At 38.0% G+C, this 108,847-nt stretch overlaps 4 protein-coding genes across 12 annotated transcripts; 3 read left to right on the forward strand and 1 right to left on the reverse strand.

Annotated features, from left to right (window-relative positions):
• Nucleotides 1-4,417: 4,417 nt before the first annotated feature.
• MAP3K2 (mitogen-activated protein kinase kinase kinase 2) lies at nt 4,418-57,899 on the forward strand. 3 transcript variants are annotated; one of them, XM_032694048.1, is made up of 17 exons: nt 4,418-4,600; nt 23,765-23,834; nt 26,146-26,264; nt 27,875-27,915; nt 30,400-30,499; nt 32,314-32,427; nt 33,062-33,161; nt 34,102-34,232; nt 36,316-36,395; nt 38,295-38,362; nt 41,325-41,420; nt 43,784-43,990; nt 44,727-44,875; nt 46,707-46,838; nt 48,145-48,274; nt 49,368-49,545; nt 51,283-57,899. In XM_032694048.1, the coding sequence occupies exons 2-17, from the start codon at nt 23,831-23,833 to the stop codon at nt 51,506-51,508; spliced, it is 1,875 nt and encodes a 624-aa protein (XP_032549939.1). In that variant the 5' UTR covers nt 4,418-4,600; nt 23,765-23,830; the 3' UTR covers nt 51,509-57,899. The 3 variants fall into 3 exon arrangements, with proteins under 3 accessions (XP_032549939.1, XP_032549941.1, XP_032549940.1); XM_032694050.1 differs by having other exon boundaries at nt 41,328-41,420; XM_032694049.1 differs by lacking the exon at nt 4,418-4,600 and adding an exon at nt 4,823-4,945.
• Nucleotides 57,900-58,145: 246 nt separating this feature from the next.
• Nucleotides 58,146-78,281, forward strand: ERCC3 (ERCC excision repair 3, TFIIH core complex helicase subunit). The gene is made up of 15 exons (XM_032694047.1): nt 58,146-58,238; nt 58,328-58,533; nt 59,597-59,833; nt 60,476-60,525; nt 61,815-61,950; nt 62,148-62,312; nt 63,343-63,547; nt 64,461-64,775; nt 65,946-66,130; nt 69,282-69,484; nt 72,907-73,003; nt 73,191-73,308; nt 74,055-74,173; nt 76,695-76,847; nt 77,471-78,281. The coding sequence occupies exons 1-15, from the start codon at nt 58,220-58,222 to the stop codon at nt 77,603-77,605; spliced, it is 2,343 nt and encodes a 780-aa protein (XP_032549938.1). The 5' UTR covers nt 58,146-58,219; the 3' UTR covers nt 77,606-78,281.
• LOC116789824 (cyclic AMP-dependent transcription factor ATF-5-like) lies at nt 67,451-85,007 on the reverse strand. 5 transcript variants are annotated; one of them, XR_004358166.1, is made up of 4 exons: nt 83,948-85,007; nt 83,564-83,811; nt 73,442-73,518; nt 73,032-73,353 (listed from the first exon to the last, which is right to left on the reverse strand). XR_004358166.1 is itself a non-coding variant. In XM_032694056.1 (3 exons), exons 1-3 carry the CDS (start codon nt 84,410-84,412, stop codon nt 67,768-67,770), a joined length of 459 nt encoding a protein of 152 aa, XP_032549947.1. In that variant the 5' UTR covers nt 84,413-85,007; the 3' UTR covers nt 67,451-67,767. The 5 variants fall into 5 exon arrangements, 3 of the variants coding, with proteins under 3 accessions (XP_032549947.1, XP_032549948.1, XP_032549946.1); XM_032694056.1 differs by lacking the exons at nt 73,032-73,353; nt 73,442-73,518 and adding an exon at nt 67,451-67,908 and having other exon boundaries at nt 84,343-85,007; XM_032694057.1 differs by lacking the exons at nt 73,032-73,353; nt 73,442-73,518 and adding an exon at nt 67,451-67,908 and having other exon boundaries at nt 83,960-85,007.
• Nucleotides 82,995-100,728, forward strand: LOC116789823 (cytochrome P450 27C1). Of its 3 annotated transcripts, none has more exons than XM_032694052.1 (9): nt 82,995-83,499; nt 87,966-88,156; nt 89,599-89,798; nt 92,084-92,293; nt 93,591-93,754; nt 96,389-96,555; nt 97,339-97,417; nt 98,400-98,603; nt 100,345-100,728. In XM_032694052.1, the coding sequence occupies exons 1-9, from the start codon at nt 83,176-83,178 to the stop codon at nt 100,459-100,461; spliced, it is 1,656 nt and encodes a 551-aa protein (XP_032549943.1). In that variant the 5' UTR covers nt 82,995-83,175; the 3' UTR covers nt 100,462-100,728. The 3 variants fall into 3 exon arrangements, with proteins under 3 accessions (XP_032549943.1, XP_032549944.1, XP_032549945.1); XM_032694053.1 differs by having other exon boundaries at nt 83,001-83,499; nt 88,020-88,156; XM_032694054.1 differs by having other exon boundaries at nt 83,402-83,499; nt 88,039-88,156.
• Nucleotides 100,729-108,847: the final 8,119 nt, after the last annotated feature.

Here is a 108,847-nt window from a genome sequence, read left to right on the forward strand (position 1 = left end):
ACTCCTTGCTGTAATGGTTTAGCAGTAATCACAGGTGTTCTTGTTTGTTTGTTGGTTTTGTTTTGTTTATTTGTATTTGTTTGGGTTTTGTGTTTTCTTCTTGCACCGAAGGACATGAAATGTTTAATTCTCAGAACAGAGGTTTTATTTGGGTCTTGTCTCTTTGATCCATTTTTATGCAGATTAAAATTATTTTAAAAGTTTTGCAGCACCTTGCAGGAACCCAGTGTTGTGTCAGCTGGCAGCATGAATGTTTCAGGTTTCTGCTGTTCGTGCTGCAGATAGTATCAGCTGCAGCAAAGCTCTTCCTATGCCAACAGGCCTCGATCAAAGGGCATTGAGAGGTTAAAAAGATGGGTGTGGTAGCAAAATATTCCCGACCTGTGTAAGATTTGGGTATCTGAAGTTGAGAGAACAGGGCTTGATTTGATTTTTGTTTATTTTACAAGGAAGGTGAAAGCAACTGTAAGAAAAAGGCTGAGGAATCAAGGAAATACCTTGACCAAACACTGAAACTTAAACATTTGCTGCAATGTGCAGTTGTAATAAGCAAAGAGAATACTGTTGGAATGACAGTTACACTTACCATTCTGTTAGAAATCTCTTTTTGGTTGCTTTAATATTTACCTCTGGCTAAACCTGCACCTATTCTGCCTATCCCTTACCAGGTATTCATTTGACTGATGAATAGGTGCTTATCAACTGCTACTTTGCTCCACTGTCTGGTGTTATATCTGAATATGAGTCATAAAACTTTACATTTGTGACAGCAGTGTAGTTCAACTATCACCTGTACTTGCCTTATGTTTTACAGATCCTCTGTGTGTTAAGCAGAATATTGCTCATTCAGGGTACTTATTTAGCGTAAAATGAAGTTTGATTATTCTGTGGGTTTACTTAGTGTAAAATGAAGTCTGTGGTGTAAAAATCTTCATTCTTTAAAGGTTGACAGTTGTCATGTTTGCTAAAGGGAATATATAGTCTATGCAGTGGCATTCTGCAGTAATGTCCATTGTCTGCCTTAAGATGTAAATGAAAAAATACAAGGCAACCACTGCTTGTAACAAGCATTTATGGCTATTTTTAGTCTTCTGAACAGTTGTATAGAATATCCCATATAATCTTTAAGAAAGTTTGCTCTTTGCCAGATAGTGTAATTTCACATACTTCTCATCAGCATCTCCCAGTTTCCTCTTGCCACCTCAAGTAGCAGACCTGTGTTAGATGGCTGAGTGCTGCAGGCATTGGGGGAATTGTCTTATTAGTAAGGTCAAGAGTGTCTGTGTTCAGGGTTACTGAATGTGGCTGAGTCCTAAAGGTAAATTAATTGCTTCATAAACTTCAGTGATGGAGTTGGAGCAGACAAACCTATCAGTACTGCTGCCCAGGCTCACTTAGAGTGTGCAGTATATTTTTATGAATTTTCCAGCAGTGGTTTAGGGCTGTCCTCCCCAAGCTATTTGCTCTTCCTCTCTTGGCATCCGCGTTCCAGTGATGGTGCTTTGTATTGGGAGGAACTGGAACTCCTGAGATGCAGGCACATGTTTCTTTCTGTCACAGAAAGGCAGAGGAGCGTAGCAGACATGACTAGCAGAGGTTTGAAATAATGCGGCCGTTTGCTCAATGCGTGTGAGCTGGATTTAAATTCATAAATACTGTTGGCTCTCCTGCTGGTGAGGAAAGACTGGATCATGTTATAACATTCTGGCATCACAAACTTTACACTACTTTTGTTCCCAGAATAAGCCATTTTGTCTTCCCTTATCTGCTCTGTCTCCAGATTTGTTCGTTTGCCAGTTAACCCCTCATTTGCTTAAATATACGTGAAATTAATCTCTAGTGTAACTAGGTCCTTTTCTGGACGTAGTTCAAAATGTGGTAATATGATGCCAGCTATAGGAATGAGTGGTGGGGAGGAAGAGAAACTTGGGGAGAAAAAGGAGGAGGATGGCATGGCTATGAAAAGGGGCTGGTTTGTTCCCATTTGAAGTTTAGAAGCTATGGCTGTAGCGTTACTAATACAGGGGCTGGTTAGCCTCAAGCAATACATGTAGGAGGTGAGAACCTCTTATTGCAATGAGGTATTGATTCTGGAATTCAGGGAGAGCCATTCTGCCAGATTTCAGTCAATTGCCTGAGTACACTATCCTAAGATGTGCTTACCCTATAATTTCCACCCCCACACCTCCCAGCTTCTGTAGCCTGTACAGGGTTTGTACTGAATGCATAAATAACTGATATACTTTATTGTATCTCCTGTCAGCTATTTTTATACTGTTATTTTCCATATCAGCAATTACACTGTTTCTATAAGCTTTATTTTACTCCTGTAGCATGACACCTGATCCCATAAACATGCCCCTGGGTGTGGGCTGAGCTCAGTGTGAGCCAGTGTCATAAGTGCTGGTCCCTGGTGTCAATAGATATTTTTTTATCTCAAAGTCAATATTTAGCTGTTTATCCTGTTCCTTATATTGAAGATGCTGTGATTTAGGGATTATGGTACGTTAGTACTGATGCCTCTGCAAAGAACTGTTGGGATGTGAGAGTGCTCTGTGCTGCGCAGGCTTTGTGCAGATATACAAAGGACCACAGGGGCAGAGGAATGTGGGATGATTTTCCACAACCTTTTCTGGCTTCTTCTGAAGTGAGGGAACTTTGTCTTGAAAATGTACTGTTCACTAACCCCTCCTCCATTGGTGAAATCCATTTGCAGGATGCTAAAGCTGACAAATGGCCATGAACTGTAACATTAAGGCAAGGGAAACACTGGATGTGTTTTCAGAGCTGTGTAAGCAGCTGTGGCTCATTGATCTTGCTTGATGGTGCAGGAGCATCACACATCAGCAGTTTTCTTGGCTCTATTTATTTCTTGGCCCTATCATTTGGCAGAAAAGGTCACCTTTTTAACTGTCTGGTTAAAGACTCATGGTCATGACAAGTGTCTCATGAACACCGCTGACAATTTTGCCAACTGTGGAACAAAATGTCTTAGCTTTGGGAGATGACTATATCTCCTTCATGTTGGCTCTGGAATCAGTGTGATTCAGTGCCTTGTGCCTTTCTTGAATGTGCTTCATCAGTTGGTCTTTCTTTAGCACTGTCCTCTTCAGTGGATTTTTAAAACAATGCTAGTATTTGTTTTTATCATTCTCTGCAGCCTGTTTCAGTGGAAGATCGGGAAACAATCGAGCTGCGGACCTTGATGTGCAATTTTTCAGTTTCATATGTCAATTTCAATGGAAATTGACATGTAAAGCTTAAACTTCCCTTCGAGTATTTTTTCCCCGTGTTTGTTTAGGGTGATCAAAATAACTTTGTTTTGGGTAGGTTTTGAGGGCTTGTCCAGACTTTACAAACCTCTAATTGTCTTACATGTTAAATAACTCTGAGCACATGACCAGAAAGCAGCATGTGAGCAGCACCTCAGCGGGGATTACTGTGCTCTGGAGTCAGGTGCCGCAGCACAGATCACAGATCGCTGTGCCTCGGTACAGCGCTCTCCGAACACGCATCGCCTGCCAGGGTGTCTCAGAAGGGCGTTTGCTAAACATGCACAGGTCATTCGTGCATCTCGTACACATGGTTCATGCCTGTAAGGTTATTGTTAAGCTTGCATAAAAGTAATTACGGTGCCATGGTATTATTTACAGTCATCGGCTACTTAGACTTCAAGTGTTGCAGTAATAGCTGTCCTGCTATGTATCAGGGAGTGCTTCCTCGCTGATTAATTTGGGATAGCATCCTTCTTCCTTGCGTGTGTTGACTTCCTGAGGGAAGCAGGTGGCTCCTGCAGAGAGGGCTCAGCCAGTCCTGGGAGAAATGGGCAACCTGAAGACGGCAGCGCCGTTCTGAATTGTCCTAAAGAGCGTCACCGGGGGGGCTGAGGCAGCTGCCACTCCGGGCCTGGCAGGGGCGAGGGATTTCTTGCAGTTAGCGCTGGCCATGGTGGTACGGGAAGGCGCCTTCATATCCTGCCCTTGAACGGCGCAGATCCCGCAGCCGCGGGACTGCACTAGGCTGGGCCTTCCTTAGACTGGACTCGCCGGGCTGGAACCGGCGGCAGGAGCCGCAGGCCCCCGCTGCCCTCGGCCCGTGAGTGCCGCCGAGGGTCCGGCCTGGGGCGGGACTCGAACCCGGGGCTCTGTGGGGGCCCGGCGCGCACGCGCCTCCGCAGCCCCTGGGCGCGCCCCGCCCCCTCGCCGTGACGGCGCCGCGCGGTGACGCCTCGCGCTCCCTGCCTGTCACGGGGCCCGAAGCGCGCGGGGCGGAGCTCGCGGGCGGCAGCGGCGGCGGCGCCTCGCGCCCGACGGGACCCTCGGACCGGCCCGGCCGCGGCCGCAGCGCCACCGCCACCGCTCCCGCCGCCTCCTCCGGCCCCCGCTCCCGCCGCGCCGGTCTCGGCGCCGCCTGTCACCGTCCCCGCCGTGCCCCGGCGCGGGCAGGCCCCGGCCCCTTCCCCCCCGCCCCCGGGGGGGGGGGCTCCGCTCCGGAATCCTGGCCGCTCCCTCCGCGCCGCCCGCCCAGCCGGGGCTGCGCCCGCCGCCGCCGGGCAGCGCGGGGGGTCCCCGGCGGCCGCCCGGCCTCCGCCGTCACACAGGTCGGTGGGTGCGCGGGGCGGCCCCGGGGGTGCGGGAGCGCCGGGGGCGGGTCTGTCCGGGCGCCCCGGGGTGCCGTGGGGCGGCCCCGGCTCCCGGAGGTGCCCGGGCTGGGGGGCACGGCCCCGGCCCGATGCAGGTGGAGCTGCGCGGCGGTGCAGTTGTTTGAGGAGCTGGGCACACGCTCGCTGATCTTCGTTGCTTAAATTGCAGCTGCAAAACCTTAAGTATTTTACGAGCTTTGCGAATATTTCTGTGTCCCCCGTAAACCTCGCCGCGATGGCACGGTGATGCTCTGGGCTCTCGTCTTCAAATTGCTCTGCAGTGGTAGCGGTGCTGTGAATTGGGTATGTAGGTCAGATACTGCGAGATGTTTTTGTCAGGGGAAAAAGTGAATGTTGGATTATTTATTCCCCTGTTGCATTTGAAGTGCATTGCAGCACCCACGAGGTTGGGGTTTTTTCCCCCCGGTTTCCTCTCTTGCTTCATAAATCTGGTTTTAGTTTTGTCATGGAGTGTCCTCTAAGAGGGTGGTGAAAGATAATAGAAGCCTGCCTTGAAATAAGGGGGATTTCTAGTCCATGCAGAAAATGTCTCTCAACTACAGCATTTCTCTTCTTTAAACAATGCAGCACGTTGCAGAGTTAGAGGCCTTCAGAATTGTGTTGCTCTGTGTATGGCAAAGATGTGTTTGCAGAATGAATGTGTACAAGCTTGTCTTGTGTTCTCTCGTGGCATAGCACTTACTAGCAGAACACCCTACAAAGCATTCTTTTCCTATGGGATTCCCTATGGATATTTTTAAGGGAAGGGGCATTGATGACTTAGTATTTATGCCACACTAAAAAACCTTAAAAGAATTTTCTTGGTTGTTATTTTTTCCTGCTTTCATATATGCCCTTGCTTACAGTGGCCTGGTAATTAACTGCTTTCCTCAGAAATCTATTTAAAAATGAGAACTTGCTGTAATTCCCGTTTTTTTTACGCTTTATGCTCCATCATGATTGCTGCTGAAACGTATTGAACCCAAATTTGATTCAGGTATTGATTCAGATAATGAGGCTGTATATAATTAACTTGATTTTCTTAAGGTTTTATTGTATTTTGATAAAACAGAATAAGAAGATAACATTTATCAGATTGAATCATTGCTGGAGAAAAAAAAAATCTGTGTAGAGTTTGCCGTGATGAACTCTGTGTCAGTGTTTAAACAGGTGGTTTACCTGTCACTAATAGAAGACTATGGCAAAGAAAACAGATGTTTCTGAGTTACTTGCCTTGGCTTGCTGAGATTTCTAAACTGTCAGAGGAAACTTTTTAAGATAGCTGTGGTGTTTGGTAATCTTGTGAGTTTTTATAGTATATGTGAATAGGCAGAGAGCTGTGACAGGTAGAATTTATTAATATGGTGAAACAAGCATTATCTTGTTGTTTAATATTGTGGTAGGGAACCTTTTTTTTTTTTTTTTTGCTTTACATTGATAAAACTAGCTAATTTATGGTAAAAATAACCTTTCAATTTTGGTCATTGACTTGTCAGTAGTTCTTTGCTGTGGTTGTTTGGAAAGCTAGTCAGTGCACAGGCTTGTGGAATTTGAAGCCTGTGGAGGATAAATGCAGAAGAGATTGTTTTATTATAAAGTTTTCTTCTGAAGAAAGCAAACAAGGTGATCATGCTGTAAATTTAGGCTGCATCTGTCGTTTTTATTTCACATTTTATCCTTAATGTTTCCTGAAATAAAGTGTTCATAGTTAAGTACAAATCAGAATTATTGTTTTTTAAAACCCTATCATTAATAATAAGTATTTATGGAGAATGACTTGAAAAAAGCTTTGCATATTTTAGCAATCTTAAGTTTTATTTTTTGTCTTTCATCTTTACTGCAGGCTGACTTTTTACATCAGCAAACTAAGTCAAAAGTGATGAGTAACATGTAATTTATTTTTGTGACAGGTTGTTCAGTGGCTCTCTACCTGGGCATTCTGTGAACTAAAAATAATGTTTTCTTATAAAATCCAACCTGAGAATGATAATGGATTGATTTTCTTCATTTATTCCCCCTCTTCCACCAAACACACAACCACAGGTGTTCTGATCTATGGAGAGGTACACATTTAGTTTGGAGTGATGAATGTATTTTCTAGTAATATCTGATTTATGCAGTGAAATACATCTTAAATACGTTTGCAGCAAATGTCTCACATTTTCATATGTATGACAAGCTAATGTAAATATGTCTATGGACTAGTGACTCCACCTAGGTTTATCTAATTAGCAATTAAGTTTGTCGACCTGTGAGTTTAATTTCTAAATGTAAGCTTTTAAAACTTAAGTGGAGCTGACACAGTATTACATTAAGAAAAAAAAATTAAAAATCTGTGACTTTTATTAAGCATCAGTTTTTCTGTGGGAGGGAAGAAAAATCTTTTTTTAAAAGAATAAATACTGCATTTGCTATTTTAGTATTCTGGCATTTTGTATTGCTAAGGAATAGGTCAAAATAGATCATGCATGCTATAATTGCACATAGCTTGCAGAATAACATTGGAAACATGTAATTGGGCAGTGGGAACATGTTCAGAATGCAGCGTGTTAGCTGTGATTCACTTCTCACTTCTGGATCTTCGCATGAGATCTTGATATGACAAATGCAATTTATGGCTCTATGTTAACCCAATTTCTTAGGCTAAACATGCTAGGTTTTTCTAGGATGTTTTTAATGTATTCACCTTCAGAGTAATTTTTTAGAAGCTGTGGAAGGTTTGGTAACAATAAAAAAAGGAAAGATGAAATTCTGTATTTGGATATTGCAGAGATTTCCCTGGGAACCACCGCTCTAGAGACAGTTTACCCACAAATAACACATATGGCACAGTTTAGGGCCCAGCTTAATGAGGTTACTTGAAGTTGGCCAAAGCAGAAGGATGTGCATTGTCCTTTAAAAACTGAGAGTCAGGAATTGGTAATGCAGGGAGGCCTGTAGAGATGTGTCTTTTTCCTGTCCATTTGTGAACTCTTACTAATGTTTAGTTCTATATCTCAAATTATTGCGTATTTTTGAAAATATACCAGCAAAGTGTAACTTACTTTTTCACGTGAGAGGAAAATAACTTTCTTCAGGCTGAAGTGTTTTTTCTTTGCTGTAACTTTGTTTTCAGCCATTTTTTAAATTCAGAACCTTCACTGTGCAATTCTCACTTGCTTCTCCTTCTCTGTTTCCATTCATCATTTGTCCATTTCTGTGGATTATCTGCAGCAGTAAAAGATGCTGCTTTTGTTTTCCTGAGATGTTTTGTGCTAAGTGCACTTATAATCCGACAAGAGCAGTGTAATAAAATTCATATGCTTCAGATATTTATGCTGTACTTTTGAAGTTCAAGTATGATAACACTGATGAACAGTTCTCATTTGGATGAAGGAATAAGTGATGGATATGTAAGAAGGGAAGGGATTTCATGAGGTCAGCCCCTACTCAAGGCAGAAACAAATATGCTGCAATCATGTCTGGCAGACATTTGTCTGATGTTTTCTTAAAAAAGTCAGAAGAGGGGAATACCACACCTCTTCACTGATCTATTTATAGCTAGTACATGACTATTACTATCGTTTACAGGCTTTTCTTAACATTTAACTTGAGTCTCTGCCTTGGTGCTAGTTAAGCCAGTTAATTCTCATCCAACTCTTCTTACTCATGAGGGATAATGAGTTCTGTGCTCTTTTCACCAACTCTTTGCATACGTGAAGACTGTTCCTCTGTCTCCTTTTATTTCAGACTTCTCTTTACTAAACTGTGCAAACAGGATTTTTGTTGCTCACTCTCACTGGGCTCTATGTGTTTTGTCTGTATCTTTTTCAAGTTCTCCAAACAAAGTCTTTGAACAACCAAGTAATTAACTTACTCTGTAAATTGCAGCAGAAGTAACGTGACAGACTTGTTAAAATGTCATTCTAGGGTGTGTGCATACAGGTATGGTTGGGTTTTGGGTTTGTTTTGTTGTTGGGGATCTTTTCCTTGCCAACAACATCAGGTCCTTGGCTCCTGCATTTGCTAACACAGGAGCTCCTATTAGCATTTGTTAAATCAGGCATCTCCTTCTTCATATATACAAATTGAAGTTATCGTTCAAATTCAGTCTTCATTTCAGGTTAATTTTCTTCTATTAAGCATTTCTAGACTTAGTAGAATCACTTTTCAGTAAGTTATTCTACAGGAGAATATGCAATCATTGCTCTTCTGTATCTGTTTTCCAGCACATACAATCTCTGTGGCTTTTGAACATAAGCCTGCTCTACAACAGGGAACTTGATTGAGAGCAAGTTCTCTTAGGGTTAGATGCAGCTTCTGTTGGCAAAAATGTGTCTTTATTGGTTGGTGTTATACATGTGCTGTCTTTGAGGTAAATTGCATTGCTGCGATACCTTCTGTCGGTGTCACTGTACCTGAACAAACCTTTTGCCGTTTTGAGATGTCATATGGTCCAATGACATAGTAGAAGAAATTTTTATCCTCTAGGCATGCTTTACTGGAAGAATTGCAGAGTCAGCTACAAAACAGATGTGTTCAACATGTTCCCTGGTTTTACTCCATTTTGTCTGACTTACGTAAATGATTTTATCCATAATTTTTGAGGCTAGATCACAGATGGGGCAAATTTTGTGATTCTTTCATCAGCACTTTCTTCACAAAAAAAATGAAACACACAAATAATGATTATTAAAAGAGACTTCTTTTGGTTTCTTGCTGGAAGAAGGATTCAAGCAGTCAGTGTTGCTTACCTTTTACCTGTCCTTAAAATTATTTTAAAATAATTTAAGCAGGAGTTCTGTAAATGTCAACAGTTTGAATGCTGTGTTACCAAAATGGTAACAATGGGAACTACAGTCTCACCTTTGAACAAAGATTTGAAAATTGGAAAACATCTTGATCAAGTTGTTGTTTGACTTTATTAAAAAAAAAGACAATAGAGAACTAGAACACTGTCACAAGCAGTAATTAAACTTCTAAAGAAGATATGACATTCTGTAGAAGAGTGTGAGAATTGTCACTAAATATTTTTATTAATGGAACCACTAAAAACTGATTGGTAAAGCTCAACCTGTATTTAATTGTTGTTTTGTCACACTACGTGTGTTGTTAGCAGTACCACAATTACTTTTTTTTTTTAAGTAAAAATCAATTTGAATAGCAACTCCGTGTTTCTGTTTGGTTTGGTTTGGTTTTTTCCCCCATATTGTCCTGATGATAATTGATTTGGTGTAAGTTAGAAAAGCATTTCTTGCACTGCTCGTACCAGTAATCTCAGTAACTTCAGGCAGGGATGAGGTTGGATCATGTAATCAATGATTTCTTAAACTGCCGCAGCTACTTCCTTTACGGAATATCTGTTATGCCTTTGTGTCTGTGATATTGACAGTATTGTGAATACTGAATGAGACTTTAAAATGAAAATATCAGTGTTATTGGTGAAGTGCTTGACGAGTTTTAGTTAAAATCTTAATCCATAATGAAATCAAACAAAAGATAATCCAGTATTCTTCCCTCAATGGTGAGCAAGAATGAGTGCTTATGGCAGATTGAGAACAGCGTGAGCGTATGTAATACTTAGCTTGAATATTCTTTCAATCTTGAACTGTTTCCAGCAAAGGTTGATTCTAAATCTGGTGTGGGTTTTGTGTAGTTAGTAACCTTTGGATTTTTGTCATTAGACTTGACCAGTCTTTTTTTTGCATGCAGCTAAATGTCTGGCATCCAAATATCCTTTCGTAAGAAATTCTGTAGGTATGCTACTTGTTCTGTTAAAATCTACTTTTTTTTTTTTAACTTAACTTGTACTGGTTTCCTTTGGTACTACGTTTCAATTGGAGGAGAGTGAACAGTCCATCTCTGTCCAACATAACAATATATCTCTCTGTTCCTCATACAATTTTGTAGCACTTCACCACTTTCTCCCCCCACCCAAATCTTACTGAAACCAGAGTCCTAGCTTGCCTATTTGTTTCCCCCTGGATGCCTTCAATACATTCCTTCAATAGATGCCCTCAGTTGTACTTTTTCCTGCTTTGCTACATCCTCTTCTAGAGCTGAAGTGTTCAAGACGTGAAAACAGTGATCTGTTTCAGACTGGGATTTTGTGTTGTTTGTTGTGTTTGTTTTTTTTCATAATTCCTAACACTGACTTAATTTCTGAGCGCTGACAGTATTCAGTACAAAGTCCATTGGTTTCTTTTGTGCAGGGTTAGAACCTGCTGCTCTCCTTCCTTCCCTCCACCCAACTTGCATCACTTCCATTCATATGTGCTGTCTGATAAAGATCACTGCCTCTGCTGTAGTCAGCCCTTTCCCTGCTCTCACAAATAGGCTCTGGAGTATCAGAAAACTTTTTACCTTGCTCCTCTCTCCTGGATAATTTAGAATATATCAAACAGCACACACTCTTGTGGAGCCCCACTGGTATCCTCCTTCCTTGTGAAAACAGTAACTATGTCTGTCCTATGTTTTATATATTTTAACCAATTTATTCATGCAAGGGTGGGTCTTTTTATGCAGTGACTGCAAGAAATCCTTTGGTGAGACTTCTCCAGCACCAGAAATCCAACTAGACCATGATAGTGACTGAGATCAGTTCTTTATACACATGTTCAGAGTGCACCAAAATTTGAAAGTGAGGATCTCTTCTTGCAACAGGCTTATCTGCTTTTCCCTGTTCTATCATAAATATCCATATGTCCATTATTTGTGGTTTATTTGTTACAGTTTGCACTTAACTGTGTGCAGTTTTCTGGAATCCTCACTTTATGCGTGACTGTCTTTTATGCATGACTGTCTTTTAAAGGATCTTTTTACGAGATCCAGATCTGTGCAGTGGCCAAGAGGGATGGTTCCAGCATGAGTTCTTGCTCATTTCTTTATGTTGGTGTTGGTACTGTGGAAGTGTGAGATCAGTTAGATAAGCTGATGGTTAATTAAAACATAAAATAAATGTTTTTCAGTTGGATTATCTGCTTGCTCCGGGTCTCCTGCTTGTCATTGGGGTTCAGCTGGAAAGCAGCAGTTACTGTGGACAAGCAGGAATACTCCCTTGACAGAAATGCAACTTTAGCAGTGGGACTGTTGTCTTAAAGGTGGTGATTAGGTGTGGGCACAGACATAGTAATCCTTCTTCTGGAACTTTTGAGTCTGTAGTTAGTTTACCTTAATAGCTGTATTTATGAGGGTTCTTACATTTTAATCACTTAAGGGAAAAGTATAATTATAAAGCATCGTACATGTCATTGTAATGGTTTGGTACCCACTGTGCTAAGGGAGGTGCAAGAAAGAAACCTTAGGACAGTACCTTGTCTTTGTGTCTTTGCATTTTGTTTTGGAGTGTGTTGACAAAACTAGATTTCTATTGTTATATTTTTGTTTAAGTGTTGTTATGAGGAATTGGGTTGAATAAATTTTTTTTTTTTCAGATTCTCGAAAGTGCAAAGGGACAAAGAGTTTGTGTATTTGATAGCTTGGCAATATGTTCATATGTTTGCCTATGTCAGTCATCCAGTTTAAAAAACAGTGCCTACTGCATATGGATAAAAACTTAAAAGTTTGTCCATTTAGACCTGTTCGGTGAGACCTGCTGGCTACAAAAATGCTGCACAGTCACGTTATGTGTGCGGTAAAAGAATATTTGGATTTTGCATAGTATGTGTTACCTACAGATGCACGCAACAGTTTTTTCAATTTCCATTTATGTATATCGGGTACACACTTGTGTGTCTTCTGGGTGATATTATTGAGCTCTCTGTAGCATTCCAAGCATGAGTGGTCCGAGTCTACCCATAACTGGGGCTCCCTGGTTAAATTAATTGCTATTTGTTGTTGTCATTGGTGAGTGTTATAATCTTGAATTGGAGATTGATTCAGTAGTGGTTTTTCTGTGCTGTTTTGGAAATCTGTATGGCTCATGAATGTCTTATCCTACTTAAATATTCCATATCAGCATGTTATGAGATTGTCCTGCATCTTATGCTCTTATTTTTGAGGATAGAAATAATGGAAGAACTGTCTGACTGAATGTACAAAGTTAATTTGAGTTACGATGGGGAGAGCAAGTGGGGTACTGAACTAGGAAGATGGGAGTGAGAACCAGGAAAGGCATTTTAGGCAGAAGTTACAGGTTATGGTGAGTCAATGGAGTAGGAAAACATGACAGCAGGGTAGAGGAAGAAAATCATAGTTATATTACTGTACTCTGGGTTTCCTTATTGTATTGCTGCCTTGCACAATGTGCAGGAAGAACTGTGCTTTGAGGAACAACTGTGCTTTGAGGAATGAGTAAGATACTTTGTAACAATGCCTGTTCACTGAGGAGGATTCCTCTTTGATTTGTTGAAAAATTTGGAAGATGTGTAGTAAATGGGACTGAGATGTCTTCATGGTAAAGACACAAATATGTCCTTGGAGATTTAGATTGCGTTTTTGCTGGTGTCAAGCAAAGTGTCGGGTGGATCATGTTAATCAGAAAGACTCATATGGGTCCTTATGTTAAATTTTGTTGGTACTTGCTTTGAAATGATGGTAGTGTGATTTGCAACCATAGTTAAAACAACTGCTATAGGTATGGAGATTGGGTTTATTTCTGTAGCTTATTTCTGAAAATGGTCATATTTCAGTCCATCACAATCACAAAATTGGAAGGTTAATTGAAAAGGATAGAACTAGTTACTGGAGTTTAAGGAGGTGCTTTCTTATGTATGTCCTCAAAAGCAATATCTGACTGATGATTTGTATGTAATCACTCTTGTACATTAATTGAAATGCTCCAGTTGTTTGCAATGTTCAGTTTCTACTGGAAGCCTACATTTTTTCTGATATACTTTGTTTTTGCCTGTAGAATAATGTTCATAGATTAGAAGTGGTTTGTGATAGGTTTACTTTTTTAGTAAAAGTTTGGTAACCATTTTTAGTGAATGGTTACTCTTAAAATTCATTTATTTGTCACTGGTTGTAGCCTGGTCTTCTTAGAGTAGTGAAGGTTGCAGGAATTGCCAATACCCATAGTAAGAATAAGTTTGCATACAGTGTACAGTTAGTTCTTTGGCTGAACTTGAATGCTCTCACAAGGAAGAGAGCTATACTGTATTATTTTAAGGTATGTGCTGCATGTCTGTTGAACAAAAAAAAAAACACCAAAAACCAACCAACCAAAAAAGAACCGAAACAGTTATCTTCCTGGAGGATCTTGGATGGGGGCATTTGTAGTGAGGAATGGTTTTCATTGTAACACCTTTAGCCCTTCATCAAAAATATTTAGACTTGCTAGTAGTAAGTTTGGAGTGAAACTAGCGTTGATGCCACTCACAACAGCCTCAGCAGAAGAGCTCCAAATGGCAGCAACAGGTGCTGAGCTGAGAGCACAACTGAGATTTTTTAGAAGGAGAAACAGAAGCACCTAAATCTGATTATGACACACCCTCTAGTTCGTGTTTCCTGGTATTCTGCAATTCTGAAAATTTCCTGCTCCTGTTTTATTTGAGACACCTTTTATGCAGCTACTCAGTTCACATAAGATACTAATTAGGAAAAAGTTACAAACATCGTGGGAGTGTTTTACTGTGCGAGTTTATGGGCACTATAATGTTATTTTAATATCTTGAGTTAGCCTTAAACATTTTTGTGGTATGAATAGCACTAAGCAGTTTGTTTAGCATATAGCTTAGTTAATGGTAAGGAATATATTCTTAGTGTTGTGATGCTCTGAGACTTTCCACCACAGTGGGGGTGATAAATTTCCAAGAGCCAGAGTGCTCTGGAGGCAGTGATGCAGTTATTTGTAGTCCAGTGAACTGTGTCTATTACTTTTTAACATACCTTTGTGAGAAAATCTAGTCTTGGGTAAGAGTAGAGAAGTATGAGCAGTCAATTTGTAGCCAGTATGTTCTGTTGCAAAATTGGCACACTGAAGTATTTTGCAAGGTGTTGTTGTGGCACCTGTTTCCAAGTTTCAGCTGTTGTGACCCTTCCTCAATTTAAAATACACGTTTGTTTCATAATAATGGTGGTTTATTCCCTTGGAATCATGAACAGGTCTTAAGAAAGCATCATGACTTTCAAGACAGATTTGCTTGATGTATCAGCAGTCATTCTTCAGTTAGATTGAGAAATGAGCTGTCGAGTGCTTTGGCTGCTGCTGAGGCAATGACAGATACAGGAAATGGAGAAGTTCTGTAAAACTTGAATTAGATGAAGAAAGAGATCTTGTTGAGGAAAGTAGATGCTTTTCTGTTTGAGGCCAATTACAGTCTTATCTTTTTTTGTGTGCTTGAAATGGAGTGGACTTATGAAGGGTTAGGTAATAGAGTCTCTTGATACTTCTTGGAAAGAAGAGGTTCATTCAAAGCAGGAAACTTGCATTTAAGTGCCTTGAAACTCTCTAAATATGCTTATCTCTCCCTATCAACTGTAAAGGAAGTGTAGAGAGATTAGCTTTCCTCAACTATGGTTACTCTTTGTGAATATTGCTGTAAGTGTTAAGATATTTATCTCAAAAGCCTAATTTTGCTATAAACTCATCTTGAACTGCTACTTTGCATTTTTATGAGAACAATCCTTAAAAACTGTGTCCTCACATACTCAAACCTTCCAGCACATTTTAAGTTTTTCAAGTCAAGATCATTGTTCATCAAGCTGATAAATGTTACATGAATGTGTCAAATTACAGTTTCTAGAACAACAGGAACTAAAGATTTAATCTGAATAGGATGAAGTTTTGCTATTGTCACTGGGCATGTTGGATCCTTCAGTTTATTCTGAAATCTGTTTCTCAAGGTAATTTCAGAGAGAGAACTGCATTTATGGTGCTAGAACTGACCACACTGTTTTTTGAGGTTTTATCCTTCCTGGAACTGGAAGGGCACTATCCATAGAAGTTGTATTTTATGCAAGTCTGGTCTGTTTTATTGTTTTGGGGTTGGTTTTTTGTTTGGTTGGTTGGTTTTTTTTGTTTGGGATTTTGTTGTTGTTTGTTTTGTTTTGTGGTTTGGGTTTTTTGTTTGTTTATTAAATTGATCTCTGGAAGGATTGCAGTTAGTAACCATTCTTTTCAGAAAACAAACAAATGCCCAGTCATGTCTCTAACTGTACAGATGAGGTAAGTCTGCGTGGTCATGTGGGCTCAGTGAGACGTAAATTCACTTTTTTTGCTTGCCGGGAAGATTTTAAGTGTCTTCAGTTTAAGAAATCTCAAGTCTGCACATTGTAGAGACACCTGATCCATCTGATACTGGTCAACCATCCCACAGTTGCTGTGTGCAGCCTTCCCAATGCTCTGCAATGAGCAGTGTCCCTGTAGGTTGTGTACAGAAGGAAGATGGCTTCTGCATACTCTACATCTTTATATGCACAAGGATTCCATTATGCCTCTTTAATGTTGTATTGCACTTATGTTAGATAATTACACATTGTGATTTAATAATTCTTCTGAATTGTTTCTTACCAAACTGTCCAGTCTTTTAGCTGCAACTTTTTTTCCAATTTCCTAAATGATTGTCTTAACATCAAAATGCATTCAATGCAAAACCATTACTGAATAAATGTAATAAACCACAATATTTAGACTTGCATAAAATAAAGCTTCTAATTATGGGTGGTGCCCTCCTGGTTGCAGGGAGGATAAAAGTTCAAAAAGCAGTCCTGTCAGTTTTAGCACCATAAATGCAGTTAATCTCTCTTTTTTTTTTTAAATGTGTTTGATGTTATTTTTTTAATTAATAATAAATGGAGGGAAACCACAATACATTATTATATGTGTTTAAAATATGCAATGGTATTGAAATACATTTTGCTGGACTGCAACTGTTTTCACACGATTCAGGTCATTTGCTTAAGCCATAACTTATCTGTCTTGTTGTGCCTACCTGATCGTTGCTGGTCTCCAGGGGGCTGCACTGGGAGTTGTGTTCACTGGTATTTTTTGTTAAGCAGGAATATGTATCTCGAAGTATTTTATTTTAATCCATCAACTGATGATTTCCTGTTTGTTAATTGAGGTTTTAAAGCAAATAACTAAAATGTCATGTGATATTTAGCCAAATATGTTGGAAAAAACTAAGTAGGATAATTGCTGCAGTTAGTTCTGTTAACTAATCTGTAATCATTTCAAGAAGACATATTTTTTGCTTGGCAGTGATAATAAACCCTGAAATCAAGGCATTTACTGTGTTTTTTCCATTTAATACTGTGGTAGAAACCAAGCTAAGTGTTGCAGTATTTTACTCTCAATTGATGTGAAGATAAACAATTGGCAGCTCTTGGACTGCATTGTATCTCTTTGTTCTTGTGGGTGGTGAAATTTCTATTCCAGTTACACTGCTGTGGTTTGGACACAACCTCTCGATTTTTTTTTTTTTCCAAAATTAGAACAAAAAATGGATGCTGGCTATTTCTTCCTGGTTTTTTTAATCACCAATTGCTATTTCACTATCTAAATTCAGTAAAAACTAGGTATCTGAGAGTATTTTTGTCCCTTAATATATTTTTATTAGTAATTAAAAAATATGTTAACTTTGAATGAGTTGGTTGCTATAATTTTATGAAGCCTGTCATGCTGATAGAGGTTGTTGGCTCATGTTACTCTGTTTAAGGTTGTTTGGTCTCTGTACAATAGGTTAAAATAGCTTGGGTTGCTGAATGAACTGGTTTCATTACAAGAGAATGAGCAAATTCAGGGCCAAAACTGGAAGTATGTAAACTAAGCTACATGAAATCAGAACAAGACTTAAAATATTTTTTAAAATAAGTCCAAGTACTTCAGCAGAAATAAGCCAGAATTGTTCTTTCTGTAAAAAAGTATTTGATGTGTTGATGTTGCTTATTTTGTCGAACAGTCATTCTGGTGGTAGAAGGGTTTAGTTTAGCTGTTCAGGATGGAATTGTTGAATTGTGGTAACTGTGGAAAACCACGTAGTGAGGTGCTGCCTGTAGCAAGGGGGGGATTGGCCTCTTCTCCCAGGCAACCAGCAATGGGAAATGGCCTCAGACTGTGCTCCCAGGAGGTTCAGATTGGACATCAGGAAGAATTTATTCACTGAGAGGGTTGTCAAGCATTGGAACTAACTGCCCAGGGAAGTGGAGGAGTCACCATCCCTGGAAGTGTTCAGGAAGCAGCTGGATGTGGCACTTAGTGCTCTGGGTTCATTGATGTGGTGGTGTTCGGTCAAAGGTTGGACTCATCTTGGAGGTCTTTTCCAATTTAATGGTTCTATGAAGTAAAAATAAAGGGGAATAAAATTTCTGTCTGATGTTCCCTGGGTCCAGGACAGGTAATCATTCCTGAATTACTGCCCTGGTTATAAGAGACACTGCTCTAGGTTGTATGTCTTCCTTACTCTGAGCCATCAACTGACAGAGCTTGGTTGGTTCCGCTGTTTTGCCAGTCTCTCCTAGCACAGTACAAGTGAGTGGCCCATCTCAGTGTGTCCTGTCCAGTGCAATTCATCTCAAAATTGGGATAAATTGAAGGAGGAAGAAAGTGCTTCAGAATAGAAGGGGTTACATGACAGAGAAAGAACTAAGGAGGAGAATATTACTGCTCTGTGGCTCATGCCCTTGCTGACATGCTATTGATAGACAAAATTCCTCCCTGCTGGCTAAGAAACATTCATTCATTCATTCATTCATTCATTCATTCATTCATTCATTCATTCATTCATTCATTCATTCCCCTGCAGTATCTTTTAATTTTAAAAGATCACATTAATATCTTTTAATTCCTGTGATAGGAATAATATTTTTATTTTTTTTAATTCAGCCAGTAAAACTTCCCTTTCTAGTGTTCCAGATTTGACCCATTGAGTCTTATTTTTCATTTTGTTTTCCAAATGTTACCTTAATTTATCAATTGTCATTGTTGTTGGCTTTTGATTTGGGTTAGTTTAATCTTTTTCTTCTTTTCCTACTTTTCCTGTGAATAGCTTTTCTTATATATTATTACAATATGTTAAAGACCCAAGTTTTTCTGAAGCTGATCTCCTATCTGATGTGTTACTCCCAGACTTTTTCTTGTTACTCCTCTTTACTTCTATTTTCTCAGTCCTTCATGATTTTATGATACTGCTGCTGCTTTCATATGAAGTCTTTGAAAAGAGTGGCTTTTTGTCCAGTGTTCATTTGTGTGTACGTCCACATAAAATCCTCTTATTTTTGTTCATTTCTATGGAGTTACCTTCTTTTAGGTATCTCCTAATGTCTTGTAACAAGGCTGACTTCTATGCTTGTCACACTATGCAGTGTCATTATTATCATTTATTCCAGCAGTTGCTTTGAGCTATGAAAAAGGCTACAAAAGTTCAGATTTGGGTTTTACTGTTTGTCTTGTTAGCAGATACTGTTTTGTTTTTTTTTTTTAATAAAACCCATAACAAGTAGTGCTGCACATTATTTTGGTTAAAGGTTAAGTAGGTATATTTGAGTAGGTGATCACTTCAGCCTTGCTTACTGTGATTTTTAAGAGATTGGTTGTGTGAGACCAAGCACTTGATTGTTTAGGAATAACATTTTTAGACTAAAACCATTTTGTCTGGCTCATTCTTCTGGCTATGAAATAAATTTTTATGGTGTTACTTTGATTCTGATTGTCTATTCTACAGTCTGAAAAATTACCTGTGAATGCATACTCTTGATTTTTACTTGGCTCTTTGCATCATCTGTTTTTTTTATAGAGAAATGTGTGTCTGAATAGCAATGCTCACAGATTTTGATTTCTTGTTGTTTTGGTTTAACTTGCTTAGATTATGTCTAATATAGTAGAAGTCTGATTTAATCTTTAATTGTGATGGAAATAATTACAATGCATCTTTCTTATTGAGTTTGCATGATATCATTTTGCTTTGGTGTAAGAACTGGAAACCATGTATCCTTGCAGTCATTTATTTTAGAGAAAATTTATTTTAGGGAATTGATATCTTCGAGGTTCTTGCCCCCACTGTTGAAATAGGTTTGGACTCCAAAGGTGTAAGGTACCTTTATGTGTAGATAAAGTATTACCATGTGAGTCTAAAATCCATACAAAATCAGACTAAGCTAGATTGCTTGCTTCACTGCTTTTTTTTGTTCTTGATTTTTAACATGAGCAGCATTAAAGCTGGCTTATGCTCTTAAGTGGTTATATACTGCCTGTACTGTTCTCAGATGATTAGTTTAAGGCTCTTGTTGTAGCCATAGCTAATTTTACTTTTTAAAAATTGTACTTCTCTTGTGAAGTTGAATGCTGTAGGAGCCATTTCATTTCTGCACAGTATGTATCTTTGTATTTCACAGAACTACAACACCTTTTCTAGCTCACTTAATAAATATTCACTCCATATAGCACCTGCTTGCTTACTTCCTCTACTGTGTAAAGCTTTTTTCTCCTAGTCTACAAGCTTTTGAATGTGACCAAGTCAGTCATGAGAGACGATGTAATGTGTGTGCCAGCACTTGTATACTTTTATCTTTCAGTAACCAGGAGGGCACTGGGTTGTGTTTATTATAGCAGTGCCACGGGGCGTTTGAACAGCTCCAATATTGGCCACATGACTTACTTGCCCTCAGGGTTTGTTTCATTTGCATTGAGAAAGCTAAAAACAATTTCCAAGAATCACCTGGATGTTTTCTTCCTTTGGTGGCATTCTCAGATTCTGAAGGACTTCCAGGCTCTGGAAGGTGGCTGGTGGGAAATGAATCATGAATATGAATCAGCGTCTCTCCACCCTTATATCCAAAATGCTGTTGCTAGGATATTCTTCTTTGATGATGTGATAAGAGTAGCAAACACCTTTTTGAAATTCACTCTCTGTTATCCTTTCTTTAATTTCATTCAAATTCAGGCTGCTTGTGTCTCTCTGCAAGACCTTGACATAATCTTATTCTGTCTTTGCATCTGCTCTTTGTGTTTTGCAGCCTTTGCTTCTCCTGAGTCTTTCTCTGAGTTCCAGTTTTTTGTTTCGCTTCCTTTTTTGTCCTGGATTGTAATTTACTCTTGTATGTGTGCACTATACTAACTCTACTATGCAACCATGGATTTAGGGTATGCTTTTTTCCCTTTCTACGGAATGTATATACTTCTGTTTGAAAAAACGTTGATTTTTGTTAGCTTGTTCTTGCTCACTCTCCACACCCACCCTGTTGTTACAGCCCATTGTGAAAATGAGCAGTTAAAAACAGAAGTGTTTTCTCAATTCACAAGGTGAATTCATAAAGATCTTCTTAAATTTGGATCTGAGTAATGTTTTTAATTGAAATTTTGTTGTTATTTGTTTTTGAAGTAACACTAAATGCTAACAGAAAGGCTGTTAAGCTGTTTAGTTGGTGATTAATTATACCTTATATTTGAATAGAAAGAATTTTGGTTAAAAGGGACGATAAAGTAAGACACATATAAGTTACTCAGAGAAATTTAATTTTCCTAAGTTGTGGTTTGTTTTTTTTTTTTTAAGGAATAAGAAGGAAGTGGAAGAGAAAATAAATTTATGTTCACTTATTACCTTATGTTCTTTTATGAGAGATACCACAAATTAATAATAAAGAAAGAATTCTTGTGGCTGGAGCAACCTGGAGAATATATTTTTAAAATATTTCTTCTTCAACCTTATATGAGTCCTGTAGCTCAAGATATTTGATATTCCAAGTTGTTTTGGGGGTTTTTTTCAGTTACATTTAGACAGAACATCTGGGATGGTTTTGTTTGGAGATATAACTTGGTGTGGTTTTCTTCAGGTGTGGCAGAAGATTTAAAATGCCTCAGAGAACTGTTGTATTTCTTTGAAGTGTTTTCAAGGAAGTATTACAGAAGTACTTCATCCAAAGTCATGAAACACATTTTTATGTTTAATGTATTAAGACATATAATTAAAACAGACATAAGAAAATGACATTAGCTCTCATTTAAAGACAGTTGAATCAAATACAGAATTAAAAAGATGTTTTATGAGCATCTTCAATGAGTAATTCTTTGGAAGATCTCCCAAGACAACTGGTGATACAAAAAACATAGCGTAGGAAATAATTTCATGTATGTTCTGCTTTGCTTTTTTGACTCTTAGGGATGCAAAGGATGCAAAGAATCAGATATGGGGGAAAAATGTTAGTTGTGATATTTAATGCTGTAAAGATAATCCTGGTTCACTAAGTAAACCAGTTCTCCTGGCATCTTGTGTGAGAGCAAGGTTGAAAGATACTTTCCTTATTTTGAGTGATATTGGGCACTATCATTCAGCAAATAAGTGAAAATTCAGCCTGAAAATTAGTACAAATCCTCTGCTTTTCTGTCTTCGTGTGTTTCCTTTTCTGTTATGGAGCAACAGAAGCTTTTTTCTTTTTAGTTTTTGGGTTTGCTTTGGGGTTTGCATTTGTTTGTTGGTTTGGTTTATGGGGGTTTTTTTTTGAGAGGCTGGAGACCATGTTAGTGAAAGCAGAGGGTTGTGTCGTGAGGCTGTGGGCCACCCAGGCCAGGTTTAGTTCCCATGCTCTTACAGACTTTAATACTTTACAAGACATTAGATGGGAGTTTCTTTTCCACAGCACTTAGAAACTGTTTCAGGTACTGTTTTGAGGCTGTCTGTAGACTTGGGAGTATGTAACTCTGAGTGCACATCCATCATATTTTTAGATTTATTTTAGTTCGAATGTGCTCTTTTGTGTGCTCTCTCTACCGAACTGATTTCTGATTATGTAGTGGGACCTCTGGGTCTTCTTGAAAAGCCTGAGTTATTATAGAGTTTGAAACAGACAGTAGTAGATGACTCATCTGATAGGTAGGTAAAAGGCACTATTTAGGAGAGACCTTCATATGACTCTCAAGTCCAATGTAAGAGACAATGCCAGAAACTTAGATGCCGAACTGAAGGTGCTCAGAAGTCTTTTGAAAAACTAGAATTAATTTGCTGTTAGATAGACAATTGGCAGAATGTTCAAGCAAGGAAACCTGACTGACTGATGCTGAAAGAGCTCCTCCCCTTTCTTCTTAGCCACGTGCTCCCACAGGCTACCCCGTGCTGGTCTCAGGGGTCGTTTGACACTAAACCATAGGAAAACAAATTTTGATTAAAGAAGGGGAAAAAAATGAGTCATATTCTATTAGTGTAGCTCCTTGAATGAACTAGCAGGGAAATAATTTGTTTTTGTCAGTGTAAGGTAAATCTTTTTCTCTTGAGTCAGAAGGAAGGATGGTCCACTGCAGTCAACAAAAGGGAGGAGGGACAAGGGACATAGACCTTCCCTACTTGGTTACAGTGACTGCTTAAGAAATAAGAATTTTCTTCTCTTGCATTAAAAAAAGTCAGAATTTTTCCTGGGGTAATCTGTATTGCAACAAATCTCATTGTCTGTTTAGGAATATGACTTTCGGTTTTTGCTGTTAACCTCCATAATGGCATCTCATAGAAAGATTATTTTAATTGGTCCTTCGTTATTGAGTTTTTCCAGTTGGCCAGTTTTGAAGATGTTGTGGCAGGGTTTGTTCATAAAAGTGCTCCTTATGTTTCTGCTTTTCTGTATAACATATATTGTATATTAAAAGTTAATACTTGCTCTCTTCCAGAGCCATTTACTTTCAAAAATGTTAGGATATCTGTGTTATGTTCTTGAATTATGGTGAAAAATTTGAGTTTATATAATCAGTAGGTGTGGATGACTCTTGATTTGTGCTGTGAGTTTGATATGTATTTATATATATAGACTATATGTATCTGTATATAACTATCTACAACTATCTATAACTTTAACTGTCTATAACTTTAACTATAACTATATATAACTACATAACTTTAAACACCAGATACAGTGTGGACCTGTAGAAAAAGAATCAGTTTTTAATAATCTGGAGTAGTGGGTATCCCATATAGTAGAGTGTTACAGTTAATTAAGCTACTAATCATCATTGAGGGGTATAGGTAGAGACTAAAGTCAGCTTAAGTCTAGAAGAATATTTAGTTCAGGTTTTTATGTCCTGGTAAAGTACGTACATTGCTCAGAGGCTGGTGAGGCTCTGGGAGCAGTATCTGTTTTCTCCACACATTGTATTTGTGCCTTATGCAATCGAATTTGCTATGTAGAATGTTAGAAAAACTGCCCATAAACACTTAAGAGTTGGCTGTTTTACGTGGCTTTGACAACTTCAGTAATTGTGGGGTTTTTGGTTTTGCTTTTTAGGGAATAAAATAATGCTAATGAAGCAGCCCTTTCCTTGAAGTTCGAGTTTTCAGACTCACTGCCATAATGGGTAAGTCTTATGTGTAACATAAATAAAATTTAGTTCAGATACTCTTCATTTCTGTTGAGTGCTAAAACCATTAATGTACTACAATTCCTAGGAAATGTGTGCTTTGGCTGTTTAACACAGTGTAACACCAATATGAAAGGCAGTGTTCAGCAGCTTTGCAGTATTCAAAATATTTCTTTTTTTTTTTTCTTGGAATATAACACTTTTCCCTTATTATGTGGTAACTTAAAGATTGAAGTATAGGAAATTGAGATTCATGGTATTAGAATATTTACTGTCCTCTAAATGGTAATGACTGTTGGAAAAAAACAAGCCCAAACCACAAAGTCTATATTAAAGGATTTTATCTTGTATCATTGCAATGCAAAGCCAAGACTGTGTAGATGGTCTGTTTTTCTAAATATGTGGCACATTTGTATTACTTTAGATTTTATGCCAGTTTTTCAAGCTGTGTGTGCTTTTTAATGAGTTGACCATGTTGTTATTGTAATCATTTATCGGAGCTCCCTCTCAAAAAAATCCCAGCAAACCAACCAACCACAACACGCACATTTTCATGTTGCTTTTGTTCATCTCTTATTGTTATGCTAATGTTCCTAACCTTATGCTTAATAATCAAGTTGCCTAATCTGGGAATACAGCATTCTTCAGATTTCTGATCTTCTCCAGCATTTTGCGTGAGAGGAGTGACTGTTGAGTCATGATGGATATTCAGTAAACTTTAAACACTTTACCACAGTTCTTTGGTTTCATGAAATATGCAACATAGTGACCACTGGGGAAGAAACTTCCAATCAACTGCTAAAACATCAATTTATTTTTTACCATTGCTGAGCACTAGAATAGGCTATAACACAATAAAATAGTTTAACTTTATTTTAATTTTGGCAAATCTTGAAGTGTGTTTTAGTGTGAGAAAAGAATAACTGAGCTGCAAGAACGCCTTCAGTTCTGCCATTAAATATTGCTAGTAAAACTTGCTTTTATAGATTTGCATATCTTAGTAGAGTTATGAATAATGACAGCATGAGTGATGATCAAAGGTACTAATTTTCAGACCAGCTTTCTGATCTGTTAGGAATCTATTAAATTAGAGCACTTAAATCCCACAATTTCCTTTTATAATAAATATATTTGGTTGTATTTTAATAGAATGTGAAGGAATTCTCATGGTTTCTGAACACTTGGAATGCTTACTTGCTGATTTTAATGCTGAACTTTTCTCAGGTCCGCGTTCGAGGAATACGTTTTTTTGTAAATCACAACATTTAGCAATGAATTCTTCAACAAACATTGAATTGTTCACAATGTTCCTTCATTGTGAAGGAGCGTGAAGGCACACAATCAACACCTTTGTAGATAAATTTTGTCATCCAGTGTTCCAGATGCATGCTGAGTGCAGGTACTATTGCTGTGGCAAGGAACAAAACAGTAGAAATAAATTTCTCACAGGCTTTTGAGCTGCTCAGTGTTTTCCTGTCTAAAGGAGCATCCCATTTCTAGGGCAAATCTTGTCTATCATGGCCTCAGGCTGTCACAGTTGTGGCAGATCCTCAGGATTTAGGTTTTTTTGTGAACTTGAAACCTAAGTTATGTAACACTTCTGCCCCTAAATTTTCCCCTGGGTTCAGTGCTTCTGTTTCTCCTTACGAATTCTTCCTTTAAGCCCTAAAATCCTCTGTATTTTTAGTCCTGGAAAAGTTCTGTAGGGTTTTATTTTTGGTTTATGGATTGTTTTTTTGTTGGTGGTTTTTGTTTTGGTTTTTCTTTTAATTACTTCATGTGCTATCAGCAGATGCTCAAACAGTTGAGGTATTCCTCTGGGAGTTTGTGTATGCTTCCAGTGGGCATGATCATACCTGTTCAGGACAGAGGGGAAAATGGTTCAAAAGTACTTGTGGTTTTTTCTGTGTTTTCTGAGAGGGGCAGGAAATGTAATTTCTAGTAAATGTTTCATCCATACTATTTGAAACAAAGTAGATAAGGCTTTTCCCCCTACACCCCCTTTCTTTTATTAATACAGCCTGGACTTGTGTAGAGCTTAGTCTCTGTTATGACTTTGATTTTTTAAACTTGCTATTTAAGTGTGGTTACTGATTAAGCTGTTTATTTCCTTAAGCACTGTTAATGATAAATAAAATAAAAACATTTGCAATGTGGCAGCAATTTTTTTTAATTTGGCAATTATGTATTGGAGTGTAATGATGACTTTTGGATTTTAGAATAATGCTTGCCTAATTGTGAAATGAAACAGTTATGCCCTTCAAATGTAACAGTCTTTTACACTTGTCTGGTCTTTCTCTCTGAGCAGATGAGCAGCAAGCTTTGAATTCAATCATGCAGGATTTGGCTGTGCTTCATAAGGCCAGTCGTCCTGTATTGCCCCAGCAAGAAACAGGAAAACCAAAGTCATCTTCACCTAAAAAACAGGTAATTTTTAATGTCCTCACTAACCTACTGAACACGGAATGTCCTGCTGTGACTTCTGTAATTATTTTTCTTGCCAACCCAGTGAGCATACCAGAATGAGCTATTAGTCTCCCACATGTGCTGCCATTTTCTTTGTTCATGTTCTTGTATTATCAGCAAAATGAAATGGTGGCATTTGAGAGCAGATCATAGTATATGCTTAAATAACTCTTGTATTGGTAAATTGAAGATCATAGAGGTATTTTGACATTGTGTGTAGAGTGATTTTATAGTTGTTGTTATTATTATATTGATGCTATACTATTTTAAAATATCAAGAAAAAATTTATAGGTTTAGTAGATTGTCCAGTTGTCACCTATATCACACCAAAGAATGTCAGTACAGCAGCAGAAACATGCTTAAACTCTTTTACTGCGTCTTTGGCCTCGTTTTCTTGTTTGCTCATGTGCTGGAAATGTGAGTTCTTTTCAACTGTATTTTCTGTAGATACTAAACAGAAATGGAATAAGTAGTAAATACTTAGTTGATAGGTTTGAACTACTATACTGAGAGATTAGGAGAGGACAATGATTTTTACTCATAAATAACATAATAAACATACATTAACTGTATGTTTATTTGATTGGATCCTTAATTTACAGTTCAATATTTAATGAAATTTCCGTTTTTACCTATTTTAACCTTTTAATATATATATTCCTATATATTTGGCTTTTAAACTGTCGAAACCCAATGGCTACATCTTTTTCATTCTGTGCTTTAAAAGTTGTATGAGTTCAGTGTATATCACAGTGGTGCTTTGCTGATATCATGTACCTCGTGTGTGAGCTGTGACTTTAGACATTGTGGTAACATGCATTTTTGATCCAAAATGATTTGAGTATAATACATGTTTAGAAAGTTAGAAGAAATGTTTATCCTTCTGTTTCAGTTTAGGAATTTTGAAAGTAATAATTTGTTAATCAGTTGTTTTGGAAGATGCAACATCATTAGTTGGATAATGCATTATTGTTTTTCCTGCATTATTGTTTTGCCTGCAATAGGTGCTAATACAATTTGGTTCTTAAAACTATGTTTTTGCAAAAAACAAACTTTATTTCCTCTGCAAATATATACAGATATGGTTATTGGGAAATTTATTCCATGACTGCTGGCTTAATTACATATGTTGGTTTCTATGGTAATGCTTATGAAACAAGATATGTTTCTTAAGCCTGGAATGCTCAGCTGCAAAGTGTACGTAAAAACCTGTTGTTGGAGCTAAATCTACCTGCCTGTTCAGGATAGAGAACTTTTTGGTAACCATTCCATGCTGAATTTGAAGTCATAAATCTGTTATAATATTAAAATATATTGATAGAAAATAATGTCTTTACTTAGAGAAGCATTCATTGTACTTCAGAATAAGTTTTTGTATTTTTTACACACTTTAAGCCTCTATCAGGTACTTCAGCAGTGGTAGCTTGTTTAGATACTTGTTGTATTGGAAAGGACAGAAAATTAATAAGGAATTTAGCTCTGGTGTAAGATTATTGAATGGGAGTTCATGGCCTTCATTAAAGGAGGTATTAACAAACTAATAGTGGTTCCTTTATGTCTTTTCTTACAGAATGATGTTAGAGTCAAATTTGAACATCGAGGTGAAAAAAGGTAATGGAACAGTCTTGTCTCTTAATTATTTGTAGAGTTTTGTTGTGTTTCTATCGTAAAATTTCAAAGTATTTCAGATCTCTAAGTGTATTTTGCTTGAGCTTAAATTCAGTTTTGATATGAACACAATTTAAAGATAATTAACTGTTTGAAATGTGGGCTCTAAGTATGCATAAATGTGGAAGTATCATACTGTACCTATGTCCCATGGAGGATCCTGCATTTGGTTACCCTTCAGATAGGTATTTGTAGCCATGATCAATTACTTAGATCATTAGAATAGATCTCAAGTTTGAATAGACCAGAATATAAATTTTTTTCCTTCATCATGTTTGTAATAAATGCGTGATAATTTATTGTTACTGTAACACCCAGAGAAAGAGGTCTAGAATCTTAAATCTCAGTATTGGATTGTACTTTGGAAGTACCAGTATGAAACTGTAAGAAGAAAATTTATTAAATTCGGATTACTTTTATTTAATCAGTTAAAATTTATTTTCATTTTGTATATGAGGTGGCTGATGCACCTGCTTAAAGTATACAAGCATCTGTATATATGACTGCTCTGATGACTGCTTAAAAGCTTCTACAGAATTCAGTGTACAACTCCATGCAGAACTGGTTGTGGACAACTGATTTTGCCTGCCTGTCTCTTTCTGAAAGCATAAAATTTCATTCTGCCTGCAGAGAAATGGTTATAGAATAAGATCTTTGAAAATACTTAAGGAAAAAGGAAATAATATCCTGCTCATACTGTTTGTCAGTAGAAATTGTAAATTACTTAATTGCTTCAGAATGAAACCTGTACTACTTCTGGGCAGCCCTTGGTGTGATGTGCAGGAGCTGAGTGTGTGTCCATGCTGATTACAGTGTGTGCCCTCTCTGTACATGGAGCAGTAAAATAGCAGTAAGTTCCCTCGGTATTAGCATTCTTCAGCTTCTTTCTGTCACTTCCCTGAGCATCACACATAAAAGTGCATCGGTAATGGTTGAGTGCTGTAAGTAATTTGGAGGAAATAAGTCTTTTTGAAAGCTTTTAAAATTGAGGACTCTTCTACCTAACTATTTCTCGTGAAATAAGGAGAAGCATGAATTTAAAACAGAGAGATGTTTACTTGCTGCCACTCTGCATGGATGGTGCATTTTGCAGTTTATCATAATTCACTTTCACAGTGGACTAAGTTAATCAATTCAATATGAATTGCTTAACAAGCATAAAATAAGTGTGTGGAAAGATACCTTTCCCAAGCTTTTATGCTCATGGGCCTAGCTCTGTTCTGCACTGTCCCAAGTGCCTTGAGCCTACTTGCCCAGAGGTACTGGGCAGCCCAGGCTCATTGCTCAGCATGAGTTATAATACTTTTGTTGCCTGAGCATGTAGATCTAAAGATAAAGTAATGAAATTATGCAGGAAAAATAAGTTATGCAATGGCTTTCTCACTAGGTTTGAAAAAGAGAAGTGAAAAACAGAAATGATTTCAGACTTGCTTTCAGTGGTGAATGTGGCACTTTGTTCCAAGGAGCTGGTGGTGTGATGGGTAGAACTGTAGGCTTGTTGCACAAATTGTTAACTATAGTGAGAGTTAGTGTTGGTTGCTCTTGTTTGTTTTGGGTGGTTTTTTAAGATTTTATTTTTTCACAATAATTTTTAATTGGAAGTGGCCTGGCTTCTAGTCTCATTTCAGTGAGAAAGTTGTCCCCTAACCAGTGTAGTACTAACCGAACCACTGATGAAAGGAACAGTTACCCTTTGCTGACTTTTCTGCTTCACAGAATTTGAGTGCTCTTTCTTTTTTGAATGTGAATTGGATGTACCTCAATAGCTTAATCACTTTTAAATGCTTTTTTTGTTTAATGCTGTTGTATCTCAAAAAATACAATAGTTTTCTATAGTAAAAGGGCAGTATGGGCTAACTGGTTTGATGAGACATTGAGTTAAAAGAAAATCTGACTTGTTGACCTGCAACCACACCATTCTTACAGGAACACATTTGAAGCACAGTTAGTGATGGACTGGGCAGTTTGAGTGTGTAGTTCATTATGGTAAGGATGGTGACATTTAGTTACCTTCCTCAGGTAAGACAGTCTTTCAGATTTCCAAAAAAGGGATTAATTCCTTTCTGATGTTTATGCTTGTCAGCCCATGGTACTCCATTGTCTTAGTTTTCTGGAGTAGAAAATTTTAGAAGTTTCTAAGAATTTGCCTCTGAAATGGAGGCTTGCAAAGCATTAAGCAAGCCATATAGAAGCAAGTAAAGCAGTCATAATGAAATCTGATTCTGTGCTTGATTATCCGTTTTAACTTTTTCACTGCTTTTCTTTCTTTTTTTTAAAGTCTCAGAATATGGAGGACAGTGAATGAAGCATAGTCTCTTATGGTCTTTTTAGTAATAAATTTAGTTCCAAAATAGTTTTTAAGTAATGAGTTGCTAGATTTTCATAGGTAATGGACAAAAATTCTTTAAAACTTAAATTGTTTTTCAGGATCCTGCAATTACCAAGGCCTGTTAAACTTGAAGATCTTGCGGCTAAAGCTAAAGTTGCTTTTGGACAGACTATGGATTTACATTACAGCAATAATGAGGTAATATTCTGTGTCCTCTAAATTCTTGCCTTGGGCATTGATTGTTTTGAGGCTGAAATTTGCTCTCATAAGTAGTGGGAACCACTCCTGTGACAAAACTTACTCCTGTGACAAACTCCTGGGTTTCTAGTACGTGTGTGTGTGTTTTCTCAAATATGTAAGTCTTGTCCACGTTAGGATAGGCAGGAGATACGTGAAGTGTTTCATGAGTATCGTAATGAATTATGTCTCAGACTTGGTTAGGAATGAGTAAATTGTCTTCCTGATCTGCCACAGTTCTATTACAAGTCTTTACTTTTTTGAGCTTTGTTGTGTTTGTAAATTTGAAATAACATTTATCCTTTCTTATAAACTCTTTTCTTTAAGGATTAATCTTGTTAGGCAACTGCTAGAATGCTGCATTTAGTTACTGTTTAGATTGGACGAATACACTTAGCTGTTGCTCCTCCTAAAGTGGCTGGTTCCCAAAGATTTCTTGGAAACAGTGCCAGCACTGTCAAGCCACTTATGCTTGATCAATTTTACTTCCAACTTTCCTTTAGAAGCAGGGATGGAATTATAGCAGATATATTTACAGATGCAGGATCCATTCTTGTGAGTTACTTCTGGGTTTTGCCTTGAGTCAGCAAAGTTCATAAAGGATTATTCGTGTGGTTATGCACAACATAATTGCTGTATCTAATCTGTATCTTTGCAGAAGAAAATGCCAGTAATTGCTGTTTGTTGGTAACATTATCAGGCACTTCTGTGAAACTGATCCTCAAAATGAAGAATTCCAGCAGATGGCTTTTGGAGATTAGGAAGGTCAAAAGTGATGGCCCTTCATAATGCTTTAGCCTCAGCTCCTTCCACTGATAGATTCTTAGGCATTTGAGTAGGTTTTCTTCTTGTCAACTTCGGCACTAGCTGGCAAATCATCCCATCACCTTTCAGAAATGGGATGGTGATAACATGTCATTAGGATTAAAACTGCAACTTAACAAATGTACAAACTCTTCATTTTATCAAGACCCATTTCTTTTTGTATAAAACTACTGTATTTTGCCTGGTGATGTATTTGAACATTACTGACTGATGCTGCTTACAAGTAGAATAGATTTAAAAATCTGTATTGTGTTGTTCCTTTGTTACAAGTAGAAGTTGTAATGTACACTCCTGAAACACAAACTCGATCTTATGTGTTATAGAATTCAGATCTCAATAGCACTTTAGTGGCATAACATTTTCTGTTCTAAAGATACATGTATGCTAAGTTAATTCTAATTAGTTAGATAAAGTAAGATTCTAGCAAGGACTAGAGTTGTTGCACATGGATCACATCTTCCTTAAGGAAGTAAGGATACGCTTCCTTGACAGATTTTGGGTTTCAATGGAGAAATTCTGTTAGTGATGCAATTTCAAACAAGTGTAGTTGTAATATTTGAGATACAAAAGTCTGCTTTATGCTCTGTAAAATAAGACTTCTGTTCATATTACAGACTTGTGGTAATTTAGGCAATGGTAAATACATTGACCCTGTTGCACTTGTTTCTCTGAAACTTGTAGGATATTCAGTTGCATATATACAAAATGGTTGCTCTTTGGTTGTGAAGACTTGTTCCACATGCTGTAAATAGTGAAGGCATCTAAAGGAAGAGTTAAGGTTGAACTTTAGACATTTTGATGCTAACTTGAGGGATCATCTAATAAATTTTATTTTCAAGTTGTTTGGTATGAATGGAAAGATTCCCTTTATTTGTTTCTCTGCACTTGACTTTCTCATTTTTTTCTTGTATCCCATTTAAGACTTTTTTTTCCCCCTCCCTTTTTTGTAGCTTGTAATTCCATTAACCACCCAGGATGACCTGGACAAAGCTGTTGAACTGCTTGACCGTAGTGTACATATGAAGAGTCTCAAGATATTGCTTGTAATACATGGAAATACACAGGTATGAATTGACATGCTAAATGCCTTTTTCCTGAGTTTTCATATTGAAGTATTATTTATATCTTTTTTTAAAGATGGCATTTTTCCAATTGAAAATAATACTGATTGCTTCTTGATTTCAGTTTGAACATCCATTAGCATCTTGTATTTACTCAGTTTTAACTCTTTCTTAGATCCTTCTCTTTGTTTGTCTTCCCTACAGTGGTAGAAAAGTGTTCCTTAGTAGGATGCTAAAGTGATACAGATTTGAAAAGCACATAAAATTTAAGTAACAGTAGTTATTTGAAATTGTTCTTTAAGTCGCACGTTGGTGGTACTCCTTTGTGGGAAGTTCAGTGTTTGTTGTAGCAAGGAGTAGTGGACTATAGACTAAATGCTGAGGTATTTTGGTATTATCTAACAAACCATGGCATTGATATTCATAAGATTTGTGTACTGGTACATATTGAAAATTATTTTTAAAGAGTAAGAATGAGCTACTAAAATAGATCGATTGTGATATAAATTGGCAAACTGCTTTTTTGACTGCTCGAAAAAAGGAATGTACTGCACAAAGCCTGTAAAGTTTACGAAGTATTTTCATTGTGAGGAGTATAAAGTAATAACAGCAGGTTGTAATATTTATGCATTTTCAGTCACCCAGTGTAAATAATATGGAACCCTTGCCCTCACTGGAAGATTTAGATAATACAGTGTTCGGTGTGACAGACAGGAAAAGGCGACTGTCTGTAATAGGTAAGGTGAATATTTCAATAGCTTTAATTGTAAAAGCTTTTCTTTTGTAGTATTCTCTTCATGAGGATTTTGCTCTCAGCACACAGTGTTTGAATTTCTCATACTCATCAATGACTCTACTGTAGAGTTTGCACTTGGGGGAGTGGATTTTGAATTTTAAGTTAAAAGTGGTTTAAATATATATAATACAGAAAATTACCCAAAACCCTGAGAGGTAAATAAATGTATGTAGAATTCTTTGAGGTAACTGATGGGTAACCTAAGAATCTGGTGTTAGTACTCCCCTTTATTTTCAGATAAAGGAATGAGCTACTGAAAAATCTGTTTATATGGCAGTGTGTTTTCTTGCTCAGTTTAGGACCCTCATATTTTTTTAATGTCTGAACATTTGTGTAAAATACTTATTTAGGCATTGAGATAACATTTTTGCTTATTAATATTTTGAAATTGGTGTGATGTTAACTTCAAAATTTAATTATGAAACTAGAGAGTTTCATGAATAATTTTCCAGACAAGTTAATTATTATGTATTTATTATGAATATATATATTTGTGTTCTTACAGACTTAATATTCTACAAAAAAACCCTGAAATTCTCAGGAGTTGGAAAGGATTAGTTGACATGGGTGGAAGGGTTTGGATTTTGATTTTGTTCAAAAGAAGAAATTTATCCAGCTAGATGTGTGAGCAAATTGTGTTTCTGTTCCTGTATAATGAAAATTCTTTTTAATGCCGTTGAGGCAACTCTGCCCCAAATTTTTCATAATTCCTGGATTGCAGATTTCAAATGCTATACTTAAGTGTTGCATTGCACAGGCATTTGGAAAATGCCCAAAGGAAGAAGTGATTCAGGCAGGCTCAGTGCCTGTGAAACATTTGAGTAAAACCTCTGGATTCTGGGTTAATGTAGAGACTCTGAGTGGCCTTTTTCTTTCGAAAGGTTCTAATACTCGTGATAGGAGTTCACCTCCCCCAGGATACATTCCAGATGAGCTGCATCAGGTGGCTCGAAATGGGTCCTTCACCAGTATCAACAGTGAAGGTGAATTCATTCCAGAAAGTATGGATCAGGTAGGTGTGTGATTTATTAAAATTAAAGTTTTTGTTAGGTTGCTTTATGAAATACTGCTGAAGGTTATGGAACTGTTCGAAAGAACAGCAAAAAAATTGATGATAACTCTAGAAAACATGATTGGTGAAAGAAGGTTGAAATAATTGTGCTGTTTAGTTTCGTAGAACCTGGGTTTTTTCTCTGTAAGTCTCTTCAATTTTTAAAATTTTTAAATATGTTTTAAATATGCTACAAGGACAAAGATAGTATTCTTAATTCCCATGATAGCTGAGAGAGGTAGTGATAGATATAAATAACAGCAGAAATGCCTACATTAGAAAGCACAAACCCCTTTATTTTAATGAGAAGGATATGTAAGAAAGAAAGTTTTACCCGTTTTCCAGGTAATTAAAGGAGAATTTAAGAAAGACTTTGGATTTGTCAGAATTATTTGGACTTAACTGATGCTTAAGAGTTGGACTTGATGATCCTCGTGGGTCCCTTCCAGCTCAGAATATTCTGTGATTCTCTCTGATACTGTGTTGAGGTAGAGGTAAGGGGATGGCGGTGGGTCTGGCATAAATAAGCTCTGAAATACTTTCCAGAGTCACTTGGGTTTTGTGTGAAGATCACAAATGTATGTTATTTTGTTGTTCTTACTCGCCTGCATTAGTAGTGTAGGATATCAGCACATTCAGCAAAAATAAAAATTCTGCTCTCTGAATATTAAAACTGCCCCTAAAAACAGCAGGAAAAGAAGCAGAAATGTAATGGCTCACAGAATTGGCAATGGAGAAAGATGTTTTAAGGAGGAAAGAAAAATAATGCTGCATACCCAAATCACTTCAAGTTGTTGTTGACATTGGCACTGTATTTACAAATGACAAGAGGCAGTGGGTTTTATGAGCTGACTAAATGAGAGACAGATGATAGAATAAAAACAGAGGCAAAGGGATTGTGCAATTTGTTGCACAATTTTAATGACTGAGCTGAGAATAGAGACTGAATTTCCTACTTTCTAAACCTGGGTGCTATTCTTTATCATAGCCACATGGTCAGATCCATCCCAGGTCTAGATTCATTCAGTGAAATGATTACTTTTGACCGGGACCAAGTCATTTTTGGTCTGATCATGACTGGTCAGACAGATGATACCTGGGATGTCCATTCACTCCTGAGTATTCAAGAGGTATGTAACCTGTCATATATGCATTGCTGTGTAAGCTGTGAGCAGGTTTAAATTAATGAATTTTACTTTCATGGAAAGCCAGATTAGTTCAACCTTTACAGCCTCAAGGGCCAGTTTTGGGTGTTGGGAACTCACAAATTCTGTTTGCTCCCTCTCCCCTAAGGTACCACATCACCTTGGCAAGTGTTGGCCATACTGCCTTTGTCTGTCACAGGCTGCCAGATAAAGACAAGAAGGGAATTAGAGAGTGGAGGGCTTTACTCTGCTCTGCTGTTGATCTGTCTGAGCACAGCTATTCACACTGACAGCAGACCCCACACTTGTACAGAAGAGATGATGGGTTGGATAAAAGTGGGCCGTGGGCTGCCATTTGGACCATACTGCATTAGGTTATAGAGGTAATAAATATGGCAGCAGATGAGCTTTTCTTATCCTTTCAGGACCCACTTTTCGGCACCAGAAAAGAGGAGTAAAACTGCTGAACTTGTAGTAAATGTTCTCCTCCCGAGTACAGAGTTTATAAGTGGCTGAGTTGCAGAGTGCAAACTCACTTTCTGGACAACATTTCTTTAATAAGTCCTTGACTGGTGTTCAACAAAGTGTATGCCCAGGACCTTTAAGATGCAACACAGACCATAAAAATTGGAGGGGTAACTGCTTGATTTACAGCAAAAGACTGGTGCCCAATTCATAGAAAATAATAGATGTTACATAATATACCAAAACAGACTTCATTTTAGGAGGGAGCTTGTTTTAAGACAACAGATTAGCTTTCCACTCTGTTTTTACCAGCTCTTATCTGGTTTGGATTTTTTTTTTATTAGCTGTTTCAAATCAGAAACCTTAAAGTATTTAAAAAAAATTTGAAAACCAGACTTGAACTTGTTGGTCTTCCTCTGTTTGTTATTTATTAGATGCTGGATCCATTGTCTTTAAGCAGTCCTGAAAACTCTGGCTCGGGAAGCTGTCCCTCACTTGACAGCCCATTAGATGGGTAAAAATTATTTACATTCATTATTTAGCTTTTTTAGATTGTATAATTTATCAGTTGTAATGTATAACAACTCTCCAGTGACAAAGCTTCTTCCAGAAATTCCTCTCTAAGTTACAGAACATTTATAAAAGCTTACTCAAACTTAATTGCTTACTAATACTTGGAAAATACAGTAGCTTCGTTTTTTTGAAATAATTTGTGTTTGAAACAAAAAATAATTAGACTTCAGATCCTACAAAAATGCACTGAAGATTTTTGGTAGATGTTGCCAGATTTTACATATGTGTGAAGTATATTCCCTGGTGGTGAGCCACTCCATTAAATTTACAGTTCTAAGGCACTGACATATGAAGTAGGTTTTCCTTTGCCAAGGCAGAGGGTACCCACTTAAAGGAGATGGTGGAATCATTTAAAGACTCAACGGACAATCCCGTCCTTTTCTTGGTGATTACTGTCCATTCCTCTCCCTTTGCTCCCATTGCAGGCTTTCCACTTATTTTCCTTTGTTAAAGCCCATCATTTAGCAAGAGGCAGCATGTACTGGGGAAGGTCTGTAGGTCTGTTTGGGATGACCTCTGAGGAGATTCATGTTTTGAGAGGGTCGCTGTCCACCAGTGAAGCCAAGCAGAACATACTCCTGTTCGGCCTATGGTTGGTCAGAAAAAGAACCTTGGGTGTAATGTTGTGCAGATTGGCTACTTGTTTATTTGGAACTGCTATACAAATAGTGCTATTTTATTTAATTGGTAAAAAGATAAAGAATTGGAAATCACTGCCTGTGGCAATTAAATAAGAGCTATAATATTCCATAGTACCATCTCACATGAGATGATGTGATTTGAGAACACAAATACATTTGGTCTAACATATACATTTTTGAGTTGAATAACAAGTCTTCATTTCACAAGCAAGAAGACAATAGACGTGAAAAGTATTTTGTGGTTGTAGTGTGATAGGTTATACATACCTAATGTTTAATGTAGCTCCACAGAATAGAAATTCTACCAAATTGCCAAATTTTTAGGGTTTTTGTGGGGTAAGGGTAAGTGGAAGAAGGGGAAATAAAGCAATCTTAATACAACCCATATTTCTTCTTCAAAACTTCTTTTGGTTGTTTTTTATTTACTCAATTTGTCACCTCTACTTAGTTTGTTTTCCTTTTTTTTTTTTTCCATTGAAATATTTCCTACAAAGATGTAGGTTTTGTGTCTCCATTTAGCTTCTGTTACCCATTAGAGAAATTCTTACCAGAAAAAGGAGGACATTGTTTTGGTATGTTTATGGAAATATACTGTAATCGATTGCTCTGACTGGCAATCCCATCCATTCCTTTTGGTGGCTGGGAGTTACATACCAACTGTAGGTAAGAAACAATGTGATCATATAAGAACCAAAAATTTTTCATCATTCTATAACTTAACAAAATCACTTTCTTAATCCTATGACTTTCATGGAGAGAAGAGAAAATACTTTTCCTCATCAAAAGGTTCTACAATTTCTTTGATTAAATTTCCCCAAGAGTTTTTGTAGGCTGTATAACAGATTTTGCCAGTCTGTAAACCTTTGTGTTTAGCCATAAAGATGTTAAACATAACAGTGTTCCTTTGTGGCTTTACCTGTGATAATTCATGTTTTTACTAATATTATTGCTCATTAACAGTCTGTTGCTTTCTTACTACATTAAACTCAATAAGCTTTTCCATTGTTACTGATCTTCAGTTGTTATAGATATCTACTAGATCTGAGTTTAAGAATTGAGTTCCACCCAGTTAAACTGGTGCAGCAACTTGTATAGCAGTAGCTTTTCATCAGTTGTAAAGAATTATGAGACAGTAAGATTAAATGTTGAAGTAGTAGATTAACAGCAATTTTTAGATTCTGTATGTCTTACACTTCCAGGGACAACTATCCCAAATCTCGGATGCCAAGAGCGCAGAGCTATCCAGATAATCATCAGGAATTCTCAGGTAGGTACTAATCTCTGGACATACTAGCTTTCCAGAACTGTTCCTCTTGCAGCAAATAATAAGGCTAAGAAGGTACATTCACATTAAGAGCTATTGTATTACACAAACACAGGATGGTAGGAGAAGGCAAAGCAACAAAATCCAATCCAAATGAACACAGTAAAAGATACCGTGGAGATACAAGAACTTCTAAATGTTTTCTTCCATATTATTGTGTGTGACACCAATGTTGGTGTTCATAGTGTAACTGTCTGCTTCTGTGAAAAGAACAAACATTGCAGTGCATAGGGGCACACAACAGTTAGTTAAACTGGACTGTAACATCCATCTGTAAGTTGACGTATAACTGTGGTTAATTTATTTCATTTTGGGATGCTGCAGTTTAACCCCAGTAGGCAGTTAAGCCCCACACAGCCGCCTGCTCGCTCCCCTGCATGGGACTGGGGAGAGAATCAAAGGGTAAAAGTAAGAAAACTCATGAATTAAGGTAAAGACAGTTGAACGGGTAAAGCAAAAGCTGCACACACAAGTAGAAGGAAACAAGGAATTCATTCACCACTTCCCATCAACAGGCAAGTGTTCAGCCATTTCCAGGAAAGCCATTTCCATTTCTATCACACCTACCGGTTACCTGGGAAGACAAACACCATCACTCTGAATGTCTTCCCTTCCTCCTTCTTTCTCCCAACTTTTATTGCAGAGCACAACCTCAGACAGTATGGGATGAATATCCCTTGAGTCTTATGGGGCCAGCTGTCTTGGATGTGTCCTTCCCAACTTCTTGTGCCCGCCAGCCTACTCTACCAGCTGGCAGGGCAGTGTGTGAAACAAAGAAATGCCTTGATTATGTGCAAATGTGCTTCAGCAATAACTAAAATATCCCTGTGTTATCAACCATGTTTTGATCACAGATCCAAAACATAGTACTATAGGAGCCACTGTGAAGAAAATTAACTCTTTCCCAGCCAAAGCCAGTATGTGGGGCCTTCATTTTCTCCTATGTGAAATAATGATCACTTTGAAATGCTCATGACTTCTGTAATTGAAAGCACTGCAAAGTGAGAGGATGAAGGAGAACTGTGTGCTGTGCCTATAAATTAATCATCAACACTAATGTTTTTTTCATACCATACTCTGGCTTGAATCCAAGTTGTTGTGCAGGGTTCAGGCTATGAAGTGCAGTGGGTAACCTTGAAAGTGCTCTGAAGTGTCTGTCATGGTCACGCCTCACTACAGAATTTTACTGTTGAACAATAGTTAGTTTCCAGTAAATCAAAGGGGGTTTGTGGTTTTTTGGTCTATTACATACTTTTAAGGCTTCTTTTTATTTTGTTTGTGAAGCTTTATCTAGGTAATTGTGCAATGGTGAGTTTTTTCTTTTAAGGATTCTAGAGTGCTTAACAGATTGCACCACTTTTAAATAAAAATGTATAAGAAACATTTAGGTGGCAGAGATAAATACCAAAAAAGTTGGAAATGTCAGAAATTAGTTTGCCTTTCATGTAATCTTAATCTAGTTTGCTTGTGTTTATTCGGGTTACTTTTCTAATAGGATGATCTTGCAATTTTTTTTTTTTCTGTGAGTTTGTGGGTTTTTTCCTTTGGGTTGCTCTGGTATGTTAACAGTGGGATAGACAGCAATCATTAATTCCATATTCAGTATTTATTCCCATGATTTGATGTGTAACAAAAGCAGAAAAAACATCCATCTGGCCTAGTTTTTCCTCCTGCCACAACCAGTACCAGGCTTCTGCAGAGGAGCATGTAGTATTCCTCCCTCAGAATATATTCCTAGTCATGTATAGCTCTAGGGTTCTGCAGATGCAAGATGTTCTTCTGTGATTTGCTGGATCTTTTTCCTTTCACAAATTTTTCCTGTCTCTATTTCAACTTGTATAAACTGTTTCAGCATCACCAGTCTGTTGCAACAAGAAGTCGTGCAATTTATTGTATTTTAGGAAGAAGTATGCACTTCATGATTCTGGTTTTTTGGAGGGTTTTCTTTTGTTAGATTTTTTTTTGGGGGGAGGGGGTGTTTTGGTTCGGGTTTTTTATGGACCTCTTTGTCTCCCTTTGAGCTGTTGCTTTTCTAGTATATGGAGGCCTACATTCCTTATGGAGGAGTAGACCAAAACTTTGTTCAGTGTATCTTAATGATTTACAGCTTTTAATTTGCTTCCTAGCCAATACAGAGTTCAGCTGCTCCTTACTGGAAGTCTCTATCACAAACCTTTATATAAACCTACATTTAATTTCAGCTGTATAAACCTACATTTAATTCATCTGCTGCTTTAACATCCAGTCACGTAGACTCTTAAGGGCCTTCTCTAATTCTTCAGTTGGCTTTATTTCTCAGAATGATTTTGTCGCCTCACTATTCATTATCCTGTACAGAGAATTCATGCATAATTAAACTGCATGAGTTTTAGCCCAGATTCCTGTCAAACTGTTGACCGTTTCCTCCCTTCTTATGTACTTATCTTCTAACCAATTATTTATGCATGAGGGACTTTTTCCTTTATCTTATGAATACTTTTCTCCTTCAATACTTTTTAAAATCGGACCTATTGATTGTAGTTCAGTAATTCAAGCTCTGTTGACTCATTCACCAACTTTTCATATTTATGCATCTTTAAATTATATTCTTTAGAGCAGTTTTTCCTCTAGAAACTACTTTTAAAACTGGAGTAATTAGGCCTGCTGTAGTCCTCTGACTTTCTTTTAAGCAAATCTCTTGAGCTGTTGAATTCTTGATCCTCGGAACTTTTGACTGAACGTCCTTTTAGTTCTTGTGGGTTGACAGATTTGTGGCTTTTGTTCTGTAATCTGGTTTTGCTCTGATGCTTCAACTGAAGCATATCCTCTGATATGTTCCCCCATGTTTAAGTTTATAATGCCAAAAAGTGATTAATTTAATATGCTCTTGTCACATTTTAAATTTTTTAATCTTTTTATTTTCTAGTAGAGTATGATATCCCAATATTCGAGAAATTTGGAAAGGGGGGGACTTATCCCCGAAGATACCATATTTCATATCATCAACAAGACTACAATGATGGTAAGTGTGAATACTGCAGCAGTTTAATTAATCTGTTTTTCTCTTCCTAAAACATGAATTAAAAAAATTAGTTTGTAAAAATCTTAATGAATGAAAATGTTGGAGAAATTGAAACCTTACATTCTTTCTCCAAACTCACTTGCTAAACTTCTAATGATTGATAGAGCTGCTGAGCACTTTTACATCTGGTAAAGTTATGGATTACAGAATTCCTGATTCATATGCACAGCTGCATAAATGTTGTCTATCTTCGTCCATGCACGAGTCATCCAGTATAAGCTTTTGACCTTTGTGACCCTTTTCTATCTAAAGCAGATATGTCAGTTTGTCAATTCTTGTTCTACTTTAAAGAATCTCAAACACAGTGGAATTGCTGTTAGGAGTTTCTTAGATTAAAAGAATAAATAAAATTTAAGAGCAGTGATTTAAACCATGAATTAGCAAATAGCTGATGAAATCAGTTGTTGGAATGCAAGGCAGCACCTGCTGATGTAGCCACAAGACTGGTTCGAACAGTAATAACATTAATACAAATTTAACACATTAAATTTCTAAAGGAAGGAAAGAGAAGCAGCTGAAGGATTTTCAGAATTCTGGGTGTGTCGAGCAGTAGTTGAGAAGTGTTAAGAAGAAATTTCTCCCAAGACCAGATAGCTTCATTTGCAGTGTGGAATGAGCACAGCAGTAAATGGAATTACGTTACAGAAATCAGAGAAATATCAAATTGAAGGACTGCAAAGCAGTTTCAGTCCAGTCCCTTGCTCTAAGGCAAGATTAAAGAAACAAAGATCTGTCACACTGACTTTTAAGTAAACTCTAAATTGACTTCAGCAGAAGAGATGCTCACTTTCTTTATGTAACCAACTTCAAGATAGCTTATCTTATAACTTACCTTTCTCTGTCTTCAAAGCCATTTTCCTGCAAATGAAACTAGTAAGTGGTTAACACATCTTAACACTGTTAAAAATTGGTCACTGACCATATTATAACACTAAATCACACACACATCTATTTTCTCTTAGTTTTCTTCTTCTGCTCTAGCTGAGGCTTTTCTCATGGCCACCTTATGTATAACATATGATATAACCAGAACTCAGTAGGTAGCAGTCACGTTAATGTATTGCAGAATGACACTTTTTTCCTAGTCCCCTTTCTGACTGCTGCTCAGTCTGTGGTCTGTTATAGTTCCTACATCCTTTTTTACATTACTTTTAGCCAACCAATTATTATACACTTCGTAATTTCTGCATTAGGTTTCTCTTTAACTATATATGTTGTACTTCCTTACTGAATTTCATTTTGTTGATTTCTGAATCATCTCCAACTTCCAATACCATTGTCAATTTTGCTTTTTATCTTTAAATGGGCTTTCAGCCACATTTAACATGATGTCACCTGCAATATTTCAGTATATTATGTTCCATCATATGTACATCTCTCTCGCTGCCCACAGCTTCCTCCAGCTGTTGTAATATGCTAATTTCACAGGGGCGAAAAAAGCTTCGATTGATCCCTTATCGGGAACTCACCTGGGATCAACCACTTCCAGCCCTGCGCCCCCCCCCCCGCCTCCCGCCGGGACATCCCAGATGTCCTCAAACTGGGACATCTGGGAACTCTTCCTCCAGTGTAAAACCTAATGAATCAAAGACTCCATCAGCTATTGCTCAGTTCTGTAGGATGAAACTTCATCAGCTGATGCTGTCCTAAAAATAGTTGTGTTATCTAAATAGATTAACATAAATTGCATTAGCCATCTAATTGTAATTAATGTTTTGAAGATCAGTGCCCTTTTTTTTTTAATTCTATTGCTGCAGCCACCTCCAAATTTGACATTGCTTGTGTTTTGTTTTCTTTTTGTGTCTTTGTTTTTGGTTTGTTTTTTTTTTTCTTTTGTTTTGTGCTCTTGCTGTTGATTGCATGTGTTGGTCTTTCTCTGCATTCAGTTCTTACTGGTTTGCAGAACAAAGATGACAGCTTGGGCACATGGATCGTGTATCTTGTTCTCCTTTTTATCAGAAATTTGATATTTACACATTAATAGAGCAATAAAAGCAGAGGCAGGGTGTTTTCCTTTCTCCTCTTATAGCCCTCCAGGTTTCTGAAGCATTTCAGAACAGTTCCAGAAGTTGATCCTAATTTTGGTTTTGATTCAGTCTAATCCTTATATACATCTGTGATGAATGTTTGTTTCCTTCTAGGTGGAAAGTTAAATCAGCAAATTTCATGATCATCGTGTCCTATTATATGCTGTGGCAGATTTGAACTAGATGGTGTAGAATTCATAAATTATTTGCATACACGCGTTTCTTAGCACTATTTTTTTGTAGAGTAACATTAGTGTTCTTTGTATATCATTGGAGGTCGTAAAACTTTTCCAAGAGCCAGAAGGACTCAGGGGAACAGCTTCCGATCGCCAGTTAGTTTCAGTCCCACTGATCACTCGCTGAGCACGAGTAGTGGAAGCAGCGTCTTTACACCGGAATACGAAGATAACCGAATGAGGAGGAGGGGAAGCGACATAGACAATCCTACCTTGACAGTCATGGACATCAGCCCACCCAGTCGCTGTAAGTGAAGGCATTTTGTGAATTCCGCTGTAAAACTCTTGCCTTACAAGTATACTATGTCAAAATTAAGCATGTCACCAAAATACAGGCAATTGAGAAATGTGGTTTTATCTCTCTAAACAGGAAAAATTCAGGACTTAATCCTCATCGGTATTTTCATGGCTTACTGTGCCAATCTTCATGTAGATTTTCATATGGAATCTACATCTGTGATAACAAAATATTGTAAAAATAGTTTGGATGATTTATTAGACTCCTGAGGACCTGAGAGGGTTTTGTAGGTTGCAGTTACTATTTATTTTTGCATATGTCGGTCAAGTTTTCTGTTAAACTGTAGACCATAAGTGGTACTATTTCATACCTGTGGTAGCACATCAGGAGCAAGTATACTTTGTGATGACTTCAATAGCTGGTACATTTTAATCATGCCTTCATTTTTAACAGAAAGTTAAGTTTGTTTAATGTACTTTTTCTCTTTTTCAGATTAGCTGTTGCTTATTTTAAGTATGTTTATCTCTACCACAAATTAATTTGTGAATAAATTTAAGTAGCTCATGTTTTCCATCTTACAGGAAGTTTTATTGATCTTTGTAACTTATACGGGGAGGTTTAGGGCACACAGTCTCTGTTGTTGAAAAATGTAGTCTTTTAAAAAATTATTTTCTGTGTATTCCAGTTTTTCTCAATCAGCTGAATAACAAGCTCATTTGAAAACCAAAACATATTATATTTTCAGCACCACGAGCTCCAACTAACTGGAGACTTGGTAAACTGCTGGGTCAAGGTGCATTTGGCAGAGTCTATCTGTGTTACGATGCTGATACTGGAAGAGAACTGGCTGTTAAACAAGTTCAGTTTGATCCTGATAGTCCAGAAACCAGCAAGGTAAGTGATACCAAAGGGAGACCTTGTAAAGGGCTTCTGTTGAAGTGGTGTGTTTTGGACTAGGCTGATGTTCTTTCCTGAACAGGATGAGCATGTTTTGAATGTGTTTTAAACCACGTACTGTGTTTTTGTGTCCTTGTTAGTAAACCTGCTTTGTTCGTACCACAGATAGTTAGTCTGCTTACCTGATTTTTATGTTACATCCCATTTGTTAAGTTTCAGGCATATGCTTATGCAGTGAACATACATAACTTGATTTGGTGCAGTCTCGGTCTCTAAAATTAAACAATTTATTATGAAGCGTGCTCTGAAATGATAATTATTTATACTTACAGAAATTAGAACAAGTTCCATTTATAAACAGAAAAAGGTGTACAAATTTAAACATTCCTGAAAAAAATTCTTTAGGATATTTTTTTTGGCTATGAAGAAGACAGTTTGAGATTATCTCTTTTTTTATCTTTTGATGGGCTTTCTGTGTTTTGATTGTTTTGTTGTTGTTGTTTTGGTTTTTTTGTTTTGCTTTCTTTAAGCTATGCTCATCAGGACTAGCTGCTGTTACTCACTGTATTTCTCTCTAAAGCACACAAGTTTCCTTGTCAGTTTATTCTCTCTCTAAAATGGAGCTTGTCCATCTTTAATTACTGGACCCTGGCGGAGAGAAACTACTTAAAAGTAGCATCAATCTTCTATTTTTCTTTTCCCAAATCATACTTGCTGCTTTTTACAGGATGGAAAAAGAATTATTACTTTCCCTGCATTAGGACTGCATTCTGCACTGTGGGGGGGAGCAAGGCCAGGAAAACAATGGGTGTAAGCACGACTGCAGAATTGAGTGGCTGCCAGTTATAGTTGCTGCTACTAGTGATGTAGGATCAAGGAAAAAAGTCAAGAATCACTTGTGCTGTAGATTTCTAGTGTAGTTGTTGTTGCTACGTCTTTTAAATGTAACAGAACAGCTGATTATGCTTTGAAATTGTTAAATATGAAATATAGTAGTATCTCTTCTGTAGCAACAGTTTTGTGACCTCCTTTGCCATAGCATTTGGTAATATGTACCTCTCTGTGTTAAAAAAATCTGTTTTCTTTCTAACATCAGAAGTGTGAGGGTATCAGTCTGTGATGGATAAAAATTAAGTTTTGATGAAAAACTTCTAGGTGAAATTTGGAATCTAGTCAAATCTGAATTCATGGGTTAGTGTTTTTCCAGCATCTTGCTGTACAGTGCATTTCAAAATATCTTCCTGTTTGCAAAATTTTTGCTGTTTCAGATAGCTCTAGAGAAAGCAACAGCTGTGTTAATGTTTTGCTTTGTTGTATGTCATTATTACAATCTCAAGTGGTCCTCAAAGCCATTTTTAAAGTATAGTCTATCATCCTAGAAATGCTAAGAATTAATGCTAATTATTTCACTACAAAGATTTACGGGAATTTTTTTCCTGTGTTTTGTTTTTTTGTTGTTTTCTTTAATCCAGTTGGAGGCTTATGACATGTTGCATAATGATCACTGACGTCACACATATTGATATCTGCTGTGCTCTGAACAAACAAACATAACTTCAAAATAAGAGAAACAATGAAATAACAGCAAAATCATCCCAAAGATAATTTATAGAAAAGCCATAGTTTGGTTTTTTTACTTACTTGAAGTTAACACTGATATTTTCTTGTTATAAAATGATAAACTTTACATAAGCTGCAGGAGTATTTTGTTACTTAGTTTGCATAACCCTTCAATATGTACATACTGTTCTGCTCTAAAAAACCCAAATCCAAAACATTATTGTTACCACACCAAGCATGGTAAATCTTGTCTGGTTTGTCCTTTCAGGAAGTAAATGCACTTGAATGTGAGATTCAGTTGCTGAAAAATCTGCTGCATGAAAGGATTGTTCAGTATTACGGCTTCTTGAGAGATCCTCCAGAAAGGACGCTCTCAATATTCATGGAGTACATGCCTGGGGTAAGCAGGAGAGCCCGGACACTTCAGCCATCCTTTGTGTGCAGTGTGACGAGCACCCAGGCAGGCAGCTTTTGCATAAGTACACGCAGATATTTAAAATTGTCCAAGTTAAAAACAGTCACCAAAGATGGGTACTGACAAGTGCTTACAGCACCCATCATCTCCATCGCTTGCTTGGGTTTTCAGAATTACAGTGGTTTGTACAAAAGCTCTTTGTGTTTGATTTTGGCATAAGGAGTGCCTGGCAGTATCTTTGAAAAGACAATACTATCATTAGTAAACTGTTGAATCTTCCTGAATTTTACTGTTTTGTTTTGCCGTGCTTCAATTATTTCAGAAAAACAAGAAGTGGTTTTCTGATCAGGGTGGGAATAAGTGCATACAGAAAATAATCTTGGTGCTTGTTTTTTGTATGGCACCTACATACATGTTGAACTGCTCTTCTGCTGCTTTGTTAGGAAATATTATAAGGTCAGAAAATTGTACATTTTCATTTTCTCACCAAGTGGGGTCAGCAGAGCTAAATAAAATGAACTCGTATGAAAACAGAGTCTCTGTATTTCTGAATAGTTACAGCATTCTACTTACTCTGAGACTCCACAGGAGAAAAGTGGTGTCTGGGGATTGTTTTGGTGGTGGTGGTGGTGGGTTTTTTGTTTGCTTCTTCATTCCTTAAGTGAGATCTGGGCTTTGTTTTGAGGGGCTTCTTGAATTTTTCTGAGATTTGGAGGGCAGTGTCACAGAAGTAATCTTAGCAGTTTGTGTGACAAAGCCAGGTTAAACAAAAGTAGTTGCAAAAACCCAATAATTTTTTATTCAATGTTATTTTAAGGCAAGACTTGCTTACCTCCTAATTTTTAGATAAAGCACTATCCTCCAGCATGTGGTGTTTTTTTCTTGACAATGTTTTTTTCAGAGTATAAACAAACATAAGTAAAGGGTATGTATTGAGTCCAACCTGAGTATCACCTTTTAATCATCGAAAAGGTTGAGAGTGGTGTTGGAGTGAAAGTAATGCTGTTCTTTCTCTACATTGCACTGGAACTATTCAGCTGCCTGACAGTTTTAAAGTTAATAGTTTAATATTTCAGTATATGACTTCTCTGCCCAGTCTTCCTTTGGTCAAAGTATATATTTTTCTCAGTGGAGGTAAGACCATATCTGTACTCTTTAAGTTGATATTGAGAATGATTGTAACTTTAAAATATCTGTGTTTCAGGCATAAATTTAGTTGAAGTTCAACTGTATTATTAGCTCACCTGTGATTCTAGAAGTGTTAGTGTTTTATACTTCTTGTGTGCCATAGGGTTCCATCAAAGACCAATTGAAATCATATGGAGCACTCACAGAGAATGTGACTCGTAAATATACGCGGCAGATTTTGGAAGGAGTTCACTATTTGCACAGTAATATGATTGTCCATCGAGATATTAAAGGTAAAGATAGTTCTGTGCACAGTTCAGTGCTCTTTATTACTGATCATTTTCCAGTCTTATGTGAAGCACTAAAATGTAATTAAGTTTGAAATACCAAAATACTGACTTAAAATCAGTGAGATTGCTTTCCATCTTTTAGTCTTGTCATTGTTGTAACCTGAGGGGGAAAAAATAAGCATCTTTGTGATGTTCTAGCAGACTTCTGACAATGTTTCTGTAGTCTCTGTCTGCAAAACAATTAAGATAAATTTCTTTGATTTTATTTTAGTATCAATAGTTTTAAATGCATTGGAGGATGATGTCATTAGAAATAGATAGAACGTGCAGAGGAAAAGCATCATGACTCGAAAGTTTGTGTTTGCAGAGTTCTGTTTAATCAGTTATATAGATATTACCCAACACTTCACTGGTGCAGGAAGTCACTGGCGGAGGTGACTTGCCTGATAAAATGACTCAAACTTCTTCCATTTTGCTTCCAGAAAACCTGATTAAACAGACATATTTACTTTTTGCAGCTAGATACAAGTGACTTGCATGTGTTGCATAAGCAAAGTATGAATATGTAGAAAGATGATGATGTGCAAAACAGATGTATTGAACACAATGCTATTGTATTCTGTAGAATTTTTACCATTCTCCTGTTGCTTTGTATCAATAGTATTTTGTTCCAAAAGAGATTGAGATATCACAGTCAATTTGTACATGCTTGTGCAAGTAACTGTTTTGAACAAATCTGTAACACAGTTTGAGATTTTGCTTTAATATAGTATGAAGACATTTTCTGTTCTGTGGAAGCACCTTTCTCATTTCTTTTTATTTCCTGTGTGTGGCACATTCCTTATTTTGCCAGGAGGCCTTTACAAAGTGACTGCCACTTCCCAGAAAAGACCTAGGATGCAAACCAGTGTGTACAATTCAGTGTTTTCTGAACTGCAGAGTAGAGTAACAGAAATGAGCAGAGAAAGTAAATTTTCTGCCTTGAAATTCTAGGATGATGTTGTGTTGTATCACTGAATGCAAACTTCTGTTACTGTTTTCCATACCAAAGCATTGAGTCTTCCATGAATGTAATGCTGTGTTCCCTTCCTTCCAGGAGCAAATATTCTGCGGGATTCAGCAGGCAATGTGAAGCTTGGTGACTTTGGTGCCAGCAAACGACTGCAGACTATCTGTCTCTCTGGTACGGGAATGAAGTCTGTCACAGGAACTCCCTACTGGATGAGTCCCGAAGTTATTAGTGGAGAAGGATACGGCAGAAAAGCAGACATCTGGTACGTTAAAAAAAAACTTCTCTACTGAAAAGTGTAATTTCGTTTTCAACAGTGTAGGTATTTGTTTTCTGAAGTTGGAGTGTTTCATTCTGGGGTTTAAGCTGAAGGATGTGGTAAATGTGAGCACTGACAATAGATAAACGTGAGTACTGACAATAGAGAGCCTAACACTGAAATTCAGGAATTTTTTACCTGGCAGCTTCTCAGCCCATCAGTTTAGAGATCGTAAGAGAATCCTTTGAATTGACCTTGCATGAAGTTAGGATTACCAGACTGTTCCTAAATTCTGGAGAGATACTGGGTGAAAACAATACGTGAAGCTTTGAATCATCAGTTCAGTCAATGTTGTTTAATGAAACTTCACCACTGAAATACCTTTGATGCAAGGCAGAAAGTTGAACACTTAAGAGCAAATTAACCAGATTTAAGTGGGAGTATCAAAAAAATTTGGTTTAAATTGTTATTAACTACTTAAGAGGGAAAGGTAATTTTCAAACATGAATGTTAGCAAAACATTGCGTAAAGCCAATCTAACATGGTTCCAGCTCCAATGAACAGATGACTGTAGTGATTTGACTCCTTGAACTGCAGGTGGTCTGTGAACATGGACTAAGGGGCAGGCAGCAGTACATGTGCAGGAGTAGTAACACTGTGTTTAAAAAGGAATCACATTATATCCAACCAATCGCAATACTTCTAACCTCAGGGAAATTAATTTAGGCTAGTTCAGGTCAGTTAGTAATTACTTTGCTATACTGGAATAATAGACCAGCCTTAGAGATTTCAAGCAGTTGACTTGTTCAACTTTGAAGTATTTGTGCCACAGTTAATGTGTGTCTTTTGGTTGAAAAAATCTGGGATAAAACTTAAGAAAAATACTGAAGTTTGACTTCTGTCAGTCAGTAAATCCTTACTGTGTAAGGCGACGTACCTCTGTCTAACAGAAAAAATTTTTGCAAGTCTCTTGAAAAACAATCAGACTTCCTGAGAATTGGAAATTATTCCAGCCTATCCATTTTGCAGTATCATTCACCTGTTACTGGAAGGGGCTGTCTTTCAGGACTTCTGGAACAAAGTTTCTCTGGCCATATATATGCCCTTCTGCTTTCCTAAGTCTTTTAAACATCAGCTTTGTATACAAAGATTGATTAGGGTCTTAAAATTTTGTTTGGCAATCTAAATTTATTTTTAGTATCCTTGACTAAAAGAGGAAGATACCACAAAGAAGGGTTTTCAAAATTTTCAACTGCCATACTATGTTTGCCCATTATTCACTGGTGAGAACTTGTGCATTTCTAATGAGCAACACACACAGTGTGCTCGGAGCATTCCTGATGCTTTGCATTTCTGTTTGACCTCAAGGAGCAGGAACATTTCCAAGTGCTGTGCTGCATGCATGACTTTGTCAGCCTGCTGAGCACTGAGTGCTGGCAGTGCCGTAATGCAGTTGGTATTGCCTGGATAATATCTAATTATCTCTTCACTGAGGTGTAGTGGCTTTTGGTCCAGTGAAGTAAAAGAGTGGAGATGTAGGTAGTGATTTGTGTAACTTTGAGATAAAGGCATAGCAGTACATGCTATTTTTTTTTCAATGCCTGTTTTCCGCTGAAGTTGCTCTGTAGTGTTAAGTGGACGCTACTTATTTGTAGTATTTTAGTTCCTCTCTGCTATTTCTTGTTTTCCTAGAAGGGCGTGACTCTGTTATAACCTGCTGTTTCACTTCTGCCTCTGTTTCAGGAGCGTAGGTTGCACAGTGGTAGAAATGCTCACGGAGAAGCCCCCGTGGGCAGAGTTCGAAGCCATGGCTGCCATCTTTAAAATTGCCACTCAGCCAACCAACCCCCAGCTGCCACCTCACGTCTCCGACCATGCTCGGGATTTCTTGAAACGGATTTTTATTGAGGCCAAGCTGCGACCGTTTGCAGATGAACTGCTAAGACACACGTTTGCACACTATCACTAACACCTGCCTCAACTCGGCTTGCATCTACTGCATTTATTTTCTATTTGACTGCACTTTTATTTTTATTTTTTACAAAGAAAAAGGAGAAAAAAAGACAAGAGAGAGAATATTCTCTTGAATCTTTGTTTCACTTAGATTGTAAACAATCTAAATTTTGTATCTAAAATGAGAATCTTCTCTCCCCTCCCACCCCACCAGGACTAGAACTTTTTGTTTCTATAATGTACTGATGTGGTTGATGTAGATAAAGCACTTTAGTACATATTTGTTCCTTATTTAAAGGGGAAAAAAAATGACAAATGCTTGGACAGTCAGGAACTGTGTGACTTTTTCTGACACCGCTGACTGACTCAGGGTGCAGGGAAAAATAGACATGCAGCTAAAGGACAAGAAGATTACTTCTCTGTGATTCTTCTCTATATTGTAGGTACTTGCAGCAGAGAGTTCTAAGTTCTTATTATATTTTAGCATTTTAATCAGTTTCTGGAATTTACAGTTTAAGCTGGAATATGCAGTTCTGAGAGTTAAATGACAAGACTGGAAGAACTTGGAACTCTTTGTACAGCAGTGTGTCTAAATGGTACTTCTTTGTGACCAAAAGAAAATAACAAAATGAGCTCAAAACTAGTTAGACGTTTTGGTGTAGAATTATTGTATTATCTTAATAGGAAAATAATTGCAGGTAAACAGATTATAGGCCCAAACACCTAGGTACTACCATACTGCAAGGGGAAAATTTCCATACTAGACAAGGGTCAGCTATTGGATGTAAATAGTTAGGAGAATGCCTCCTGCTCTATCTGCCAAAGAGAACCTCTGTTGCGTAAGCTTAGAGGGAGACGGTTATCTTAGCTGATAAAAAATAGTGATGTTGAGAGTCAGTTCTCCTCCACAATCCCTTGAATGGCTGGAGGGGAAGGGAGGGACTAATCCTTGTGCAGTATATGAGTTACTTGATTCAGAATGAGCTACAAGAAATGTTTTCAAAGCTGTTAAGAGGCGCTAGGATGGAATGTATGTCAACATCAAGTGCCTGAATAATAAAAAATTCTTCCCATTGTGCACTAAAAAAAATTGGTTTAGTAACGCAGGTCAGTCATCTAGATGTGTTGAAAATTCCTGAAAGTTAAACATCTTTGAACATCAGGAATAAGTCACTGAGAAAGGTAAGACTCCAGTTATATTTTTAATAAGGTAACACTGATGAATCCTCATGAACAGGAAGGCACAGCACAGAGAACTGTATGAAGAATAGGCCAAAAGTGCAAAGAGAGCCAGCAGTTAAATAACATGAGTGTGATTACTCCAGCCTGAGAATCCAGATGATTGGTGTTTGTCAGATTTCCAACTGTCATAAAGCGTACGTTAATCACTTTTTCTATTTCTGAAAGAGCATAATAAAAGAACAGAAGTAAAACTCTGAAATAATGCTTCTCAGTCGAGAAGCCCAGGTACTCATCAGGTGTAGTGAATAACTGACTTTTCACAACAGAAAAGTCAGACTCTCATATTTTTGTAGAAAAACAACATAATTTAAAGGGGCATTTGGAAATAAACTATTGGACTACAGAACTGAAATTATGTTTATTGTTTTGGATGATTCATTGCTTGCTTTTGTTGTTTTGTAGAGGCAGAGTGGGCTGGTACTGTAACCCTTGTCCACTCTGACAAGGCTTTACCTATTCTGTATCTCTAGAGGACTATCAGAGTGACTAAGTGCATGGAGATAGAACAATAAGCTTACCCATTCCCACAGTCATTTATGAGATTTCTGAATTTATTCTACTAAATTCCAAATGTTGTACCAGAGCATAAGCAGGAGTATGGATCTATCCTAATCACTTTACCTGTAGTGGAGTAAGAATGACTTTTTCGAGGCCATCTCTCCCGAGACAGAGTGGTGACTTCTTCAGCTTATGTGAGTATTCTACCCAATTTACAATTTTTTCGGTCAACGTACACAACTGTGCAAAGTTTCCTGAGCATGGGAAGAACTAGTCAGATCAGGAAAAGTGTAGGAGGCTGAAAGGAAAGTCAGCTTGTACTGACTTCTTTTTTTGCTTCTCAGTCACTAGATAAAAGCTGTGAAGCAGTCTTTAAGGAGAATTGGTATATACTCTACTCTAGAGGACCTTTGCTTTATAAGCAAAATATAGGGACAGTAGGGATGGGAAGTTTAGTGTAGAACCTAATAGTTTATGTCGGTAATTTAAAGATCATATAGTTGAAATGATTGATTTCAAACAGATTAAGAAGGTACTAAACTCAAGGTGAAAATGTATATAAAAATCAGTAGTGGTCAGTGATATCTGAAAAGGTAAGGAAATTTTGTACTACCAAAAAGGGACATTAAAGGGAAAATGTAACCAGGTTTATCTGTAGCATTCATAACGTTTAGATATACTATTCTACTAAAGAGAAACTGCACTCTCTGAAGCTTGAATATTTTCAGAATCTAGTTTTCTTATAATGTGTCCTTTCTGTGAGACAGTGCTGGGTCATGTATATTGCAATATCACTTCCTCATTGTGACTTTTAATTACTGAACAATCAAGTTTGCTGCTTTTGTGCCTTTTCTAAAAAATGGCATTCAGTCATGACAATGGTCGGTGTTTTGGAGCCAGGAAAAAAAGAATTTTCAGAGTGCATTTTTCATCATGTCTTTGACATGTCAGAAAGCTGCCAACGTAAAGACTGTGCTGCTTAAATGAAGTGGACATTTCTCAGTTCCAGTGATTCTAGTAAAATTTTATGAATTTAACCAAGGTTAGGCTTGAGCTAGGTCTTTTTCACCCTATGGAGAATTTCTCTACTGACTTAAGTTGCTTAACTTAGAGTAAATGAGATGTAAAGATCCCTGCTCACAACTTCTTGTATGTCACTTAAAAAGCCACCGGCATTTTAGAATCATGAATTAGTCCTAATTATTGAATTCAATTACAAGAAAATGCCAGTGAAAGCAGTACTGCTGCATAGTTAGTTTGCTTTTCAGTAAACACAATGAAGCTGTGCTCTCAAAAAATAAGGATCAGTGTTCATGGTGAGTATGTGTATTTTCAAAAGACCTACTTATCTGCTAATGCATTTTAATATGCTGTCTGTTGCACGTATTAAGTAACAAAATTTAAGCTACTTCTGTGGTATGGTTTTAATGATGTAACTAACAGTCCTGTTAGAGGATGATTCAAAGTTTCAGTTGTGTTGTGTTAGAGCAAGTTGTTTATTTTTAATTTGTGTGATAGAAATATCCTTACAAGAACTCAAAAAGGTATGGATCTAATAATTGCAAAGTTAAATCTGCGTAGTCTTTTTTTTCTTGACAATTTAAATATAGTCTTAAAACTGCAACTTGACTTTCAACGTGATTTGTAGCTAAATAGTCCTTTCAGTATAAGAAAATGAAAAGGTTTTTTTTTAGCTAGTGCCTTTTTATCTGTATGCCTTAATTTTTATTCATGTTAGAACACCGTATCGAAATATGTCATACAATTCCATGTCACCAAAGCAGTCTTAGAGGATGGATTTTTTCAGTGTGCCCAAACAAGACTTGCTTAACTGCATTGAAAAGTGTACTTGAGTTATAATGTGCAGCAGATGCTTAAATTCAGAATTTTAAAGTGATTTCTGGCTTCCTGTGTTAACACAGGTTTTGTATTTGCATTCTGGAGACCATAGACTGATGCACATACCAGAAAGAGGACTTGTCTGCAATCACAGAAATAACAGAGTTGGGATTTGCCTTCCTGGCTCTGGGTACCACACTCTGCAGCGGAGTTTATAATGGGCTTGAAATCGTAGTTGTAAGGCTGTTTACTTTCAGTGCACAGGAATGCGGTATGTCCAAGCGAACCAACAGATGTCTCAGTGAGAGTAGCATGGTGCCCATGAAACTCTTTCCTGTGCCTTTTGGATAATCCTAATCCTGCCGTTGTCTTGACTGAAAGCCTCGTAGCACTTGTAGGTACAGCGCAGTACAGCAAGCCATTCTTTGGACGACATAGAGTGATATCTTAACTGCAGCTTCAGAGACTTGAGCAAATTGTTCAGATCTACAGTTATTTATAACCAATTTCATACTTTTTAATCTTGAAAGACTTTGTCACGCATATAGAAAAGTATAATGTGTGTGCTTGAATGTAAGTCCCTATGATGTTTCTGGAAAAGCGAAAGTATTACTGCCGTTGTAATTTCTTCTTGCTGGTAACTTGCTGTCTTGTGTCAATGACAAGTCTGCAGTGTAGAATCACGTACAATTACCAAAGCTTTTCTATTCCGTATACATATAGCCAAAAGTGATGTTTCATGGATTAGTAGTCACTTATAGATAGTGTATATCCACCAGTAGGCTGTCGCTGACTGAGTAAAGCAGGTACTACTAAAAAGTGATTGACACTGCCCATGTTTCAGAGATATGGGTGTTCATAGTTGCTGTTCTGATATGCAAAATTCATGCCCGCATTAAAATGAAGAGTTTTCTTTTTAAAGCTCTTTCTAATTTAATCTTATTCTTGTAATTCTAAAACTAATGCATAAGCTTGGTGACTAAACCTGGTGACTTCTATAGCTGGGTTTGAGCTTTGGGACATTTAAGGAATGCCATGAAGATGGATTTGTGACCTAACCTGCTTTGTGCGCCATAGTGAGAGCATTCCAAAGCTGCTGGGATGCAGTCAGTCCTCTCAACATGACAGTCAGATGTCACCCACAGTTACCTACCTGGGTGTTGGTGATGCCTTCAGGAGGAGTCACTAATGCACACCAAAGGATCAGGCAGAATTTCTCCCAACCCGCGTCTTCTGAATCAAAATCCATGATCAGAAAACAAAGGAGCTCCTTTCTCTGTTTATTTCCCCCACTTAGCCTGCATGATTTATTTTTCCTTCTAGCTGACAGAGCTTAAACACTGCATAGGTGGTGGCCACCGATAGCTCCTGAAAAAGGTGTGTGTACAGCTTTAGATCAGGGGTCCTGTCATTTGAACCCAGGACGCTGCAGCTCCCGGGTTCCTGGAGCAATCCTTGGGTTTTCTCTAGCAATATATACATGCATGGAATTGAGGGATAGGTGGAATAGAGGAAATAAAAATTCTCACATTTCAAAGCAGTCACACCTTGGCTAGGACTTGGTTTTCATAAACTTATTTTCAAGGGAGAGGAACTGGATTAAAACAGATAAAAGTTGTATCTCATGGTTCAGCCCTTATGTTGAGTACATAGATGAAGATTGGAGGTGTCAGGGGCTTCTGCTGAGAGATAAAGAAAAGGATACTCCAACTCCGGGTGGATAATCATGGCAAATAGAGCTTTTTCGTGGTTTTTACCCTAGAACTAGATGATACTTTTCCCCAGAGGTTTATATGATGTGACATAAAAACAAGGATTGCATTTTCTTTTCTGAACAGCCATTAGATTGTTGGTTCCCTAGTGTTTGCTTCTTGTTAATACCCGTAAAAAAGGTGGTGTCAACTTAAAATTGGAATGGTTTATTAAAATATAGTGTCTGTCATCTCAGACCTCACAGGAGTTGTATAATGGAGTATCACTGTAAATACGTGGAGGAGACTTAGATTAATTGGAACGTAGGCTTTTAGTTTTCATGAAGCTATGAATAAAAATTTGTAAATTTACTCTTGATCTAATGTACATTTTTATGTAGCCATTAAATTCTCTATTTAATCTATCGGTTTCTCACTGTAAATGTTTTTACTCTCAGTTGAATGCTGGGCACAGTTTGTAATGTATGTACACAAAGGTGTTTTTTTTCTATCAACGTTGACTTTTTTGCACATTTTTGGAAATATTTAATTTGTACACTGATTTAATACTCTGACCAATTGTCAGTGGGTGTATGAGAATCACGTGTGTGTGCAATGTACTACTGTCTGGATGTATGGTTTTTTTATTACTTTTGAGATGTTGCTACCAGTAACTGCACTGCTGTTGCTGCTTTACATGGAATATCTTGTGTATAAAAAAAAAAGATAAAAAGAATTAAACAATTAGCCTATGGTTATCATGGTTGAGGAACTCAGGAGTTGGGCATTGCTTACTAGTTCCGTTGTCTAACAACCTTCCAAACTTAAAAATGAACAAACAACCCCCCCTTGTAATTCTGTGTATGCATTGAATGTGTGTGTATATATCCCAGTAATCTTATTCCACAGTTTCATTTCTACATTTTTATGAACTTGTTTTTTAAGGGTACTATGTTTAGTTAGAATAATTAAATATATAAAAGCTTTGAGAGATGATTTACTAGATAAATATATTTTCAGCTGGCTGATGTTCAAAATATTTTTTTAATTTTTGTTTTTAACCATTCGAAATGTATTTGTATTTCCAAAATCAGACACGAATTGTACTTAGAAATATATTAAAACACTCTGTAGGGACAACAGTGTGATTTCTCTTTTAACAACCCCGTACTTCATAACATCGCGCAATGTCACTCTCGTACCTCACTTCCGAGTTGCCCTTTGCATTGTTATTCACAATGCACTTTGCGGAAGCCTCTATTTAATTTATTAATTTTTAATTATTTTTCTCTTTTCCCTGATACGAGGGTACCCCCCAGGCCCCGCTCTCTGCCCTCCCACACGTCCCACCCCGCCCCGGGAACAGAAAATCGATGGCGCCTCCTCCCGCCCTCCCGCCCCGCCCCGGGCCGTGCGGAAGTGACGCGCTGGCGGGCGCAGCGCGGCGCGCGGCGGCCATGGGCAGGAAGGAGCGGGGTGAGAGGGGCCGGGACGGGATTGGGGGCGCGGGGACCTTTTGGGGGGCCCTTGAGGGGGGCTCGTCACAGCTCCCGCTCTGCTCCCAGATAAGAAGAAGTCCAAAAAGCGCCATTACGACGACGATGAAGACGATGAGGACGAAGGTACCGGGAAGGAGCCCCAGGAGGCGGTGCCATCGGCGGCGGGGAAGCAGGTGGAGGAGAGCGGCACCAAGGTGGACGAGTACGGGGCCAAGGACTACCGGCTGCAGATGCCCCTGAAGGCCGATCACCACTCGCGGCCCCTCTGGGTGGTGCGTGCGGGGGGCGGCGGTGCCCAGGCGTGGGACGCGCTGGGAGCCGGGCCCGTGGCGGAGTCAGTGCGGGACACGGGCAGGGACCGGGATTTCCCCCATGGAGAAGCCAGGACCGCTGCGGGGCCGGGCGGGGACGCCCCGGGCAGGCCGGGATGTGCGGGGGGTAGAGCCCCGGAGTGGCCTCGGAGCGCTGAAAGCGGGGTTTGCTGCGGGGCGGGGCGGCCCCTGCAGCGCCTGTGCGGGGACACCCGGGATGGGAGCCCCCGGGAATGCCCAGGGAATTGCTCACAGCCCAGCAGCCGCCAGGCAGGGCCCCGCTGCCGGGCCCCCCTTTCCGCGGGGGTACCGTGGAGCACCTAAAGCCAGACGTCTCTGGGTGAGCCGTAGAACAGCCCGTAGAGGCGCGTTGGCTGATGACACGAGTGGAACTTGTTGCAGCGATGCAGCGACAGGATTTGTTTGTTGGAGTGAAACAGCTTTAAGACAGTCTGGTCCCGTTTTCCGTAACTGGTGCTGTTTGTTTTCTCTGTTCTGAAAGGGACCTTAGTAAACCAGCCCAAGGCCTGGCCAGTGGCGCAGCATCTAGAGAAGAGGTGGTTGCCCTGGCAGCGTCTGCAGGGTACCTGTCACCAAGTGCTATGACACCCAAGTGCCTCCTTTCCCCCTCCATTCATTCCTTCTATGTAAAATGAGTGAGGAGTTTTGTTGTTTCAGGGGAATGGGGCTGGAAGCTTGCATCTGCTCAAGCCATTTGTTTAGCATTAAAAAAGGACCAATCAGTTGGGAAAAGCTTTATCGATTTGGGTGTGGTTTATTCTTAGTGCCATGGAAGGGACATGGACAAATTAACGTCTGGACCCTTTCAGAGGACAAAATTTATGTTTCTGCATCTCGTGTGTTCTTGTAAATTCATTAGGGCAAACCCTTTTTTTGAAACCCAATAGTGTCTTACTACCTAAATAGCAGATTGTCACTGTGTCATTATGGCTACTTCATAGGAAATCCCTGATTCATTCAACCAGTACTGCTGTGCCCTGAGCATTTCTTATTATTTCTACAGGCTCCTGATGGCCATATTTTTCTGGAAGCGTTTTCTCCAGTTTACAAATATGCACAGGACTTTTTGGTTGCCATTGCTGAGCCTGTGTGCAGACCCACCCACATTCACGAGTACAAGCTGACTGCTTACTCCCTGTATGCTGCAGTCAGTGTCGGTTTACAGACAAGTGATATCACCGAGTATTTGCAAAAACTGAGCAAGACTGGTGTCCCAGATGGAATAATTCAGTTTATCAAGGTAAGGCTGTTTTATTGGCATTGGAAGTACATCTGTTGCTACTAATGAAATCCTTTCTTTTTGCCTCTGCCTAATTGATTTATTGTTTTTTAATTATTCGTTGTTTTTAACTGTCATATTCTGTCACTGTTTCAAGAGAATGTTATCTTTTGTCTTCTTCTAAAGTGTTTTTTTTGCACATACACTATTTCCATAATATATTCTGTGTGGGGTTTATACATTTTTACAAAAAAATACATCCAAGTGTCTGTGTAGATACTTTTAGCCAGTAGGAATTGTACGTGGGGGGAGCTTCCTCAGATTTGCACTTGAGGAAGATTATGAGTGTGGGAAGCAGCCTGGAATAGCTGGGCACTATAAGACATAGCCTGCCTTATCCTGTAACTGTGTTCTCACAGTCTTGGAAGCAGATTGGAATTAGATATAAAAACTGAATACCTGTGACTGATTTCCTGCATGAGATGATGTGAGCGTCTTCTGAAAATACCTTTTCAGATTTGTTCCATGATCAGAACAGCATTGCAAGTAAATGTTTTGTGGTAACATGCTTCCCCACAAAGCCCTAAACCCATTGCAGCGTTTGGTCCCAAACGTGGAATTGCTCTTTTGCATGTTCCTAACGACTGCTGTGTTTGTTTGTAGCTGTGTACTGTCAGCTACGGGAAGGTGAAGCTGGTTCTGAAACATAACAGGTGAGTGGCTTCTTCCTTAACTCTTGTGGCAGAGGAAGCCTTTCAAACACAGACCTGTGTGTGAGTGAGTGCTCTCAGTAGCTCTTGAGTCTCACAGCTCCCAGCTGAGTGTAGCAGCTCTGGGTACAGGATCACTTTTACAGCTGCTGGAAGTATTTAATACATTAGCCAGTGAATTCAGTTTGGATGTCCTGAGCTAGTGCTGGTTATTGTAATATTTTTTAAAGTAGGTTGCAAATTTGATATTCTGGCTTGTTTCTTTATTGCTTGGACTTGCAATATATCCTTAGGTTTTCAGATCATTGTTTCATTCCTTCCTTCCTAATTTACATGAACCTGGTTAGACAAGTTTTTCACAATGTCCCGCAGTCTTGTGTATTCTGACTTTTAATCCGTTACTCAGGAAGGATAAGCAAATTCACTGGCAAGAGGTGGGTGCTTGTGACTAAGTTCCTAGAGGACAATGCTGGAAGGGACCTCGAGAGGTCAGCTCATGTATCTAAACCTGTGATTCTGCAGTAGGGAGGGAAAGGAAGGAGACAGCATGAACCAGAAGACCATGTCTGTAACTTGCATGTGTTTTCTCTTTCTCCTTTTATTTTTTTTTCCTAAATTCTCTGTGGTCTGACAGCCATAGATAAGCCCTGGGACTATAATCTAATGCTCTGCTTGTGCTGCTGCTTTTTTGAACCTGCTGCTTTGGGTAGAACTAGCACTGGTGTTACTGGCAAGCTTTTTTGTTTCTGAGATTTCTCTCATACCACTTAAGTCTCTCTTGGCTCATATCTTACCTATGATCTCAAACCAGCATCATTATTGATGAATCTCCAGGATGCATTAGTTTTAAATTTTTAGGTGGTTTGTGTTTTGGAAGTTTTGGATTTTTGTCTTTTGTGCTTTTTTTGGTGCTGTAGACAGGACTTCAAAACACCACATCCAGTGTTTTCACAATCTCACCTCAGTTCAATCTCAAAAAAATTGACTTGTGTCGCAGTCACAAATAAGACATGTATGTGAGAGCTCTGGGCAATTCTGCTGGAGTTTTCCCACTTATGTTAGAGAACGTTTGAGCAAGATGGATAGCTGCAAAGTACATGATGCTTTTGGTATGAGGCATCTTTAAAAATTTTGGTTGCCATAATGTCTCTGTTTTTAAATTAGCACCCCAAGATTGGATGCTTAAGAGTGCATCTGGGACAACTGTGTATTTAAGCATCTCTGCCACTCTTCCTATGAGTTATTGAGTTGATTAGTTCATAAAAATGTTTTTCTTTGTTCTTTAATTTTAGGTATTTTGTGGAAAGTACCCACCCTGATGTTATTCAGCAGCTTCTGCAAGACCACGTAATTAAAGACTGTCGCCTGAGAAATGCTGAGGGTGAAGAAACAGAGCTCATTACGGAGACATTCACGAGTAAATCAGCGGTATGTTTGGGCATGTTCTAAAACTACTGCAGTGAGATCAAGGCAGATAAACTCTTGAGTAGATTGGAGTGGTTATTTGTTTGTTGTATCAGCGAGTTCTACCCGCAACATTAATGAGCATAAGTTTGTGAGGGGGGGGAGGCCAGAGTAAGTCTCTGATGAAACCCTTGGTGAAAATTCATGTCCATCTATTTCAGATTGCCAAATCCAGTGAAGGAGGCCTTGGTCCATCAACATCACAGGGAACAGATACTCAGAATAAGCCAGATGTCCCAGCTGACTTATTTGAGTTTTATGAACAGATGGACAAAGATGAGGAGGAGGAGGAGGAAACACAGACAGTGTCTTTTGAAGTCAAGCAGGTATGGTATTTTAGCCTCTGCATTTGTAGCTTTGGGGAATGTGCCAGGACTTGCATGTGAGCATGAGAACTGAATGGGAAGTGCTGTGGCTCTCTGTTTGCTAGGGGGGATCACTGGGAGTCATTAACATTTCTTTCCTTTTGCCTTCCAAAATCGAAGAATCTTCCTACAGGGGGTGGCAGGCTGTGTGTTGTTCCTCTGCTGCCTGCATAGTGCTCACAGACCAGAGAGGTTCAGGGGCTGAGGGAGGTTCCTGTCCCATGGGGCTGAGCGTTTCTCTGCGCAAGACAAGCGAGAATTCAGTGGAGGGCTGCTTTCAGAGAGGTTTTTTGTTTTGTGATTCATGTTTGCAGAAGGAACTCTTGGTGGTTCCAAGTTCATTACTTAAGAAGGAGAGCTGGACATTGGAGCACAGTCCTTGCTTGACCTTCAGAGAGCTTTTGTAGAATTTTTCAAGTTGTTTTTGGACTTCGTGATTCTAATGGTGGCTTACTGGGGGAAAAAGAATTTATAGAAGAAGATAACTTAATAGATGTTCTGTTTGTTTTAAAACACTCAAATCAAACCAACAACCTCTTGGTGATTGACTCAGCCTGTCATTGTGGTGGAATAACTTCCATACCAGGGTATGGAGGTTTTCAGGATAACAGATGTGCAGCTTTAGTAGGTCCTTCTGTGTAACACACAGAACCCTTTGTGTCTGTTACTGAGCTCAATGTTGTAGGACTTCAGGGTGTAGTTTAGTCATTGCCAGATAAGCAACACATCCGAGATGAATGCATTATGCTCTTCCATCTGCCTAAAAAGGCCTCTCTAATAATGACTATTATTTAAAATATTTGAGGGGGCAGGGGTGATCACAGATAAAGTTTCTGGAATCAACCTTAACTCTTGCAGACTTCATAAGCATAAAAAATAGAAGTAACTTCACTTGGTACTATATCATCTAGTTGTTTCTAGGGAAAAAATAAAAGAAAGAATTAATTCAGATATGGAGAATTTACCATCTGAAGCTTTGTTTCCTCTTTAGGAGATGATTGAAGAACTTCAGAAGCGTTGTATCCATTTGGAGTACCCCTTGCTGGCAGAATATGATTTCAGAAATGATTCCGTGAATCCTGATATTAATATAGATCTGAAACCTACTGCTGTCCTCAGGCCCTATCAAGAGAAAAGCCTAAGGAAGATGTTTGGAAATGGACGAGCCAGGTCTGGTGTTATTGTCTTGCCATGTGGTAAGTTTCTATGTTGGTACTCAGGGGTTTTGTTCTTTATTTGCCTTTGGTAAAGGGAATTCCAAATATGACAACTTCTTGGATTTCACAGAGCAGCAGGAACTGTTCTGGTACCAGTGTGCAGAGTCCTGTTGGGTTTTAGGAGCAGGTGGCAAGGCTGTGCTGAGGGAGAACCAGTTAACAGAACTGTGTTAGCGTCCCTGCAGGGACTGTGGAGCTGGAGCTGGTGGGTGACCGTGGTACCTTCAGGTTGCCATTCACACTTTCACTGCACCCTCTTGTCAGCTCTGCTCATCTGCCAGTGAAATGTAAAGCTGTTGGCATTGGCATCATTTGTTCCTTGGTTAGGAATAGGGAGACGGGGTGGAGCTGTGCATACAAATGTGGCATAAGGTGGTGAGGGTTCTAAGGAAGAAAAGAGCTCATGTGCACAAGTTTTGGGCAGGGGAGATTGAGGTAGAAATGAGGAATGTGCAGGCTGGGACAACGTATGGGAAGCAATGGAAAAGAAGTGTGAAGGAGGAATGGGAAGATCTAAGGACTTCTTTGTGGGAGAATGCACATAACTGGGAGAGACAGAGTAGATCACCTCTGGGGAAGCTTTCTTTAGCCACCTGTAATTTAACATGCTTTTGAAATTAAAAAGCATCAAAAATGATTGCCTCTGATTGTCAAAGCCGTTGTTTACAATTATTTTCTTGAGAAAATGCAGTTATGTGTCCAGTAGACAATCCACTCTTTTTTTTTTAGAAACAAGTATTCCATTTCTTTAAGATTGTTGCAGCAAAGAAACAACAAGGAACTTGTCCTTGCATGATTTCATATCCTCTCACAGTTCTCCTCTGCTCTTCTGTTTGCCTCCTACTCTCTACCTGAGAGATGACTAATGAATGTCACTGCTCTTGCCCTGCAGGTGCTGGCAAGTCTCTGGTTGGGGTGACAGCTGCATGTACTGTCCGCAAGCGGTGCCTGGTGCTCGGGAATTCTGCAGTGTCCGTGGAGCAGTGGAAGGCCCAGTTCAAGATGTGGTCCACCATCGATGACAGCCAGATCTGTCGGTTCACCTCTGATGCCAAAGACAAGCCCATTGGCTGTTCTGTTGCCATCAGCACATATTCCATGTTGGGGCACACGACAAAAAGGTCCTGGGAAGCAGAAAGAGTAATGGAGTGGCTTAAAAGTCAAGAGTGGGGCCTTATGATACTTGATGAAGTACACACTATCCCTGGTAAGGAAAGGGCCTGCAAACCTTTTGTATGACATGCCATGTTAATGTCACTCTGCTCTTTCAGAAGTGGTGTTTTTTTGCTGATTTTTGCCTGATTCATGTAGTGAGTAAACCCATGGCTTAGGGTTTTGAGACCAGTAATCTGCTTCGTTCTACTTCTTTTTTCTTTTTTTTCCCCTGATACTATGCAGTTTAGCTGACCGTTAGTTTTCTGAAATCCTTCAAATTGGACACTGTGTTTTCTATAATGGCAGTGTAGAGTACAGGTTATGTGCAGGTTGATAAAGTGCTCTTAAAATACATGAATTACATTTGTATAATTGTGCTATGTTTGAACAGGAGAGGAATTAATCTGCCTTATTTTCTTCTGAGATGCAGTGGCACTGCAGGCTAGCTTTTAATATCTATTTCTGCTCAATATAGTCTGAATAACTATAATAATTACCATCCAGAAATAGCTATTGTCTTTGAAATTACTATGTAATTGAGATCTATTCTACTGGAAAGCAATAATGTAGTATTAAAGTGTCTGTAGAATAATGCTGGCTAAAAATACCACCCAGGATTCTGTTAGCTGCTATACCTTATTCTCATTTGAATATAATTTGATGTCTACAGAAATAATAGGTTTCAGAAGTAGACCTTGATGATTAACTGCCATTTTATTAAAGCAGCACAGTGCTGGCACTGTTCTGTCACTTTTGTTCTTTCTTGGTTTCATAAAAATGAAGGTATGGCATCTCTGTGATCTCTAGCAATACTAAAGATGAGTAGTTCTGCCATATCCTACAAGTCCTGAATGTGGCAATCAGCCAAAAATCCTTGTGTCATAGTCCTTTCTAGGAAATAATATAGACCTAAACTAAACCATGTTACCTCTGAATATATTAATTTTCTTTTGGGGAATGTGAAATAATAAAGATTTCAGGTTTACATGGATTTTCAGAGTACACTGACAATGCAAACTAAAGGTGCAATCAGTGTGAAGTTTTGCTGTAAGACAGATTTGTTAGGAGTGTATGTGAAATGGGATACAATTTCCCAATGCTGTGCTTGCTCTGTGCTCAGGAGTTGATGAAAGTGTTTGTTTGTTTTTTTTTTTAAGTTGCAGTATTTGTCTTCTAAAACCATTCAGGAAAGTAAACAAAAAATTTGTCTTGCATTTCTTAGCAAAAATGTTCAGACGTGTGCTCACTATTGTACAAGCTCACTGTAAACTGGGGCTGACTGCTACCCTGGTCAGAGAAGATGATAAAATTGTTGACCTGAACTTCCTGATTGGACCAAAGCTCTATGAAGCCAACTGGATGGAACTGCAGAACAGTGGCTACATTGCTAAAGTCCAGTGTGCTGAGGTGATGCTCTGCTTTTTGGTACTTCTAGTGTTTATTTAGTATGCTTATAACTTTTTGTTATTTTTTTTAAGGAAGATGTATAAAAGTATAAGTATTTAACTGGGAAAAACAGCTGCCCTTATGACTTTTCATTTATTTTGTAGCTTAGGCAAGGCTGTCGCAGGTCAGTATGAACATGGGACAAATCCAGTAGCCACATGTTCTTTGGAGTGACTTCAGCACTCTTTCTGTTTGTGGGGATTGTGGTGCTTGATCAGCTGTGTTGCAGTCAGCATTTGGAAATGTGAACAGTGCACTGCTGTAGACCTGGTTTGATGCAGTTGACATTCATGTTCTCTTATTTGACTTTGTATCTTAAAGTCAGTTCTCTGCGGTAGCTTAACGTCGTGTTATGATGAGTGTAACATCAGGTGCTGTGCTGGAACCTGCTTTCTGGAGACAGCACCTGGTAGACAGTCTGTAGTTGTTGAGAAAAATTCTTGTAACTCTTAAAACAAAGAAGGGTAGTAGAAATTTTAAAAAACGTAAGAAAACACCTGCTTATTTCAAACCTGAATGTATGAGGGTGAAACTTGAAAACATAGGACTGAATCTCACCATTTCTTTCCAATATAATGGTGTGAACTCTGTTCTTTCCAGCATATGGGTGAGAGAAAAATCTGGTATCAGAGAAGTGGAAGTCTTTCACACAGGCACATTAGGATGTTGAAGTAATTTCTGAGTCAGGCTAAAAGTCTGACTTAATGTATTGGCTCTAATAATTGACAATGCAGATACTTAGGGAAGAGTATAAAAACAGGGCAAACGTATGTGTTACTTTTCCTGTCATGTCTCCAAGCTCTCCATTATTTACAAGCTGTACGTGGTTCCTGTGTAAATATCAGTAGATTGCTTTTTCATGAACTTATCCAGACTCTGACTGAATGAAAGTTTTAGCAGCTACAACGTGCTATGGTAGTTTCATAACTGTTTCTTGTCTCTTTGGGTTTTGGGGGAATTTTTTCCCCATTGTTTGTGGGGATTTTCTGTGTTGGTCTTTTTGTTGTTTTGGTTTTTTGTCTTCTTGTTGTTGTTATTGTTACTGTTCTTGTGGTTTATTTTAAGCCTGTCTTGCTAATTTCATGCAATTCTTCCTAGCTCTAGTACTGGAATAAAAGATGCAGATGCAGGTCAGCTGTCATCCTTTTTGAACACTTTGCAAACTGGAGGTTGCAGAAGGAAAAAACCCAGTGTTTTGAACTTGCAGAATGCAAGTGAAGGGCACCTAGAAAATAACTAGGTTGAAGGGGGAGTAACCAGTCCTCAAATTCAGAGTTACCCATTTAGGCACTTTGGGTAGTTTTGCCTTGTGAGCAGAATTCTTCTCAATCCCTGAACTGCCCTTTAGTCATTGAAAAGTGAAGCATGGGCTGTGTTTTGTTGTGAATGATGGGAAAATTCTGCACATTTATATTCTTTAGGCCAATATTTTGAACTGACATTAGATGGCATACCAAAACCAAATCATAAAAAAACCCCAGAATTGATGGCTGATAAATAACAAGTCCAATACATGCACAACTGCATTGTATATTTGTTCATTGTATATTTGTATATTGTATATTTCTTGATGTGTTATCGAGCAGTAGCATCTTTAGTCAACTTGGCTTGTTCTCTACAGCCAGGAAAGGTGTCTGGTTTGCTCTTGGAGCACAGTTCTCTCCAGGTGGCCAGAGAGGGCAGTGCAGATGTCTGACAGGGCAGGTCATGGTCATTGTGGGTGCTGCTCTTCCACTGCTCTAAAAAAGAACAAACAGCACAGTTTAAAAAGTTACACAAAGTTTAGAAGAATACAACAAACCTGTTCTTTACTTGCATTTTCAAAGTTTTGTAATTTACAGATAATCCCTTTCTGAGCAGCTGTACTAAATTTTTGGCTTGGAGTGTGTGTCTTGCAAAATGTAAAAATGAAGATATCACTGGGATGAGAAGTAGATCTTACCCATTTTCGAATCCAGAAGAGAATGCAAATACAAAATATATTGGGTTTGCCATGTAGTAAGAGGTATTGAGCAATAGATGAAATTTTTTACTGCAGTCAGATATTCAGTATTCATATCTCATTGTCACTTTGATATAATTCACTTCTGATTCAAAAGTTTTAAGTCTTTCATTCAGACAGCACAGGATAACAACAGAGCCTATTCAGTGCATAAATTTATTTTTAACGTAGTCAAGGAATGAAAAATGCATAATCTAGCATTTAACTCACTGGAAAAAATGTTTTGAAACAAAAAATTAGTTATTAACAGTATGGAACAATTCATGTTTAAATAAACTGCAAATTATCACTTAACTTCCTCAGCTGAATGGTGGTTATTAAAGAGACTTTTCTCTGCAGTATTTTGTTAATATAGATATGGGGGAATAACCCATATACAGCAGAGTGAATGTTTTCTAAATTGTATGCCCTGTGGATCATATGATTATATACTATTGATAGGATAATATCATTGGCATAAAATTTTAAACTTCATAATTTCTTCTATTTTCATGCTACAGTAGAAAAAATAAGCCTAGACTTGTGGAGTACTATGATACTATGTTGAAAACTTCTAATCACTCCTAGTGTTTTGGAAGTTCTAGACTTTAGCTGTTAAAATAAAGGTCACTCCTTTGTGGGTATATGAAAAAAAATTGGTAAATTTGTTCTGTAATGAAGACTAAATGTGTCTCAGCTTTCAGAATATGGATAAAAATTTTTATGGAAAAAGCTTTGACTTCTGTGACAGGGAAATGATACAGACAGTTCATTCCTTTGGTTGCTCTCAAACAAGTAGTAGCGCTCACTAGATTACTTAAGTATGAAACATAAAGGAACTGTCTTTCAGTCTTGTTCCAGTCCCACTGCCTATTTCTGTCTTTGATCTCAATGCCAAAGCATTTCAGAAGGCTGAAATGTTGATGAGGTTAAACAGATTTTGGCAGTGCTGGAGACTACACCAACTGGTTGCTTTCATTTTGATACAGAAGTTACTGTGTTAAAACCTGTGGTCTGCGCTATACAGGAAGTGCTAATCCATTATCGTCCCAATATTTTTTCTATTCCCACTGGAATAAAATGAGTAAATAACGGAGGGTTAATTTGTGTGTGTGTGTTTTCTAATCGTAGGTCTGGTGCCCGATGTCACCTGAATTTTACAGAGAATATGTAGCTATCAAAACAAAGAAAAGGATACTGCTGTACACCATGAACCCAAATAAATTCAGAGCCTGCCAGTTCCTGATTAAGTTTCATGAGCGACGGAATGACAAAATCATCGTATTTGCTGACAATGTGTTTGCACTGAAGGAATATGCAGTCAGACTTGGGAAGTAAGTGTTCACAACCAACGATGGCACTGTTGTTTTTCTCCTTCCATGAAAATTTCCTTGCAATCTCATAGCTTTCAACAGTCTTTGATATTTCTTGTAATGCTGTAATTCCAATCCTCCTGTATAAAAAGGAGCTCAGGAGGGTATTTTTGGATGGATATTACTGGCACTGCAACATTATTTCTGTGTAGAACAGTTTGAAAAGAATCTCTGTTTAGCGCTTGTTTCAGAGAAGTTTACATCCGGTATTTCTGTTAAGGACAGGATTTCTCCGTCTGTTATTATTTTTGTTGTTATTATCATCATCTTCATCATGATCCAGTTGAAAAAGGAGGGACTTCTAAAAATATCACTAGAACTGTTTGATGAATGGTAGCTTCCCCTGTCTCTGAGACATAGGTTTTCAAATATGCACACTCTGGATCTCTGAAGGTCTTTTGGGACCCAGGGCCTTCCTCTTGAGGCTGTCAAAAGGTCTCAACCCTGTCTAAAAAAACTAAGACAAGTTTTCTGGGGATGTGTGCTGTACCAGTACACTGCCTAGAACTGTTGTAATTGTTTAATAAACAAAAGGAGTATATTTCTCCTGAGAGCTCCTGGCTACCTTAAATGCCTGTAACATGGGTGCAGTTATGGAAGGTTGTACAAATAGAGTTTAATGAGGGATCAGCATCAGTGTGTTTGTAGGGTTTGGGTATGAATGATCAGGGAGAGTTTGCCAGGATCAGGCACAGAGATTATTGGGGAACATAAGCATAGAAGTTGGCCTCATCTGTTCTTTGACAAACCCAAAGAGTGTCTTGCTTGCTGAAAGCCGTGGGGCATTTGGAAGGTGTATGATTTAATGTCTAGGAATTTCAGCAGTACTCCTTAGCAAAACACGTCTTACACTTTCCAAATTCCATTTTCCAACTTCCAAAATTCATGATCAGTTCTGAGTGTATTTTAAGAGCCGTGTGGTGCTGGCATGCTCTGACATCAAAGAGCAAGCCAAGCTAATGGTGCTGGATGAATTCCAACACCTATGGTCTCTTTCATAATTTTTTTAATCTGTCTGGACAGAGATTAGCTGTAATGATGCCTCTGGAATGCCCCTAGCAGTGTTCAGTGCACCACAGACAAAGCCTTTAGCAAAGGGCATGCTGGGAGGGGTGATGCTACATAGCACAGCAGTTGTAAGTGGGGTAGATGCAACAGAAGCGTGGCAGGAAAACCAGTTGAAGAAATAGTAGGTGCTCCCTTTTGGTGTTCTCTCATCATTCATGGAGCTCCAGATTATCTGGCTGTCAGTGTTACCAAAAAAGGAGGCTTGCAGTGCTGGATGAAGGTGAGGGAGTCTTTGTTTTAACCAGAGATGTTTGTATCATCATTTGCTGTGAGCAGCTAAAAGAAAGGGAACTGTTGTTTTGGGTGGGGCAGGAATTACACGTGTGCTGAGGAGAGCAGCTCAGCTCCTAGGGGTGAGTGCCGTGCAGAGGGCGGGGCACAGTTCCCACTGCACTTCTCATGGAAGCATGCAGGGTGGGTGGGCTCCCGGATGGACAGAGAGATAGCCACGGTCTGGCTGTTACCGCTGACTCCTCCCTTAACTCCCTTTCCTTTGGTCCTGGGGAACCATCAGGGAAAAACCATGCACATGACAGGAATTATTTTGACTGTAATTTTTGGGGGTATAGAATTCAAATTTGCTTAGCCAGCTTTTCGTCTGTCATGAGTCTGTCATCCAGTATAGAAGAGTTCATGTGCTGGCTGCTTTTTACTGGTGTTAGAACTGTGTTTAAATCACTGTTTCTGAAGGACTGTGCCTCTGTGGTTTTGTCAGTTAATGGGAGAGGTATCTGTCTTTTCAAATCCCTCAAATGTCTTTTTGCAGTGAGGAAAATGAGTAATTAAAAAAAAATCCATCTAGCATTGAATGTTTCTAGGTTCAGGAAAGTACTTAGATCTGTGTCAATGAATCACTGTCAAGTAGAATCTGGGCATTTTAAAATGGAGGATTGATAGCCAGGAGCTTGGGGTTTTTCTGTTCTTAATATAAAACGTCTTTGAATCCCTTCTTGGTGACCTTAAGAAAAGAAAGGCTCACAAATGCTTTAGTTTCAGTTTAAATCTACCATTTAAGTTTTGGGGATTAAAACCATTACAATCTAAATAATAAATGAAATTTAAAAGGAGACTTAAAATATTAGTGAATGCTACTAATTGAGTAATAATGGTATTTTTTCAGAGTTAACTCATTTGCCACCTTTAATTTTTAGCTGTATTTTTCTAAATACCTGGTTAAGTACACTAAATAGAAAAATTAGATTAGAAGTGACTAGGATTTTTTGCAAAAAAACCCCCAAACTAGAATAAAGTTTGTAGTAAAGACAGTAAGAGGAACCAATGCACAAGAATTAGTTGATAAGAATAGAAAACCTTAGTACTATGCACTGCATGTTTATATTCAGCTGCCATTCATGTATGTGCAATATTAAATGTTAAATGAAAAATTTGAACTTGGTTCCTTGTGTTAGAAATAACCTATGGAAATGTGAACAAAATAGAAACTGTAGAACTTGATTCCTGTTGTTTGGAACTGCTTGTTAACCAGCATTTGGAAAAGTAGTGCAACAGATGACAAAGCAGTGCTGTCCTGCATGCCTTTGTGTGTGTGTGTGTGGGGGGGGCTTTGCTGTTTCAAGCTTTTTAGTTTTTCAGCTCTGTTCTGAAAACAGCCAGACCCTGGGAAATCCAGAGTAGTCCAAGTTACTCATGAAGTCTGTGGGCAACTGAGAGTTTGTGTGAACCTTCAGGACTGAGATACTGACTGTTCCATGTGATTCATTGTCAAATGTTAGAAACCTTAGGTGAAATGCCGCTGTGAGCTGCTCATGGAATGTTTGGGACCTTGTTCTTAGGCCCAGAAGGTATTAGAAGGGGCAAGAGGTTAGCTTTAAAAGCAACAATAATTTTCCCAGAACAACATCCAGCCCCAGTTTATGACACTCACTGTATCCTTGATAGAGAAGCCTGGATTTTCAAGTGTTTAAATAGGAAGCAAAGGTTGCAGCTGTCGCTGTGCTAACTCAGTACATTTGAGGAAAAAAATCTCTTTATTTTAACAGCTGCCTTCAGTCTTTCATGTAGGCTTAGCAAATGTATTCTATCTGTTTATATACAGCTTCATTGGTGCTCAGAATTGCAAAACATTTGTGACAGTCAGAATTTCTGGCTGACTGGGTTGCTGCAGAGGGTTCTACAAACCACTGAGCAGCTGCCATGAAGAGCCAAACAAGTTAAAAGTAAACTGAAAGCTGTACCAAAATGTTTTGGGTTTGTATCTGTTCAAATGTGTACTGTTCTCCCTGCCATGGTACCTCATAAAAAATGAGTGAGAAATCTTGAATTTATTTCATTTGCATATGTTTTGTTCTTTTCAGACCCTATATATATGGCCCTACTGCACAGGGCGAAAGAATGCAAATTCTACAAAACTTCAAGCACAATCCAAAAATCAACACTATTTTCATTTCCAAGGTAAGTGAGGACATGCGCTGCACCCTCATACCTGTTTTCAGAGTCAACTTTATTTAAGTTACACATGCACGGTGTGCATTTGACATCTTCATATTGCAGCTCACAAAGAAAGGTGTGCTTTGTATTTATTGTTTGTTGGTGATATGTGGAATTAAGATCCTGCTTAGAGGCTGTTGCTCTGTTATAGGTGGGTGACACATCCTTCGATCTGCCGGAAGCCAATGTTCTCATCCAGATTTCATCCCATGGTGGCTCACGAAGGCAGGAGGCTCAAAGGCTGGGACGAGTGCTGAGAGCCAAAAAAGGTAAAGGAGATGGTGGTTGGGCTCTGGGCCTTGGATCATAGTATCCTAGAGCAGCAGAGACACTGGATGTTCTTGGTGTTTCTTTATATCCTCCTTGGGTTATGTTTTAGTCAAAGAGAGTATGCCTACATACCAGTGAATGAATATTTGAAGCATCTTCTGGGTCAGTAAAGCTTAGTGATGGGAAAACTTCCAAAGGAAAAAGGAAAGCTGAAAGAAAATTAAGTTAAAAAAAATAAATGCTAAGCAGCCCTGGTACATCCTGGACTTCAGATAGCCCTATGAATTCTTAGCTAAGTATTTTGTCTTACTTATTTTAATACAAAAACACTGCAGTCTTTGGTTTACATGGATTAAACTTTCCCTTTGTCTCTTTTTATTAAGCTTTTTTGACATGCATTGCTTTTGCCTGCTTCTTTACATAATAGACTTAAAAATAATTTTATCTTTCACTTTGCCTAGCAGAATAAAGAAGCAAGTTCTTCTCAGAGCACCTGTATGATTGTGTTAATTTGCATTTCCTTTTCCTTTTTTTCTTTTTCACCTATTCTCAATTATTAAGAACAAGAGTAGGAGTTCCTATGCTGTGTTAATCAGTTTATGCAAGGTCTGGGTGCAGCTAAACTTTGCAAATAGTTTTCGTGGAGACAACTTATTTAAACACCTATTTTTAGCATTTATTCCTTTTTTGTTCTTTGTTACATTGTTCCAAGTGGAACTAATCACTGAATTATTTTGTCTCCTAGGCATGGTTGCAGAGGAATACAATGCCTTTTTTTATTCTCTTGTATCCCAAGACACTCAGGAAATGGCATACTCAACAAAACGGCAACGGTTCCTTGTAGATCAGGGTTACAGCTTCAAGGTAACTTGGCCCTGCCATTTATTATACTTGGAGCCTAATTTTCATATTCATTCATGTTAGTATTAGATCAAATATTTAAGAACTCTGGTTGTGGAATGCATTAATGGAGGTTTTTCTCGCAAGCAAGAACTGTTCCAGTGTTGTTTTTTCATCTGTGGGGACAGATACAAATAGCTCAGTACAGCTTCTAGAAAGGTGAGTGTTAACTTCCAGCCAGGCACCCTCTGGAGTGCAGCACACATCCCTTACATGGTTGGTTGATTTTTTTCCTGTTCAGTTGTCCATCTGTGCAGGACTCCCATTGCAGATTATCATACTGGCTGTGCATAAAGCAGTGTTTTTGGCTGTTGTTGTCATAGTGGCCAACAGCAATTTAGACAACTTCCAAATCTTCAGAAGTCACAAATAATTTTCAAAGAGCTCTAGCGTCAGACCAGGATTTCACTATGGGGAGAAAATCTTTTTCCTAGTGGCTAAAGAGAACACAACAGGCAGGCTCTGTAAGGAGCAGCCCATAAAGAGCTTTAAGGGGCCCTTACACCAAAACAGACAAGTCACAGTCTTTATAGGTGAAAATCTCAGCAACATTTTAGCTGACCAGTACTGGAATGTTCTTTATTTGCAGTTTAGGAACAATGTCTATTTTCTTCTGTTTGCCAAACTTAGTCATAGCTGGCATCAAAGAATAGTAGGGCTGGAAGAAACTTGCTTCATTCCAAGCAAGGATGAACTATATGTATAATCATTCCCAGTAGATGTCTGCCTTCTTATTCTTCCAAATATGGAGACTCTACCTCTTCTTTAGGTAATTATTTCAGTGCTGATGTCCTCTCCTTCAGAATTTTTGTTCCTAAATTACTAAAAATTCATTACTCTTTTAAAAGGGTAACAGTTTTCACTTTTTGTTTAGCACTTAGTTTCTCTTGCCAAGTCTCAATAGCTCCATTCTCTGCCTTTCATCACAAAGAACACTGGAGTAATATTTTTTTGCTAAATAACTTATTTTGTCTTTGCTTCTTAAATATCAGTCTTAGCAACACAATTTAGTGCTTGAAGTTTACTGCTAGTGGGTTTTTTTTGTTAGCTAAACAGTTTTATTAGTCACTGCATTGTGTTTTTATTTAGAGACTGAATGTAGGATAAATTTTAAACCAAAAGCAGAAGAACTCTGGATATCAAAGAGTTGGGGATAACTTTAAACGTGGCATTTTTTTGGACAGCTTAAAAAATGATGCAGTGAGAATTCTTTCCATTCTATGAATCATGTTAGCACTGTTTTGCAAACAGAACTGGAAAGAGGCTAATTCAATTTAAAATTGTTTTTTTGACACCTTTTGGGTTATTTTTGAGATTATCATAGCACATATCCTTCTAAACAAACAAGAAGGACCATAGTGTTCCTTTATCCATGTGGTAGCACAGATCACTTTTGTAAATGGTTTCTTAAACCTTGGACATTTTTTTTAGAAACAGTACTTTGCAGCTACTGTGGATTTGTTTTACCTTAAACTGTATTTATATTTTTTAACCAGTCTTTGTGATCAGATCCAGCCCAGACTGCTGAGGTAATTAGTTTCTAATTGTATTAACTCAAGAGGTAAGCAGAAAAGATGCGGAGGGGAAACACTAGATGATCAGTGGTGGAATTAGAATGTCCTTTTCAAAACCTTGTCAGGTTGGAAACAGTGGAAAAACTGATTGTTATGTATAAACATGTGTTTACAGAATGGAGGAAAAATTACTGTGAGATTTTTCAAAATGCCTCTAGCTGTGAAACCAAGGTGTCTATTGTAAAGCTTTATAACAGAAGCTCGAGAGCTTTTCAGTTCTTCAGAAAAAGTTTGTCAGCTAATGGAGTCCATGGCCCTGCACTGCCAGTAGATGGCATGTGCCTTGCACCCGTAGTTTTCAGATGAGTTACTAGGAATTTCAAGGAGAACAAACCAAACCGAAGTTACTTGATATCTAAACAGTCAAAGGGTGGAGTAATTTTTCTCTGCTGCTCATGCTCTGTTGCAGGTTGTGGCACTGTCTGTCAGCAACTGACGGTACATCTCAATTTGTTAGGGTTTTTCCCCCCATATTTTCCTGAATGTTTACTGCTAAAAGTCTCAGTCTCTGTAAAGCTAGTGGATTATTTTTGTTAAAGTACTAATTCTTAAACCAGACAATTCTAGAGCCCACAGTGTGATGCTGACCTTACAGTGAGTTGAATACGCATCTGAAATATATGTGCTTTGTTTAGCTAACATCCATTTGCCCAGAGCTTTTCTGTTTTCTTTTCTTTTTTCTTCCTCCAAAGCTTTGTATTTTTCATTTCCAGCTATATGTATGTATATGTACACCACTGAGTAAGATTTTATATGTATCTGTGCTGTCTGTAGTGTTAAGCTGTTTAGACCATTAATAAAAGTCAAAGACAGTTCCAACAGGATATGGAATCAGAAATCCTTGTCTTGGTTTTGAATAGCTAACAATGAGGAGGAAGAGCCCTCACGTTGTACTGTGCTCTATTTCTTAGGTAATAACAAAGCTGGCAGGCATGGAGGAAGAAGAACTTTCATTTTCAACCAAAGAAGAACAGCAGCAGCTTCTCCAGAAAGTCCTGCAAGCATCCGATCTGGATGCTGAGGAGGAAGTAGTTGCTGGAGAATATGGTTCAAAGTCAGCTCAGGTAATGAATTCTCTGAAAAGGATGTCCACAGATGGGACAGAACCGGACCATTTAATTTCCATCCAGTTCTGTGTGTAATGCTGTCATTAGACAGCATTACACACAGAACTGAATGGAAATTAGACAGCTGTCATTAGACAGCATTAGACCTGGTATCTTTTATGAAACATTAGAGAACAGATTTATTTTTTTAAGCTGCATTAGCTTTTAGCTATTGGAATAATTCACTTTTTGAGCACTAGGAAGAAATTTGATATGGAATTAATGTCCTCTGTCATATTTGAAGGAGAAGATGACACATCTGTTGTTACAGATCTTCAGGTATATCTCCTAAGTCACATGCAAATATGAAAATATTTTTAAAAACTTTAGGACACAAATATGTCACAGCATATACTTTTTTGTGTGTGGCACTATGCTCCTTGAATCATGCTCTCATTTCCTCATGCCCAGAGTGCAGAAGCATAAGGGCCACTTTTGTTCAGTAGAAGAACTTGTTTGGCTTTTTGGCATTAGGGTCACTCAGTGGGCAGTGCTGCCCAGTAGCCAGTGGGTGTCAGTAGGTTAGAGCTGGTCTGTCTGATCACACACTAAGAACGTGCCAATTCTCCTTGTACCTGCAGGTGTCCCGTCGAACAGGCACAATGAGCTCGATGTCTGGAGCAGATGACACTGTTTACATGGAATACCACTCCTCACGGAGTAAGGCATCTACAAATAAACACATCCACCCGCTGTTCAAACGCTTCCGAAAGTGATGCCCTCCACGTGTGCGTTCTGTTAAAACTGTGGATCCGTATACCTGCTTCCTTAACTGAAAAGATGGAATTGAAATTTCTGACAGGTCCTTTAAAAGAATTTTTTTATATGAATCTGTATAGCCACATATTTACTTAGCAAAGTATGTGCTCACATGGATGAATGTGAAAGGAAAGAAGGAACTAAATCTTACCACAGGAATAATACTGTCCAGTGATTGGATCCTGGTTATACCTGTCTGGTTTTCAGGGTAATTAATAGATTTTATTTTTATCAGCTGAAGACTCTTTTTCAGAAGAATTCTGAAAAGGTTTTGTAAATGAAGTTTGTACTGATGTTTGAAATATTATTTATCTGATTATTGTGTTTGCTCAACAAAATACTGTTTTTTTAAATGCTTAAATAAAAATCATTCATTGAGCTGAACAAATCCTGGAAGGAGCACTTTATGTAATATTTTTAAACTGGGAGCTAATTTATACTTGTGACTTAACCTGTCTTAAAATTCTAACAAATTGGTCAGAAATATTTTGAAGTTTGAAGACAAGAGAGACTCTCTTTCCAAAGTAAACTTAAGGAAAGCATTAGTAAATACAAATAAAGTCTGTGCTCTGTTTTCCTCATTTTCTTCTTACTGTTGAGAAGTTGCTAAAATAAAAGCTGTTTCCCTTGTCATTTATATTCTGTTTATTAACCCTGCAATAAAACCATCGTAACTGCTAAACAGTGCAGTGTCACCACAGAAGTTATTACTGAATCAAAAAGCACTTTGACTTCTAACAAGGTGAGTTGGAAGAATGCATGAAGGAAAGATTACTGAGTTTGCATTTTTTTTAATGAAGACTGCAATATAATTCTAGAAAATTAGAGGAGAAATGGTGGTCGTTTGCGGCAGAAGAATGCTTTTTAAATAACATCTGCTTAATGCTGTAACAGTTACACTACCTGGTGTTGTATTATGAGGTGGGGGTTTTTTGCTGATAGAGCTTTAGGAACAACCTTTGAAAGAATGTTCATCTTGATGTGTTGGTTCAAACTAGGTTAGTATAAATCTTTACCATACTGGAAGGAGCATGTATGGTACGGCTATCCTGGTTAGATGACAAATATTCTTCAGAAAAACACCAATTCTCTTTCTTATTAGCATGAATTCACAAATTGAGAGTGTGGAAATACTGGAAGCAGAATTCAGAAGAGCTGGTGCTTGTTTTCAGTCTGAGAATCAGGTAATTTTGAAAAGGGAACTGAATTGCTTCAGTTTAAACTCTGGGCTCAGAGCCCTACCCTGTAACACATGGTTCTTTCTCTTGTGCTGAGTCTTCTGCCTCGCAACCTGGAACCAGCCAGTGCTTGAGTGGCTTATATGGAAGAGATGAATGTGCAGTATTGTGGTGCTGATTTCCTCTCCCCAGTTTAAAGTGTTATTTAGTTCTGATAGTATTTTGGACCAGCTGCAGTGGCAACAGTTAGTAGCAAAATGATAATTTAGTATAATGGGAGGGGCCTGTGACAGTGAGCTAGCTGAGCAAGTCAGCCAGTGTCCCTCTGCATAATTCTTTCTTAACACGCTTTATGAATTGCTTTGGAACTATTCTGCACCCTTCATACACTTGGAAAAAAACCTACTAAATGTGGAAATGGTTTAATATTGATTTCTGTAATTGTGGTACTAATAGTAGCTGGATTTAGGACAGCACTCTAGTTCTTGTGTAGTAAATTATGGCCATGATGACTAATGATCTTACTCTTGTAAGTAGTGGGTCTGTGTGGGATGCAGTACATGCACCATCAAGTAAAGCACAGTAATTTTACGAGGTATGAATGACTCCATGCATCAGTGATAAGCATCTTGGTGTTCAAACTGTAGGATTAATTACTTTGATATGATTAACTGCAGTAATTACCGCTGCTGTTACTCCAGACTGAAGCTGCAAGTGGCAGACTGGTGTGCATTTACTCACTGCAGATGAGTTGCTGCTGCACAAGGTAGCACCTGTACCAGAAGCTTGTGCTTATGTGCTCTTCATCCTTGTGGCAAACCACCCAGAGTGTATGAAGGCATAAAAGCTTGAAGGGTGATGCTGCTACTCATCAAAATGACCTTCTAGACTAAAAGGGCACAGTGACCATGGGGTAGCATTTCAGCAGTGTTACAGCTCAGCAAAGACTGAACTACACCCAGATTGTTTCTCTGGCTCCTTACACCTCCTACTGGTCATCATTTTTAGTAGTGCCATACTTTTTTCGTGTGTGTTAAAAAACATGGGACTTCAAGGCAAGTTCTCAGGATAACTTTAGTGTCTTACACTGTAAGAATCACAAGGCAAGGATCTAAACCTATGAGAAGTCTACAAGTAGAGCTGAATTCTTTACCGTTGGTTCATGGGGTTTTTGTTAAGTGCTATCAACACCAGGCACTGTTAGCTTTTTCTGATTTAAGTATCTTCATATTCAGTTAGTATTTCGCATGTTAACTTCAATTTTTTTTCCCCTTTTCAGGAAAATGCATGGGAATTTTAGAAAGCATTTAAAATTCCGAAGGCGTAACTTCACAACTTGAAAAGATCTTTCAGAAGATGGGTTTTGAGGACAGTCAGAAATGGCAAAAATCGTGACTAACTATGGCTTTTTTAGTGAAGAGATGTTTTAAACTACACTGAAAATTTTTGCTTACATTTCTTCAGCTTTTCTTCCTTACAAATGTTCCGAAGAGCCTGTCTGTGTAGTCTTAGCTGAGGTTGTTACTTGGGCAAAGTTAAATGCCTCTGATCAACTCTTTTACTTCCATAAATTGTATTTGTAGATGATTTATACTTCTAGCTATTTAAAGAGTTACATAAAATAGTACAATATTTATTATACTGGATATCATAAAATGATGTTCAAATAATTACAAACCAGATATAGCCAAGAGAATAATTCTAAAATAATAATTCTAAAAAAACCAGAATTCCTGGTAAGATGGTAATGTAGCCATTGACTCTGAATACTGGTGTTATTGACACAAAGAGCTTCAACTGAACTTTGTCAGAGTTCAAGAAAAGAGGAGAGCAAGTTTAAATTGGATTTAGAAATAATTAAATGAAGGTAACAAAGTACAATTAATCAGACCATGGGGGGGTCTAGGCTGAGTGAACAGCATGACTCTGGATTTGAAAACAAGTTATCCAAAAATAACACATAAACTGAATAGCCAAGTTTAGTTGATATTATGATCCCATTACATAACAAAAGTTAACTAAAACTGAAGCATGTCTGCTGTGAAGGGGCATGTGCTCCAACTTGTTTGAAATAACAAAAGACACAACTGACTTGTTACATAAAAAAATATTTTCAGACTCCAATGACCAACAGGCTGAGACAAATGTCATTGTTTATATTTAAAACACTGTGAGTGTGTTTCCGGTCAGTGTTAAGACATCTGATAAATGTATAAGCTGGAGAGAAATATTTATCTTCCAAGTCACGTGAACATGCAAACAAACAGAAATCTAACAATAAGTAAACCACTTGAAACACTGAGTGCCAGTGGGGTTATACAACACAGTCCCTAAACTGGCAGTACTGCCACCTCCAGAAATTCCTCAGGGGGAAAGCAGGTACTGTTTTGGTGAAGTACTTAAAGGACAAAACCTCTGCAACTTTTTCAAGTATCTTGGCTTGAAATACTCTGTCCTACAATAATTTTGATGGAAAAGAGCTAACGGTGGGAAAATAGTCAATAGTGAAGAATTCTAAGTAGGGAATTAACTGGAAAAAAGTACACCCACAGAAAACTACAATAGTTGCAAAACTGTAACCTTTACAACATGCTAAGTATCTAAGTTTATCTCACTAGCATATTAATACAAGCAGATGCTTTACACTATCCTAATGGTGTATGACAAAATAATAATAAAAAAATCTACCATACTGATAGCTGCAAGCAGGAGTTTTTAGGAAGAGTTCGTATATTCCATCCAGCAATCTAGAAATTACAATATGAATATCATTTTAAAGTCTGTGTAACTGTGTCTCTTGAAGCATCCTTAGACCAATATTAAGAAACAATGTAGCTACACCACATAGAAACCTAAGAAGGAAAACTTCAGCGGTAACCTAGACTGTGATACACCCAGATGTGCCTGACAGAGGTTCTTAGGAAGTTCTCAGGAAGTTCCATGATAGCAATTACATCCTGCAGTACCTTGGCTATGTACCTGAGACATCTCAAAAATATCTGAGGTACCAAGGCTACCTGAAAAAGTAACCAGAAATCTGTAGCTGTGAACTGAGCCCATCATTTTATGTTTCTCTCTCTGACATCTTTAACGAAAGATGTACAGATCTGTAGGCTGTTGTCATGGTCCTGGTAGTCCTCTTTTCCAGATGAGATAAGTTTCTTAACCTCCTGCTTATATAACTTTTTTAAACCCTCTCAATTTTTTTTTTGTTGCTGTTCTCTGGACCCTTTCAAGTATGATGAAGCCCATTTCAAAGACATTATGTTAGCTTAAGCCAGCATATACTTCAGCAGATTTTAAGACTTTACCATCTACCTTTTATTCTTGTAATATTTACAGTTACATTTATAAAGACTGATGCGCCTGTCTAACTTCTCAGTATTTATTTCAATGGAGTTATCAGTGGCAAGAGTAAGCATGTGCACAGATCTTAATTGGATTGCAGCCTCAAAAATATAAATGAAGAAATAAGGAAAACAAAAGCTATTAACTTCAGAGCTTACTAGACTTACTTTTCCAGCAGTTTATTCATAACTAAGTTCTAAAAATGTGTATTTTACTTGAGACTCTTTTTTCCTCAAGTTTTACCTGAACTTCTGATTCATTTAAAAAAAACAAGGTGGGCTCTTCCACATAATTTCTGAAACTAATCAACATTTTACAGATTATCACGAGCATATTTGGAATTACACAGAAATACACACGAAAACAACACAAACACTTTTGAAACCGTGCAGACTCCTACAAAGTTGACACAAGCTGCTTATGGAGTATATCACATCCAAAAGATAAATCATTATGCAATACAAATAGCATCCCTGCATACTGTAGTTGACAGGAGCTGTTTGTAAGGTTATTGTGTAAAACCATTGGTACTCATATGTGGATGCACAAATGTTTTTCATATATGTTATGGGATGATGAACGGTTCTAAGGGAACTTCTTGCAGAAAATACTCTATTTTCCAACATACAGGAATGAATTAATGCCCCAGAAAAAAATAACACCTATGCCACCTTTTTAATGTAGGAGAAAGATGGGATGACCTTTTTGCCAAACTAATCAGGGAAAGAGGGAAAAACTGAACTTTGGCTGCATGTATAATTTATCTGTTTTGAATTATACAAAATAATAGGCTCGTTCCATTCAAGTCTCATCCCAGACCCACCCCCCTTTTCCAGCCCTAGGGGAGGGAGCGTTAACTAATGGTCTGTGTAAACTGATGCTCATGCAGTAAGAGTTTGGAGAAGTGCTGCTTGTACAAGTTAAAGCAGGCACTGAAGAAAGACCAACCAAATAAAAAGCAGCTGCAGGAGCAAAGTTGACCCTTCCGAAATTAAAAGACCATGTCTTTCTCCACGAGAGTTTTGACGATGAAATGCAAGCAGACGATTGAATCCGAGCGGACTTACTTTTACCAGGCGCTTTTTGCCAGCAGTAGGTTTCCTGGACTGGCCAGACTGTGCAGCAGCCAGTCCCTGGCGGTGCGGAGCAGCCCGCGGGAAGAGGCGGCGAACAAAGGCGAAGGGCGCGGAGCGGAGCTGCTGGAGGCCCCCCAGCGCCGCCTGGGCAGGGTGAAAAGCCTGCACGAAATGCCCGGACCCAACACCCTCTACAACCTCTACGAGTTCTTCTGGAAGGACGGCTTCGGCCGCATTCATGAAATCCAGGTACAGCTCGCTCACCTACTTAACGCTTTAATCAGGGGTTACTTAAAACCTTTGCTTTTCTCACCGAGTCAATCACCGCGTTCGCAGCACCGCTGATGGGCATCGCCGCGCCGCCTTCGCGCTGGTGAGAGCCGGGATTCAGGGGATCCCCCATCCCGTTTCCCGCAGCGCTGGAGGCTTTGGCAGTTTTGTTTCGCCGGGGATCACACGCTGCCCCCGCGCCCCAGTGCCTCCCGCTCCGGAACCCCCGGGCTGCAAGCGCAGCCCGCGCATCTTTGTGCGCCTTGTGAACCGCTGGGGTGGCGCCTCGGGCTGAAAGGAAAAAATAATTTTAAAAAAAGGGCTGCTTTTTTTTTTTTTTTTTTGAACAGGACTGTTTCCAAACTTGCAAAGGGCTTATTTTTGGCGAGCAGGGCTGGGAAGTGTGGTCTCCCCTGGAATTTCGTACCGCAGCGCCCACCCGTGCCGTGAGGCTGTGCCGGTACCCGGGGTCCTGCCGCGGCCGGGGCGCTGCTCCGCTGCATTCAGAGACCATTTTGTCTCTCCTACTCCAGCCTCCCCTTACACAAATACACTTCGCCCATGCAGGTCCCCTGAGGGGGCGGTATTTGCGCCTGGCCTCGCTGCCGTCCCTTCGGCAGGAGGCGGGCGGTTTGAAACCTCCCGGGGATGCGGGATAAGGGGCTGGGAATGGCGGCGGCTGGCGCTGCCCGCTCTGCCGCCCCCTCCCCTGGCCACCACGCTGGCGCGGGGGAGGGGAGTGGGCGGTGGGGAAGCGGGGCCGGATTGACAGCGGGAGGGGAAGAGAGGGGAGGAGGGAGGGCGGAGAGCGGCTCCTGTCACCTGGCGGGTGGGAGACGGTCAAACGAACCAGAGCCGGGTGGGCGTGAGAAGCGTCCCCTGGTTTGGGCATCTCCGCTGCTGTGGTGCCACACAGATCAAAGCGTGTCCTGTTCCCCGGTGGCACCTGGCGAGGGTGGGTGAGGCGCCGTCATCCCTGCCAGGGACTGAGGGAGTTGGGTGGACGAGGATTCCCCTTCCCCTGGGCAGCGCCTCGGGGATGCTGGCATGGGCAACATCTGTAGCTATCCAGAGATGAATTCTCTTGGTTGCTTGGTCAAACGTGGGTTTTATTCCTAAAAAGTCACAGTGCATCTCCTGGGGCCCTTTCCCCACGTAGTCTAAGCGATTCTAAAGGAAACACTTGTGTGTAAAGAAGTAAAGCTATGGTTTTCACTCTTGTGCAGCTGTGGATCTGTAATGCTTTCCACTGGCAGTACAGATTTCTCTGGGAATACCTCAGATGTAGCATTTATTATTTTGCTTTTCTTAGTGACCTTTCCCAAATTGCTAGAAAGAGATTCAGAGTCAGCTGCAAGAGGTTCACTGCCTGAAAATTGCTGAAATTTAAGAAAAAAACAAACTAAACAAACAAATAAAAAAGAGAAGGAAATAAAAACAGAAGGAAATAAAAACAGAAAAGGAAAACAAAAGAAAAAAGAACTTTGGTTTGAGAATCAAAACTGGAAAAATTAAGTTTTACAAAGGGCCTGAAAACACTAGAAAGACGGAGGAAACAGAAAGAAAACCCACAAAAGTTGCTTGATTTTGCCCAGCTTTGTTGTATTTACCATTTTGATTTTTAAGAAGAAATGCAGGGCTCCTGGGTGTATGCTGTGTTTGATGACAGCCAAACTAAATTGCTAATGATTAATTGTTCAGCTTGATTGCTTGCTAACCAAGGTGCATGCAGATGAAACTTCAGGTCATCTAAAGCTTTTGTTTCATTCTACTTCTTTTTTTTCTCTACCTCTGTGCTGATGTACAGAATTTGAAGGGCACTCACCATGGTCTCATAACACTAAAAAAGATGGATGCTACCATTGGTTTCAAGTTCTTTCACTGTCAAAACAGTGAAAATTATTCAGAATATTAAAGGGAATGTAAGACAACCTAAATTGTATATGCTTTTCACTATCACTGGCTGATACGTCTATTTTCTTCTTTAATGAATATTATTCACAGAAAGGAAAGTGTGAGGAATTATAAGGATAAGTTGCAATATAATACTAGTATTTATTCTGTTTAAAGTCCCAAAAAATCACAGGATAACCTGTCTGCATACATGCAGAATGCAAATAGGCATTAACTGGATTAATAAGGATCTGTTAAATTTAACAATACAGTGAACATCAGGAATGAATTAATCCAAAACCCTTTCGTAACCAGCACAGCTACTTAGACGATGTCTTTCAGTGCACACAAATATTTTTGCCCTATATCCAGGAGGGGTGGGGAAGCCGGGTGCTTTTTCACAAAGGAGGTTCTGTTCTCAGTAACATGATTCCAGTTAGTCTCGCCTACAGCAATTATGACAAAGGGAAAGTATTCTTAATTTGATAGAGTTAGATCTCTTTTGTCTTATCAGTGCTATGCAAGTGTAAAGAAAAGAAAGGTGAGGAGGGAGGGATTTGGGTGCTGGCAGTTTTAATTTATAATGTGTGAGAGGATAACTGATGTGAGATTGCTATGTGAGGCACTAGAGTGTAATATTTTTAAGGTTTGGAACAAGGGAAAGAAAAACCCATGTTGTGAAAGAAAATACGAAAGAGAAATCCTGGGTATTTCATTAGACGTGAAGTTGATAGAACAGAGTTCAGTCTATTGAAAGCAAGACATGTCCAAATAGCTTGTCCCTGTTTCTGGTTTAAAACTAGTATTTAATTTATTTGATTGAATAGCTTGACACTTGATTTATTTACTGTTAAAATTTGTTGTCCCATGTAAATCTCACCATCCGTGGAAAAAACAAACTGCTCCATAAATAGGAAAATTTGTCGAAACTGTTTTTCTATGACTAGTGACCTGTATTTCCCTCACTCCACTGATTTTTTCTTGCGTCACTCACCTCCCAATTTATGCTTTCCTTTAAAGATGCATGCTCTCAATTATCTCCAAGTTCAGTATCCCTAAAATATCTTTAAGGCAAGAAATACTTTGGGTTTTGGGTGTGCTTGTTCACACATTCCTCTGCCTGTGGTGTTTGGTTAGGAGCAGATCAAGCAGAAATGACAACAACTGAATTTCTGCTGTAGCATTTCCCTCATCGGGATGACTAATATGTGGGTTTCATTTGAATCCAGATGCTGATTTTTGAAAAGGGTAAGAATATCGATATAGGAGACCTTTAACTCTGTTTAAACCAGACTGAAGCTGGTCACTGTGTTCCAAAAGAAGTGACTGGCAGAGACCACAATTGCACAAATCTTGTTTTATTTGGAAACTAGGCAGAAAAAGTTATATTTTTTTTTAAGCACTTGGTACCATATTCTGAAGAATGATTCATGAGTCTTAAGCTTATTATAGGCAATTAAGCAATTCATCTCTGTAATCAAGACTGACTAAAAACGTATTTTACATAAGCTGATCTTGGGTCAACACTAGACTTTCACTAGTGTAGTTGGCGTCAAACATCTTTGGTTTATAATCAGCATATCTCTGTAAACAGATGTCTTTGGCATAAACTTTGTTCAGTTTAGCTTGTCTTAATACTTTAACCAGAAATAAAGATTGTAAAATTTAATTCTGAAGTCTTAATATCTTTTGAATAACTTTTTTTCCCCTCTGACATGATGACCTATCTAAACTCCAAGTGAATTTGTGGGAATTTTGTTTCACTTTATGACCATGCCAGAACAAAATTTATTTTAAATAATCAGTAAGATTTCATGGGACGGTGATAGTACAATCTTACTGGAAAACTTTTTGGGTTTCTTTTTTTTTTATACATAATTTAATGTTTTCCTATCCTCTTTATTAATTGCCTGTTGCTTGAATCATATGATTTGTGGATCAAGCACAATATACCTCACTGCAGGAATAAGAGCTTACCTTTTCCTTTCTTTTGCAGAATTAACATAAGTCCTTCTCTAGTTTGCTCTGACAAAGCTGTCCCAAAACGCAGTTTTTCACTAGGCTGTTGCGCTGTCGTTGTCCTCAGTTAGGTGTGAGAAACTTACATGTAGGGGTTTTCTATAAGCAATAAAATGATAGAGTAGGTATTTATTTACAATAGGCATTAATTTAACCCTATGTGCCCACATGTTTTTCATTTTTGCAGACATTCTTTCTAACCTGTTTGATCTGAAGGGATGTGTTTTCAAGCGCCGCAAGTCCTTTCATCTTCTCGGTGTTTGGTTTCACTCACTCTTTGTGCCTTAGAGCTTTGGGTCTTTTCAGTCAGAGGTCCTGAACAGTGTGACCTCTCTGTTTTCCTTCTGAATATTTCACAGTAATACTTAGATGCTTTCTTCTGACACTTCAAACTGTTCCTTGACTGAAAGGCTGAGGATCAAATTCTAAATGTGAGAGATCAATTCACTGTATGACAAATTGTCAGCTTTCTTTTGTGATAGTTTTCCTTAGTAACACTTGACTTCTCTTTCTCTTTGTTGGTGACATTGTAGCAAAAACACACTCAGGAATATGGAAAGATCTTCAAGTCTCACTTTGGTCCCCAGTTTGTTGTATCCATTGCAGATCGAGACATGGTTGCTCAAGTCCTGCGAGCAGAAGGTAGAGCACCACAAAGAGCTAACATGGAATCCTGGCAGGAGTACAGGGATTTACGAGGGAGAGCCACAGGGCTTATTTCTGCGTAAGTATTGTTACTCCTTCATTTTCTTTATTTTCTTGTAAAAGTTTGTTCATTTTCTGAAGGACTGTACAGGTCATCTGGGAAATCAGGCTTTTCTGTGGGTGGAAAATCGTGTGGTTAGTGGGGGAAAGACGGCAGGAGTTTGTGGTGAATGCTGTGAATTTCTCTGTTTTGTGAAGTTTCCAAGAGATGGTAATGATGGGTAGTTTGAATGTGCAGGGAGCTACCTTGCATAAGACTTTCTTTGGGAATGTGTTTCAAATAGAGTTATCTGAACCGACTCACCTGCAAGCTGTTTTGCAGAATAGGGCTTACTAACTTTGGCTCTGCATTGCACAAATACGGGTTTATTGCTTCAGATCTAGATTGTTGCATTTGGTTGTAGGTGTGCTGTGTGGACTTGTTTGCTCAGATTAGTTTTAGCTTTATTGTTCACCGAAGTGCGCCCTCAGTACATTAACACAGAGAAGTCACAGTATGGTCAATTCAAACTCTGGTGCATCCCCGTGCAGATATTTTTGTACACAGCTGATTCTAGAGGAGTTATCTGTCTTTAAAGCTTGCATAACCTGGCAGTGCATGTGGGTGTAGTTAATTGCCACTGGCAACCACTCACAGTCCCCACAGACATAGGATGTTTATATAGCGGGAAACTCATTTTCTGAGTCATGGACAATCTGTTTCTTTCATGGTAGCAAAAGGCTTTATGTATTGCACTGCAGGCTCAAGTCTGAAGCTGCAGTTCCCACTCAAGATAACAGTTCTTTGATACTTTGTGAAATCATAGCTTAAATCAGGAGATAATCAGAAAATATCTGAGATTATTAAAGAGATAAATTGTTTTGCTGATCAATAAGTTTCTGTGCTTTGCAGCAGCATTGGTCCCAATGAAAAAAATAAGGGGAAATACACAGCAATTTAAAATAGACACATAAAAGACAATTGCCTATTTTCATGAGGAATTGAAAGGTATCCCTGTTCCCAAATACTCTGCTCATACAGAGCATCATGCAGATGCTACAATTCAGATTTTTAGCCTTGAGCATGAAGGTTTCCACGCATAGCTCAGCTAAAGGAGAATTTAGCTGTAACTTGTTTTTCTATTAGATAGGTCTGCTATCCTGTTACTTTGTAGGTTTAGAATGAGGGGTAGCCCAAAGTGATGTATCAGTAATGGAATTTATGGTGCCAGCTGTCACTCAAACCAGAGATTGACTTACACCTGCACATACATGTTGCAACACTGACATTTAATGAGGATGTGCAATAAATGCAGGATAAAAATGTAGGAGTATAATAACAAATATACATTATTATAATTTTCATTTTACCACTTGCTTTTATTTGCAATGAAAAATCACAAAGTTTCATTGCAGACCTTTTACCCAGCTGATGATTGTTAAGGAAAGTTGTGTATAGATACTATTAATAATTTCTTCTAGGGAAGGTGAACAATGGCTAAAAATGAGAAGTGTACTGAGGCAAAAAATTCTGAAACCCGAAGATGTGGCTTTTTACTCTGAAGGAGTCAATGAAGTTATCAAAGACTTAATTAAAAGAATCCACACCCTCAGAAGTCAAGAGGAGGATGGGGAAACAGTAACCAATGTTAACAACCTTTTCTTCAAGTATTCGATGGAAGGTAAGCCTGGGCTGGATCACATCTGTAAAGAAAATGTAAAAAGTGTGTTTATGGTTAGGCATTTCTGTCAAATGACTAGTGTCTCATTATGATTGATCTGAAAAGGGAAGCTTGATATTCTGCCTTCATGTGTCTTCCTAATTAGTGCAATAGGTATCAGTAGAACTCTTTTGTAGAGTCCAAAGAAATGATACGTTGTATTAAGGAACAATTCCCATGGAAATGCTGGCATATAGGTAAAATGTTCAATCAAGGCATTGAACGGTTTCAGTACTCTATATTTTTTTATTCATTTCTCAAGAATAAGGATGTTTACCTTCTAATAGTGTGATTCTAAGAAATGTTTATTTCACAATACACCAGTTAAATTCCAGGTGGGTTATCCCTGTGTGATGTATCTGTGTTCAGTTCATAGCTCAGTGTGGAATACTACTGTGGGTACTGCTTTTCCCTGCCTACATGTGCCAAGTGTGGGATTGTTATGCTTGCTTTAAAATCATCTGCCACTGGCTACCACTAATGAGGGAATGCTAAATGAAACTCTGGCCTGAGCCAGTATGGCATTTCCTGTGTTCTTACAGAAATCTTGTGGTGATTCATATTTCATGCATTTCTTGAACTGACTGCATATAACCCAATCTTGTTATATGTAATGCCTTTAAAAAAGTAGGGAGTCTTTTCTGAAAGGCAGTTGAATAATTTGGAATTTGAAAAACTTCCAGATTGCTCACTTATGAAGATACTCTATCAAATTGCTGGCTGCCTGTTTGGTCTGTTTCACATTAGTAGTGTCTAAAATTGGCATTAAACTAAAAGTTACCAGTTTTATGGAATTTTAAACTCTAAGCTTACTGATTCACTTTACTGATGGGTTAGTTTAAATTCTTCACATTCTTTTAGCTTTTCATTTATAACTTGTGCCTAGCACGCACTTATTTCCCATACGAATTCAGTTTTAATTAACTTAGACTGCAACTTTGTTCAGGAAACCAAAATGTAAGATCAAAGTTAAACATTATTATCTATTGTACCTGTTTTTAACAGGGAAAACAGAGAAAAAGAGACTAGAGACCAGTTACTCTAATTATCTAGTTAAGTTATAATATTTCTTGGAAATATGTGAACAAACTATTAACTAATGAAATTAAAACCACAAAATTTATTTTAAAATTTTATTTTAAAACATTTCATTTGATGAAAATGGCTTTGAGAAACTATCTAATTTCCTTTTTAAATTACTGAGTAACCCCACTAGCTTTTAGAAAAACTGTTAAATAAGAGTATTTCGATAATAGGAATAGCTTTTATACCGTACTATATGATATTTTCATAAATAAACTGGGTAATATGATCTAGATTTCACAAGTTGGGAGGAAAAATTGCTAGAAACCTGTGTTCAGGAAGTAATTAAAAAATGGTTTGCTATCAAACCTAGAGAACATTTTGCCTAATTCCAGTAGGGCAGTTTCTATTTGAGTTCAGTCTAGTATTTAATAATTTGGGTGTGTTTGCAAAAACTGATCTGAGAGACTGCAGGGACACTAATGGATGGGTAAAATTAACTTAATAAATGGAAGAAATTGTACAGAGTTCAGAAGAATAATAATTTAATAAAAAAATATATATAAAGTACTGCTCTCTGGTGGTAGGGGTTGGGGGGATGGTGGTGGTGGTGGTGTTTCTAGCGGGGCAGAAAAACATCTGAGGAAATTACAGCACATCAGAACAAGGGACAGTCAGTGGTGTCACTTGCAGCAGTGTCACACACACGCTGTTTTTCAGGGCTGGGTGGAGTATACTGTGTGCATTGAGAGCATCATCTGGAGTGCAAGCTCTTTATCCATTTATACATACTCAGTATTCATTTACTTCCAGCTGATGACAGACACAGCCACTGGTAGAAACTCCTGCGCTGTCACCAGTTATCAGAGCTGTCTTTGGATTTGCATGTCCTTGTGGATTCAGAGGCCAACACGGCAGGCTCGGGATTTCTAGTGCAATGCAAAACACAGCGAGCGTGCTGGAGGGCTGCTCTACTTCTGGTGGAATTCCTGGCTGTCTTCTCATGCAGAGCATTATTGACATAGCAACTACTGTCTGCTACAATGTCTAGCAGGGATTTTTCACTGCCTTTTGAATTTCTGTTTCATCTGTTCCCCAACTGTAGTAATAATAACTAAACATTTCTTGTAAGGTGGTTCCCTCATGTTAGTATTTTAATTCCTTAAATTATTAATATGTATTTATGCATGTGTATAGCCAATTCTTTGATTTTGTATGTGCAGGTGTGGCGACTATTCTGTATGAATGCCGTCTGGGCTGCCTGGAAAACAACATCCCACAGCAGACTGTTGAATATATTAAGGCTCTGGAGTTGATGTTTAGTATGTTTAAGATCACTATGTATGCAGGTGCTATGCCCAAGTGGCTTCGTCCTCTTATTCCAAAACCCTGGAGAGAGTTCTGCAGATCCTGGGATGGACTCTTCAAATTTAGTAAGATTTAGTAGTAGAAAAGTTCAGCTGTGTTTCTGAAGGTTCTATGTGTATTTGAATGGAATAAGATGCATTTCTCTCCTAAAATTATACGAAGATATTGTGACAGAAGTAAGTTTCACATCAAATGCAGACTGGCCAGGGAACCATTTTAAAAAAAAATCTAGTGAGAAAGAATTTTACCAGTACACTTCAAATACTTCCCTATTTTATACAGTTGTTTTGTTATTTGTCATCATCTGTTTCAACCCCCAGTCATTACTTCAGGTCCAAATTCTTTGCCAAGGTTTTATCTTAAGTCACTCCAGTTTTAATGAGGGTAGTTTTGTTGACTTCGGCAAAATTTTAGTTAGACACTCCGACAAATAATCACCGCTAAAACTGACTAGAAAGCTAAAAATTTACACTCTAACAATGAATTAAACTCTTTGTGAAGTTTATTTACACACATACAAGCATATAAGTTGACATAGAAGTACACTGCTGTAGTACAATATGGGGGTTTTTTGTAAATAAAATGTTCCAGGCTACTTTATGAATCAGCTTGCATGTAAGTTCATGTAAGTAAGAAGGTGTTGTCTTTGCAATTTTTTATTTTTTTTAATATTCCAGAGTGTTAAAACCCCCTGAACCCTGAATGTTAGAAAGCTGCATGCATTTTCATTTTTTTGTTGTCTCATTCTGTGTGGCATTAACTTTCTGAAGATTTTTCTTCTTTTTAAAACCCTGATTTGGCTGAAGATAATGTTTGCGGTCTCTAAAGTATAAATGGGACTCTGGACGAAATTGCTCAACGTGTCATCCCTTGAAGTTTTTCCATTTTTGTTATTGTTTGATGCAACTCATCTTTGTCCTCAGAGTAATTAAGTTCTGTGGCTTCAACATTCTGGTTGCTGTTAATGTCTTGTAGCAGCCTTTGTGCTGAGTTGCAGCAGGCTCTGCGGAGTTCACCACTTCTTGCAGAGTCATCAGAAAACAAGCCAGGTGGGCATAAAAACTTGACCTTGAGCCTCCTTCTCTCCCTGTTAGAAACTGTAGTCTCTTGTGTCCTTTCTTTGTGCTCAGCGTTCTTGTGCTGTGAGCTCCCGAGGTTCCCGTTAGCTCAGTCTTTCCTTACCACGAGTACCCAAGGACCTCCACCACCTCTCAGTTATTTTTAACTTGAGAAAGAAGATTCGTTTTGATTTTTTTCTTCTGTCTGGGTAGTGTAATGTGGCATGAGGGAGAAATGTCATTATTGAATGGAACCAACAGAAAAATAAAAATGGACACCTAACAATTTTTTTGAATCTCAAAGGTCAGATCCATGTTAACAACAAATTGAAGGCTATTCAGTCTCAACTGGACCAAGAAAAAGTAGTGAATGGTGGGCTACTTACATACCTCCTAGTGAGTAAGGAACTTACTTTGGAAGAGATCTATGCCAATATGACTGAAATGCTTCTGGCAGGAGTGGACACAGTAAGCTTGTTATAATTTTCCTTGTGCATAGTTGTTTTTGTAAACCAGTATCATTTGCAGCTATCTTTAGAGATAGCTTGTTTATAAGCACACAATTTAATGCATTTAAGTCATGACATCTTTAAGTAATACAAAATACCTACTGCACTGTGTAATCTCTCTACTGGAATGGAGTCAGTGTTCTCTTTTAGCTGTGGTTTACAGGAACCCATCACTTGGAAGTCAGTTCCACAGTTTATTAAACATATGAAATAGCAACTTTCTTTACATTCAACTTGAATTTTACACATTTTCTTTTACTGGTTTGCATAACGGGTTGGTATTTGTCTTCTTTAGATAAACCAAAATAGAAAAGGCCACTGAAAGTTAGTGTGAAAAAAAAATTGATCAATAAACTTGTATGTATAATTTGGTAAGGGATTTTCACATATTAAATCAATTTGGACACACATTATGGATCAGATATCTGCTTTCTGCTGGAGTCCATTAGGAGGGGGTTGTTAGACCAACACTGATGTGGGTAAGGCATAAGTTCACCCTACCCCTGCTTGTGCTGGCAACATACAGTCAGGGAGAGGCAAAGCTGTGGTAGGGGTTTCAGGACTAATGGGGCTGGTGTGTCCAATATGTTGACACCTAGGGAAATGTTTTAAGCGTCTCTCTTTCTTTCTTCTTCTGATTTGTCATATAGACCATTTGAAGAAACATAAACATTAAGGTCACATATGCATCTTCCCCTCCTCTCATTCCTATCATATGAAATCAGGGTAGCTTAGTATTGACTGCAGCGTGACAATCCGAAGACTCAGGAAAGACAAAAATGAGTTATTGTATATGCAACGTATAGAATTATTTAGAATATCAGTGAACACTGTTATTGTAAATGATTGTAATGGAACAGTTTTTTAAAAGGAATTGTATTAATTTGATAAAGAAAGTGCTATGTAGGATTGTGTTTAGTAGTCTTAGAGAAGAAAAGACCAAAATAAGTAAAAAAGTAAAATGGCCTCTAGGGGAAAAAACCCCAAACCTGGATAATTGAATTCAGATTTCTTTGATTTAAGAAAGTTTGTAAGGTTTCTAAAGAAAACAAACCCCCTAAAAGCAATCACTTTTGAATTTCGAAATAAGGAGCATATGTAAAACTTCTTTATGTGCTGAATATTATTCCATTGGTTAAATATCCCAAGGGCTTATAAGTTTGCAGATCTTTTTTATGTTTGGTTCTTAAGCAAAGTACAGTTATCCATCCCATTCATTTTCTGATCTTTCAGACCATTATTTTTCCTTTTTTTAATATGCAACAGAGTTTTATTTAAACTAAAAGGACAATGTTCAAGTTCATGCCAACAAGAATTTCTCTTTCCATTTGACTCAGCTTTCACATCTGGGAACTGTCTCTTTGTGAGAACGGTACTTCTGATTTCCTCATTTCCAAGTACAAAGCAAAAATTTAGGAAATCTTTCTTTCTCCTTCTGCTGTCAATTCAGATCTCATTGAAAAAACTCAAAGAGGTTTAGAGGGTTATAGAAGCTTTCAACAAAATTGTAAGGCAGTTTTTGGCTACAAAGCATTTTGGCTGCCCCTGTAATAGTGCTAATTTTTAAGAGGTTATGAAGGAGCTGGGAACCTGGGAAGTAACAGTGTTTATATCAGAGAAGTTCTGTGTACAGCTGGCACAATTGCCTCTGAGCAGAATAGAACATGGTTGTATTTTAGAATACACAGCCACTCAATATTGCAAGAGAAAAGAGAAGAGCTTAAGAGAATGATACTTCTGGTATTATACCCCAATCTGAAGACAAGACATAAAAGGTCACCATCATGATGACATCATGCATTCTAAATTGATCTTAAAACATAAGACCAAAATAAGGCATTTCCAGAAGCTGCTTTTTTTTTTTTATCCACACATTTTTTAATAACCTTGAGCTTTGTTGTACTATTTGGATGCTGCCCAGAAGGACAGGCTTCAGATGTGGGACAATGCAAACCTCAAGAAGCTCAGCAAGGCCAAGTGCAAGGTCCTGCACCAGGGCCAGGGAAGTCCTGAGCACCAGTTCAGTCTGGGTGGAGAATGGATTGAGAGCAGCCCTGAAAAGAAGGACTTGGGGATGTTGGTGTATGAGAAGCTCAATATTGACCTGGCAATGTGTGCTTACAACCCAGAAAGCCAACCACGTCCTGGCCTGAAAAAAGATTTTAACACTAAGTAAATAAAAGTATTCTCTTATCTTGGTCCCTGTGAAGTGTTTTTGTTGGGAGGAAGGTAAAACATATTGAAAACTAACAGTTAACCTAATCCATTGCTCTTTAGAATGTTTGTGTTTCAGTATTGTTTACATAGTTGCATTTGCATTTGGTTTGTCTATTGCTTTTTATATTTCACTGGGAAAATATCAACATGGATTGTTTTGGTATATGGGGCACTTTTAGATGGAAAAAGGATAAAGGAGGGGATGGTGAAGTCTTACAACATCCCATTGAATTCAGATATGAATCATTACCAGTCTGTTATAAAACTTTAAATATATAAAACATATAGTTGAAAACCGATTGTTTTTCTTGGCTTGAGGTTATTTTGTATCTACTTTTGTTGTGCTTGATGATGATGATTGTGGTTTCTTCCTTAGACTTCTTTTACTTTGTCCTGGGCAACATACTTGTTGGCAAAGCACCCAGAGGTTCAGCAATGTGTTTATGAGGAAATAGTCAACAAGCTGGGCAAAGATCAAGTTCCTGTTGCTCAGGATGTCCCGAAATTGCCTTTGATTAGAGCTGTGCTGAAAGAAACCTTGCGGTAAGTAGCAGACAACTGTAATAATAAACTGAAAAATTTAATTTCTTTTTTTTCTAATGGATTTTGAGTCCGTGCTATGTACATAAGTTTGTATTCGATTGTCATTATTGCTATTTGTTGCTTTTATTTATTGTAGCAGTATTGTGTCCAAGGATGCTTAAGTGATGAATATGATAGACTATATAATGTTTAATCTTTGTAAGTAAGGTAGAAGTGGTATCACAAATGTAAGACACATCTGTTAAGGTAAGTAATTGCAAGCTTGATTTTTGCCCTTTGTAGGATGAAGTGCAACAATTCCCTCCCCAACACTGGTAGTTTGCAGTGTCACTTCAATGATTTTAAGCTTCTTGATCTAAATTAAAGGCATGTGACATATTTTTTTTAATGTGTTTATAATAAATGTTCATTGTGAGGTGAGGGGAATAAGAGAATTTTAGAGAAGGCATCAGCAAGGCTTTTTCAGCTTTAGCAGTAGTGCTAAAATATATCCATCTTGACCAAATAAGTGCATGCTTGTACATGTGTAAAACAAATAAATATATAGACCAAATATCTCAAACTCCTGTTACTAGTACATAACTTTTCTCAGGTAATGATCATATTCTCACAGATGATTCAAGGTCCTTGAATCTCTAAGGTGTTCTGTACTTTTGAAAAACCTTTCTGCTGTGAATGGATATGGCATTCGTATCATGTATCTGTGAATGCAAATTGGGATCTAAATGTTTATTAATTGCATTAGTCATTACTATTGAACTTCCGATGGATATTTCTCTCTAGTTTATATCCGGTATTGCCAGGAAATGGAAGAGTGACCCAAAAAGACTTGATCGTTGGAGGATACTTTATACCTAAAGGGGTAGGTTTTTTTGCAGCCCTCAGCAAAGAGCAGAGTTTAATTTTTGTGTATGAAATGTGATCTATTACAACATATATGCACTCCATTGGTTTTTGAAAGATTTCACCGATCTAAAACATTGAGAGGAAAGTATTTCAATAACACCCCTTTATCCTCTATGAATGGATTATAGAATTGGTTTGTTGCTGTTGTTTTCGTATTTTTTATTTGGATGGTCACCCACTAATCAAACTTATTATCATGACTTGTTCTTAATGTTCTTGAGGGTGGAGTCTATTAAAAACATCTAGGTAGTGCTACAATTCAATTAAAAAATCATGAATTTTATTATCCTTGCAGTTTTCTAATTCTTTGCCTGTTAACTCTTCTTGTAGAAAGAGTTTAATTTCCTTTTTAAATTATTAATCTTTCCTTTATACTGTTCAAAGATTACACAGAGATCAGGCTAGAATTGTATGATTTTATTTTAAATTACAGCACTCCTGTGTTATAGCAACATACCTTTGAAAGAATCAGGATTCTTGATTGGTAATATATTATTCCACACACATCTTCCCCCTGCTTCCCTCCCCTTAATTGGGAACATCATGACATCAATTATTGCTGGGTTTTGTTTATCACCCCCCCTCCGCCGGAGTGTTGTAGGGTTTTTTAATTCCTATTCTCTCTTTTTTCCTTTTCCATTGACTCAAATCTCTCCTCTCTTTCTCTCATACCAGCTTTCTGAAACAATTCCTCATTCTTGTGACTTTTGTTCACCTTCCCCACTGCATCTTCCCTAATATACCCAGCAACGTTCAAAACAAATTGAACATTATTTCATTTGATGAGTTGAGAAAGGGATTTGATTTTTCTAGATATCCTTTTATCTTCTAGAATTACTCAGAGATACTTAATTTTTATCACCTCATATTGCAGAAATTACAGTAATTGCATTTTAATTTTGTTATGTGTATTGAAGTTATATAATTTGTTTCCTCAGACGCAGCTGGCACTTTGTCATTATACTACTTCATACAGCGAGGAATATTTCTCAATGGCGAACGAGTTCCGACCTCAGCGCTGGCTGAGGAAAGATAACTTGGACAGAGTAGACAACTTTGGTTCCATCCCCTTTGGCTATGGCATTCGAAGCTGTATTGGGAAAAGAATTGCAGAGCTGGAAATTCATCTTGCGCTGATTCAGGTCAGAACCATGTAACAGCATTACAAGAAGAAAAATAAATTGATGTGAAATTTTTTTTCTGCGTATACCATTTCTGGGTGTCTTACAGTGCTCAAAAACCTTGTTTTGGAGTGCTGTCTAATGTAGTTATACTGCAAAGGCTTAAAAAATTGAAAACAGTCATGCTTGAAATGTAGCATAACTGTTAAACTACATTGCAGAAGGAAAAAAATATATAGTACACATGAAGTAAAACTTCATGTTTTACTTGAACAATCTTCAGGTAAGATTGTTAAGGAAACGGATTTGGTACAGAAGGTTTTTGTAAGTGCATCAGAAGTCTTTCTTAATGTCTATTAGGATGGCTATCTGCTCAGTTTCAGTACTTACAGAGATGTAAAATAGATTTTATATCCTTGTACTGATCACAGTGTGACAACAAATAGTAAAATTTTTCTATGTTCCATGCTTAATATTAGGAAAAGTTGAGGAAGTCATGGTATTTCCCTCCTGAAAGTTTAAAAATAGATAGCTGGTGTATTGTTTGTTCAGCTTCAAAATGTATGAGATAAATCTCTTGAAGTTTGTTTTAGCCCATGATTTCTATGATTGTCATGGTTCTCACTCTCCCACCAGCAGGATCAGGAAGAGAATTAGAAGTGTAAAAGCTGAAAAACTCATGGTAAAGTAAAGACAGGTTAATAGGGAAAGAAAAGCTGCACACACAAGCAAAGGAAAACAAGGAATTAATTCACTGCTTCCCATGGGCAGGCAGGTGTTCAGCCATCTCCAGGAGAGCAGGGCTCCATCATATGTAATGGTTCCTTGGAAAGACAAATGCCATCACTCCAAACATCCCCCCTTCCTCCTTCTTCCCCCCACTTTATATACCGAGTAAGATGTCATATGGTCTGGAGTATCCCTTTGGTCAATGGGGGTCACCTGTCCTGGCTGTATCTCCTCCCAGCTTCCCACACATCCCCAGCTTCCTCGCCAGTGTGGCAGTATGAAAAGCAGAAAAGGCCTTGGCTCTGTGTAAGCCCTGCTCAGCAATAACAAAAACATCTCTATATTATCACCCCTGTGTTCAGCACAGATTCAAAATACAGCCCCATATCAGCCACCGTGAAGAAAATTAGCTCTATCTCAGCCAGAACAAGCACAATAATTTATGTTTGCAAGTGATTATCTCAGTTTCATTAAGAGGTTTAATGCATACAGGAATTGTGATGAAATTATAGCGACTTTGTTCAGGAGAGGTTCTAATATTTGACTCCTTGATTTGTGATTGTTTCACTTGGTGCACTGGACAGTTTTTTTCTCGTTTTTGGTTTGTTTCTGCCTGCCCAGGAAGAGAAATGTGTCTGATGGGATTGGGACTCCTATTACTTTCTTTATAATTGCACATATTGATTGATATTAAAAGAAGTGAAATCTGAAATAGATAGAGATGAACCTCACAAAGTTTGAAAAAGACCTTAGTTTCTTTGATAACGCAGACTGTTTAATGTAGTTTTGTGGAAGTTCCTCAGAAAGAACTGGACCAGTCTTCCCTCAATCAGAGGAGGAAGATTTTGAACTATAATCTTTACCTTGTAACAACTATTTTTTCTTTCCTGCATGGGAATCATACACTTCGGCTCCACAGAAACTGCAACACAATTTTTTTTTTGTGACAGTCTGTTATGTCCTCTTTTTCAAAGGCTAATCTTCATCTGTAATTTTGCAGCTTTTCTAATACTTGTCCTGTTTATCTTCACAGTTACTTCAGAATTTTGAGATCAAAATTTCTCCCAAAACCAAACCAGTTCATGCCAAAACCCACGGACTTTTGGTTCCTGGAAACTCCATCAATATGAGATTTTCTGACAGAAAGTGAGACTCAGATATTTTGGAAATACTTATGCAATTTTCATGGAAACAGACTTTCTTTTTATGGATGTTTAAACATGCTTGTTGTCTGGTTTGTAGGTATTTGGCAAAATGATGAAGTATTATGTTCTGCCTTAGTTGTAGCAGTATGTAAGAGAAATTATCTCTCCTATAATAGTTATTTACATATATGGAAATATATACTGAAAAAATTCCTTCTTGCACCGGGAATCTCCTTTTACCTGGAAAGACTTCTAGTAATAACACATGCATTGAAAAAAAAGAACAAAAACCCCAAACAACTAAAAGTAAATTCACACATGTTAATGTCATTCAGTGGTTTTGTATCCATGTAGGTTGTCTTTTATATATAATAAAATATTTATACAGAATTTACAAGTTCTGAGTCTTATTTTAATGACTATAATTGCATTTCTCTTTAGCATATTAAAGTTTTTAACCTGTTGGATAGAACTGGAAGGTTCACGGCTTCATGGGAAATTACTAGTGGAGCTAGAAAATATGGAGATTTTTACAAGAATTTAAAGTGTGTAATGACCTGGCAGAAGGAAAGATAATATTATGTTAAGGGTACTGTCATTCTGGAGGAAAGATACTGGCAAAGTTACCCAAGAAATACCCTAGGACTGACTCTAATGTTAATTTTTTTGATTAATTGCTTAATACGTAGAAGAATATTAATGATACAAAGAATAAGAATATGAAGTGTAAAAAATCAAACTCCTCTATTTGGAGCTAGAAACAGAAGAGCTATGCTGCTACATGGGACTGGGAACAGGAGTGGGAGAGCCACTCAGAGTGGTGTCTGTGGGGCTATACCAAATATCACATGAGATCAAAGTTCAGGAACTGGAGAGGTGGGCTGTGGACTGCATGTAGGATGGGGCAGGCTGAGAGAAATGGGATGAGGCAAGAGCAGTTTGGATGCCTGATGTGTGTACTATTCACATGATATATATAAGAATGGTAGTTTTGATCACTGAGGTTTTCCTTCCTATGTTATGTTCTCACATAATGTTCATAACTCTAAAAAACGCTATCATATAATTACTAAAGGTTTACATATTTGGTAATGCCAAACTTAGCCTGTCCGTGCCCAGAGAAAAACTCAGAAGAGCTATAACAAATCCCCAATTCTCAGTGTTCCAGAACAGTGTTAGTTTGCACAGGCAGGCTCCCATGGTAGCAGATGCATTGGAGAGTTTTTCACCTCCTGAAGTGTCACAGAAGTGTTAATAGAGGATTTACAGGCCGTGTGAAAAGCAGATGGCAGGGTGATTTAAAGTACTACCAAGTGATAGTCACAGCGCTGTACAGCTACTTAGCACAGATGTAAATACATATGCTAATACAGTCACTGTGGAAAACAACTGGTTTTACACGTGGAACCCTTCTGATTTTTGCAAAGTGATTGGCTCTGTGTGGACCGTATATGTTGAAGCAAGATAAACTGTGGCTCACTGGAATGTGCGTCAGAAAATATTAAGTGGTCCAAAGCTGCTAGATATTTCTTATTCCTATATAGGTTTTCATCTAAATCTTATACCTGCAGTATTAAATAATAAAGTTGGAAGAAAAGGTGTGAGTAGTAACTGTTTTAATACCTGATCATTTTAAAAAATATGTTTTTATATATATGTACAATAAAAAGAAACATACTTTATCCTCTGTGATTAATACACACATTCACATACCTTTTCCCCTTTCAAAGGGTACTTACAACAGAAAATATGTACATGTATACCAAGACCTTGCAAATATTATTTATTCATGTTCTTGCTGAATAAAAAAAAAAAGAGACAAAAACATGTAGGTGTCATGTGGGTATTTTAAAAAATAATTTCATCTTGAGAGTTTCTTCTCTGTTTCCAATGGAAATCTCTTCAAGGAAGCCATTGACAATACTACACTGTGGTTTTGGTACCACTAGGTGGTGCTGCCTCTATAGTATTCCTTAGTGAAAGTCTGTGATTGTGTATCTATGGAAAAAGAAATTATATATATGTGGCTAAAAGAAATGTACTTACTACAGCTTCTTAAAAATAGAGTAGTTTGGTTATACTTGTTTGACAAGGATTCTTAGCCCTTGCATGTGCAAACGTGCTCAATTTGTGTTCATCTTTTGTGTATGCTTGCTCAGAATGGGAATTTGCATGTAAAAAAAAGTACAGTATGTCCAAAGTTTCATGTGGGCTTCCTTAGAAAAAATCCAGCCTTTGCAGTGCTGTATGCCTTCTGCTGAGATTTGTCTTTAACGGAGTTTGTTAATCATTGAGCTTTGACACTCTACCTGTTATCATGCAAAATTCAAAATAAAGACAGTTCCTACTCTGAAGAGATCACAGTCTGGGTAAGATAAGAATAAAGGAGACAGAAAATAACTGAGGGAGATATTTGACTTTTTCAGGCACTGTTGTGGTAAACATTGCAGTGAACAGTAGATCTTCTGACACCATTTAGAGGGTATTGTACCAGTCTTAGCAATGTTTGAAACAGAGTGTTTGCTGTCAAATGTTTATGTAGTTGGGAAACAATTACATTGGAGTGTAAACTCACTGAAGCAGCCCACTTTATTCAGATAAAAGGAAGGCTGGAGTCAGGGATTTTGGAAGGAAGTGTCTAAGGGATAAACACTACAAGAGAATGTTTGCCACCACAGTTAGATCTCAGGATAAGAAATATTTAGACAACTCTTTCTTACTCTCAGTAGCTCAGCTTGTGATTCTTTTTGTCTCCTTTATGCAGATAGGGGTGAACACTTGAATTTGCTTGGAGATTCCCAAATACTGCAGAGATAGTCTCATCCCAGATGCAAAAAAGAAGCATTAAGTCTAGATGTTAGAGAATCAAAAAGGTATGTGGGAAATAAGTTATATATATCTGGAAGGGCTTGGTTAAAAATACTCACCTAAGATACCACTGAAAAAGCATTCAGTAATTCACTATCATATTTACAGATGCTTCTTTTATGGTCACACATTCATAAATAATATATGGATAGTAATCATGATAACTGTATCAAACACCAGTTATTTTCAGATGAAGTTGTATGGAATAACATGTAATTCTTTTCACTCAGAAAGAAAGTACCAAATTAGTCCAAGAAATATTCATTTACTAGTTGCTGGTGAGCTTAGTTTTGCAACATAAATAGATGCTGGCTCTGGAAAGTGTACACTGTATTTTAAAGGTGGTTACAAAATATCCCAACTTTGCAGATTTCTGAGACATGAATCTCACCTGGCAAAGCTTTCTAACTCATATTGTGATGCAGCTGATAAATCACCTCACCAGGGAAGACTGCAGAGAATGGCTACAGTTTTCCATTCATTGGCTTTCTCAGATTAAGCTGAGGCAGGAAAGATTTAATACATCGATACTGCTTTACCAAAGCAAATGTCTCTCATGTTTGTATGTTTCCAAGGCTGTAAATTTTGGGTTCACACCGAACAGTCTCAATGTGTTAAATTCCACTCTCTGCATCTTCTGAGATTGAGTCACCTTGATTGACAAGGCTTTGTTGGCGAGTGCATAGTAGAGATTAATGTTTTAATCTGTCACGACACAGGGCCACGTTGGAATACGAGAGTAGTACTTGTAATTACTGCAGTTGTGTTCATGCATAATTTGGTATTATGTACATTCATAATTATTTTTTGATGTTGGCATTTCACTACCTAATACTGTGGGAGAGACCAAATGAAATTTATGCTATTATTTGGAGATAAATATATATATATATAAATAATGTAATTATTATGTAATTACAAATAGCACACAGTCATCTTTCCAGTGGCACAGAAAATAGTGGTCTCTTAATGAGTTTCTGCCATGAGAAGTGATAAAATATCAATTGTTCAATTCAGGCAACATTAAAATGAATTAAATTACAGAAAAATATATGGTGAATGGGAAATAACCTTATATTTCCCAGGTGATGGGTCAGGTCAGGGTCCTAAGGCTTTTCCACTGAGTTGGCTACTTCTCAGAGGAGAAATCTTTCCTAGGCCTTTGCTTTGTTTTTGTGACTATTATTTTAACTGCATAGTGTTAGGAAAAAAGAGAGGAGAAAAGAGTTCATTATTTTTAAATGTCTTTACGATAAGGCAACAAATGAAAGCACCCTCCAATTCTTTATTAACATGTATTTGGCATCTAAAGTTTGGAAATTTAATGTTTGACAACTTGACTGGAAAGAGTGATGTTTAGCATCAGCACCAGGGAGCAATGAGAATCCATTATTTATTTCTCAGGAATTTGTAAAGAAGCACTAAAACAAAGAAGCCTTGTCAGGGTTTGCTGTTCTTATGGACTACTTTTTAAGGGGATGGCAACTCAAAAAGGGGTAAGAACTGGCAGCTAAAAGATACTTCCCTTGGTTGGTTTCTGTGATTCTGATTGGTGTTTTTAGTGACTATTGTTTCTAACCAAGGGGCCAAGACAAATACATATTCAGTATAGTCTTTGTGATCAGCTGGACATTCCTATGGGATGGATAGCAACCTCTAATTGTAAGATAATGTGGGACTAGTACTTGTGTCCAAAGAACAATCCTTCCATTGCAAAGAGAAGAAACCTGTAAAATATTTTTTTAAAAAGAGCACAACTTATCTGATTAGCTTTATCAAAATATGTCTAGGGCATGGTTCCACTCCATATTGTGTAAAAGCATGAATTGTGTGTTTACACATATATTTTCTGATATTGGTATAGGAAGATGAAGACTTGTTTGCTGTGAGTTTTGTGGGTAGGATAATTAATTAAATACTTCCAGGAAATACTTCATTAATGGCAAGGTCAAACCTTCTTATTCTCCCTCCCTTTAAAAAAAAAAGCTTTCTAAATAGAATGCAAATATGTAATTTCAGCAGGAAAGACTATGTGGTTTTAGGATTACCACACCCTTATGAGGCTCTAAGTAGATGTAGTATTGGTAGGATTTGCAAGTGGCTTGTACCTACTTGTTTCTCCGTTTAGGGTATGTACGGTTGCTTGCCTTACTAAATTTTTACCATGTAATTCTTGATAAACCTGGATCTTGTTGGCATACTGGGAAGGAACATTTTTGTTTGTTTTAAATTTAGAATCTCAGAAGATGTCACATCATGCATACATCCAGAGGACAATGCTGTGCAAGATTATTCTTATCCAGGCAGTTTGCTTTGTCTTGATGTGATGGACCTCACTAGTGCTATGTAGACCAAAAACACTGTTCACTTTTAATAGCTGTCTATTTGCTACCAGTTTCTGGAAGCTTGTTTTCCAAGCAGCACATTTCTGGAATACCTAAAATAAATTTATATTTACCTCCATGCCCAAGAGAAAGGCATAGCTTGTGACTCAAGGCCATGAATGCCTTAAAATAAATGAAAGCATTGAAGTGATGGCTTAATTCTCCCTACCCTTCTTTGGTTTTCAGTTTTTGGGTTTCAGATTTTGATATTTTTTCCTGTCTGTACACCTATTCCCATGATTCCAAAAGGTGGGGTTTGAAAGAGCATCCTGTATTGCAAAATTCGTAGTAAAGACCCTCAGATGCTGCAACATTTCCAGACTTGTGCTTTGGCTTTTAGAGTACAGTAGCAGAAATAGTATGCATTTCCATCAGTTGTGCAACGACATGCTAAGAAAAATTTTCACAATATATTTGGTTCATTTATCTGGTAGTGTTGCCTTGTTTCAAAATGGGGTTTTAAAACAAACCAGAAATTTAGGCTGACGTCTAAGTTTATACTTCTAGCATGCTGATGACCTTGATAACTGCACAATGCTGTGACATATTAAACCCTCAAGGACACTTACCTTAAGACTGTAAATGTTTTCTGCTGAATTTGGCAGGGAGACTTGAACATGTCAGAGCATTGCATGATATGTAAAAACATCACAAAATTTGCAAAGAGAGATATATCAATTCTAACTAAGTGACCCTCAATTCTAAGACTGTATGATATTCCATTGTCAATCATGGATCAAATATTTACCCATGAGCGGAAGAAACGTGCTAATTTACCAGAGCTGGAAACAGCTAAGCACCTGCATCAATTGAGTATAGTATTTATAATTTAGGTAAGAATTGAGCTTGTAATAACAAAGAGCTGTTCCCAGTAAAAACCATTTTGATGGGATTGTTTGCTCTTTTCTCTCAAAATGGCTTATACTTCACTCCTGGTTTTCCAAGTGTGTACCATTACTATGTATGGACCCACATTGTTTTTAAGGTGGAATATTTGAGTGATGCAGCTAGCATTTCAATAACATAAGTGATCCCAATGCATGAAGGCTTACTACAGTAAACATCTACTTTTATTCTCTTGAGCCTGTACTTTCCACTAGAAATTAACCCTTTGTTGTGAACCAAATAATGATGTCAAAAATAAATCACATGCATAAAGTTCCTCAAAGTCCCTATAATACCCAGAAGCATTGTTTTTCTGCATAGGATTTTTTTTACCAGAAATGCAAACATTTGTATTGATTTACCTTTAATAAAACTAGTGTCTTTGAAAATGGCTTTTGCAGAGAAGTACAGCTAATTTTTAAGTTACTTACTGTGGATCATTGATTCTTTTGAGGCCTTCACTCTTTTTCACTGAGTCTTTATGAAAGTCTTTAGAGAGTTGATAAAGCAATCTGGTGGAAATGGCTGAGTTGTTACAGGTAAATATAATTGTTTTTTACATTTTTCTGTGCTGTATTTTCTGCAGTTCAGTCCTGATCCAGGACTAAGAAAACACTATCATAAATATCAGTAAATATTAAATAGAATACATTGTACAGTAATAGTATATTGGATATTGCAGAAAACTGCACGTGCCCAAACCAGAAAGTTACCATCTTAATTTTCTGAAAAATCTAATCCCAGATCTCAAAAGCAAAGAGTTGGATAATTTTTAAAACTGAACAAATCTGAGTTGATAGTGAGTTTACAATAATCGAAGGTGAGAGAGCTCTTGTAAATAATTTTCAGTGAATAAGTCACTCAATTTCATTGCCAAGGAAATGAAATGAGGCTCTCTAAAGGGAAGCAAGGAAGAAGACATCGTAACTGGGGCAACTGCGACAATTACATAAGTCTACCTGGTATGGTTGTCACAAGTATGAAACCTTGTGCATGTATGTTTTATAGAACATATTCTATTTATTTCACTGATAGTTTGTGCTGTTATATGGTATCCTGATGATATGATATCCTTTGTGTGATTCCACCAGATGCACCAGGTGTTCTACCATAGTTATAGATGCGGATAAATTGGCCTATCTATTTGAGTATATAGTTAATTTTAGTTTTTAAGATATTACAATAAATAGCAGAAGGCTTCCAGAATTCCCAGAGTCATTTCCAAAGGAAGCACGATTCACTTACCTGCTTCCATGCTGATTGATGACAATGAAAAAAATGAAAAAAGAATTGTTTCCTATGTGCCAAATCCCTTCTTTTCCTGCACAATGGGGCACATAGGAATTTTGACACTATTTTTAAATCAAAGTTCTTTCATTTTGCTTTAGGTTTAAAGGACCGAACACTTAATCAACAAGGTTTTATCTACTATTTTTATGGCAGAAACTTCCTGATCCTTCCCGGCACCTTTCTGTGGAAGAACAAAGAGTTTGCATGAGAATATAGTCAGTCAGAAAGGAATTCTAAGGCAAACTAGATAGTGGTGAAGTTGATATCCGAATTACCCTTGATAATGTTATCAGGTTAAAAGGAAAGACAGAAGTCACCTTTGCAAGCTCTTTTGGAATGTTGTCCCAGAAGAATGCATGATCTGCAATGGAAAAAAAAGGCAAGCAGGCTGTTTAAGGCAGTCAGGGTTGAGTCAGAACTCAAATAGATTTTGCTGCATACATGTTTTGTGTAATTTGTTGTTTTCAAGGTGTTGGTCTTAAGTTAATCCTTCAACTGACATCACTGAAGCAAGAGAGTGGTGCTGGCAGTGAGTGGGGCCAACTGACCTGTAGTGCTATGGCCAGAGTTAGAGTTGGAACAAAACTATGGATCCAAACAACCAGGTTGTTTAATATTTGAAATTCAACTTTGAATACAACAAGAAATTGTGATTGAAATAGACCCGTCTTGCATTATATTAGTACATGAGGAGAAGGGCCTCAGAATTCTTGGAATAATTTATTGCAAATAATATTATTTAGCATAAATATAAGCATTTTAAGAATTCAGTAGTGATCTATTTATATTTATCATAAACACCTTTAATTAACTCAACTCTATTAAATATTTTTTAAAAACAGTAATTATACACTTAAAACCAGAACTCCTTACTGAAAGGAAACAAAAATCAATTTAACTGGGTTTTAATCTTCTTAATAACTGGAACAGAGAATATATACTTCTAGTTCCATGAATGGTGGAG

This window comes from Chiroxiphia lanceolata, chromosome 7 (assembly GCF_009829145.1).
Source record: "Chiroxiphia lanceolata isolate bChiLan1 chromosome 7, bChiLan1.pri, whole genome shotgun sequence".
NCBI classification, from domain to species: Eukaryota; Metazoa; Chordata; class Aves; order Passeriformes; family Pipridae; genus Chiroxiphia; species Chiroxiphia lanceolata.

Bases quoted from the DNA above. Each gene is read 5' to 3' on its own strand.
- ERCC3 (XM_032694047.1), top strand. The intron at 62,313-63,342 runs GTATGGTATTTT...TTTCCTCTTTAG, and splicing joins TGTCTTTTGAAGTCAAGCAG to GAGATGATTGAAGAACTTCA. The intron at 66,131-69,281 runs GTGATGCTCTGC...TTCTAATCGTAG, and splicing joins CTAAAGTCCAGTGTGCTGAG to GTCTGGTGCCCGATGTCACC.
- LOC116789823 (XM_032694052.1), top strand. From the start codon at position 83,176: ATGTCTTTCTCCACGAGAGTTTTGACGATGAAATGCAAGCAGACGATT. The intron at 88,157-89,598 runs GTAAGTATTGTT...AATTTCTTCTAG, and splicing joins GCCACAGGGCTTATTTCTGC to GGAAGGTGAACAATGGCTAA. The intron at 98,604-100,344 runs GTCAGAACCATG...TTATCTTCACAG, and splicing joins TTCATCTTGCGCTGATTCAG to TTACTTCAGAATTTTGAGAT.
- MAP3K2 (XM_032694048.1), top strand. The intron at 26,265-27,874 runs GTAATTTTTAAT...CTTTTCTTACAG, and splicing joins CATCTTCACCTAAAAAACAG to AATGATGTTAGAGTCAAATT. The intron at 30,500-32,313 runs GTAATATTCTGT...CCTTTTTTGTAG, and splicing joins TACATTACAGCAATAATGAG to CTTGTAATTCCATTAACCAC.
- LOC116789824 (XM_032694055.1), bottom strand. From the start codon at position 84,412: ATGCCCAAACCAGGGGACGCTTCTCACGCCCACCCGGCTCTGGTTCGT. The intron at 83,812-83,947 runs GTACGAAATTCC...TTTTCCTTTCAG, and splicing joins CGGCACGGGTGGGCGCTGCG to CCCGAGGCGCCACCCCAGCG.